The following is a 144,179-nucleotide window of genomic DNA, read 5'->3' as shown; positions in this document are numbered from 1 at the left end:
TGTAGCACTACAGACATAGGTCAGTACTAGCGGTGTAACTGTAGCACTACAGACATTGGTCTGTACTAGCGGTGTGTAACTGTAGCACTACAGGCATCGGTCTGTACTAGCGGTGTAACTGTAGCATTACAGGCGTCGAGCTGTACTAGCGGTGTAACTGTAGCACTACAGGCATCGGTCTGTACTAGCGGTGTAACTGTAGCACTACAGGCATCGGTCTGTACTAGCGTTGTAACTGTAGCACTACAGGCATCGGTCCGTACTAGCGGTGTAACTGTAGCACTACAGGCATCGGTCTGTACTAGCAGTGTAACTGTAGCACAACATGCGTCGGTCTGTACTAGCGGTGTAACTGTAGCACTACAGGCATCGGTCTGTACTAGCGGTGTAACTGTAGCACTACAGGCATCGGTCTGTACTAGCGGTGTAACTGTAGCACTACAGGCATCGGTCTGTATTAGCGGTGTGTAACTGTAGCACTACAGGCATCGGTCTGTACTAGCGGTGTGTAACACTAGCACTACAGGCATCGGTCTGTACTAGCGGTTTAACTGTAGCACTACAGACATCGGTCTGTACTAGCGGTGTAACTGTAGCAGTACAGGCATCGGTCTGTACTAGCAGTGTAACTGTAGCACTACAGGCATCGGTCTCTACTGGCAGTGTAACTGTAGCACTACAGACATCGGTCTGTACTAGCGGTGTGTAACTGTAGCACTACAGGCATCGGTCTGTACTAGCGGTGTAACTGTAGCACTACAGGCATCGGTCTCTACTGGCGGTGTAACTGTAGCACTACAGACATCGGTCTGTACTAGCGGTGTGTAACTGTAGCACTACAGGCATCGGTCTGTATTAGTGGTGTAACTGTAGCACTACAGACACAGGTCAGTACTAGCGGTGTAACTGTAGCACTACAGGCATCGGTCTGTACTAACGGTGTAACTGTAGCACTACAGGCATCGGTCTGTACTAGCGGTGTAACTGTAGCACTACAGGCATCGGTCTGTACTAGCAGCGTAACTGTAGCACTACAGGCATCTGTCTGTACTAGCGGTGTAACTGTAGGACTACAGTCGTCGGTCTGTACTAGCGGTGTAACTGTAGCACTACAGGCGTCGGTCTGTACTAGCGGTGTAACTGTAGCACTACAGGCATCGGTCTGTACTAGCGGTGTAACTGTAGCACTACAGGCATCGGTCTGTACTAACGGTGGAACTGTAGCACTACAGGCATCGGTCTGTACTAGCGGTGTAACTGTAGCGCTACAGGCATCGGTCTGTACTAGCGGTGTAACTGTAGCACTACAGGCATCGGTCTGTACTAGCGGTGTAACTGTAGCACTACATTCATCGGTCTGTACTAGCAGTGTAACTGTAGCACTACAGGCATCGGTCTGTACTAGCGGTGTAACTGTAGCACTACAGGCATTGGTCTGTACTAACGGTGTAACTTGTAGCACTACAGACATCGGTTTGCACTAGCGGTGTAACTGTAGCACTACAGACATCGGTCGGTACTAGCGGTGTAACTGTAGCACTACAGGCAACGGTCTGTACTAGCGATGTAACTGTAGCACTACAGGCATCGGTCTGTACTAACGGTGTAACTTGTAGCACTACAGACATCGGTTTGCACTAGCGGTGTAACTGTAGCACTACAGACATCGGTCTGTACTAGCGGTGTAACTGTAGCACTACAGACATCGGTCTGTACTAGCGGTGTAACTGTAGCACTACAGGCATCGGTCTGTACTAGCAGTGTAACTGTAGCACTACAGACATAGGTCAGTACTAGCGGTGTAACTGTAGCACTACAGACATTGGTCTGTACTAGCGGTGTGTAACTGTAGCACTACAGGCATCGGTCTGTACTAGCGGTGTAACTGTGGCACTACAGGCGTCGGTCTGTACTAGCGGTGTAACTGTAGCACTACAGGCATCGGTCTGTACTAGCGGTGTAACTGGAGCACTACAGGCATCGGTCTGTACTAGCGTTGTAACTGTAGCACTACAGGCATCGGTCCGTACTAGCGGTGTAACTGTAGCACTACAGGCATCGGTCTGTACTAGCGGTGTAACTGTAGCACTACATGCGTCGGTCTGTACTAGCGGTGTAACTGTAGCACTACAGGCATCGGTCTGTACTAGCGGTGTAACTGTAGCACTACAGGCATCGGTCTGTACTAGCGGTGTAACTAGCACTACAGGCGTCGGTCTGAACTAGAGGTGTAACTGTAGCACTACAGGCATCGGTCTGTACTAGCGGTGTGTAACTGTAGCACTAGAGGCATCGGTCTGTACTAGCGGTGTGTAACTGTAGCACTACAGGCATCGGTCTGTACTAGCGGTGTGTAACTGTAGCACTACAGGCATCGGTCTGTACTAGCGGTGTAACTGTAGCACTACAGACATCGGTCTGTACTAGCGGTGTAACTGTAGCACTACAGGCATCGGTCTGTACTAGCAGTGTAACTGTAGCACTACAGACATAGGTCAGTACTAGCGGTGTAACTGTAGCACTACAGACATTGGTCTGTACTAGCGGTGTGTAACTGTAGCACTACAGGCATCGGTCTGTACTAGCGGTGTAACTGTAGCACTACAGGCGTCGGTCTGTACTAGCGGTGTAACTGTAGCACTACAGGCATCGGTCTGTACTAGCGGTGTAACTGTAGCACTACAGGCATCGGTCTGTACTAGCGTTGTAACTGTAGCACTACAGGCATCGGTCCGTACTAGCGGTGTAACTGTAGCACTACAGGCATCGGTCTGTACTAGCAGTGTAACTGTAGCACAACATGCGTCGGTCTGTACTAGCGGTGTAACTGTAGCACTACAGGCATCGGTCTGTACTAGCGGTGTAACTGTAGCACTACAGGCATCGGTCTGTACTAGCGGTGTAACTGTAGCACTACAGGCATCGGTCTGTATTAGCGGTGTGTAACTGTAGCACTACAGGCATCGGTCTGTACTAGCGGTGTGTAACACTAGCACTACAGGCATCGGTCTGTACTAGCGGTTTAACTGTAGCACTACAGACATCGGTCTGTACTAGCGGTGTAACTGTAGCAGTACAGGCATCGGTCTGTACTAGCAGTGTAACTGTAGCACTACAGGCATCGGTCTCTACTGGCAGTGTAACTGTAGCACTACAGACATCGGTCTGTACTAGCGGTGTGTAACTGTAGCACTACAGGCATCGGTCTGTACTAGCGGTGTAACTGTAGCACTACAGGCATCGGTCTCTACTGGCGGTGTAACTGTAGCACTACAGACATCGGTCTGTACTAGCGGTGTGTAACTGTAGCACTACAGGCATCGGTCTGTATTAGCGGTGTAACTGTAGCACTACAGACACAGATCAGTACTAGCGGTGTAACTGTAGCACTACAGGCATCGGTCTGTACTAACGGTGTAACTGTAGCACTACAGGCATCGGTCTGTACTAGCGGTGTAACTGTAGCACTACAGGCATCGGTCTGTACTAGCAGCGTAACTGTAGCACTACAGGCATCTGTCTGTACTAGCGGTGTAACTGTAGGACTACAGTCGTCGGTCTGTACTAGCGGTGTAACTGTAGCACTACAGGCGTCGGTCTGTACTAGCGGTGTAACTGTAGCACTACAGGCATCGGTCTGTACTAGCGGTGTAACTGTAGCACTACAGGCATCGGTCTGTACTAACGGTGGAACTGTAGCACTACAGGCATCGGTCTGTACTAGCGGTGTAACTGTAGCACTACAGGCATCGGTCTGTACTAGCGGTGTAACTGTAGCACTACAGGCATCGGTCTGTACTAGCGGTGTAACTGTAGCACTACAGGCATCGGTCTGTACTAGCGGTGTAACTGTAGCACTACAGGCATCGGTCTGTACTAGCGGTGTAACTGTAGCACTACATTCATCGGTCTGTACTAGCGGTGTATCTGTAGCACTACAGGCATCGGTCTGTACTAGCGGTGCAACTGTAGCACTACAGGCATCGGTCTGTACTAACGGTGTAACTTGTAGCACTACAGACATCGGTTTGCACTAGCGGTGTAACTGTAGCACTACAGACATCGGTCGGTACTAGCGGTGTAACTGTAGCACTACAGGCAACGGTCTGTACTAGCGATGTAACTGTAGCACTACAGGCATCGGTCTGTACTTGCGGTGTGTAACTGTAGCACTACAGGCATCGGTCTGTACTAGCGGTGTAACTGTAGCACTACAGACATCGGTCTGTACTAGCGGTGTAACTGTAGCACTACAGGCATCGGTCTGTACTAGCAGTGTAACTGTAGCACTACAGACATAGGTCAGTACTAGCGGTGTAACTGTAGCACTACAGACATTGGTCTGTACTAGCGGTGTGTAACTGTAGCACTACAGGCATCGGTCTGTACTAGCGGTGTAACTGTGGCACTACAGGCGTCGGTCTGTACTAGCGGTGTAACTGTAGCACTACAGGCATCGGTCTGTACTAGCGGTGTAACTGTAGCACTACAGGCATCGGTCTGTACTAGCGTTGTAACTGTAGCACTACAGGCATCGGTCCGTACTAGCGGTGTAACTGTAGCACTACAGGCATCGGTCTGTACTAGCGGTGTAACTGTAGCACTACATGCGTCGGTCTGTACTAGCGGTGTAACTGTAGCACTACAGGCATCGGTCTGTACTAGCGGTGTAACTGTAGCACTACAGGCATCGGTCTGTACTAGCGGTGTAACTGTAGCACTACAGGCATCGGTCTGTATTAGCGGTGTGTAACTGTAGCACTACAGGCATCGGTCTGTACTAGCGGTGTGTAACACTAGCACTACAGGCATCAGTCTGTACTAGCGGTTTAACTGTAGCACTACAGACATCGCTCTGTACTAGCGGTGTAACTGTAGCAGTACAGGCATCGGTCTGTACTAGCAGTGTAACTGTAGCACTACAGGCATCGGTCTCTACTGGCAGTGTAACTGTAGCACTACAGACATCGGTCTGTACTAGCGGTGTGTAACTGTAGCACTACAGGCATCGGTCTGTACTAGCGGTGTAACTGTAGCACTACAGGCATCGGTCTCTACTGGCGGTGTAACTGTAGCACTACAGACATCGGTCTGTACTAGCGGTGTGTAACTGTAGCACTACAGGCATCGGTCTGTATTAGCGGTGTAACTGTAGCACTACAGACATAGGTCAGTACTAGCGGTGTAACTGTAGCACTACAGGCATCGGTCTGTACTAACGGTGTAACTGTAACACTACAGGCATCGGTCTGTACTAGCGGTGTAACTGTAGCACTACAGGCATCGGTCTGTACTAGCAGCGTAACTGTAGCACTACAGGCATCTGTCTGTACTAGCGGTGTAACTGTAGCACTACAGTCGTCGGTCTGTACTAGCGGTGTAACTGTAGCACTACAGGCGTCGGTCTGTACTAGCGGTGTAACTGGAGCACTACAGGCATCGGTCTGTACTAGCGGTGTAACTGTAGCACTACAGGCATCGGTCTGTACTAACGGTGGAACTGTAGCACTACAGGCATCGGTCTGTACTAGCGGTGTAACTGTAGCACTACAGGCATCGGTCTGTACTAGCGGTGTAACTGTAGCACTACAGACATCGGTCTGTACTAGCGGTGTAACTGTAGCACTACATTCATCGGTCTGTACTAGCGGTGTAACTGTAGCACTACAGGCATCGGTCTGTACTAGCGGTGTAACTGTAGCACTACAGGCATCGGTCTGTACTAACGGTGTAACTTGTAGCACTACAGACATCGGTCTGCACTAGCGGTGTAACTGTAGCACTACATTCATCGGTCTGTACTAGCGGTGTAACTGTAGCACTACAGGCATCGGTCTGTACTAGCGGTGTAACTGTAGCACTACAGGCATCGGTCTGTACTAACGGTGTAACTTGTAGCACTACAGACATCGGTCTGCACTAGCGGTGTAACTGTAGCACTACAGACATCGGTCGGTACTAGCGGTGTAACTGTAGCACTACAGACATCGGTCGGTACTAGTGGTGTAACTGTAGCACTACAGACTTCGGTCTGTAATAGCGGTGTAACTGTAGCACTACAGACATCGGTCTGTACCAGTGGTGTAATTGGAGCACTACAGACATCGGTCGGTACTAGCGGTGTAACTGTAGGACTACAGACATCGGTCGGTACTAGCGGTGTAACTGTAGCATTACAGGCATCGGTCTGTAATTGCGGTGTAACTGTAGCATTACAGACATCGGTCTGTAATAGCGGTGTAACTGTAGCATTATAGGAATAGATTTCACCCATATATGAATCATCGTATTCACAGTTGATCTTGTAAATCACTCCTTTTGGATGTTGCGTGTTGTATGTTGGGTTACGGCCACTGACTAGGGGCTGGTCCTGATGGTTGGAGAGACAGTGAAGATAGTGTCGATACCTCACCCAAATACTCTCCCCTCTAGGTAACACAGCAAAGTCATACATCAGACTCCACAGACCTAGGCCAAAAGATAAGCAGCATCACTGAACCCAACCAGATTATCAGCTTTGATGTTGTTGCCCTCTTTACCAACGTCCCTGCCGAAGAAGCCCTACAAATCCTCCGTCAGCGTAACTCCAACCTGGACCAACCCCATTTTACCAACCGCTCCACAGACTCCACCATCAGCCTCACTAAATCCTTTACAACGTCTACCTACTTCATCTGGGGAGACAACATTTCCACGGCCTCCCCATGGGATCCCCTGTTTCCCCAATTCTCACTGAAATCTACATGACCCATTTTGAAAAAAGAAAACCAGGCCTGTTCCCCTATCCATCCTGTCTGCTGATATAGTAAGGTCAATGATAGCTTTGTTATCCTAAGGAAACATCAAGATCCCACCTCACTACTCCAGCACCTCAACACCCATCATCTCCAAATCAAGTTCACAATGGAGACTCAGAACGATAACAAACTCTCCTTCCTATATGCTCTTTATCCAGAGACGCCTGCAACAACAACATGAAAGCCGCAGTCTACAGGAAACCCACCCACTCAGACCAGTACATTCAACTCCAACCACCCCACCCCCTAAAACCAAGTCTGTTGTCATCTCAACCCTGACAAGACACGCCAAGAATATTTGCTCAAGGAGCGACGACCTAGAACAGGAACTCAGCCACTTACGCCATGTCTTCACCAACTACAACCAGTATTCATCTAACCTAGTCAAGAGGACCATCTCCACCACGCCAAGGACAAACCCAAACTGATCAAGCAAGAAACCGTCCCCATTAGAATTACCATTCTTTATATTGGCAAGACTTCCTATCAGATCAACACATTCCTAAAACACCAAGAAGGCATCGACACCATCTTCACTGGCTCTTCAACCCTCAGGTCCATCCCCCAAGCCAATGGCCGTAACCCAGCCTCTAGCATGCAGCCCCCAAAAGGAGTGATTAACAAGATCAGCTGTTAATATGGTTGTTCATATATAGGTGAAACTTCCCGCCCCGTTGACACCCGCATAAACGAACACAAAACCTGTACAGCCAAGGCAGAGAGCAAATCAGTCCTCTCAGACCATCAAGAGCAGTGTGTAACTGTAGCACTACAGACATCGGTCGTTAATGGCAGTGTAACTGTAGCACTACAGACATCGGTCGGTAATGGCAGTGTAACTGTAGCACTACAGACATCGGTCGGTAATAGCAGTGTGTAACTGTAGCACTACAGACATCGGTTGGTAATAGCAGTGTGTAACTGTAGCACTACAGACATCGGTCGGTAATGGCAGTGTAACTGTACCACTACAGACATCGGTCGGTAATAGCAGTGTGTAACTGTAGCACTACAGACATCGGTCGTCAATGGCAGTGTAACTGTAGCATTAGAAACATGCTGTATTACTGATTACCGTAACACGTAAAGCAGCAGAGATGTTGAAGGACACTTCTTCAGTTCGATCACCTGTAGTGGTCTATATCAAGAGTACTAACTACCGTACCACTTGGAGATGTTGTACAACAGTACTCACAGCTGTATCTGACTCATTGATGCGCTACGTCGTTGATCGCCCTGTTTTGTTTCGCCTTTTTCGATGGAAACCCCCAGTTCTCTCCTTCATGTCAAAGCATGTGACGCAAATAATATAACACTCGTTCCATACATATCATCAAATTTAGAATGTATTTTTTTACAGATATTTGCAAGCATTTTTCCTGTCTGGAGGTGATCCCGCATCATCGACATGTGTCCCTCCTTATGAAAGTACCTCAGTAAAGATTGATGATTAGTTTTGAAATTCATCCTTATCCATTTGAATTTAATCACGCTTCATTCGACGTGTCAGTCCATGCTTAATGCGCTTCACGCAGTGGAATGAAAAGGAATTTACACTGACGGCACGGAATCAAAGAAGGCGCTTTACTTTCTTTTAACACGGGATTCCGAGGCTTATTCTACCATCGAGGCACTTCCTGATAATTGAAAGAACACAGCGTTTGGATGAGAGTAATATTGATTATTAGCACATTTACTCAATTAAAATTCTGTAATTCGCACGTTGCAATGCTATTGGTTAAACGAGGCAAAAGACCCCGTACGTTCAGAACTTGATTTACAAACTCTAACACCGTTTTGATTCCCCGCTATGTTTTGTTGGTATTTCTGAAGACAAGTTAGTGTCGTGTAATATGCTGTTGTACATGGTCAGAATAAGGCAGCGGTAAATTGCAGGCAAGGCAGGTGGTGAGTCTGTTTCCTTGAAGCTCAACGAGAGCAACTGGATGATTAAACGTGCGGAGAGTGGTTAAGGATACATTATGGCTCCCAAAGTGGTAAATCCCTACAAGTAAGAGCTCCGACAATGACGATGCTGGCCCCGGGAACTACTGCTGCCCTTACATTACATTAAGGACGAGAGAGGGTGGACGGGTGGGTCGATGGGATTTGGGGTTGGGGCTGTTTGAATGGTTTCAATCATAATTGCACCTTACGTGGCGATGTGAAAACTTGTCTCTTCACTGACAGCGACTATTAGCGGTTCCACGGTGCTTGCCCACAGCTTGCCACTTCAACACAAGTTCTCCACTTTGCGACAGAATGCTGACCACTCCCTTTTCCGATCACCTTAGTACGAAGTTTGGCCGTCTCTTGACCGTCAGACACGGTTGCCCATCCTGCGCCTGACATGTTACAGCAAGCTTCTGCTACTTGAATCTTACAGCTTTTGTAAGCTTGCTCTATAACATGTCTGCACAGATATGTACATTTTTATTCCTCAGTCATTTTCTTGCCTTACACACATGCCATATGCCGGAACAAATAAGCTTCCAAAATCTATTATTTCCCTGAAAAGTGCAATCTTTTTCGCACGCTAAACCTTTTTTCATGACATTCATTTTTGTCAAGGCAGGTTATTACTTTTTTGTAAAACATGAAGAACGTTTTTTTTTTCTAGTAGTAAAGTCACCGTTGAAGCATGTGGTATTTTATTTGTAGCGAGCAAATAATTGTAAACACCTCTCTGGCTGAGTGTCTCCATAACTATCATGGCTAGTCATGGTAGACGAGTCCAGGATGAGAGATACTTCCACCGTTATTGAGCAGCGTCTGGCGGAACCTGTGCAGCTAGTGTCATGTCGCAGAAACCTACTTCACTATGTCGCAGCCTCTACAGATTCCATCGTATATCATTCCAAGAGTCAGGTCATAACCCACTCATACGCACTGGAAGAATACAATCAAGGGTAAAACCTGACCATGTCCCACTCCCGGGAACTGTAGGAACACACAAGGGTAAAACCTGACCATGTCCCACTCCCGGGAACTGTAGGAACACACAAGGGTAAAACCTGACCATGTCCCACTCCCGGGAACTTTAGGAACACACAAGGGTAAAACCTGACCATGTCCCACTCCCGGGAACTTTAGGAACACACAAGGGTAAAACCTGACCATGTCCCACTCCCGGGAACTTTAGGAACACACAAGGGTAAAACCTGACCATGTCCCACTCCCGGGAACTGTAGGAACACACAAGGGTAAAACCTGACCATGTCCCACTCCCGGGAACTTTAGGAACACACAAGGGTAAAACCTGACCATGTCCCACTCCCGGGAACTGTAGGAACACACAAGGGTAAAACCTGACCATGTCCCACTCCCGGGAACTTTAGGAACACACAAGGGTAAAACCTGACCATGTCCCACTCCCGGGAACTTTAGGAACACACAAGGGTAAAACCTGACCATGTCCCACTCCCGGGAACTGTAGGAACACACAAGGGTAAAACCTGACCATGTCCCACTCCCGGGAACTGTAGGAACACACAAGGGTAAAACCTGACCATGTCCCACTCCCGGGAACTGTAGGAACACACAAGGGTAAAACCTGACCATGTCCCACTCCCGGGAACTGTAGGAACACACAAGGGTAAAACCTGACCATGTCCCACTCCCGGGAACTTTAGGAACACACAAGGGTAAAACCTGACCATGTCCCACTCCCGGGAACTGTAGGAACACACAAGGGTAAAACCTGACCATGTCCCACTCCCGGGAACTTTAGGAACACACAAGGGTAAAACCTGACCATGTCCCACTCCCGGGAACTTTAGGAACACAACATTGGTAAAACGTGACCATGTCCCACTCCCGGGAACTTTAGGAACACACATGGGTAAAACCTGACCATGTCCCACTCCCGGGAACTTTAGGAACACAACATTGGTAAAACGTGGCGATACCCACTCCTAGGTACTGAAGGAATACACATGGGTAAAACCTGACCATGTCCCACTCCCGGGAACTTTAGGAACACACATGGGTAAAACCTGACCATAGCCCACTCCCCGGAACTTTAGGAACACAACATTGGTAAAACGTGGCGATACCCACTCCTAGGTACTGAAGGAATACACAAGGGTAAAACCTGACCATGTCCCACTCCCGGGAACTTTAGGAACACAACATTGGTAAAACGTGGCGATACCCACTCCTAGGTACTGAAGGAATACACAAGGGTAAAACCTGACCATGTCCCACTCCCGGGAACTTTAGGAACACACATGGGTAAAACCTGACCATAGCCCACTCCCCGGAACTTTAGGAACACAACATTGGTAAAACGTGGCGATACCCACTCCTAGGTACTGAAGGAATACACAAGGGTAAAACCTGACCATGTCCCACTCCCGGGAACTTTAGGAACACAACATTGGTAAAACGTGGCGATACCCACTCCTAGGTACTGAAGGAATACACAAGGGTAAAACCTGACCATGTCCCACTCCCGGGAACTTTAGGAACAAACATGGGTAAAATCTGACATAGCCCACTCGCATAGACAAGAGGAAAACAAACATGGGTAAAATCTGGACCCTCTCAGAGACTAGTGGAACACAAACATGGGTAACATCTGGACATAGCCCCTCCCAGGGAGTAGATGAACACAAACATGGGTAAAATCTGGAGCCCCGCCCCCAAAACAGAAATTTAATTCCGTTGTACTGTTGCCGAATTATGGCCAATGTGTTCTGGTGGCAAGGGTTATTTGTGGGTTGAAACAAATAACCGTCGTTCCAAGTCAGCGGGGAGGAAAGGTTGCAGTAATGATGACCACGGACTTCAAACGCAGTTAAGAATTTTGTGGAAATTGGCCAGTGAGAGGCATCCGGTCTGATGCCGTCTCAAGCTTGCAGGAGTTGTGTCCCTTAGTTAAACACCCACAGTAACGAGGACACACGAAGTCAGACACAATTGCCGTTCAATGTACCGTCACGTGACACTAGTAATCGTTTTGTAGTCGGGTACAGGCGCACTAATCACAATTCGTTTCCACATCAGGTGTACATTTTGTTTATCAATAATTAATATACTAACATTCCTACTTTCCAGACGAGAAATGTATATGGTCCGACGTGTAAAGCATTTGCAGAATAATTACTGAGAGTGTGTTTTAGTGGCATTTCAGCACATGGAAAATACAATAATGAAATTCTTTTGCTCAGAACAACTTCTTTTGTTTCATGAGTGCGACGGTCTAATAGTAATTCTAGCACTAATCCCGTCTGACAAAGTGATCCACTCACTCAGTGAAACAAATTATCATTGGTTGTAATCCTGAGAGTGCTGAATTTTCAAAAGGTATTAGATTTAGCAAAAAACACTGAATAATTTGCTTGTTTCTTGAGTATAATATTTCCCTTGTCTATTTGTGTTTAAATAACTGGTCTTATAATGTGCTACAGCTTTCGCATTAAGCTATAAACGGGCAGCACATCAGAGGGCAAGCATGCCACTGGACAATCACTAGCCGCGGAAATGTTCACCATGTTGTAAATAACACGTCGCTTCAATCCAAAAAGAACTTAACATCACTACAATCATGCCCATATTTACAAATGAAAGTGTACCGGGGGGGGGGGGGGGGGGGGGTTATTTAAAAAAGATAATGTATCAGTTAAAATTATTTAAAAAAGATAATGTATCAGTTAAAAGTATCGTTGCGCAAATTTTGTCTTTGGTATATTGTGTGTTTTACGCACATGTTCCAATGTCTGGCTGCTGCACTCTGTGAAGAAAACAGTATGAAACAGCAGCCAGGAGTGTCCAGCGACTGACAAACTCGGAGTCCTCGGTACGCTACCTGGCCAGCTGTTCTCATTATGTCGTGGCCTATCAATTACAATTTCATTAACGCCTCTGTGTCAACACGTCCATATAATAGCACTATAAATCATGGTATTGATGACGAGATGGTCGCCACAAAGGCCAGCTCGTGTATAGATTCCTGATAGGTGTTTGTCGGTACTCACTAATGATGTATTGTCAATTGTAAGTCGTCAGCTGATTTGATCTACTTGCTTTAAATGTACACCTGAGACATGCAATTGGTTACATTGTGCTTCTGACCGCTGTCTGACCCTAGTAAATAATGGTCAGACTTTTGACGATATAATTCAAAATGTCGTCCAGCAGGTGCCTCATTAGTATCTTCACTGGAGGTGCACGTGCACCTGACATCCCTGATACTGGTGTTGAATACTCCCTACCGTCCTAGCACGCACCAAGATCGGTTAATGTGACTGTTAACTGGTTTTAGACTCGAAATATATGGCAAACGAAATCTTAATAAGTATGGAAAGATCTTCAAAAGAAATTCACATTAATACATGTACGCAGAAACTCATAAACACAGACACACATATATATATGCATACACATTCCTTTGAATTGTACTTTTACATTTCTTTGATTTGTACCTTTTTTTGGTAAAAAGAGTCCTCAGTTGATACATGATCAAACACTCTCTCAATGAGACAAGGGTTTATGATAAAACCAGTCAATATGTCAAGGAAAAAAGATTAGGATTAAACAGTAAAAAAAACGGCAACATGGTGTGCATTGTGTGCATTGGGTGTGGTCATATAGTATTCTAGGGATTTTATACTCTGTCTTCCCGGATAAAACATTTTCTATTTTATGCCGAGGCAAGGAGAGAAGAACAGTGCGCGTGCGTTCGTTGAAACGCCACTATGAACAGAAATTATGATTCATTGGGATGTGTCAGGAATTATGACGGGATGTAGGTCTTAAGCGATCAGCTCCACGAACACGACTGTGGTAAATACATAAACATAATCAGGATTAACAGGGATCTGAACCCCAGTCCCAGGTTTCTGACCGGTTCAAGGGAAGCAACTCACCAAAAGTGAGTTGCGGAATGGCTGTGGTGATTGCATCTCGCAGAACGTCTACGGAGGGCACATTGCTGCACAACTCGGGCATTGGTGTGACGGACTCCCAGCATGCACACCGACACACTTCAATTATATTAAAGAAATCGCGAGTCGATGTAGTAGGTGTAATGTGTTTGGGCATCATTTAATACCAAGTTTAATACACTTTATTGTGTGAAAACAGTCAAACTCAGAGACTTGTAGATATCGAACTGTCCACAAGAAGACCCAGGTAAATATTACCGATGAATATATTTCTCATATCCGTCGGTTCAGTGATACAACACACATCAGACATAGATGTGACACAAACATATTATCTTATCTCAAGAATCTAATCGTTTCCTGTTTCTCCTGGCCTCTCCCACGGAACTGTAATTGCCTGCAATTAGCTGAATATAATCGCTGGTAACTGCTGCATCGCCTACAGGGCGCAAACCTCGAATTCCTATGAAGCGGATGGGCTTGATTTGAATATCACGATGAAGCGTCTCAAAACACTCAAACGCTAAACTGTAATGTATTTAACACGTTTGTTTGCAATCTAAATCTCTCGCACTCTTGGAAATATAATTACCGCCGATATGACATCACATGTGTCGTAACTCTTACGTATCCGGCCGACACAAGCATCGTTGTAAACTGGCTCCAAGTGACTCAGTAATTCGTACACGGAGCAAGACACACGAGGCTATCCATTGAAACATATCATCTCGTATTTCTACAAAATAGATAGATTTGAAATATGTGACAAAGAGAGGATATTTTATAGACAAACCGAATAAATCATTCGTAGCATAAGAAATTTAAAGAGTTTCTTGGAATTCTGAGATTACAATCTAAGAGCTATTTATTACCGCGCAACATCGGACATCTTTGAACCGGTATTCCCCATCGGAAACTCAGAGAAAACTCGCTTTGATCCGAAATAAATGTTTTTGTGTGTTAGTGTGAGGTTTGTCCAGATATAGATATATCACACACGGATACTGATTTATCATCATCTTCTGTAGCTTTAAGAAATCCATTAACACTCAAAGTGATTCTTGAAGAAAGGCGGCAGGATGGAGTTGAATGTTGGACCTCCTACACCCGAGACGTTACATCCATGCGTACGTTCGAGAAGTAAAGCGCACTAATTGACCAGCCCGTTGTCTGAAATCAAATACTTAAATATGTGTGTGCACATTTCTTCAAATCGTTAACGCCATGCTCCCTCACTGAAAGGAAGAGCATTTACATTTTACTCGCAGCACATGCACCCTTCAAACCAGCTCTGTGCACACAGCTGCGATTGTACATCTGCCACTGGTAAATCTCCTAACATGTCAATAAATATTTCATTACCTTTAACCCAGTGTCATTAGGACATATTAATTAAAATGTCGTATAATTGTGTTCAGATCAGGATGTACATCAGGCCTGATCACGGGATGCAGATTTGTAGTCAAACATTCGGAGACACAGACTAGACAGAACCGTGCCCTACTTATACCACTTGAATGTTATGTGGAGATTTGTTAAGCGATATGCCAGCTCCTGTACTGCTTTATGCAATGATCAGTGATCGTGAACTCTCCTGGACTTCGTCCAGATTTTGGTCAAATCGTACGGACTGAAGAAGACATGTTCTTTCCACTAAAAGAACACCCACCTACTTCTTGTGTTGTGTTTAAACTTTTAGAATGTAAGGTTTTACTTTTCTATTCCGCTTTCATGCGCATTAGCACTGTTTAGAAAAACTCCCGACTTCAGTCTCTGTGTTTCAGAGACATTTTGAACTGTTAATAACCTCACATATTAATTATATTTCCTCATGGAGTGCTTGCGAATGTTGTGCTTTCTCGACATGTCTACTTTAGTTACAACCACTCCTAATACACCCCCACCCACACAGCTAGTTGCAGGGCAAACGGCCAGATTGTGAAAGATGTTTTCATGCATGATATCTAAGGCTGCATGGATATAGTGTCACGTAAAATACAGCATGATAGGTGCGTGGGCCTGCTGCACGATAGACAGTACTGCATGCTACTTGCAGTATTTCAAGTAGATGATGCTACGTGGTAAATGGTGCTGCTTTACGGATAGGGCTACATAGTACAAGGTACTGCTTGAGAGATGGGGCTATATGGTACAAGGTACTGCTTGACAGATGGAGTTAAATGGTACATGTTACTGCCAGACACATGGAGCTAAATGTGCATGGTACTGATTGACATATGGAGTTAAATGTGCATGGTACTGCTTGACATATGGAGATAAATGTGCATGGTACTGCTTGACATATGGAGTTAAATGTGCATGGTACTGCTTGACATATGGAGTTAAATGTGCATGGTACTGCTTGACATATGGAGTTAAATGTGCATGGTACTGCTTGACATATGGAGTTAAATGGTACATGTTACTGCCAGACACATGGAGCTAAATGTGCATGGTACTGCTTGACATATGGAGTTAAATGTGCATGGTACTGCTTGACACATGGAGTTAAATGTGCATGGTACTGCTTGACATATGGAGTTAAATGTGCATGGTACTGCTTGACATATGGAGTTAAATGTGCATGGTACTGCTTGACATATGGAGTTAAATGTGCATGGTACTGCTTGACATATGGAGTTAAATGTGCATGGTACTGCTTGACATATGGAGTTAAATGTGCATGGTACTGCTTGACACAATGGGCTAAATGGGAAATGGTACAACACACGAGGCTGCTTAAAAGATAAATCTGTGTCATAGATACCATTGCTAGGGTTCTACCGGCACACTACATCAAAGCATTTTATGACGGGGTTTGAATTATAGTTAGTACTGTTTGACAGACTGTGTTGTAAGGTGGATAAAGTTCCACAATGTAAGGGTATTCCACATAATGGTGATTCCTTACGATGGCAACTTGATAGATAGTCCTTATAATAGACAGGATTCTATGACAGACAGGACTGTTTGAGAGCTGTACAATAGACAAGATTCTATGATAGACAGGACTGTTTGGGCGTTGTACAATAGAAAAGATTCTATGATAGACAGGAATGTTTGAGAGCTGTACAATAGACAAGGTTCTATGATAGACAGGACTGTTTGAGAGCTGGATGATAGATAGAGTTCTATGATAGATTGGAGCTGCATGATACACAGGTCCTATCACAAACAGGACAGTTTGAGAACTGCGTGATAGATAGTCACATCACAGATGGCACTGTCTGTGTGTATACATGACTTGTGTAAATAACTAAAGGTACGAAATACACCCAAAGAATGCCTCTGTCCGTATTGCTGACTGAAGTCTGTTGCAATGCAGATCGCAATACATTTCTTAGAGCAAACAAAAAAGAGACAACGAAAAAAGCAGTTTTTTTCCGGACAGATTGTATATAGCTTCATAGCGCATATTCATATCACTTCAGCCTCTGAAACTCTTCGGTGTTCAGATCGCTTCTGAAGCAAGAACTGTAATTAAGTTGTGTTGTGTCATAACAGTAAACCAAGACATAACACGGGTGATGAGGATGAAAGCATGGATCCAGCTACCTGCTGAGTTGTTGTGTCCTCACTGCTGCGAGCACTGAATTGTTTCTCAGCCAAGTGCTCTCCTGCTTTCTGTTCAGTGTAGGTGGCGGTTTCATCTATAGATAAAGTCGCAACCTTCAGCTATGAAAATACAGTTCTGACAACGTTGGCAGGTGCATCAACACTCAAATGCATGGCTGACTGAATGAGGTAGACCTAGGAATGATAGACCTGTGATAGTTTCCCAAGTTGAATCCATTTAGCTGACAGGTAGTGAAACTCCAGGCAACATTCTGTATGCACATTCCCCCTATTTAATGTTTCCATCTATACTTTATCTCCATACCATTTCCAAAATCAAACATGTACATGTATCAATGGGCTATATAAATTGTGCTTACCTTCATAAACATGTGTATTGTGAACAGTAACGCCGATTATAGACAGATGTCAGCACACTTGAACATCAGTTGACTGACACATAAGCGTTTGTAGATGTTGTGTTTGACATTTACCTGTGAGTAGCCTGGTGCTTGTGGTAACCCACGCCTCTCTGTAGCTTCACCCAGCGTTTGCACCACGCAGATCGACTAAGTCTCTCTCATGTTCGCAAACTTCATCCGTTCTCCAACAACATCTACTCAGGTATAGACAAAAGTCAACGCATTTCTATAGTTGAGAGTTAGGAATACCAAACTGCATGATATAGCGCGGGTAAACTACAAGGTCAAAAAGCATTGCCAGGCCTGGTATTCTTGTATCGTATGTCCTGTTTCATGCATGTTTATAGTCTGCCACTGTCATGTACAGTGACGAAGACTAATACTGTTACTCGTAGTGACAAAGAATAGCAATGATCTGTACAGTGCCATCAACTATTCTTCCAGACCCTGCTCAAGATATTGGACGGTTGTTGTTGTCGGAGTCTCCGGACTCTCGGCAAAAGTACCTGACCAGAACAACTATCAAGGCTGTTGCTGTCACACCAACGTTCATGCTTCTAAAGAACTATAAAGGTTGTTGTCGTCTGACGTACAAACTAAGGTTGATACTTCCAAGCAACCATCAAATCGTTGACTTAATTTCAAACTAAGGTTGATACTTCTAAACAACCATCAAAGTTTATGTTGTCTGAAGAACACACTAAGATTGATGCTTCTAAACAACTATCGAAGTTGTTGCAGCACAAACTAAGATTAATACTGTAAACAGCTATTAAGGTAGTTTTCCATCTGAAGTACACACTAAGGTTAATACATCTAAACAAACACCAGGGTTGTTGCTGTCTGAAATACAAAATAAGGTTGGTACTTCTTAACAACTATCAAGGTTGTTGCTGTCTGAAATGCAATCTAAAGTTGATACTTATAAACAGCTATCAAGGTGGTTTTCTGTCTGACGTACACACTAAGCTTGATACATCTAAACAGATGTCAAGGCTGTAGTACACACAAAGGTTGATATTTCTAAACAGATGTCAAGGCTGTAGTACACACAGAGGTTGATGTTTTTAAACAGATGTCAAGGCTGTAGTGCACACAAAGGTTGATATTTCGAAACAGATGTCAAGGCTGTAGTGCACACAAAGGTTGATATTTCTAAACAGATGTCAAGGCTGTAGTACACACAAAGGTTGATATTTCTAAACAGATGTCAAGGCTGTAGTACACACAAAGGTTGATATTTCTAAACAGATGTCAAGGCTGTAGTACACACAAAGGTTGATATTTCGAAACAGATGTCAAGGCTGTAGTACACACAAAGGTTGATATTTCGAAACAGATGTCAAGGCTGTAGTACACACAAAGGTTGATATTTCGAAACAGATGTCAAGGCTGTAGTACACACAAAGGTTGATATTTCTAAACAGATGTCAAGGCTGTAGTACACACAACGGTTGTAAAGAACTATCGAAGTTGTTGTTGTCTGAAGTACATACTAAGGTTGATATTTCTAAACATCTGTCGATTTAATTGGCATCTGAAGTGCACACTAAGGTTGATACTTCTAAACAACTATCATGGTTGTTGTCTGAAGTACGTACTAATTTTGATCTTTCTAAACAAGTATGACGGTTGTTGATGTCTGAAGTGCATACTAAAGTTCTAAACAACTCACCAAGTTGTTGCTTTCCGAACTGCAGAGTGAGGTTTATACTTCAAAACAGTTATCAAGGTTATTGCTGCCTGAAGTACTCATTAAGGTTTATACTTCAAAACAATTATCAAGGTTATTGCTGCCTGAAGTACTCATTAAGGTTTATACTTCAAAACAATTATCAAGGTTATTGCCGCCTGAAGTACTCATTAAGGTTTATACTTCTTAACAACTATCAAGGTTGCTGCTGTCTAAAGTATAATTTAAGGTTGATACTTCTAAACAGCTATCATGATTGTTGTCTGAAGTACAAATTAGCTTTTATACAACTAAGGTTATTGTTGACTTAAGTGCATACTAAGGTAGATGCCGCCAAGTACCGTTACTACACTCTTCAAAAAAGAAACGCAAAACCCAAATATCAATGAAAATGTGGTGTTATTCAAGGACGTGTAAATCAGGGGAAAGCAAGGACACGTTAAGGAAATTTGGAGCAATCCATGGCTATCTTGTCCATATTTCATGAGAATAACAGTCATTATAGTCATTACTGCTGTCCACCAGGTGGTGTTGACGTCAGTACCTCCTATGACCACCTACAGCTGCTACCACTACCCGACACCTCCTGGGTACAGATCGAATCAGTCGTTGGATGTTTTGTTGTGAAATCCTTCTCCATTCTTCCTTCAGCATGTGGAAAAACTGTGGTGGATTACAACGTCGACGTACCCGTCTATCGAACTGATCCCAAAGGTGTGCGATTGATTTTAAATCTGGGGATCTGCAAAACTGTTCTTGTGCTGTGTCCAGGGCGGTACGATGGCATTAACCGGATGTCCCGATCTTGGGCAGGTGAGGTGACTCTAGGTCTTCATAATCTTGGACGGTAATTTGTCGAATTTGTTTGACGAAATCGATCCCACAATCGAGTTATAGTGCTTGGATGAACGGTGAAGATCCTGGCCACCTCAATTCGCCAGCTTGTAATCGTCCAGTTGCCTGATTTTGATCGGCAACGTTGAGACGTCCCATTTTCGTGTACAGTACATGCAAAGATCGTGGATGAAATTATGAGATTCATTTGGGTTTTTTTATAGTCACATGCTGCACTCATGCTTTGAACTTGAGAAATAATCATTGTGCCTGATATTCGTGCTGTATGAAATTCACGCACATCATGGCAATCCTGACTGATAAAACCCGTTCAAAATCATTTTTGGTTGCGTTTGGTCAAGCATGATCTTCTAAAACATTCCAGAAACAATGTGCGACCCTAAAAATAATTTAAGTTAACATCTGTGTACAAAAGTGTATGCATCATTTTTGAATTTCTTTTTGCGTTTCTTTTTCTGAAGAGTGTATTTTGCCTAGATATCATTTCCTGCCATTAGCACTTATGTATGACTTATGTCTTTTTAACCTGCCAATATGCCCTTATGTATGACTTATGTCTTTTAACCTGCCAATATGCACTTATGTATGACTTATGTCTTTTTAACATGCCAATATGCACTTATGTACAGTAGTCAGGATATGTAACTTAAGGTATGAGTCTTGTCAGGACAAAGAGCCGTAAGCCTTTGAACCTGAAGTATGTACAAGTAGGAAACTGAAGTATGTGATACAGTAGCCCGATGGTTTCTAGTTGCTGTTAACCTTATAGATGTAGACGTTACCGACCGCTAACGTACTGTGAAACTGTGTGACCAAAAATAGTTGTAAGGGCAGCTATACATTCCTGGCAATGTAGCTATATATACATAGCCGTATGAAGCTGTATATATATAACCGTATGAAGCTGTCAGTTACATTCTCAAATATTCAACAAATATGAAAATACTACCTACCTACAATGCAATTTTTGACAATAGAAGAGTAACAGCCCAATACTTTGATGTTAATACGTCGGCGTTATTTCAATAACAGCAAACACTTGAACTCTCTCTCTGCGACTGTATTTAACAGCAGGCCAATATCGCTGCTACAACATTTAGACCTGTAGCTAGGGTCAATGACATTGTCTGAGACCTATATACAATGATTAGGCTTATTATAAGACGGGCTATCAAGCTATTGTCGGATAAGAAACGTCACACATGTAGATAAAAGGGTTGTAAATTGCTAATGAATTCGTAGACGGCTGCACCAAGGTATAAAATCTTACCAAAGTCAAGTGGTCTCTGGGCACAAACAAGGCGTGACCCAAGGATCAGGCAGAGTAATTGGGTTTTCCTTTCGATTTTCTTTGAAGATGAGCTAGTTGTCGTGTTCAGTTTAGAATCCCTGATATGTTTTAGGAGTTATCAAATTGAGCGTAATTGCATCTCAAAAAAATCTTTGAACTACTTCAGTCGAATGGAAGACGAGGATGGCATAAGTGTGCATATGAGTGACCCCCCTGCGTTGGATCAATTTCCCCTCTAGAGGAACATGGAAACACATGCCCCACAAACCATAACAGTCGCTAGACGCCGGCTTGCAGTTACTGTGTTTAAAAACTACATACATATCTATAATTTGACAATTTTACAACGCTAAACTGTCTGTCGTGTCTCGTTTATGTAAATGTAAAGCAATGTGTATGGATTTTAGAGGATATCATGTCTAGATTTTCTGATGGTCGCGATACGCACGCTGCTCGCCATGATTATGTCCATATAAACGGCGGACAGAGACATAATAAGGTTAGCTGGTGGGCCATCAGAAGGAGCGGTCCGTTTTCTACATTTGTATGAATACTATTTGATGTTATGGAAACTGTATCTGTGTCAGTGAGAATGTGTACTGGTATCATGCACATTCCATGTAAACATGTTCTTAGAGACATGTGACAGAAGGGTGATTGCCAGGGAAACATATTCCTGTAGATCTTAGATAAAGGAGATTATTGCATTGTAATCATGTCACAAAACAGGGGAAATTCCTGTTTGAGACAAGAAGCACCCACACACTGAAAACATGTTCACGGACACAGTTGTCGCAGCGGTCGTCATGCTGTGTGGTAACTACCGACTACACCACATATGTACTGAAATATAAACAAAGCAGGGCTACAGTGAAGGGGAGGTAACCTTCACCACAACTTAGGTATACGAAGTTATGTACAACAGACCCGTGAATGTCCGGGGTAGAATAGGTCTTCAGCAACCCATGCTTGCCATAAAAGGCACTATGCTTGTCTTAAGGGGCGACTAACGGGATCGGGTGGTCAGACTCGCCGACTTGGTTGACACATGCCATCGGTTCCCAGTTGCACAGATCGATGCTGATGATCACGGGATTGTCTGCTCCAGACTCGATTATTTACAGACCGCCGCTATATAGCCGGAATATTGCCAGGTGCCGCGTAAAATTAAACTCACTCACTCACTCCTTTACAACATTACAGGACACATGCTATACTTGTACTTCATTGATCCTCCGTGGCAGGATGTTAAACAGACAAGAAGATGTTCAACACATACTGGCTCGGGCACCACCGTGACTGAAGGTGTTCAACACTTACTGACTTGGGCACCACCGTGACTGAAGGTGTTCAACTCTTAGTGGCTCGGGGACAGTGTGCAGCATTCACAGTAAGAACGCCTTCATTCTCGATGATGATGGTGCAGAAGAAGCTACACAAGATGAATGGCCCCTGATTCCTGACGACACAGACCCAACATCAGTAATGAAACGGGGAGGTTAGGTAACACGTGTATAATTAAACAGGCTGCTTTATTTGCATCGTTCATAATCAATGAGCCTGAGCCACTCTTCAGATGTGCAGCAGTACTTTTCGGAGCCACGTTCTATCGCAGACATTCCAAGAATACACCAGCCAATTGAGCCTAGAGTCTGGATGTCGTCATTGTGTGGAATTACTACACTCTAGACTTGTGAGATCGTAGCCTCGTCCAGCCTAAGTGTATAGTTACTGTCACTACAAACGGCTGCTACAGCAAGAGTTGCACCTACGCAACAGTCCCAAGAACATATGGCGACGAAGGATTCCAAGTGCGATTTCTGGTAGCATTTTGTTTTGCTTGTACATATGCAAAGATGTCTCCTAAATCACGACCCCCGTTCCTCAGCAACAAAGAAACGTCGTCAGAAGTTCTGTTGTTGTGTCAGTGGACATAATTGATTGTTGGACTCATTCCGATGTTGAGGGAAATTGTGTCAGGAGTAAATTTAAACTGTTTTAATTATGTAGCTGTACAACTACTGTATGATGAAAACCTGCATTGTCCAATATCGCATGGGTTTATACAACGGTCGCTGGGCTAACACGTGTTCTTCCTCCTCTTAAACGTCAGTCGCAAGGATCGTATATCTTTAAAATATGTTTTATTAGCCTAGAACCGAGAAAAGATGAAGTCACGGTACAAAACTTACGATATGCAATGATAAGTATCATATAGCGTTATCTGTAAACTGATGCCATACAAGACATGTTGAATTTACCAATATAACCTATGACTTGTTTGAGTTCGAAGTGTGCAATGTTTCCCTGACAACTGATGACTATGCCAAACGTGAACAGTAAGCCAATGACTGTCAGCAATGTGGGCATCTCGTCGCTGTGTCTGCCTTACAAGTCTATGTATCGAGGCATTGTTTTAATATTTAGAAAAAGACCCAACCTTTTTTAAGTCATTAAGATTTAAGATTCTATCACATCCTTAACACTCTCCATTAAAAGACAACATAAGTATGATACAAAGTCACGCCTCGGTACACTCAGACCATTCTATCATCAACATACTACATCATGCATTACTGGTGTTACTTGGTATTGCATAAACTCGGTGTAAACAATGTGGCGACAGATGTTGTTAGCCATATGTGTGCATAATATCTGTGACATATCATATGACCGACGTAGATGTTTATTCAAAGCTTTTGACCTTTTGTATTTATATAATTGGTTGTTAGTTTATCAATCATCTATAACAACGACTGTCTGAAATTTGTGTTATATGCTGTTTGCGCAATCCGATAAGACGGGTTATATATTCGTAATGTATGTACTGTGTCAAAGTAATGCAGCATGTTTATAGTGTTACATATAGTACATTAAATGTATGTAACATAATGAAAACACCATTTGCGGTGCCCGCCTTGTGGATCTGTTCTTTTCCATATGAATCCGAATTTCTGCTTGGGTTGACAAAATCAATCAATGCAATTTGATACGTTCAGCTTAACTTCCGGTATACATTCAAGGTTGTCCACTGGTCACGAGCGGGCATAGGTTGATATACCCTCGACGTCTATATTCCTTGAGCCCGAAAGGCGTGGTGAACCCATGGGCCCGAGGGACGAGTGAACAACGTATTTATCTTACCGAACGCCTCAATGTTAATTTTGAACTGTTTGAAGTATGGGTATCGGATCGAACGCTTCAGCCAACCTGTATGAATCAAACGATTCGAATCCTGCATCTTGCTGTTTTTCCTCACACGTCTTACTAAAGTCGCCGCGGTGTAATTACCCTTCTTAATAATCACAGGGACTACATTTCAACGTTTCGTCAAACCTTATTCACTGGAATGGCAGGCAAATCTTTCCGTAACCATGGCTAGATTTTGAGGCGACACAAGAAAAACAGATTTAGAGTTTTCCCGCTTCCATCGATTTGCATTCACAAAACATCGGTAATTTCCGTGCATCATGCGTAATTCAATGTCATTCGAGATTAAAAAGTACTACCTGGAAGTACCCAATTGAGTTGCCCTTGGCAGCGGGGTACATTGACATGTACCTCGCTTTTAAGTGGGATTCATTGAAAATTACAGGAGAGCGGTTAGTCAATCAGAAAGCGACATTTATATGTGAGGTGATATAAGTATGTATGATCTAATGACGCTCAGTATCTACCTCATTTCACTGATTGACTCACTTGCAATTGCAAGCGTTTCATAGTAACATCTGAGAATAAAGATTCTAGGTGACACCAAACTCTTGACAGAGGCTGGATGGCAAAATTGGTGACGTCAGCTTTCCAATGATCAACGTTCACTTCATGTTGCGCAGATTTCAAACAGCTCCATCCTTTGGTGTTTATATTTCACAACGTGTGAGGTACAATCGTCCATGATCCTGTACAGGATTCCAAAGGGCGTCATGCGATTCCTGTTGAGAAACTCGTCAATGGAAGTTTCACGGTTCAAGGACTCAGGAAAGCGTTCAGCACTGGTAATGATTGACCTGTAGAGCGCATTTCAAAAATTAGAAGCATCAATGGCAGAAATGATTTTCGATGCAATGTCTTTCTTCCACTTGTACTAAACGCTCCCGATGTTGAAAAAGATAAAACGGGGACAAGACTGTGTGCATGTTTTCTGACGGCTGCATCCAGTTGGGGAGGATACGCTCACCTCTTAGGGTATCGATCATCACCTTTTGGTGTATACCTTGGCATATTATCCCGCCTTGCCGAATATCTAGTGTCATGACTACTGATTCATTGTATGTCATTATGTCAAAAAAACTGCTCAGTCTGGTCAACACCTTTTTCTGACTCATACGTATGGGTTCTGTCTATTTTGTCTGTTATTGTTTTGTAACAGTGTTGGTAACGCATGGAATCAGATGTCTAAACTGTGATTCGTTATACGTAGAACCTGGGTAGGTATGACTCTGATCAGTATACTACCCTGAGTAGGTATGACTCTGATCAGTATACTAACCTGAGTATTTATGACTCTGGTCAGTATACCGAAAGTCTAATACTGTACACGCGTTGCTTATTGAGATTGATAAAGATTGCCAAATACGAGTGCTTTAATCTGTAGATAATTGTATATGTTCTTGTGTGTATGACATATGTTATGATCACATTTAATGAAACATCACATATCGTGTAATGTATAGTATATGTTTCAGAAACATCGTGTAAACATAACAATATATACATTCTATAGCACAATCAGTTATATGTTTCCACTCACCGAGTTACTCATATGTACACTGTATTGTGCCGCATGTGGGTTGTTATTGAACATGCGTTTGTAGAAGAACATTAACTTGTACCCGAATATAGGAGTGTTATGTGTATCACATTCTGTAATTTTCGATGCCTGCACACAACGAAGAGCACATGTATGCACCGTTCATCATTATTTTAGTCATTGTACCATATTATTATGTGCCTGAGGTCTCACATTTGTAGCCTGTGATTGTATACATTATATTAGTGAAGACTGACAGGAACGTTTACACTTACCCAGGGACACAAACGTTGTGAACGACTGCAAGGTTTACCTAATAGCCGAGAAACTGGTCGGAATGTGGATTCCTTCAAGCGGTGACCGAGCTCGTCGCCACTGATGTCGCCGAACGGGAGGACCAAGACGCGTTACTCTTCACCCTGCATGCGACACAATTACATTACTGGATGCTAGAACTCAGTAGAGACTCATTGTGAAAGGCTTCGTGGTCCCCTGCCACTGTAACATCGAAAGATGCAGAGATAATGTGACAACAAATCACTGTCTCGATGTAATTATGTTTCATCTTTATCCTCAAACTTCCGAAGATAAACACACATACACTTTCCAGCTACCTCGCCGGACAGTGGATGTCCTTGATTTGTGTGTCTACACAGGCTTGAAATAGAAAGTGTATGAAACTAAGTCAGTATACTGCGTAGAAGATACCGCTACCTGTTGTCATCTGGCCAGATGCAGGAGACTTGGATTTTGAGAAAGTAAGGAACCGGATGTGTGGTTTAGCAGAGAATTTCAAACATGGAGAGAGTGATGTTTCAAAAATGTATTCTGTCAGAATGGAGAGAGTGATGTTTCTGAAATTCCTGTGTCAGAATGGAGGGAGAGATGTTTAAAAAATGTCCTCTGTTAGAATGGACAGGGGGGTATTTAAAAAATGCTCTCTGTCGGGATGGAGAAAGTCATGTTTCAGAAATGCTTTCTGTGGGAACAGAGTATGATTCAAACTGCTAACAGAAAGATCGAATTTTGGTGTTGCAAACGGATGCCCAAACAGAATGAAATGAATCGTGTGCTGCAGGAATGACTTGTAGATCCCCTATAAACGTACCATGATACACACCTCTGGGTCCATAGTACAAAAGTGTGGCATAGTATACATGACGAGTACAGTAGCGTGTTACACATCAGTCCATCCACAGTATAACAGTGTCACTCTCTATGCATGGAATGTACGGCTGTGTGCTGCACAGTATTCGACCTACAACAATGTCTGACAACTAATAAGACAAATGTAACCGTGCGAACCTACTCCCTCAAACTTCTCGTCCAGCTGGTGTGCTCGGACATACTTTCCAAAACATCAATGAAACTATATTTAAACGAAATGTCACTCAATTGACCTCGACATTATTTTATCGTCAACTAGTTAGCCGAACGGTTACGGCTGTTACAAGCCCACATTCCCATACCATCTGAGGACGTGTAGTCCATACCAAAGGCTATTCCATTGATTTTAACTTCTACCAGCGGCAATCTTGTTTCACCTAAAGTAATTTAATGGTTGTTACTTTCCCCTTTAAATGAGACTTGTCGCTTCGCTTTAGACGAAACTCCTTTACTTCAATTCCTTTTGAGGGCGTCTTTTAAGAGACGTGCAAATTTCAATAGCCTCTGAAGCGAAAGATTGGTATTTTCACGGCTTTCCAAGAGTTAAAAGTTACAAATTCAATCAAAGTCAGAGCAATTCGGATACTACGATGTAAACATTGATATTCCTGTCACGGTTAGGGAGAGTGTCTACTACCAGAGCCAGACGTTGGTTCCACACATCAACTCGAGTTGGCAGGGATCTTATCCATGCCTCGGTCCGAAGTTTTCAAAGACTGTCATACGACTTCTGATTCGCCACGACAACGGTGACCAGCCACCAGTGTGTGACGCACCAATACAGAGACTTCTGAAGATGGAGTGTCCTGTTCCATCAGTGAAGCAATAAGGTAACGCTGGTATACTCATGAATACACATAGAATTCAGTATACAACCTACAAACAGCAAACCCATTTTCACATACATACCAGCATGATAAAATGAACTTGAGTTACAAATCAATACAAAGCCTTAACAATTATGGTGGTAGTACACACAAAAGTTTTCAGTATAGATTCATTTGTCGTACACTAGATTTGACGTAGACCTTTGTGTTCTTAGTCAGTAAGACCATGCATTAGAAATAACATAACTGGCTTTGAGACTGCAGACATTGTATACGTCGTGGCATATGTACTACAAGTAAGTGGTTACTAAGTGTCCCTATTATGTACTGTTGTTAGTCAGACAATATGTTACACAGTAGACATAATACAGGACATCGAGACAATTTGATGTAATTATCGTCATAATCGTTTTCCGACGACGTCGTTTCAATGGCGACATGTTGTGATTAGCTATATAGGCTATCCAGCATTATATATACGACCGCCGATGTCGGAGACCGCGAAATATGCGGAAATCATGTTTACGGTGTTTTCGCTTTGCTCACTATAACAGAGAAAACTAAAATTGGAAGTATATTTATACTACGTAACTATCCTCATTTTCTCTAGGCCTACGACCTACACCTGCAAGACCTACCTTTTTCAGTTTCAAACCACACTGTTCACAACTTTGGTGTTGATCCTTCAGCTGTAGCCAAATAGTTGACCAGGGCCCGCTTGCACAGAGCAATCTTAGTTACAATCAATCTTAGGTCCCTATACAATCACTCGTACCTCAGGGGTTATTCTCTAATTTTTCCACATTCTAATTTTTTTATGAACTAAACATGTGGTACTGCAACCACAGAAATATCATGTTTTATGCAAATATTGAAATACAAACAAATACACTAACAGATTGGGTCTTGAGTTATTGACCTAATAATCATGAAATTAAAAGATAACACATAAATAAAATTTCCTTATGATATAACACCTAAATGTACCATGATTTGTCAGTGGCTGTCAGTTGAACATAGTTTGGCATCGGTGTTATTTGGAGTAAAATCCCATATATATCCCACAAGCATTAGATTTGTAAAGATATAAAAGTGTGACATGACTGTGGGAGTGTTTCTTGATAATTATTTTTTTGCTTTGTTAAAAAAAAACGTTTCGTGCAAATTTCACATACCCCAGCTAGTGTATTTTTCCCGTTTGAAAAATATTTGTATTATATTTAAAATGCATAGATTAAAACCCTTGTCTCTCGTCAGATTCAATTTTTACAAGTAGAAAAAACATAATTTTGTACGTTATCCAACTGTAGATTATTTCAATGATGAACTAAGAAAAAATCATTAACCAAAAAGAAATATGTGGATATCTGTTTTGTTACAACAGATCATGCATTGTATTTGGGCATGGCAGATTGGCATGGCAACGGCATAATCTGCAAAGGGAAACCACTCCCATCTTGCGTTAAAACTAAAATTAGCTGTCCTTGAGTAATTGAAAAGGTCATGGCCACTGCTAATCGCATGCAGACACCTTTCGTTACTATCCTTCCCTTGTTTATCAAAAAGTTATGGTGTTCATACTTTTTCCAACACTGAATCAGGTGAGAATTGTACTTTATGATATCGACTCGATAATTATGTTGTTCACTACCGCAAATAACGATATTTCTGACGTTAAATCGATGTTGCATTCTCCGTTTCGCTGAAGTGTCGAGGCGAATCATACAGTTTTATGCGATATGAAAGCAATCCCCAAACGTAAAGCTAATTATCTGCGTGAAATTGACACCAACTTGGACGCCATTTTGCAACTGACTACAATGATCTTAGCTCCTTACAACTGGTTCCGACCAATTGTAAGTTTTGATTGTAACTTACAATGATCTTAGCCTACAATCGCTTTGTGCAAGTGGATGGCGATTGTAGCCGAAGCCTAAGATCGCGATCTTAAGTACTTACAATGATTGTAGCTCTAAGATCGTTTTGTGCAAGTGGGCCCAGGACTCACACAGTCACACACTCCGTATGAAAGCAACTGACTGAGATTTGTCCTGTCGAAACATCGGTGCAGAACGTGTACGTTCACTATTCGGATGATTAACTGACTTGTAAGGAAGCGCGCGGCTTCCCCGGTGAAGTTTAAGATCATCCAGGGCCTGGAAGACCTCTGAGCGTGATGGTCCAAGACAAAATCCCATGACCCATACGGAACAATGCCAACCCGGTGCCGGGAATACGCTTTGATGTTCAAAGCATATACAACAACCTCTTGTTTTTCTTTAGGACTTAACATTTCAAAAACTGCTTGATTATTGCTGATACATACTCGTTTCAAAACTGCACTTGGGATTTGTTAGGTGTTATCATGTTCTATTGTTTCATTTCCCATTTCCTATGCTAGTTAAACTGTTTGGCGCCCGGCTGCTGCAGCATTGCTTGCCAGACACCAGGAAGGTCTGCTGTAGAAGAACCTACAGACTCACGAATTCATCTCGATGTTTCGACTACTGATGAGGCATGATGTGTTTAACTTATGCTTCCTTCTGACCTCATTAATGTACCGTTATGTGCAGATCTCCGGTGGGAATGTAAACCTTCAGATCAGTAAGTGTGTGCTATATATGCAGAGCAAAGAAAAACTGCGACCAGAATCTGAATGTGGAAGCGAGGCGTTTGAGGTGGAACCTGATTTTAAAAGAAAGATTGAGATTTCAATTTGACATCGAGAGAGAATAAAGTGAAAATCAAAACTGAAATAAAACCTATGATTGAATTAGGAAATACTGCCGAGATCTTCCGGAGGGATGTGCACCTTCAGTGTACATATGCCATGTCAATCACTACGGATCTCTCGTGCAGTGTGAAAGGTTCATTAAAGGTCAGGACGTATAGAGTGTTTAACCTGTTGCTGGAGTTGTTAGTATCAGGCTGCTGAAGAAGGAGAGGGTGAGTGAGTGAGTTTACTTTGACGCTGATTTTAGCAATATCCCAGCAATTTCAAGGCGGGGGAACCAGAAAATGGCTTCACACTTTGAGCCCACGTGGGGAATCGAACACGGGTCTTTGGCGTGCGAACGTTTTAACCACTAGGCTATCGATCCCACCGTCCCTCCCACAGACATGAGGTACGCATTCATCTATCATTGTTTGCTGTGGGGACTCAGTTCAGGAGCTCTCAGATGCAACTACCCTTGTCCTTTATCATACTATCTGAGGACATTTCACTTACTTACAGACCTACATTCCCTGCCCAGCCAAGAGCTACATTGTGAACGTGTATCTGTGGTCTATACTCCACCCCCGGCCTACAGAGTGAACCTGTACCTGTGGTCTATGCTCCAACCCCGGCCTACAGAGTGAACCTGTATCTGTGATCAATATATCAACCCCGGCCTACAGAGTGAACGTGTACCTGTGGTCTATACTCCAAACTCGGCCTACAGAGTGTACCTATACCTGTGGTTTATACTCCAACCCGACCTACAGAGTAACTATGTGCCTGTGGTCTATGCTCCAACCCCGGCTTACAGAATGTACCTATACCTGTGGTCTCTACTCCAACCCGACCTACAGAGTAACAATGTGCCTGTGGTCTATACCCCAACCCCGGCCTACAGAGTGTACCTATACCTGTGGTCTCTACTCCAACCCGACCTACAGAGTAACAATGTGCCTGTGGTCTATACTCCAACCCCGGCCTACAGAGTGTACCTATACCTGTGGTCTCTACTCCAACCCGACCTACAGAGTAACTATGTGCCTGTGGTCTATGCTCCAACCCCGGCCTACAGAGTGTACCTATACCTGTGGTCTCTACTCCAACCCGACCTACAGAGTAACTATGTGCCTGTGGTCTATACTCCAACCCCGGCCTACAGAGTGTACCTATACCTGTGGTCTCTACTCCAACCCGACCTACAGAGTAACAATGTGCCTGTGGTCTATGCTCCAACCCCGGCCTACAGAGTGTACCTATACCTGTGGTCTCTACTCCAACCCGACCTACAGAGTAACTATGTGCCTGTGGTCTATGCTCCAACCCCGGCCTACAGAGTGTACCTATACCTGTGGTCTATGCTCCAAACCCGACCTACAGAGTAACTATGTGCCTGTGGTCTATGCTCCAACCCCGGCCTACAGAGTGTACCTATACCTGTGGTCTCTACTCCAACCCGACCTACAGAGTAACAATGTGCCTGTGGTTTATGCTCCAACCCCGGCCTACAGAGTGTACCTATACCTGTGGTCTCTACTCCAACCCGACCTACAGAGTGCACCTATACCTGTGGTCTCTACTCCAACCCGACCTACAGAGTAACAATGTGCCTGTGGTCTATGCTCCAACCCCGGCCTACAGAGTGTACCTATACCTGTGGTCTCTACTCCAACCCGGCCTACAGAGTGTACCTATACCTGTGGTTTATGCTCCAAACCCGACCTACAGAGTAACTATGTGCCTGTGGTCTCTACTCCAACCCCGGCCTACAGAGTGTACCTATACCTGTGGTCTCTACTCCAACCCGACCTACAGAGTAACAATGTGCCTGTGGTCTATGCCCCAACCCCGGCCTACAGAGTGTACTTATACCTGTGGTCTCTACTCCAACCCGACCTACAGAGTAACAATGTGCCTGTGGTCTATGCCCCAACCCCGGCCTACAGAGTGTACTTATACCTGTGGTCTCTACTCCAACCCGACCTACAGAGTAACAATGTGCCTGTGGTCTATGCCCCAACCCCGGCCTACAGAGTGTACTTATACCTGTGGTCTCTACTCCAACCCGACCTACAGAGTAACTATGTACCTGTGGTCTATGCCCCAACCCCGGCCTACAGAGTGTACCTATACCTGTGGTCTCTACTCCAACCCGACCTACAGAGTAACTATGTGCCTGTGGTCTATACTCCAACCCGACCTACAGAGTGTACCTATACCTGTGGTCTCTACTCCAACCCGACCTACAGAGTAACTATGTGCCTGTGGTCTATGCTCCAACCCCGGCCTACAGAGTGTACCTATACCTGTGGTCTATACTCCAACCCGACCTACAGAGTAACTATGTGCCTGTGGTCTCTACTCCAACCCCGGCCTACAGAGTGTACCTATACCTGTGGTCTCTACTCCAACCCGACCTACAGAGTAACTATGTGCCTGTGGTCTATGCTCCAACCCCGGCCTACAGAGTGTACCTATACCTGTGGTCTCTACTCCAACCCGACCTACAGAGTAACTATGTGCCTGTGGTCTATGCTCCAACCCCGGCCTACAGAGTGTACCTATACCTGTGGTCTCTACTCCAACCCGACCTACAGAGTAACTATGTGCCTGTGGTCTCTACTCCAACCCCGGCCTACAGAGTGTACCTATACCTGTGGTCTCTACTCCAACCCGACCTACAGAGTAACTATGTGCCTGTGGTCTATACTCCAACCCGACCTACAGAGTGTACCTATACCTGTGGTCTCTACTCCAACCCGACCTACAGAGTAACTATGTGCCTGTGGTCTATGCTCCAACCCCGGCCTACAGAGTGTACCTATACCTGTGGTCTATACTCCAACCCGACCTACAGAGTAACTATGTGCCTGTGGTCTCTACTCCAACCCCGGCCTACAGAGTGTACCTATACCTGTGGTCTCTACTCCAACCCGACCTACAGAGTAACTATGTGCCTGTGGTCTATGCTCCAACCCCGGCCTACAGAGTGTACCTATACCTGTGGTCTCTACTCCAACCCGACCTACAGAGTAACTATGTGCCTGTGGTCTATGCTCCAACCCCGGCCTACAGAGTGTACCTATACCTGTGGTCTATGCTCCAAACCCGACCTACAGAGTAACTATGTACCTGTGGTCTATGCTCCAACCCCGGCCTACAGAGTGTACCTATACCTGTGGTCTCTACTCCAACCCGACCTACAGAGTAACAATGTGCCTGTGGTTTATGCTCCAACCCCGGCCTACAGAGTGTACCTATACCTGTGGTCTCTACTCCAACCCGACCTACAGAGTGTACCTATACCTGTGGTCTCTACTCCAACCCGACCTACAGAGTAACAATGTGCCTGTGGTTTATGCTCCAACCCCGGCCTACAGAGTGTACCTATACCTGTGGTCTCTACTCCAACCCGACCTACAGAGTGTACCTATACCTGTGGTCTCTACTCCAACCCGGCCTATAGAGTGTACCTATACCTGTGGTTTATGCTCCAAACCCGACCTACAGAGTAACTATGTACCTGTGGTCTCTACTCCAACCCCGGCCTATAGAGTGTACCTATACCTGTGGTCTCTACTCCAACCCGACCTACAGAGTAACAATGTGCCTGTGGTCTATGCCCCAGCCCCGGCCTACAGAGTGTACTTATACCTGTGGTCTTTACTCCAACCCGACCTACAGAGTAACAATGTGCCTGTGGTCTATGCCCCAACCCCGGCCTACAGAGTGTACTTATACCTGTGGTCTCTACTCCAACCCGACCTACAGAGTAACAATGTGCCTGTGGTCTATGCCCCAACTCCGGCCTACAGAGTGTACTTATACCTGTGGTCTCTACTCCAACCCGACCTACAGAGTAACTATGTGCCTGTGGTCTATGCCCCAACCCCGGCCTACAGAGTGTACCTATACCTGTGGTCTCTACTCCAACCCGACCTACAGAGTAACTATGTGCCTGTGGTCTATACTCCAACCCGACCTACAGAGTGTACCTATACCTGTGGTCTCTACTCCAACCCGACCTACAGAGTAACTATGTGCCTGTGGTCTATGCTCCAACCCCGGCCTACAGAGTGTACCTATACCTGTGGTCTATACTCCAACCCGACCTACAGAGTAACTATGTGCCTGTGGTCTATACTCCAACCCCGGCCTACAGAGTAACTATGTGCCTGTGGTCTCTACTCCAGCCCGACCTACAGAGTAACTATGTGCCTGTGGTCTATGCTCCAACCCCGGCCTACAGAGTGTACCTATACCTGTGGTCTCTACTCCAACCCGACCTACAGAGTAACTATGTGCCTGTGGTCTATGCTCCAACCCCGGCCTACAGAGTGTACCTATACCTGTGGTCTCTACTCCAACCCGACCTACAGAGTAACTATGTGCCTGTGGTCTATGCTCCAACCCCGGCCTACAGAGTGTACCTATACCTGTGGTCTCTACTCCAACCCCGGCCTACAGAGTAACTATGTGCCTGTGGTCTATGCTCCAACCCCGGCCTACAGAGTGTACCTATACCTGTGGTCTCTACTCCAACCCGACCTACAGAGTAACTATGTGCCTGTGGTCTATGCTCCAACCCGACCTACAGAGTAACAATGTGCCTGTGGTCTATGCTCCAACCCGACCTACAGAGTAACAATGTGCCTGTGGTCTATACCCCACTCCATACTTGGTCTAGTATGTTGACAGGTGAAGAACACAATGTTCGAGAGTATTACCTCACATCCCCAAGAACACATCCAAGTGCTAATACTGTCGTGAGAAACAAACAACATTCGACGTCATTCGACTCGTTTAACAGGTTGTGTGTACATAAGTACATGACAGGAAATACTCCCTGGGTATTGCTATGAACAATTACGTCAATTGTCGTTAAGTAAATGTATGTATACACGCTCGCATTCGACCAATAAAACTACAGTATGTATATAAGATCGCAACATTACAGAATTAAAGTGCAAACATCACTAGCGCTGAAACAGGCAGTTGTTTATATGCATAACAGCTTATAAATGAAATAAAAAGGGATGTTATACTTTTCGATGTACGTTGCATTAAGGTGTCAGTTACAGCCGCAGAAAATAAACACATATGATGTTTAGAATAAACAAATATTATAGATACCAGCTGCTGACTTTGCAAAGAATTCCATGACAATAATGTTTGCAAATTCACCGGAATTTAAGTTGAAATCGATGCTAAGCCGATAGACATATCTTTCCCGGATTGCCGGGATGTGCTCAGATCTATCATACCTATCTCCTTCACATTCTATACCACAGAAAAACAGATTATATAACATCGAAAGTGACCATGAGATATTATTTTATTATAGGCGTTTGAGCAAAGCTAATTCTGAGTGTATGTATAATATCATATTATATGACAATGCACAGATACAATGGAGTGTATTGATAGCAGTAATAATATTAATGACTGGCGTCGAAACGCCAACGATTGCCACACATGACAACTACAAAGCTTCGAAACACATGTGGCTTACATTATATCTGTCTCTCAGACATCCTTTGTCGCGAAGTAATTCGATCTACGGCTCCCACAGGTGCTCCTGGGATGTAGTTAACCAACGTCCAGAAACAGGACAACGAACTCTCACGTGAAATAGTTGTGGCAAAAGTCAAACAGCAACCGCTAAAGCAGAAATGGTCAGCCTGACCAGGACCAAAAAGACGACGATCGCACTACAGGTTAGAGAGGCCGTCGTGGCTGCAATGATTTACCTATATTTGCAAATGAATGCATACTTTGCTTTAATGATTGTGGATCAGAAACAAAACAAATAGGATTTGACATTATAGAATCGCAGTTCTATCTGAACAGGTTGTATGTAGATGATTGTGCACAAATACACGTGTTTATTGTGCCATCTGCCATTTCTTACTTTTTAAAACTTTTATTGTCAATAGTTTCATTCTGAAGCTGATCGTCTGACAGTACAATGTCTTGCCCTTACTGCATCACCTTATGTCCTTCCTTAATCATAGTCGCTGAAACGCCGGATTGACTTGACCTTCACTGGCAGGCTGACAGTCATGTCATACTGCTGCTTGACAGATTATCATATCTAAATTATCATATCTTCAGATAAACAGTAGCCCATTTCATCTGAATGGCAAAATCATATTTCGAAGCACATACCATCAGAGGAAACATAGAGGCTGGGGACACCAGAATTGGGCTTCACACATTGTACCCATGTGGGGAATCGGCGTGACGAGCGAACGCTTTAACCACTGGGCTACCTCACCGCCCCTTCACTGATGATAAATAAGCAAGACGTAGTGGAACAAACCTTGTTTCTTGTCTTTCTTTCAGTCACAAATTCATTTTTTGTTGTAACAGCAATATCAATTGCTGCATACACCATTGGTGATTGTGACTAACTCGTTCATATATGGCGCGATGTGCGGCCTCAGATATACAGCCCTCTGTACGATGACATGTGAAACAAGCGCAGTTTATATATGAACCACAAAGGGCAACTCTTAACCTCGAGGTCGTCGATTTCCATAGAATTTCTACTAAATCAATAACAAAGTTTAAAAGTCGGTTCGTTTTAGGAAAGTGACGTTAGTGCGATCCTCTGTCATTTTCTGACGGTGTTTTTGTTTGACTAACGCCACAGTTTATATTCAGGTTACATCAGATATCTTCTACACAAATCTAGAGAATATTAATCTTTGGAAATATCCATTTAACTGGAGGCTATTCCTATCCGAGCTCAAGATCCGTTTCTTTTCAAACAGCAAGTCCTCTAAATAACTGTATTAAAACTTTCCTCTTTAAGTCACATCTTTCAAAACCCAGCCCACATCAATTCCAATCCAATTTTAAGAAGAAATGTATCCCAGATCTCAATATCGACATTGAAACCAAGGATCTCCCTGGTGATAGCTGTTTAAGCTTGAAGGGTCAAAAGAAAGTGTTGGAAGCGAAGTCGGACTTCGATTTTGTTTTACTGGATGATAAACTGTCTGTTAGACTTCCTTAGTCCAATATGAACCTCAATGCCTCGTCGAATCGTTTAGAAATCTGGGTAATTTCCATAGCTCTTTTATCAGCCTTTTATGCTGACCAGCTTTCGATCTTGTTACATTGGGAGACCAATCCGCTTCCCACAATTTGTCATCTGTAGCTAACTGCAATTGGGAATTTCAGTTGTCTCAGATCTGATTCTTCGCTTCGTTCCCATGACGGATGGTCGTCACACGCTTCCAATCGCCGCCTGCGCACAACTCATGACTTAAACATTGGAAATCGACGAGGTGTATTGTGGGTGAATACGAGGTTTGATTTCTTAGCGCTAGAAGTAAGCCATAAAAACTTTCAAAATGCTAACGTTGGAGCAACTGTTTGGCACAACTCTCTTACAAAGAGGCTGTTCCATGAACTGTGATGGCGTCTGAACCAATTGACAGAGTAAAATGCGTATACGTTTCTCATCGGGAAATACCGTTTGCGTTCGTGGTGTCTGAAGACACAAAATCCTTGAAGACAGTTCGGAGTTCAAGAGATGCTAGAATTGAGCGACTGGACGGAGACTTCAATAGACGTGTCGAGATGAGGCTTGTGTAAAGTGTAACGATTGTCCTAAATCACCGCCTAAGGTGGCGTGTATTCAGCGTCCGCACGAAGTCTGCATCCTAAGTCCCATGTCCGCTGCACTATACGATGGAATGTTTCATCGGTTTGCTGGTGTACGACATCGCCTCCAATAAAAGTTTTTACTCTCACTATCCCTTTCCAGTCTAATTTGCACAGTAAGCATCAACGAGCGTATCAAAGAATGGCGTGACGCCCATTACCTTTTCCATCGTCCATTTTATAGCCTTTGTATAACCACGCTGTGCCTCATCAAACATCATCGTCTGCGAGAAGTCGAATATTTGCTTGTTTGGCCATTAACTGTGACGTTCATCGATAACGGATCAATTTGTAATAGGGCGTTTTCTTTTGCATGCTAATGAATATTACATTGCTTGAAGATTGCGACTAGCAGCGTAAAACCATATTCATTCACTCCAACGATATGTCTCATATCACAATGAGTATACAAACTTATATCTTGGATATCAGATCTGTTGCAATACATAATTACGTATCCAAGGATATGAAACAGAGACAACTAGAATTCTTTATTGGCTTTGGGTGTTGACTGTAGTCGTTACATGGGTTGAGGAGATAAAATGTCAGCGCCGAGTTGTTGCATGAAATCATCACACAACAGATGGGCTAAGTAAGCCACAATACCCGTATGTCCTCTCAGTCAACCCCACTCAGCAGCAGTGGGACTTCGGGTACTGCTAGGTCCATGGCAATTCAATGTCATTGGCAATCAGACATTGTGGGAACATGAGTGGTCTCGAAAAGCCACGCATGGGCTAGGAAGCAATCCCCCGTAGAAATATTGAAAGTCTCTCATGCGGAACGAAGAATGCGTTGGTCACTCTCTGAAACAACACCGCTAATTAGAAGGACACCGGTGTAACGAGCCTTCATTAGCTGGAAGGGTGTGCCAACAGTCTACCATTTGCATGTTATCGCGTGTGGTTCAAGTCAACGAGTAACCATGTCATGGCGAGACATTTCCATTAACGCAACAGAATGTTGTTAAAGCGGTATGCTAGTCTCAGATTTAATTACACTTTTGTAGAGGAGCAGGGAGCTGACCGGCAGCGAGATTATTGAATGATCGCTACAACTAAAATATTTTCCCTTCCATCTTGACCTAAGGTCAAGATTTTGTAATTGGAAAGTGAAACTGCCCAGAAGGCAGCATTGTCTGTGTCACATAAACTCAGATGAAAGTAAATTGAAAACAACGCACTCTGCCATCTGTCAATGTCACGTGACCTTCAACGTGTTCAAGTGGGTGGCAGGATTAACAGGCCCGCGGCGAGGAGATGGGGGGTGTTGACAGTATGGAAGAAGTTTATGTGGAAACTAGGGCGGGGCCTGGGGTTGGGTCAGAGTAAATTAAGTTCCTTGGGAGGAGAGTTAAGAGAAGGTTGGGTGGGAGAATGCGACAAAAAGTGTCGGGACAGTGGATTTATACAAGCCGTTTCCTGCTTTACTAAGAAATACTGATATTTTAAATAGTTTTTAAAATAACGTTGATGAAAAAGAGATATCGTGAATGAAGATAAATATGCATAAATATTAGCATAATATCGGGAAATGAATTAAATTCTGTCCAAGGTATCTTGTAATCAAATACACTGAAGTTGCGGTCAATTGCGAAATTCTTCCGTTTATTTATAGATATCTTCAAATACTTCCGTCTGTAAAGCACTGTACGTGGGTGTTGTTTCTTACTATCTCGGGCGGCGCTGACGTACTCATTCCAAAATAGGTGCCATACAACGTGTGTTGACTGAAGGTGTCCATGTTTTCGGAACCGGCAGTAGTTATAGAAATGTCGCCGAAAGTAGTTGCAGATATCAGTAAATAATGTCTCGCCCATTTCGGGACCGGAATATCTCGTTTGCCGTTCTTTCATATTACTTATATAACAGTCTATTAACAGATATAAATAACTGATATAAAGATATTTTCAAAATCAATAATGATATCTTTAATTTTTGTTTTATTTCAATAACGGACCAAATTGGATACATCTCGGATTAAAGATATGCGTAATGAGTTTGAGGATGTCAAGAAACAGTTTCAAGACATCCCGAATTGAATTCATCTAAAAAGATGTGTATGGGCACGTGAGGAGGGCGCACGTGAGAACTGAAGGTCTTTGGACTGTCTTGACAACTGTGGAACAGGACAGAGTGAATGCGTCATAGCAGAGTATTGACTTCCTTTACAATAACGATATGCACAATATATCGTTTTACGTCCAGTGTTTCACAACCGGACATGGCGAACCGAGACTACACTTTGGATGTAATAAAGCAGAAGTCAAACGGAAACGAACAATCTTGCCTTGTTCAATCCCTTGGAGCAGGACTCGAGACAGACATCAGTTGTGACGTAAGAGCGGCGAAGTCTGCCAGACACGTGGGTTGTTGCTACAAGACAGGTGATGGCACGACACAGCTAGTCGCTTTACCCTAATTCAGGTGTGAGATACGGCCTGTTGTCTGAACCCCACTTACAGTGCTAGGTACAACACAATTATTCTACTGGAAATTGCAATCTGTAATCTGCGTAGGATATACTGACATCGGGGACGACGTAAACTCAGATATTTTTATGAGTCTGCACACGTATGTGTAATATTTTCAGGAATGCCTAAATCCATGTTCACCCTGGTACTGAATGGTCTGTTTATTTGTTCATTTACGGTGTTGTTCAAGCCCTACCGTTAGACACTTTTCTGTCCCTTACAGATACGTGGAGATGTTCTTGTCAATTCTAACTGTACACTTGGCGTCAGACAGACTTGGGGTCCTCACCGACACGTTACCGTCGCCTGATCGATGACGAGTCTCTAATAAGGACAGGAGATGCTTGAACGTTGTACCCGCCTGAACGACATAATAATGTGTCTGTAATGCTAGATAATATTTCAGGTTTCGCCTGGCTACTGGCGCGTGTATAATTGTTCCGCAACACCAGCGGAGCAAGGAAACTGTATTAGCGCACTGTGACACGTTTTGAATGAATAAATAATTGCATTTTAATGACAATCTTTGTAATAAAACGTTAGCGGATCCATCCACGGTCCCGGTTCATGGTTATTGAAGTAAAATAGTACGTTGTTGCACTAGTCTGCACCCGGGATAGTATTTCCACATGGCTTACACAAGTACATATACAGTTGATGTGAAACATCAGTTTTACGGGAACATATTGACATAGCAGTTGGTTTAACATGACACAACATTTAATCTGAAATCAAACACAGTCTCACATATATAATCCATCTAAAGCTGTATACGACGAAAGATCAGTCGAACATGTTTAGACAGTAAACAGCTTTATAGCATGGCCAGGTGACAATAATATCGTGCAATATTTGCCATACATTTAGGATAGAATGCCATGGTCCCAATCTGTTAATGCGGCTTTGAGGGATGTAAATGCCCAACTGGGTTTACGAATGCAAGAGAAAGTAGTGGAAAGACAAGAGAAAGTAGTGGAAGGACAGTTTCCACGTCTTTACGTCTTTAAACGCATAAAGCAAAAATCGAAACAAAACGCATAACTATGAAGGAAATAAGTTTAATCTTCGATTTTTTGCTATTAATACAATATTTACATGACACATATGGATAACTAAAGTTATTTCCATGGCTGTAGTAATGAGCCACACAGACCTTCAGACGTAATGCTTTGCTTAGATCTACTAACGTCTCTGAACACAAAAATAACTGGCATTTTCTTGTCAATAAACTGTGATATTATTTAACATCAGTTTGAGAGCGCTACTGAAACCTCATGGACATTGTGCCGTGGACACATATAAGTTTTGTATGATCGGAGACGACAGTAGGTGTTTGGTCTCTGTCTTTAACTTACACTTATGTCACTGTTATACTCCCGGGGTCAAAGACCCATTAACACAATCATTTATTCTGATATACACAGATGAATACCGTTTCCAGCTTGACTTTTAAGCACTTCCTTCACGTTGATTAGTGCAACCCAGATCAACAGGCATATGGCTTGTTTCGGAACATATGTAAGTCATATTTTGAACGTTTCTGACGGCGCAACCGCTACTGTCGGGCATATAATTGGTTCATAGCATGTCTGAGATAATTGAATGTGTTCTGGGAGCTTGTAGTGTACCTGTAAGTTATATTCCCTTGCCGTTATGTAATTACTCACTTCTCCCTAACCTCAACACCTATAGCTACCACCATGCCAAATGTGTAAATGTTGGTTCATAATTAATGACCTATGCCATTGCAATGGTCATTTCTATCTGAAGGGTCAATACAAGGCCCGACACCGCTGAATGTTTGTATCCAGCACACACGATGATCGTTTTCGTTGTGTTACTAAACTAACGTCTGAATACATATGACAAATAAACCCCATTACATTTGTAAAGGAGTCCCAGTGAGATTGTAAATTCAGGAAGTGAGGAAATCTACCTGCTTCATACAGAGATTATGCATTGCAGGGAGGGCTAGGCAGTAGGACAAATAACGTGTTTCAGGGAGTGTGAGACAGTCTATTGCATTACGTGTACATTGAAGTATATGAGTCAGTCAGTACAGTATAAATCTTGTGTACGTTAATACGTGGGCTCTCGCACAAAATAAGGCAATCCCTTTCTGACAAAGCATCAACAAAAGGAGACATGGGCCACATGTGACTGAGGCGATGTACTCATTGAATCCCTGATCTGTCATGATCCGCCTGATTATGAATACCGTCAGACATCTCCTCTGAATATTGCCAACTTTTGTAAAACTGAGATTAAGAACACATCGTGCATGAATACCGCCAATCTTTGTCCGGATGAATTCGACAAACACCTCACATCGAAAAACGCACGATACCCCAAGCACCGTCAGAATTACGGCCGTTCTACAGTTGATATCGAGAGGCATCACCTCCAACTACATTTTTGAACATTTGATCCCGCGAGTCTTCACGTCTGAGTATTTTCAACAATAACACAACTGATATCGAGAGGAATCACATTGGAATGTCCCCAATCTGTGTACACTTGATCCCGAGAGGTATCAAGTTGAAGTATTTCAAAATAAACATAATAAACGTTACACATTACGAAACAGACAACAAACCTTTGAAAATCACAACTATAACAACTATAAAAAATGCGAGGCAATTGTCGGATGATCGGTTGATCATGGCAGCATCACAGTGAGGAACTCTCAGGAAATAACTCCGAATTCGTATTTACTGTTCGAGCGAACAGATACAGTGAGGACGGTATTGATTCGTAGATTGAGCCGGGCTCTTTTCTGTCAGAGGACATCTGAAACCATTCCCCAAGTTCATTCTTAAGGAATAAAGTAATTAACGACTATCGGAAGCGACCAACTGTAGGCTATCTGAAGACACGGGCTTATGTGATGCGACTATTCACGCAACTGCTCTGCGGGTACGGCCTGGACGCTGATGCCTGTCAGGAATGTTCCCCAAGACCCCCTGCCATCATCACGCAGTCACGGTTCCTAGGTCAGGCAATCAGCTGATTATTAGGCACGCGACGACACGTGTGGATCCCGTCCCTCCTCTCCAGTGTCAACAAAGCACATTTGCATCCCGCATTCTTTATTGTAAAGTAGCCAGGCGTACTATTTCAATAGCCACGCTGTCTGTCTGTCACGGATGGTGGGGCTAGTCGTTGTGCATCGACATCGCTGATAATTAAGGTGACCATGAACAGAATAGCTCATATTACAACAAAGACTCTTCCAACTGCTACCCTTATCTGACAGATCAAGGAAACAGTAATAGCATACACACATGAACTGATGGAAAAGATGTATTTCTAATTGACTTTGTGATCCGCTCCCTCATCAGTAACAAAAACTACCAGATAGACAGACACACGTAAACACAGGTAAGCTGTCAGGCGGGCTGGTCCAGTCATAATCTCTCCCCGAATAACGCCAGCTTGGCACCGAGGCCAATGTTAGGTTTGTGTCAATGTGTTGGTCACGCATCACAGCTATTGTACCAGTCGGGACTGAAATTTTCACGGCCAACAAAGCAATGATTCATGGAATATTTTCAGGTGCCAAATTACTTGAAGGAAATTATACTCCAGTGACCAGACCAACGAAACACGATGACTCATGTTTCCTGTCATTACGTAACAACATGTGAATCTGTTATGCTTGTTTCATCATTTCCAAATTAATCTCATTTTGTTCTCGTCAAAATGCAGAGTTTCTGTCCTAAACTGTGATTTAAATTGTACCTTTTAATACACACGAGCACAGAACATGACTCTCTCACATATCTACTCACAACGTATTGAACCTGGCACAAAGCGTAAAACATATTTTCATGTCTGTATTTAAAGGCGTGCGTGCATGTGTGCGGATTGAACGACCTACCATCAAACATTTGGGGCAGCCTACGGTGATAGCTAGTCAACAGATATGTTTCCGAACAAATAAATACACCTACATTGACAGGAAGTCCTTCACCAGTGCGGGAAAGTAATAACAGTAGTTTTCGGCATAGCCGACTAAGTCTCAGCAGATGTCTTTCATTATCGAGCATAGACGTTCGATATAACAGACTTCGCCTTACCCCTGATCACAGGTGTTCGATACAAGCACTACAAGCACTCTCATGACATTCCAGTGATAAATGTCTGCGTAAGGTTGGGAATGTTGGAAAGGTTGGTAATGTGGGGAGGTTGGGAATGAGGGAAATGTTGGGAAGGTTTGGAAGACTGGGAATGTTGGAGAGGCTGGGAATGTTGGGAAGGCTGGGAATGTTGGAAAGGTTCGGAATGTTCGGAAGGCTGAGAATGTTGGAAATGTTGGAAATGTTGGAAAGGTTGGAAATGCTGGGGATGTTAGGAAGGCTGGGAATGTTGAGAATGGAAGTAAGTGGTGGTTGATGGAATGAATGCCACCACGAGCAGGATCCACCGTGAGTGACTTAACAGACTCTGAGGAAACTTGCACTTGAAGTAAGATTGTTCAGATTCCTGGGTGTTGCAGCTCTTGTCAGTTGGAGTACCAAAGACGAGAGCTTTGAACCACCAAATGAATACTATATGTACCGACTTGGAGGAGTCCTGTTTTAACAAGTTCCGTGTTAACGAGGAATGTGCATGGGTATTTTGTCCTACTGTTATGCATACAAGGATGTCCGTACTAAGGGGGTTGCACTGTACGTACATGTACATGTAATTTGATACTGTACCTACCAGTGTAACTTGATACAGTTTATCAACACCCAGGTAGCAGCAACTTCAACTACTGACATCCATCAGAACTATGAAGTACGCCTCGTTTGTGTGATATTGTTGCTCATAATCTACGATAGGAAACGAAACACGCTTCTCCAATTTGTCACGTGATGCTTTCAAAGTGCTTCATTAGGTCATATGTATTGCCGCCATAACGTTACAACATGAATGGGTTTATAACGAACCTGTTCGTTTTGTTTCTGTGAGAACTTCAAGTCAGCCATAACGTTCTTACAATCGGCCTTCAAGACCTCTGACGACAATCAAACAACCCTTACAAGCGGATACGCCTGCATTATCTACGTAATTTTATGACACATTCTCCATGTCCATGAATAACAATAAACGTTTCAAGACTCAGGTTATGTAACCATACACCTGATCCGGTACCCTGATACTGCCGACTACCTTCACTGCCACAGGTGGCAGCCAGCAAGGTTATGTCATTTACTGCGCTTGCCCGGGTTCAAGTATGATCATTGTGCAGGTTGTGGAAATGTCCCGGGTGTGGTCACAGTCGTATTTTCATCATGGACGAGCGTTGTTGAAATGTTAAAGTCGTTGTTGAAATGTTAAAGTTTATAGTGCGTGTGCCAACGTGGCATCAGCCGCCGGAGGAGGTAAAACTGGCGGGTCCTTTATGCTTTGGAACATACTATATTGAGGTTGTTGAGTAAGGAGCAATCAAACACAAACGTACGAGAGAGAGAGAGAGAGAGAGAGAGAGCGAGAGAGCGAGAGAGCGAGAGAGCGAGAGAGCGATATGATATAATCCTAGAGTAACCCTATAGTCAGCCTCTGAATATATAATATTCTGATACAACTTTTACATTAAAAAGGGGTCCCAGTGAGAAGGGAGACATAGAACCTGAGGAAATCTAGCTTCATTTAGGGATTTAGGATTGCAGAAATGGCTGGGCAGAGAGGGAAATAATGTGGCTGAGAGACTGTGAGATAACCTACGTCGATGTGAACGGTCGGGGATTCGTGTCGTATTACAGCGCGAGTTGAGTTTTCGCTGATCTTTTCACTCGCCCCGCTCCACCGTCCCTCCCACAACGAAAGCGTAGCTTCTACTTAAAACATGTATACAATCTGTTTACGCACTCTTAAAATACATTTGTATGGATAAGAATTATTTACACTTGTGTATGGAAACTGCTTGTCAACGAACTAGTTAACGTAACTCAAGTATATAAATATCGACTCCAAACGTTTGTTTGAACAAGCGAACTGTGTGAACTCGGGTACACGACACCAAGCTCAATATCGTGAATAATCGAGAATCCCAGAAATGCGCAATCACGACAGGCGATATGGCGTCTTTGTTCAACGTTCAACAATGTAAAGTGGCAAGTGGCTAAACAGCAGAAAAGAAATATTCTGATGTGTGGGATGTTCAATTGTTGCGTTTATATTTCATTAATAGGCTAATACATTAAACATTGGGCTGCTCTTCCTCTGGCGTATAACAATAGCAGATACACCGAGGCAGAGGCGGGAGTGGTTGAGTGAGCAATCGTTGGGATACAGCCATCAATTCATATGTATCAAGTAACCATGGCGATTCGATTCCGGCGTGATCAGTTCAAATTCAGTTCGGTTAAATCATACTGCGGTGTAGCCTTGACAAAACAGCGGAGAAACGGCGGTGTTTCACACGTCACATATTAACTTTTAGAAAAGTTCAACGGAACATCGATCTGGACGACTAAACCTCGGATCGTGCGCTGTCTTCCGTTAGTTAGCCATTCCGAGTGTTGCAACACGAATACATGTGTCATGCAGCATGGTCGATTTCACTCGTCAGGCTTCTGATTGGCTCGGAACTCCTCAACACATTAATCAATTCCTCACAGACACGTGCTCGCTAGCGGTTCTTTAGTAAAGAAGACTTTGTGTTGTGTATGAGGGTGTATACTAGCTCTCCAAGAATGTCATTTCGCACAATAAACTCTATCCGCATAGCATTGGTGAGAAAAGCGAGGCGACACAGTTATCGTTGAGCTTCTGAATGTACGCTGCCAATCCCGTCACCTCGCGATGCGAGCGCTCTATTCAAGTCATTTGAGATAGTCTATTGGGGGAGTTCAGACACTAGTAAGCTGTGCTCGCCGTGAAATGGCTGCTTGTATATTTGACCACGCGGATGTATCGCTTATGGATATTACACAACTCACGAAACCTCACGGAAATTACCGCAGTGGAAAATTGACTTAATCACTGTTGGCATTAAGTGGATACGAGCCCGCAGAAGGAGGGAAACCAACGCTAGATTACCCACCGATATCTAGCCGAGTCGGCGGTGCACGTGAAACAGACAGGCGAACGGCGTGCAATTGTCATGGAGCGATTTAACTTGGAAAACACGTACCACAGGGATTGTTTGTGAAATCTACATGTTGTGGAACGGGCCTGCTATGGAACCTTAATGGTGTTATATTCTGTGGTTGTCCGTTTCAGTCATGGAGTACCACGTGGATGTACTGCTTCTCATATCGTTCATATCGGAAACTATAACAGGTGAGGCATATGTGTTGAAGACTGTCACTGCTAGTTAACGTTCGTGTCAATTACACCACATGTTCCAACTACCCGTCATGTCTGTCACTGCACACTGGCTGAAACTTATTTCACTTTCAGCGCTTGATTGATAGGTGTATTATCAGGCATGTTCGCTCTACAGGCAGTTGAGGCGATATAGATGAAGCTTTACAAAGACATGCTGCTTGTTAACGAGATCTGACATCATGCTGCCTGTGGGATGACAGTTTGAATTATCTTAATATTATAGAAAATTGACTGACAGATGCACGCATCGGAAGTGCTTTCCATTTAGTATGTCTGTAGCTGGCAGGTAGACGCTCGGGGATAATCCCCACGTTACAGACGTACATATAAGAACCGGAATGTTGACGTGTTTCAGTCACCCTCGTGTGTCGTCCTTTTGTTCATATATGTTGGTGGGTCTACACAAAAACAGACACAGAGACACTCAGAGAGACACAAACACAGACACAATGATCCTGAGAAGATAAAGCATAGCTGAGATTAACGGCGTTCATTTTGATAACAAGAAAGTAGGCTTTTTTTTAGAATTAATCGAACAAAACCAAGTGGTTTTCGATGACGTTTTATCATATACTTGTAATGGCACTGTCCATATTGACGTTACGTCTTTTAATATTGTCTAACGGAAATAATGTTTGTCAGCAGCATTTTAGGGGTGTAGATTTTCAACTGTCGCTCAATTAGAGATATTCAGCGAGGTTCTGTACATTCTACTGTATTGAAAACATTCAGTATGGCGTGGCCGACCCCCGTAAGGGTCATCTACAGAAAACATCCCCAAAACATATGGATACAGTTGTCACAGCGTGGGAACGATCTCAGATTACAGAAAACATTCTTTTCTCTAATTTCTCCATTTGTAAACTTGCGAGGGTGTAACATGTGCCCTGTATTGTTATGTATGGAGTTCAAAAGGCAGGATCGAAGTGGTTCAACTCACCGGTTTAATATGTATATGGACACTAGTCACTGGGTGTTATCGATTTAGTTTTAGTCGCTGGAATTTAGATATAGTAAAGAGTTGAGTTTTATGTGATATATAATACAAGGGATCCCAAATGAACACCACTCTGAGCAACAAAAACATTTCTTGTTTCTGATATGTTTGTTTCTTGCTCCTCGTCACAGATTTCTTAGGGGCAATGGTAAAGGTGATGTTATTTAGAGTATGTTACATTTTCCAATGATTTGTCACTCCTTCGTCCAGGCAAACAAGACGCTTCCTGTCCAAATTTATAGCGTGCCACAGGATCCGCTGGTAGTAGGTTCGATCCCAGATGTTTCAGCAATGGGTCAGGCACTGTGGGTTGCATGGTTTCAATCCCCATTTGTAACGTGCATCGGTTGGGGGTTACCTCCCACCTGACGCGGTTCGTCCTGACGGGGATATTGTTGAAATCGGCATTAATCCAACTTTCTCTGTTGACGTAACGTCATCAATGTGTAGCGTGACGCCGACAGTTTATATGTCTTATTGGCAGCAATACACTGTGGAATTCAAAGGTAAAGCGCTGTTCGTGTAGCGATAATGTGTCCTGCCACACAGAAACAGCCAATATATTGAGCTGGGTATGTGCGAGATTGACACTTGGCTGTTGACACGTCTAACCGTTCCTTTCAACATGGCATTTTGCGATACTGGTTTCTTTCAGTCAAGCTAGGTATTCCTGGGTATCGATGCCCTCAGCTTGAATGAAACACCCAGTATAAATATGGTGTACTGCTTGCCCATTGATCGCTATCCTGTCATATAAAAGGCAAACATACATTGTTTGATAGCTTGCTACACCAACACACATATACCACCCATCAAACGTACAGACGCACTAGTGTAGTGTAGCCACTTATTTCAGGCAAATGTTCCAACTAGATGTTGCAAAATAATTCATACTGTTTAACGGTACTGTTTATACATGAAGTGATCTATTGCAAAACAGATTCGTAACGTTAAAGGGATTATTGACATGCATTCAATAAATGATTGAAAATTTCGAATTTATCACAACTAAACACCAACACGCAGCTGTTAACGTGCACGGTATTTGCACATGTGTTTCAGCAATTTGCTGCATGGTCCTTGTGCAGTTAATCTGCATATGGTTTGCAGTTGTTTCCCCCACGTTAGTGGAGTAATGTAGCTTAATTGTAACCATACATACATACATACATACATACATACATACATACATACATACATACATACATACATACATACATACATACATACATACATACATACATACATACATACATACATACATAATATATTGTGAGTATTTTAAGTGAGTCTAAACTTGTGATGACTAGTATATGTCGGTCTGGGTGTTTTTTCCATGGCAAATCTATGTTCCTGCTTTTTGTCCTTGCATATTTCGATAACACATTCCAAGATGGGTTACGTTGATTTATATGGAGAGAAAACACTGTTACGTTAGGACTGCAACTGGTATTGTGTATTTGTCAACTGGGCGGTGGTTAGGGGTGCCTGACCTTCCAAGGCTAAAAAGCATGGCGGAACGTGTAGTCAGAGGGTATATGCATTATCGTCACGTGCTTAATTGTTTCGAAATGATTAACAGCGATAATTACGTGAGAAAATGTAACTGAATCTGAATGAGGACCGATTCCTAGATTACAGCGCTAATGACACAGCGTGAAGAAGCCAGCCAGCATCAGTTCCTCATAGGCGGTTTATTACCACTCATAACTGTGTGATACCGATTCAGAGCGAGGATGGAAAACAGCCCGTTTATCTAAATATAGAACATCCTTTAGTTTCATTTACACATGACATGTTCCTTAGCTGAAATATGCATGATTGGCTATGACCAGCAACGATACACAAAGGCACATATAGTTACACTGCTGCTGAAGAATGATTGTGTGATACAGGTTGCTGTACGATGTACGCTCCTACACAGCAATTCGTACTTTTGAGTGCCCATTGACAAACGGTGACACTGACGCATGCCCCAGTCACTGTTATTGAGTATTAAAGTGTGTTAATTGGTACACAACGTTATAGTCCTAGGCCAAATGCTACAAAAGTCCCTATCTTTTAGGATCCCTCAGCAGCAGTAAACGTGTTATTCAGTAGTTAGTATGACACCTCCCACCCTCCAAAAATTCTTGTTGATGTGGAACTAGCTACAGGAGGTATCAGGTTACTAAAAACTAACTGGGTTCCGTCCACTGTTGAAACAGTGTCCACATGTTCATATACAAACTGCTTGAGAATTGATCACATTGTCTAATGTGTTGTGACAAGCACTGGTGTTCAACATGGTCAAGATATGCAGCATGGGTGATAAGGCTGGGTGTATCATATTACCTGATTTTCATGATATCTCTACATTTGGCCTAGGAGTAGTTAAAAGGGTATGCTGACGCGATGTGGGTTTTGAAAATTTATTGAAGTCATTAATATTTGCTTCCTATTCCTTTGTGTTGAAACATAACCCTTCAGGAAAATATGTTGCGTGCACTTGGTGGTTCTGTTTTGAAAACACGATATATGCACAGCTATATCAACACATGCAGGGGTTCATTGGATATGGTGTATTGACCGACATTGGCAGCAGCTGCAGCGACGAGGGCATCCGCTGTATCTATACACATAGCTTGTACGAGCATCTGATGAAGTCGCATAGTATAGGCGATTATAACACAATACAAATACATCGGCAACTGCCCCTGACTGGGTGTTGGCGTTCACTCACGTCCATCCCGGTTTGATTGACTGATGTTTACAATGGATGTGTTTTACTACTGCTAATCTCCCACCACATAATCTAAACATGACACACGCTGTCGAGCTTCTGTTGTCAGATGTCATTATAGACAGTTCGACGATCTTCTTGTTCCACTGACAACCAGGATACAATTTCTATGCAAATTCCATACATAATTTTGACAAGATCAACTCAAGCTAACGTAACGCTGAATATCATGACACGGTGGTTATTGTAGTAGTAAAATATGAACACATAGCCCTACAAATGTTTTTCTGTAATAGCAATCACTTGTTTCTAAATGTGGCCAAACCAGTAATGATTTGACACTGCAGATTCACAAATAGCTGGAAGTTAGTGGACAATGGAAGTGGCTCCAAGAAAGTTAAATACAAATCAGCTCCAGTCTAGTAACAGTGAAGAGCAAAGTTGTTTAAGGCGCCTTTAACATGAATGTTGGTGGCTTTACCAGTGTATACAATATTTGAACAAGGTTCGTTAGTGCAGGACCACCGCATTTTCCCAAATTAAGCATTTTGGGCCTCGTTTCGCAAAACTCTCGTAAGCCTAAGATCTCGTAACATTTCTCGTAGCATTTGCACCTCCTATGTTACAGTATACCAGGTACTAAAGTTACGAGAAAAGCTACGAGATCTTAGGATTACGAGAGTTTTGTGAAACGGGCCCCTGTTCACGGCCACAAGGTCATACAAACAGATGTATTTGCCTATGTGTATGGACTCATTGTTTCCAACGTAAGTATGTATGTCTGTATGTGTGTCTGTATGTGTGTGTGTGTGTGTGTGTGTGTATAAGCGCTTCGAGCGTAGTACTAAGCCTGCATTAATTGTAGTCATAAACGTTACGATCGCTATGCTACGACTGTCGTTAGTCAACGTACAAACGTTATGATAATTCTGCTAAAACTGTAGTAAGTCTATATGTAAACCTTACGATCGTTGTGCTAAGCCTGTAGTGCGTCTACATACAAACCTTACGATGGTTGTGCTAAGACTGTAGTAAGTCTGTATGTCACCATTACAATGGAGGTAGCTTAATGAGGACCTTGAAACGAGTCCAGGAAGTCCACCAGTGACAGACATGCTCTCCTGCGGTCGTCCAGTCGCCATCATCGCTGGCATCAACCGTGAGCAGCGCTGTTTACTGGGAAAGACACGTGTCCCTCCATGATAGCCATAGGCGAGTATACAGAAGACAGCATGATGGTTTTCACCATACTCCGGTATTGAGGGTGATTCCCTTAAAACCTGGGTTGGTATAAGTACCTCAAGGACATGATCGCATGTTGATGTAGGGGATCACACGTCAGATAGACACCGGGTATGTATATGACTGACATCACATGTGATACTACTCATGACGACCATGCGTCAGGAACACAACTTACGTCTTCAACGTGGTCACGTGGTCCATTTAGGTATTTAGCAAACCTGAAATCGGAATATAGAATGGCCGTCTTTTTCTCCTGCCTGGCTCTATCGAACATGTCTGGGATCATCTGGGGCGCCGTGTTTAGTCTCCTGTACATAATCTAGGGACTGCGAACAACCCCGGGACGAGATACCACACACCGTGATGGGGAACCTGGAACACGAGAGCTAGGTGCACATAGGGAATCGGAAGTAGGGATGCGTGCACCAGATACTGACTTTATATACGTTCTCAGTGTTACACCTGTTAATGTGAACACGATAGTACTTTGTATCCACGGAACACTTCCCAGCATTGGAGATCTGTTACCTATTATCATTTTGTAATTTGTGTTACATTTTGAAATGAATGACGGTTCAGCAAGGTTCACTTTTGCACATCATGCATACACATACACTTGCATATATGTATACTATGCAATGTGTTCAACATGTGTATCATTGAGTGTATCACGTGCACCACAGTTAATCAATATATATGAGGTTACAGTCTGTACTACGCCCTTTCCAATGTTGCTGGGAGTTAACATGGAGTTCATACAAGACGACAGCTGCGGGTTGCGGCACACTCGTTACTATGCAATACAAGGCCTCATTTACTGTAGATGTACCATTTATACGGTGGTATTTGTTACTACTGAGGAAGTAATAAGGCGCCGAGTACATGTTCTGCTCAACTATTAATACACATTTATGCCACATGCTGCTATAACGAATGAAAAAATTAAAGGAACATCAAGCAGGGGAGCATGTTTCTTAGGCTGTGTTTGACTTCAATGTACTAAACTTTCACTTTGTGTCTTATCAACGTGGTACATCTTCATTGAACTAAACTTTGATCTACAATCCGTGTCTTTTATCGTCGGTGTACATTGCATGTACTCGGCATGGTCGGGATAGTGAGCCTCTCGGTATTACGGCTATCAGTAGCATAATCAAAGAACGCGATCTAGTTGTTCAAAAATGCATGGAGCAGAAGATTTTGCTTTCGGAATATTTTGCTGAGTGTGTTTCTTTAATTCATTTCAGTGACAATGCACTTTTCAAACAGGATTTAACTGCTTACAAAGTATTCTGATTATCATTAAGCAAATCCGACATGCGCAATATGATATGTTAGATTGAGATGTATTGACTAAACTGTTGACTATTCAGTTGCGTTCACCTTTCGTTATATCTTTTCATCATTCAGATTCTAGATCTGAAAAGAATCGACGGTGTAGACAAATGTGTATATCCAACAAAATTCAACAATGAGTCGGACAATGTGGACAAATGTGTACACCCACAACAACACATTGATATCATTGTATCATGTTTTTACATCCACATATCACCCAACAATCAGTTATGTTGCCAGATATGTACACCCACAACAACACCTTGATATCATTGTATCATGTTTTTATATCCACCTATCATCCAACAATCAGACATGTGGACAAATCTCCATCTCTTCTTAACATTCGTACTTCAGTCAGGTGTCTTCTTCTTTTCATGTGTAAACAACACCCAAACATCAGTCACGTTGCCAAATATTTGTTTCTGTTCCAAAAGAGGCGTTAAAGATTATCATTTCCATCGAAACACAGACATTGCATCTTAGCCTTCTGCGTGAAATGAACGTGGCCAACGACTCTCCGTGGATGCCACGTCTCTGGTATATAGTCCTGATTTATATCTTGTGTCTTTGCCAGACACGCTGTAACGTCTTCATGGGTATATCGAGGAGCGATTGTTATGTATTCATATTTTAGACAACACGAGAGTTGCAGGCTCATGCATTGTTTCCGTTCATCATTATGAGGAAAGGTTTTGCCGATGATGGTTCTCGGCATGTATATCTGCAGAAAGAAATCAAAGCATATGTACACAGTAATACTGGCTCGGCAACCAGTTGTGCTACCTTGTCAATTAACACGAAGGAAAATGTTCAGCCTTGCACCAAGGTTAGACTGAATGATAAGCCCATGCATGTATCGTGGCCTCGTTCACGTCTAGACCGGCGAACAGTTTCACACCTGTCTTTACTGGGGGACAAACAATTCGTTCTTAAGTCTTTATATAGCATTTAGAAATACACGCGAAGGGGAGATTTTATGGATGTCAACTTCTGGTTCTCATTGTTCATGTAATTTAGAAGTGAATGTAACTGATATCATTGTATAAGGGTCGTGTTCAGACATATTGTGCGGCATGAATGGTTGCACTGTTGTTCTGGGGATATATATACACCTGGAAATTAATCAAGCAACACCCCAATTTTTTCTATTGGAGCAACTTTGAAGTGTTCTGACAATCAAAATATGCCGGGTTGATATAGTTTGACACTTTTTTATTCAACAGACGATCTCTGACAAACAACTTAAAGGGAAAAAGTATCAAGACTTTGCTTTATTGCAACGAAATCCAAATTCTTAAAACTGTCTTAAATTCATGAAAAAATGGACACAATTTACTATTCATTCACAGACGTTGTTGTCAGGTGTATTAACACAAATGTCACATGGAAAGAAAGAACAGTCATCTGAGAGTCTGCACACCGACTTTCATCAATATCTAGTGTGTCCTCCCTGCGCACGCACCACCGATTCCAGACGCCTCCTCATTCCTTGGATGAGTCTCCGGATCTGATTCTGGGGGATCCTGTTCCACTCCTCATGCAGGGCAGCCGTCAATTCGTTGAGATTATGGACTGGTGGGTCTCTCTGCCTCACACGACGGCCAATAAAGTCCCACAAATGTTCAATGGGGTTGAGGTCAGGGCTCATGGCAGGCCATGGAATTCTGTCAATTGCATTTTGCCGCAAAAAATCATTTACAGCATGCGCCCTGTGAGGTCTAGCATTGTCGTCCATAAATATGGGTCTCGTTGCCAGAGGATGGTTCTCAAAATGAGGTACCACAGCCCTGTCAAGAACCTCCTGTTGGTAACGAACACCGTTAAGGTTGCCACGGATGGTAATGATATCCAACTTGCAGTTCATGGAAATGCACCCCCATACCATAACGGAACCTCCCCCAAAGGCCACAGTCTCCTGGATGTTCCGTGGAGCCATTGCTGTGTTCCTCTGCCTCCAGACCCGAGTACGACCGTCCACCATGTGCAGCAAGAACCGGCTCTCATCTGAGAAATGGACCTTCCTCCAAGAGGCAATGTTCCAGTGCAAACGGTCATTACACCAGGCCAGTCGGGCTGCCTTATGGGCTGGAGACAGTCTGGGTCGCTTGATTGGCCTCCTTGCCCGGTATCCTGCAGCTTTCAGACGATTCCGAACAGTCCTGTTCGAGATGGGTCTCCCTGGAAGCCACTCCTGTCTCAACCGAGAGCTCGAGTCGAAGGACCTGCGCCGTACAAGTCTCAGTAAAGCTCTGTCCTCCCGGACTGTGGTCTTCCTGGGTCTTCCTGGTCTAGGCAGGTCTTTAACTTCATTAGTGGCCCGGTATTTTTTCAAAAGTTTTGAAATTATGGAATGATGTCGTCCGATTTGAGTCCCGATTTGTCTTAGAGACATACCAGCATTCCTCATGCCGATTATTTGCCAACGAGTGGCCTCTGATAATTTCCTACGTGCCATGACATTGAAATGAATGAAAAACCGAATGCAATCGACAACCTGCGCTTGTAAACACCCCAGGGAAAAAGTGCATTTTTCGAAAGTTGAGGTTAAAGCAATGCACGTGCGCTGTGCAAGCTTCACGCGCGTCATATCAACCCATGAAAAGCTCATGCTGTATGTCAATACATCAAAATTGAATAATCAATCATCAAAATTACTTCGTTAAACTTTGTTAAGTTTTTATGTGTCTTTGAATTTGGTGTTGCTTAATTAATTTCCATATGTATAGTACTGTGGGCTGCTAGATCATACTCACACACATCGTATCACATGCATCTCAGGCATATTGTGTAGTTCGGATTCAGTATGCGATACAAACATGTTCCTGAGCACTTGAGCATTGTGTCATACTGACCAGCTGACCAACTCTCAGTCGGGGCGCGGAGTTGGAAGCACACACTACTCAGTAACCGAGTAACCAGATTTAATGAAGCAGGCGTTAATAACACGCACCTCGTCATCGCACTGTAAACTTCTAGCTGAGCATGGCGATTGCAGTGGTCACCAAAATGACCAGGCTGAAGCGAAGGAGGACACAACCTTCACTATTCGCTGACTCGTGTCATATGTATATATATATATATATATATATATATATATATGTGTGTGTGTGTGTGTGTGTGTGTGTGTGTGTGTGTGTGTGTGTGTGTGTGTGTGTGTGTGTGTGTGTGTGTGTGTGTGTGTGTGTGTGTACTGGACACAATATTTAGGGATGTATGTATTTTGAAATCATTAATAGTAATAGTGATATATTTATTTATTGACAGAATGACAAGCAACATCCGTAACTTATTTGTTTCATATCTCTCTCTCTCTCTCTCTCTCTCTATCTATCTATCTATCTATCTACATACACACATATATGTATATATGTAGATAGATAGATAGATAGATAGACATATTCATCTCAATATATTCATCTATCTCTCTCTCTCTCTCTCTCTATATATATATATATATATATTCATGACCTAAACATGGACCAGAAAATGAGATAGGCATTATATCGGAGGCAAGAATATATATGTGTGTGTGTGTGTGTGTGTGTGTGTGTGTGTGTGTGTGTGTGTGTGTGTGTGTGTGTGTGTGTGTGTGTGTGTGTGTGTGTGTGTGTGTGTGTGTGTGTGTGTGTGTGTGTGTGTGTGTACTGGACACAATATTTAGGGATGTATGTATTTTGAAATCATTAATAGTAATAGTGATATATTTATTTATTGACAGAATGACAAGCAACATCCGTAACTTATTTGTTTCATATCTCTCTCTCTCTCTCTCTCTCTCTCTCTCTATCTATCTATCTATCTATCTATCTACATACACACATATATGTATATATGTAGATAGATAGATAGATAGATAGATAGACATATTCATCTCAATATATTCATCTATCTCTCTCTCTCTCTATATATATATATATATATATATATATTCATGACCTAAACATGGACCAGAAAATGAGATAGGCATTATATCGGAGGCAAGAATATATATGTGTGTGTGTGTGTGTGTCTGTCTGTCTGTGTGTGTGTCTCTGTGTGTGTGTGTGTGTGTATGTGTGTATTGGTGAGTATATGTAGGCTGGGACGTCTGTCTTCGTTATCTTGTAAGTCTTATACAAAATAGACCCCTTTCTTGTCTCCGTTATAATGCCCATTTCATTTTCTGGTCCAGGTTTATGTCATGAAAATCTTTACAACTTCATGACGTAACATCGTAGACATGCACATCCAAACGAGTCCACTTTTTTTCTGCTGTCCAAGTCTGTGATCTTGAATTGTACTTGTTTACATCACCGGGAAATCGTGTGTGTTTCTTAATCTCTCTCAGTCACAGAGCTGCATTACCAGCCCTTCCGCCAATGTTGAAGCCCGTTAACGTCCTTCAGACGTCTAGTATCTTCTAAAAAGCTCTGAATCTCACTGTTTCAGTCAAGTGGAACTGTTTGTTACTACATGTAATATATATAAGCAGAGATTAAGCGTTACTGTGTGTGCGTGCGTGCGTGCGCTTGTCTCTCTCTCTCTCTCTCTCTCTGTGTGTGTGGGGGGGGGGGGGGAGTGATTGTATTTCTGTAACTCCCTCAATGCATGCACTGAAGTTGTTGTTTCTGAACGGCTATGGGAATACTACCCCCTAATTAGCTCCTTTACATGACTGAAGAATGGACAATGATCTTCCGACATATGTTGCCCGTTAGATATTCGTTGGTATTCTGGCATTTAACAGTTTGCCAATATATTCGACAAGTCGAGTGTCATTACATGATAAATAGATTACGATAGAAGGCCTCGATGGCGTTTCCTAGCACGTCCGTCATAGAGTTAAGATAAACAAGGTAATTATCTACCTTTAAAGTCTGTTCTCTTCAGACACTGGAGTGTCAAATGTTCTCCCGTCCCTTAAGATACCTATTTGCTGTTTGTTCACTAGATTAACCGATCTCTGTCAATCCTAGATCATTCAAACTGTCAATAGCGGCTGTTTGGTGGTCGCTGCAAATTGCACACTAATCTACGGTGGTAATTTTGCCTGCCATCTAAATTCGTCCACATATTTGTCTTGTAGATAGCACTATTAGTATCTCCTCAGAGCGCAGTGCTGGCGTAGATCTATTTTAAGTGGAATCAAGTCAGATCAGCTGGGTGGGGAGTAAAAGTCAACACTAAACATTCTTGTACGGAATGTAATAAGGAGCGAACCTGGATTGGGAAGGTAGATAGATCTGCATGTATGCATGTGTCATGGCAAACCGTCTACTGAATGCTCAACTGCTATAACCTTTTCCCACCTTAAGATCTGTTTTGCTTTCAAGCAAACTGCTTGGTATGTAGGCGAATGGGTTTACTGGTATCACCTTGCACGTGGTCGGGGCTCTTCGATAACCGCGCGGTAAGAAGTTTCCACTCTCTGATTTGTTGGCCCTGCTCAGTCATATGATATCTGGATAAGTCTCCCGACATGTTCCGTGGTACCCTCGCTGAGTAAATAGGTAGAGTGGTACAGCGTCGGATCCTGATAAGCGCTTACACCAAGAAGTTAATAGCTTTTGGAACTATTTTCACTCATACCACGTCGATTGAATGTGACTAGTAAGAAACATGTCTATGATGTTAAATATAACTTTTCATTACCAGCTGGAATGTTCACTTGAAATATGTCTACACGCATCTATTATATCAATTATATCATTGAAATAAAACTATTTCTTTGGTATGTTTCGAGTGTCAGCAGTTATATGCTATGTCTTATACATCCACTTGTGGTTTTATTCATTCATTTATTCATTCATTCATGCATTTTCAGACAGTAACACACAAGCTTTGGAGAATATAAAGACGGGCAGTTGTTCAATGAAATGACTAAACTAGGAACATTGCATCAATAATAATGTATCACTTTAAATACTTTAATGTTTTACTGTGACTGTACGTCGTTATCCACATAACATCTGTCTCTTTTTGACCATGAACACGATAAAATCTGGGTCTTATAACATAATAGTAATGTGGCCTGTCAGGGTATATCTTTATAAACTTGAACAAATGTGTGTTGCCATGAACAACTGCCTGCTGTAAAATGATTGTCAAAATTGATGGTGTACAGTGATGCATCTACCTTCTTGAAAACCATCAAAATCAAGAATGCCACTTCATGCAAGTACACGTGCGTTCAGGGGTGGTTTTAAAGAGAAATGGTGGTGCATTCATCAGATGTCTGTGTTTGAAAAGTTTGTTAATACGTATATTTCCTATCTAAATTGAAATTTTAGGTTCCGCTACGTATTGGTAAAGTATAGTTACAACTACATATTGCCTCATGAAGTACACCATCGTAGCGGCCAGTCTGTGATGTCTGCTGAGAGGATATTTCACATACGGTTTAATGGCATAATGTTCTTTCAACAACTGCCGATTATGTATCTGTATATCCGCTTTGCTGACTAAAGGACTGGTATTGTGAACATGAGACAGAACCATGAAGGCGTCGGTCACTGGCATATTTGGTCTTACATGGGACTGATTGTGTTCATACTAATAGAGCCTTGACGGTGACAGTCTGTGGTATATCTTTCTTATGTTGCTCTGATTGTGTTGACGCATCAAAGCCTTGAAGGTGTCGGCCGCTGTAATATCTGGTCTGTCGCCGGACTGATTGTATTCATCCATCAAAGCCTTGAAGGTGCCGGTCTCTGGTATATCTGGTCTTATGTGGCACTGATTGTGTTGACGCATCAGAACCTTGAAGGTGTCGGCCGCTGTAATATCTGGTCTGTCGCCGGACTGATTGTATTCATCCATCAAAGCCTTGAAGGTGTCGGTCTCTGGTATATCTGGTCTTATGTGGCACTGATGTGTTGACGCATCAGAGCCTTGAAGGTGTTGGTCACTGGTATATCTGGTGTGACGCCGGACTGATTGTTTCGTACCTCAGAGTCTTGAAGGTGTCGATCGCTACTATATCTGGCCTGACACTCTAAGATATACATGCTCCGTGTGTTTACACTATACACAGACCTGTGTTGCTAGTCGGGGAGAAGTGTCGCATCAATCATTTTTCATATTCAACTTAACAAGGGATAAACATTTGGGACCGTCCTTCCCAAACAACTTTCTCCTTGATCTAAGAATGCTATCGTTTTGGGAGAAACTAAGTTTAAATATTGTGTTTGATGTAATGCATTTAATCTTCTTCCGATTGCCGTGTCTACACAATATATGGCAATATCTGGATACCCTTCTCTTTGATAAAGCCGAAGTAGGCAACAGCTGGAGTATATCATAAACTGTAACCTACAAATCGCACTCACCCTGTTGCCATATATACAGGACAGGGTCTGGCACCAAGAGCGGAACCTGGGGCGCAATGGCATCCCAGCTTACACCTGGTGGGTATATAGGCTCCCATAGCTATGATCAAAGAAAGAGATTTAAACTAAGAATTGCAAGCATGATATATACAGATTACGTAATAAATAAATTACAAATATCCTTCTTAGTGAAGGTTAAATATGTCCAGACGTTGCATATTACGATGGAGGATTATATTACACATACAGACATGGTTAATGTTACAAGGATATATAATAATTGTATTGAAAATCCATAACATTTAAATGCCCCGCGTTTGTTAAAATTCTTCTCATCCGTATGGATATTAAACCAGGAGATACGTGTCCTCTTCACACCGAACAGCCACTTTCGACTCTGCACATGAGCACAACTTCTGAAAGATGGATAAGCTGAATAATATTTACGTTAACACAATGAGCAAACTGATTTGGAAAAAATCGTTGATTGGCTTATTGCATTATCGACAAGCTGTGAGTTGACCATTTTAACGCGAAGGACGACAGGAGATGCTCTAGACCAGTCTACATGACACACATTTAATGGTCAGGGTGCTGTTGACTACGATTTTGTCTCAGAACGGCTATATCCCAGAATATCATATTATAATGTGAAACCACTTTGTTGGATATCTGATTATTGCCAGCTATCGCTAAACCTTTATTGCATGGATACTGATAAATATGTTGATGATAAAATTATGAAAACAAAATGATCACATATTCCCAAAACCACCCAGAAAGCGCAAGTATGATTTAAGCCATGTCAACCTGTATGAGACTCTGCATAATCCGTCCATAATGAGTCACAGTGTGAAGAATATGTAAATACATTCACACAGCTCATGACCTCTATAAATGAATTTTGCACTATGCAATGCAGATCTAAAGTATAGCAAAGACAGGGAGTCGCATCCACAAACATTGCTTTTCGTGAACACAATAATCCAATGTGCTACTCTCTCCTAAAAAGAGCAATGTTTTATCAATTTGTTTAAACAAACATCCTGACACTATTTCTAAAATATATCATGATATTTAAATGAATTGTTTCCATGTAATTATACATATGATGTGTAAAATGATTGTGATGTACGTCATTTATGTATCTGTATTTCTATATGTTTGTAACTACTGTGTTTGTATTTGTATTTCATAGAGTGTCGCTATTGCTTCTTCGTGGAATGCTGTGCAAAAGTATCTTATCTTATCTCATCATAGATTCGTGATATATGGTAAATGATGTGTAGATTGAACTGGGAGTTAGGTATGCATTTGTCTGGTATTTACAACGACATGTAGAGAGACGGGTAAAGGTTGTTCAAAAGGGCGTTAAAAGCACGCCGCTCATATCAAGACGCCTTGATAGCAGACTGGGCTCTGTGTATTCGGCGACAATGCTCCAGAGACTACACTCATGTATCACTTCACACAAACACATTTCGTTCTGAAACAGCATGACCTGTCAAAGTGAGATCGAAACTGACTCAGCTGCCCACTGTTCGTAGAGTGATGGTCTCAAGTTACCTCCACCTGTCACTTTTACTATAACTACGTACCTTCCCAACAACAACTGCACTGCACTGTCCTCTCAGCCCTGTCTATCATGTTTGCAAACATACATTCTGGTGTATGAAACGTACATTATGCAGAGAGAAGCCACTCGAGAAGAGGTGTCAATACTTCCTGGAGATTGATAGACTCTCTGGCACACCATCTTTTTGCGATCGTCTAGTCAAAAGCATGTTCCGTGCCATTAATTAGATACACATTGGACTGTGTGCATGACGTACATGCATGTTTACAAACATGACAGACAATGCAGGGGTTGGGGGTTGGGGTTGGGGTTGGGCAGTGCAGTCATGTCGATGGTGTTATTTGTTAAAGGTCACATGCAACCAAAAAATCAAACATAATTAAAACACATTTATCACTTATTCATGACATATAATATACATTGCTGCTTTTAAAAAAACAAATAAACAAAATTATAAGCGTACAATCGCGATTCAAAAGTGCAATATTTTGTACTTGTGCTTACTTCCCCCGAAACGAAGCCCTCGGGAGACCGTACCCAGTCAAAGCGGGTGGATATGCACTCAAGTGTAACGACGGCTTCCGATTGGCTGTTTCATTTGCTGATATGCCGAGGGTTCATTGTGGGTACAGAAAGATGATCTGTTTGATGGGCATTTTAGAAGTATAGCCAGTCACAAGAAAGTAAGATTCTTTATGGATAACAACTTCTTTTTGTGTACTTGATGCGTCGTTTCAATATGGATTCATATACTGTTGTCAAACAAAATCATATACACTAAAAGAAGTCGTTATCCATGAAGAATGTATATAGAGATGTTAGGTTTGGAAAATACATGTTCTCTGAATTTGCGCTCGATCCAATAAAAAATCATGTCAGTAGAGATGGTAAACTACTGCGTGGCTGGAATCTGTCATTCGTCCAAGTACAAAGCAGGACTTGAAACTGACAAGAGTTTGCACCAGTTTCCATCAGATCCAGTCATCCAAAAAAAATGAATGTAGTTTGTTTGCAACCCACAGACATAAAAACATGTCATGTGTATCACACGTGCCTAATTACATAATGTGGCAGACACGGGACTCGGGTGCACGAGTCATAAATCAACATATTTTCTTTATGTCGTATAGTCTGATAGGTGTTAAGTTCAAATTGCACGTGGTCAGTGATTGAAGCTGTGTATTGCATGTTGTCTTTAGCAGACAGGCAGGTGTGAATAAACCAGACACTGAGCTTTCTCTGTGACAGAGACTGCTTACCACAATGAACAAGTTTTTTTACGTAACATGTAGATTATGTACTTGTTTGTGTACACAACCAAGACTAGACTACTGCTCACGACCTCAGACGCTGGGCATACATATAGTTTCAAGCTCCGCGAACCTATTCACTGCGCATGCGTTATGGATGCAGCGCAGCGCAGCTGTTGAAACCAGTTTTCCCCCCAGCGCTGGGGAGAATTTAGTGAAACGTTTGAACTCCGATTTCGCGGGCTTATTTTTCATCGCGTTTTTTTCAACTTTATAGGTCGAATTTGCATTTTTTATGATTTGTTTCGGTAAGTGCACACCGAAAGGTACCAGAATCTGCAAAGTTGTGTTTTACGTTGCATGTGACCTTAATGGACTCACATATGTGAATAGGTGCCGTTTGAAGGTCAGGGTACATGGAACGGAGAAATCCTGAAAGTATTTAATGACATTATCTTTCCCAGATCTGAGAACACGACTTGAAACCAACAAACAACTAAAGGATGTGAGATGATGTAATTTAACATTTGTAAAGTTTAATAATCATTACCAGCTAATACTTGTCACAAGACAGAATAGCGGTGCATATACATAGACCGTAAAATATGTGTCAACGGGGGCCTGTGGTCAACAGCTTGTGGTGAATTAGTTCGGTATTAGATGAAGAGCGTTTTGTTGACGAAGGCATAATAAAGTTCGAATGCATAGTTTAGTTGTTAAAACTTCTTTAGTTGGTTTCACAAGACATAACAAACAAGTATACAGTGAATGAGATGAGCGGACTTCCAGCTCAACCCCAGGTCCTTTTCCTGCGAGTGGCATAGTCCTGCTCGCGGTCGTCCCTACACAGACAGACCGAATACTGGTCTCCACAGCCACACTCAGTATAAATATGAGCATATATATATATTATAAATATATATACAGTTTTCACCAACAATGGACAGGCAAAGATTCAACAATGGACAGATAGAAAAACAATAGGACTTCCTTTTATAGTTGATGTGATGACAGACACAGCCAAGGGGGATGACCAATAAAGGCTATAAATGTCATATACAGTAATTAATGGAAGTGACAAAGAGGAACAAGGTAGCCGACAAGACAATGTACGCTGTGGTAGTGATAAGAATTAATAGTGCAGATTAAATAATAACAATTGATTATCATATGGCCTAGCTACATAGTTTTGTTTGTTTTTAGAAATATTTGGATGATGGCTGCCTTGAATTAGACACTATGCAAACGACGTGCAAGTACTGTTCAGATAGACAGGATAATCTGCAAGCATTGCTAAGATTGACAGGGCGTCACGAGAAACGTGCCATGTTTGAACCGTTCAGACCGTCAGGATTTTATGCCTGAACTGTACACACTGATAGGGTGTTATGCTTAAACTGTTCAGACAGACAGGGTGCTATGCTTCAACTGTTCAAACTGACAGGGTGCCATGCTTTAACTGTTCAGGCTGACAAGATGCTAAGATTGAACTGTTCAAACTGACAAGATGCTAAGATTGAACTGTTCAGACTGACAAGGTGCTAAGATTGAGCTGTTTAGACTGACAGGGTGTTATGCTTGAACTGTTCAGACCGACAGACAGTATGTTATGCATGAACTATTCAGAATGACGGAATGTTATGCTTGAACTGTTCAGACTGACAGGATGTTATCATTGAACCGTTCAGACAGACGGGATCATATGCTTGAACTCTTCAGACTGACAGGGTTCTATGCTTGAACTGTACACACTGATAGGGTGTTATGCTTAAACTGTTCAGACTGACAGGGTGTTATACTTGAAGTATTCAGAGTGACAGAGTGTTATGCTTGAACTGTTCAGAATGACAGGATGCTATGCTTGAACTGTTCAGACTGACAGGGTGCTATACCTGAACTGTTTAGACTGACGGGATGATATGCTTGAACTGTTCAAATGGATACCATGTCATGTCTTAACCGTTCAGACAGGCGAAGCGTTATGGTGGAAATGCTGAGCTGAATGTATTCACAGGTATGTTGACTGGGACGTGTCAGAAGGGCATTGAGTGGGATATAATCATACAGAAGGCCTTAGAGTGGGACATGGTCATACACAAGGGAACAGATTGGAATATGATTATGCAGAAGGTCATAGAGTGAAATATGGTCATAGAGAGGGGCATTGAGCGGAATATGGTCATACAGAAGGAATGTTAGTGGAATATAGTCATATAGAAGGGCTTTTAGTGGAATATGGTCATACAGAAGGCCGTTTAGTGGAATATGGTCATACAGAAGGGTTTTTAGTGGAATATGGTCATACAGACGGGCATTGAGCGGAATATCATAGAGTAGAATATGATCATACAGAAGGTCATTGAGCGGAATGTGATCATACAGAAGGTCATAGAGTGAGATGTGGTAATACAGAAGGGCATTAAGTGGGATTAGTACATACCGAAGGGCACTGAGTGGGATGTCATACAGGAGGGCTTGGAAGGGATGCGTTCATACAGGTGGGCATTTAGTGGAATATGTTCGGACAGAAGGGCATTATTTGGGATTTGCTTATACAAAAGGGCTTTAAGTGGAATATAGTCGTGTAGATGATGACTACTGATTGATGTTATGAAGTATGTTATTGTGCATGTTCATACGAAATAACAAAACGCTGTGGATGGTCAACTTCTTTATTTTTACAATGGCTACGTTTCCGTATAGATTCTTATACCGTAATGTCGTCATTGTGCAAAAACGAGAAGCTGAACATCCAGGCAGATTTTGTCATCTCTATACCACTAATTTCTAGAATGCCACTCAAACAAACTGTTCGTAAGAAGACGAAACCATGCAGAAATTGTTCGATGTACAAGGGTTCTATGTTTAAACTTTGTATAGATACTCCATACAGAGACAGTGTTATCAGGTCTCAGTCATACAGCGTGGCTGACATTTGTGGAGGCTATCAAACTCTGTAGAAAACATTGGTTAGCAGGAAAATGGAAAACATCATATCGAGGCTGCTGACATTTCTACTCAAACTAGCCATTATTCAGTGATGTGACGCGATGTATCACTTGTGGTGAAATGTTGGGCGAGAGGACAGTTACGGGCTAGCACGATGATTGGTGTTTCTATTATCATCTTCAATAATAACACTTGCACCTTCCTATGACGCATATGCTGACACTTTGCAGTGGGACATTGATGCAGCATTATGAAAACTATAATGGTAATATTCAAATCGTAATGTACACGGATCAAATCGTGACGTCATAAGTCGTCAAAAATATGCACAATGCATTTCCTTCCATATGGCTTCGTCTTGATTAATGTGGGCACCTTCTTGTGACTAGTTCCATTGATTTCTCTGACAAAGTGCCTCAAAGCAATGCAAACACAAGTTAAAATTGCCAGCAAAGAAATTCTTCCCCTTTGATACCTCAGCCCATGATATTTTTTTATACGTCATGTAAGCGCCTCCGTTATCTGATCTCGTAAATTACATGTTTTCCTCAAACCTTCTGCCAACGAAACAACTACAGAAACACACGTAGGAACGAGAGGCTCATCACACGGTTTTAAGTTCCACTGCAGGCTATCCCTTTCTCTCCTGTCCTGAAATAGTTGAAACGCTTTTCATGCTGGCAATGAAGGTGGATTGCTGCTTGTACTCAGCACGTCAAAACCAACATATGCCATCCTGAATTATGTAGTATCTAGCGAATGTAGTATCTAGCCAATGTAGTATCTAGCCAATGTAGTATCTAGCCAATGTAGTATCTAGCCAATGTTTGATCAACGACTACATCTATACAACTTGAAGCATGGCAATTAGCTTCATCAATTCCCTAGCTATTTCTATTGGTGGACAGTCCCTGTTTGCATACTGTGATTGGTCAACAGTCACTATTGACACAGGAGCAGGTTAGTGCAAATATCAATCCATTATCTATCCTAAATACCCTGTGTACTTCATGTGTATAGGAATCTAAGGCACGTGGTCATCGTGGTAGATGCACACTTCACAAGAGCTACGGGTTTAGATAGGATCAACGTATTTAATTTAACCACAAATTTAAAATGGATCAAAATCCTGGTATTTAAGTGTCGCTGTCCTGAATCAGGAAGCTGTGAACAAACGGGCAGATATAAACCTCACTAAACCTTCTAGGTGATAAGGTGATCCCTGGCGTTACTCTGTGTGTCTCCCAAACTGCCGAGTCGATGCATTCTGCTGTAAGCACTCGGTAAACTTGAACTCCAACCTAATGTAGCAATGATGCAGGGCAGTAGCTTGGATAACTAGTCCAGTGAAGCAATTCCACTGTTGGGAGGCAAGGTCGCTGAACGTCACTAACGTCTGTCCGCCATCTTGATTTACGTCGCGTAAGGTCAGGTCTGTCTGCCGGTGCGTAGGACGATTCTCAGTCATCTACATCCGTTCTTACACTTGTCACGTGACTGATAGAGTTCATCGTTTAATTCACGAATGTGTTTTTAGCGCATGATTTGTTTCTTGTACCTCCCCAAACGTAGTCTCCATCAGTTAATCTTATTACACCGACAAGATCGATCAGCTAACGACCATTTGGTCATCTTAAGGGGGTAACTGCCTTGAACCACAGATAAAATAGGATGATAAGAGTTGTCTATGTGTATGTTGTTAGTTTTATGAGCAGATAACGATTCTCCTTCCACAATCTGATAACATACTCCGCTTTTATCAATACCGAAACCTGCCCGGTGCTTCATGCATGCATTGATCATCACATTTGTCTCACAATTCAACCAATTTCTGTCCTGGTTCCTCCGCGTCTCCTGCTGCCACTACCGCAACAGTTTTCATTAAAACACTCACTGTTAGAAATCTCATGGCTACTCTCCGGCTTTGAACAAGCGTCGTAATCGCATTTTTCTTTTGACTCTTCTGTTCAATACTGGGCGTCTTGAATTGGATCAATTATCACTTCATCATCAGTGTTGTCTGGCCGTGTTGACTGCGTGTCACTTGAGACGACAGCCCCGTCGCACACGACACCGTCATCCGGAGAGACAGCCGTATTTGCTGACCCTCCCTATGGATAAACAAATTATAACCACTTTCTCCATAAATAGATAATTGGCCGATGATACAAGTTGTGTGTGGATCTATAACCATGGATCTGTCTGTCAGAGACCGGATTTTGCCTGCTTTGTGGCAACGGATTGAAATAAGATGCTAAGTCGCTTTGTTCCTGTCGAAACTCGGGAAACGTACTGCACTGTAATCGAACTTGTAATCGAATTGTACAAACCAACACGGAGGATGAATTTCACTGTCTGATGTTTGTCTATTATTTAAAAGTTTACTCACCCTACTTATGTCTTCCAAAAAGGGCAGTTAAACTTGTCCGTTCAATAAACATCGAAATTTTAAGGAAACATTAACGTATGTGTGCTCTGATCCAGAATACCCCCCTCCCCCTCCACACACACACACACACACACACACACACACACACACACACACACACACACACACACACACCAAACGATTAACAGCCAAATAAGGCATTCTACCGCTGATATCTGCATTTATAAAACTATGCTATATGTGTATGTTAAAGTCTGCTATGCATTAACCTTATAAATGTATAGCAGTAGCTGCCCTCTTTTACTTTCAACAACGGTCTGAGTGCCTTACGCTTCTGTACGTTACTGGTTTTAAATGTATTGACTTGATAGAGCTCTGTGTCAGTCGGGGCGTGATCTCCCGGCCAATACGTACCTGACGACTGATGCTGGCTCAGATATTGATGAGGCAGATTACCAGGGGATCTTGTGGTCAGCAATTAGGAAGCGACCAGGCTTGTCCATTTAATTAACTCTGTGTATGCCATCACAGCGTTTTCTGACAAAGGCACTCCTTTCTAGAGACAAATGAACGTCATTATTTCAATACCAACTCAATACCGTCATATTACGGCGGATGGCATCTAATTGTATTCCCAGATTAAACATATTATTGCTTGCATTGGTGAAGTTAGGGCGTGTTATTACTGTCCCAAAACATTAATTGTATTTTAAGAGGAGAGGAGTATGATTGATGGTTCGGTATGTTCCGGGTCGCTGTCCCAGGGGGTTGTCCTCACACCATGTAACGCCCTCAACAACACTACGGTAATGGGTATAGCAGTGCTCGCCTTGTGCATAACACTCATACACTTGTCAGTCTTCGGGCGGAGCCGTTGTGAATTTCTCATCAATATAGCTACATCCAGAAAATTACTACCACACATAAAACACTGCTAAAGATTTATGTACACTCCCAGGATTAGATATGAAAACGACAGTTCTTGTAATATATCCTTTATTGTAGTGTATTCATTGTTGATTCATGGAATGAAGCCATATCAATACTGTGCGGGTGACACATTTGTCTATCCGCCTCGTAAAGCAGACGAAGGGAGACCGGAGCATAACAAGGCACCCCAAACCAGTTGGCATGACTACAAAAAGACGCGTCGTACGAAGGTCATATTTTGTTTGCACTAACTTTGCCTTCTAATCAAGCAGGATATTGATTAGGAATACGTTTCTTGCATAAATATGGCTTCATTTCCCCGATATAATCCAAGTCATGCATTTGAAGACGTTGTGTCATTAACATCACGGCTACTTCACAGACTGTCAAAAGCATTGCATGCTTCAAGTATTCAAGACTCGGATTGTCGCATGCATATGGAAGTTGGTTAACACATCATTTTTCATTTTGTTTAATCAGTTATTTTCCCATTCCTACTCTCTCTTTCTCTCTCTCTCTTCCCCTATCCTCTTTCATCAGCTTGTCATCATCCAAGCTCCGATAAATGCAATAGTTACTGCAGTTTAAATCCCGTGCAACCAGTGTACATACTCTGCCCCACCGCTTGACTTGAAAGGAGGAGGTAAGAGCTATCAGAAACTTGGATATGCATATATGGTGAAACCTCATCCACACTGAGCAGATTCCAAGGGCAAGCCTCTAGAATCTAACTGATGGCACCAGTGAACTTAATGCCCGCGCGAAATGCGGTGTTCCCCTTCGGTGTCCCACCGACTCTCGAAATGCAGCAACTTTGTCACTTGAGCGCCTCATGGATTACGTATTATGGTTGCATCAAAGCGAAGGGTAGCGCATGTTGCCTCCAGTGAGATATTTCAGACGGCCACAACGAACCTATTCAAGCATTCAAATGAAGACTATTGAGTGCCAAGTGCGTCAGTAATAATGCTGGCTGATTAACGTAATATACACAGTTAGACACCCTCCGGCCCACCAGCTCAAAGGTAGCTATCAAAGAAACCGTGAGAGAAGTGTATGGTTACTGCCAAATGATAACAGCATTTGCAGAGATGTTGTAACAGGATGTTTCCAATTTAGGTTGAAAAAAAAACCTAGCCAAACTTGCGAAAACATTGCATCTTTGAAAAGGATAATTGAATAATGTTGTTTTACATAGTATACCGCAGTATAAATAATTGCAACATATCTCACTGTCGGCTATTAGTGAAATTAGTGAACTGCAATCAGTTAAGTGCAATAATAGTTCAATAAATGATGTCGTTTAATATTTCAAGTCGTTTAATTAATCAAATAGTTACAAGGGTTTTCTCGCAAATTCCTAGTATATGCCTGCGACTCATGAAGGTGTTCACAATAATATCCTGCACCCAGCGAATGTGTTCATTACAATGTGCTGCACATCACGAAGTTCACTATGATATGACTGCACCTAACGTATGCGTGCACTATAATATGTCTGCACCCCACGAAGAACACGCCGTACATCAAGAAGGTGTTCTCTATAATATGTCTGCACCTCACGAAGGTGTTCACTATAATATGCCGCACATCAAGAAGGTGTTCTCTATAATATGTCTGCACCTCACGAAGGTGTTCACTATAATATGCCGCACATCAAGAAGGTGTTCTCTATAATATGTCTGCACCTCACGAAGGTGTTCACTATAATATGCCGCACATCAAGAAGGTGTTCTTTATAATATGTCTGCACCTCACGAAGGCGTTCACTATAATATGCCGCACATCAAGAAGGTGTTCTTTATAATATGTCTGCACCTCACGAAGGTGTTCACTATAATATGCCGCACATCAAGAAGGTGTTCTCTATAATATGTCTGCACCTCACGAAGGTGTTCACTATAATATGCCGCACATCAAGAAGGTGTTCTTTATAATATGTCTGCACCTCACGAAGGTGTTCACTATAATATGCCGCACATCACGAAGGTGTTCTTTATAATATGTCTGCACCTCACGAAGGCGTTCACTATAATATGCCGCACATCAAGAAGGTGTTCTTTATAATATGTCTGCACCTCACGAAGGCGTTCACTATAATATGCCGCACATCAAGAAGGTGTTCTCTATAATATGTCTGCACCTCACGAAGGTGTTCACTATAATATGCCGCACATCAAGAAGGTGTTCTTTATAATATGTCTGCACCTCACGAAGGTGTTCACTATAATATGCCGCACATCAAGAAGGTGTTCTTTATAATATGTCTGCAGCTCACGAAGGCGTTCACTATAATATGCCGCACATCACGAAGAACACGCCACACATCACAAAGGTGTTCTCTATAATATGTCTGCACCTCACGAAGGCGTTCACTATAATATGCCGCATATCACGAAGGTGTTCTCTATAATATGCCTGCACCTAACGATGGGGTTCTTTATAATTTGCTGTACCTCACGAAGGTGTTCAGTATGATATGCCTGCGCCTAACAAAGGTGTTCACTTCAATGTACCTGTACCGCGCAAAGATGTTTATAGTAAGATTGCGTTACCAAATCTAGATGTTTACTGTCATATTGCTTCACCGAACGGAGATGTGTGCTGTTTTTATAATATACTTATTTCTAAAGTGTTTTCATAATGTACCTGCAATGAAGATAGATGTTTGGTGTAATATATCTGTACTAAACGAAGGTGTTTACTCTTATATATACTGAGTCAAAAAAGAAACTTAAAATTCTTTCTTCGGGGCAATATAAACGAACAAGAGATGGTAAGATGGTTAAATTGTTATTATTTCACTGCTGAGATCTGTGTGATGTACTCGATACACTGCCAATGCCACAATCAGTTTCACTAGGCCACACCACCGTTCCAAAACATGGGTATACAGAATGTCAAGTCACAATATGGGCGTCGAGAATGGAGACTGGCAGCCCGCATCCGATTTCGAATGGACTGTGAGGACAGTTGGCCTCTAAACATCTCAGCCCTGGTTCGTGTAGCCGGCAGAAATCTGTCACGTAGGTAACGTAGGACGATTTGTCTGTCTTCTGCTCGTGACGTCACACGTGGACGACCCGACCTTGGGCGATCAGAAGTGGTGCCAGTTTGTTTCAGACGATATCGCAAGTCATACGCAGTATGACTTGCACATTTGACAATCGTGGCATTTAAGGTAGCGTTAGAACTGTGGTTTAAAAGTGTGTTTTTTTCCAATTCTTGAGGCCAATGCAAACACGTGCAAATGAAGAAAATTTCGATGTGATGATCATGTGATCGACCGCACGTGCAAAACCTGATTTGGCGCTAACGTCATTTGCACGACGAATGGAGTAGGTTTTGCTAACGTTTTTCGAGAGTCGAAAGATTGGGATCCCATTTCGGATACATAAATGTATCATATAAGAAAACGTATTCATTATTTTTAAAAATTACTTTTTGTGAAGTTTCTTTTTTGACTCAGTATTCTTAACCGAACAACGGACGGCTGATTCGGAAAAAGGTAATTTGCTATAATACAAGTGTGTACAAGTGTGTACAAGTGTGTACAAGTGTGTACAAGTGTGTACAAGTGTGCCAAATATGAATGTTACTGTCGTATAGTCATACTGATCAAGAATAATTGTAATGACATTATTGTACTGAACGTGTGTTTTTAATTTAGCATTGTTTTGCTTAAGAACAATTACTATAGTATTGTTTTACTAAACAAGAATAATTACTTTACTACAGTTGTGCATAACAAGTATCATTTCTATAGTGCAGCAGTACTGAACAGGTACAATTACTATAGTACTGTTGAGCTTAACAATAATAATTTGTATAAGTACTGTTGTACTGAACAAGTATGATTACTTTGGTATTGTTGTCCACTTCTAATTACAAAAATACAGCAGTACTGAACATGTTTATTGTAGCATTGATGCACTGAAGAACAAAGATTATTATTATATTTTAAAAGTATTTAATTTGATGATTTCGTTTTCAAGGGTCCTGTCGTTTCTGACATTGGCGTTTATACTTCATTACTGGGGTGCGGTATTGTCACAACGAATTATGAGAAAATGGTTCTCGTTCCTGAAGGACAAAATGGCAAACAAAAGTATTAAAATGCCTGCATGACTACAAAGTTTACTTCACAGCAATGTGTTGGGGAGGAGGAGATAGCAAGAAACGCCGACAGGCAATTTGAACTCTCGATGAGGTTGTCAAGTCGCTGTAAAAATCAAGTTATGTAAGTGTCTCCTTGACTTCAACTGAATAAACACCAGACTAGTGTTGAACAAACCCCATTTTCGATATACATGGGCCATTACACTGTATAACAGGCTTGCGTGGAGATAGGTCCGGTGCTTGACACGGTGTAGGGAATAGACCTTGGACAATGACGCCATGATAACAGGCGTCTCTTGAGGAACGGGGAATTGATCTAGGAACAAACCAACATTAATTCGGATTGTCGCGTTAGCTCGGAGAACAGGCTATCAAAGGAGAGTCTCTTGTTCGGCACATTTGTTTCGTGTTTCGATAACTCTGGTTATTGGTAATACTGCACGTGTCATGCACACACAGTCTGCACCAGCTGCTACTCCAACATATGCTGCTGTACCAGCAACATAAGCACAGATGTTACACTCCAGACCAGCAACATGAGCACATACGGTCATAGTCAGCGCTGTAACTCACACGAATTTTACTGTTCAGACCAGCGACATGAGCACATACGGTCATAGTCAGCGCTGTAACTCACACGGATTTTACTGTTCAGACCAGCAACATGGCCAGATACGGTCATAGTTAACGTTGTAACTCACACAGACGTTACTGTCCAGATCAGGAACATGAGCAGATATGGTCATAGTCATCACTGTAACTCACACGGACGTTACAGTGCAGACCAGCAACATGAGCAGATATGGTCATAGTTAGCGCTGTGACTACACGGATTTTACTGTTCAGACCAGCAACATGAGCAGATACGGTCATAGTTAACGCTGTAACTCACACAGATGTTACTGTGTTCAGACCGACAACATGAGCAGATATGGTCACAGTCAGCACTGTAACTCACACGGAGTTTACTGTTCAGACCAGCAACATGAGCAGATACGGTCATAGTTAACGCTGTAACTCACATAGATGTTACTGTTTAGACCAGCAACATGAGCAGATATGGTCATGGGTAACGTTGTAACTCACACAGATGTTACTGTTCAGACCAGCAACATGAGCAGATATGGTCACAGTCAGCACTGTAACTCACACAGATGTTACTGTCCAGACCAGCAACATGAGCAGATATGGTCATTGTCAGCACTGTAACTCACACAGATGTTACTGTGTTCAGACCAGCAACATGAGCAGATATGGTCATGGGTAACGTTGTAACTCACACAGATGTTACTGTACAGACCAGCAACATGAGCAGATATGGTCATGGGTAACGTTGTAACTCACACAGATGTTACTGTGTTCAGACCAGCAACATGAGCAGATATGGTCATGGGTAACGTTGTAACTCACACAGATGTTACTGTGTTCAGACCAGCAACATGAGCAGATATGGTCATGGGTAACGTTGTAACTCACACAGATGTTACTGTGTACAGACCAGCAACATGAGCAGATATGGTCATGGGTAACGTTGTAACTCACACAGATGTTACTGTGTTCAGACCAGCAACATGAGCAGATATGGTCATGGGTAACGTTGTAACTCACACAGATGTTACTGTACAGACCAGCAACATGAGCAGATATGGTCATGGGTAACGTTGTAACTCACACAGATGTTACTGTGTTCAGACCAGCAACATGAGCAGATATGGTCATGGGTAACGTTGTAACTCACACAGATGTTACTGTACAGACCAGCAACATGAGCAGATATGGTCATGTTACTGTGTTCAGACCAGCAACATGAGCAGATATGGTCATGGGTAACGCTGTAACTCACACAGATGTCACTGTGTTCAGACCAGCAACATGAGCAGATATGGTCATGGTTAGCGTTGTAAATCCTGCAATAAAGTTCATGTAATTGACAACTCATTCCAATCTATCGTATCACTTATCAGTGATTGTGCAGCAAGATTCACTGATGTTTATATGAGCCATGTTGACATTATGCACAACTCAATTTGTCTATTTACTGAGACTCATATTTGTTTGATGCCTTCTGTATGGAGATGGCTAAGATAGGACTGCTCACGCAAGTGTGTGGATGTTTCAGCAGTGACAGTAGGCCGCTGTTTGTACACGGTGTAACAAGCAGGCAATGGCTAAGACGCTACTGGATGAGCACGACTGATGATGAACTTTTCCCCAGAACTCCGTGAGCCACACGGGATTCATCAACCTGCCATCATTCCACCAGAGAGAATTTGGTGATATTTATTTCAGTAAAATTTCGCCTCGACCTGACTGGTTGACTGATTCAGGTTCACCACGGTGCATGCGAGCTGGTTATAGATCTATAACTGATGTCATATCAAGTCCGAGGAGCTTAATGGTGAATCTCCCAGACCACTCTGAATTTCAGTGCGCGTTGAACTTACTACATTGTTCCTCTTGTAAGTCGCTAGTGCTTGGCACTGGCTCATGACCTAGCCTAGAAAGCTCCTTCAACACGAATAACCTTATCAGAGCAATATGCTAGTAGCCTCGCTCAGAGGTGCTTCCATTCACGTGGTCCATATCGCAACAGATTGGTTTTTCATTACTACAATCAAGTCGATTCGCAATGAACGTGAGCGTTAATTCACTGATTACAATGGCAATCTCTTTGATCACTCGTGTAACTTTCCCCAACAGCGGACCGCGACACAAAAATAGTTAATGGCTTAGAGCTTTTCTCAGGGCTGGAAAGGCTGTGAGCAACGCGGTCATAAATTTCCAACATTCAAACTAAATGACATGATAGTGTATAGTGTGGCGAGGGACTGTCATTGACAGAAGTAGGGCCACAGGGCCACTGGAGTGTAGGGAGTGTCAGTAGTGCTTGTTATTGTCCCTTTATGGAACACGTACAGTCCAGGTTAAATACGGTGCTCGCCGACCAACACTCTTTGGCCATGTGAATTCTACCATATAGGTCCAAAATATGGTTCATAAGTCATTTCAGCGGATCAGGTAGTTTGTTTTCAGCAGACCATATCAAGCATTTAGCCATTATTTCTCATATAATTCAGTTACAAAACTGAGCATTAGAATACAGATAGACCGGACGCCTGACGGATGAAAAGCACTATTTGGTGTGTTTTGCTCTCCACAATTTCGGTTAATTGTGGCAGCATTGTTGACATATTGATGGCATGGCGCCATTTGCTAAAGCATAATGGTAAATGTCGCCATTAATATAACCCCTACAGTCGAGGTTGTGTGTCAGTAACCATACCACTGTTGCAGTGAAACAATGGAGATAGGGTTGTTCTGTTTGTATGAATGTCGTCTGACCCAGTTAAATACATTTATGTCACATGCGATCAGAAGGAATGCATTTCATTCACCATGCACGTGCATATTGGGTGAAAATCTCCTGAACGTCCTGAACTTTATGAACACGAGGGACAAAAAAAGGCCCACCATCGCGCCTTGTTCAGGGTATTTGGATTCATCACGGAGGATTATTTACATGTTTGACGCCAACAGACACACAGGAGACGTCAAGATACCCTCTCGTTCAATCAAGTGCAGTTTCCGCAAACGTGACTGTATTTCGAAGATACTGCGTTATATTTGTTGCAGTAAATGGTGAGACACGACCAGGGATTGGAAATTTCGAATCTTCAATTTGTCATAAAAGTTGCATATTTGTTTGACAAACGTCCCCTTTCTTCTGATTTGACCAGATACCTAGGTATGGGTGAAAGGGGCGATTTAGGCTTGTCTTCACAGGTCCACGGGACGCATCGTGGACGAGGCAGTTGGCAAGTCTACTCAAACGTTACAATATACACTTATAACTGAATAACATACGTTTATTACTTATACATTTCGTGGCCAGGAGGACTAGTTTTAGTTTACAGTTTAAGGTGTAATGGTCTGGAATAACATTACCAGATCGCTGTAATACTGATCTGAATACTTTATACAGGTAGGTGGGTAGGGGTAGCAATAGATTACTGTCTGTTGTTTATAGCAAGGTAATGGAATGCTGCATACACGGATGGCTATAATAGTACATTGTACCCGAGTGTGGGCGAAATATGGGTGTACATGTATAAACAGAACATGGTATTCGTCGTCATCACCTACTGCGCAGTACGACATAATAAGTCAGCGGGGTTACAATTGTGAACATGTTTGTATTTAGTGTTTACCATTTTAACGTAGTCAAAGGCCTTCTTTATTGTACAGATTTGTGATACAAGTTAAATAACTTTCCTCGCTAAGCTGCACCTAACACATGTTCAGGTCTTCTTGGATAAAAGATCTGTTCTTCTTCCTTTACTGGCAAATGTGGATACAAGTAATCGTACTTGTACATATAGTATTGTGTGTAAACCATATCCACAGTCCACGCAAAACGATGGATCAAATAGTATAGATAGTAGGTGTTAGCTGACACCCAGTATCTAATAATACAAAGACACGTATGCTGAAATTCACTGATGCATCAAATTTGGAAATATCCTTCATGTGTCTACCATCAAACGTTAGTAGAGGTGAACTATGATGCCTTCAGTGGTGTAACACTAATCAATAAGTTTTGAAGCCAGATTTGTATGACACTCCATGATGGTTTCGTAGAAAGAACATGCGTGTTTGTACTTAAAACGATGTGGGGTCTTTGGAAGTTATGTTTGCTTGATAGAATGTGCAAATGCAGGATAGCTGAACAAAGAACTACTTGTGACACAATTCATTATTTAACTTCGACGTTTACGGTTTAGTCACCAGTGACGGAACAATGTCGATCAGTCCCCTGTCTCTTGCGGGCCAGGATAATTCAGATGCTGGCAGAGTGCGTTATCCGCCCTATACGTTACACGATAACCATGGGCGTAGGTCTACTCAGTGTGTTCTCACTGTGACCATCACTGATGATTAATCGTGCAAAGAGCATTTCACTCAGTAATGGGGGAAATAACTGACTGATCCACATAAATGCGTTTTGGATGCGGAGGTAATTAGGTTCAGCGATGTTGTTGATGTTGGTATTCCTCAGACTATTGTCTGTCGCTATTGTTTACCATCCGTCACGGATTGGCCCCAGTCATACACTGTTTGACCAATGTTTGACAGGCAAAGTAGTAGCACTTGTGAAGCGTTTTTCAAAACTCTGGAGGCAGGATGTTGACTCACAATTACGCTCCACATCAGTGTTTTGAGAAATGACAAAAAACAAACGCCTTTAAACAGCATCTGAAACACTTCTGAGAATCACACATAACATTGATGATAACAAGAACTGTGTTTTGTGATCAGTAAATGCTGGCAAAGAAACCAGAATATATCCTTCGGCAAATTTTATTTATTACAATGTTCAGTTTCAATTGATGTTTTCTCCGCATAGAGTTCTGGGCTGGCGGATTCCGCTATCAACTGTACAGGGATCACTTGGGTTAGGCTTCAACCTTTGATTATAGCTCTGAGAATTGAACACTTGTCGGCTTCTGGTATATACTGTGGGTATTCTTCTCAGAAACGTCATATTCTTCTCATGCTAGTTCGGTTGACTCTAGGTGTAATGTAAGTGGTATCGCACTGGGCTGTGAGGTCGCACACCACTGCTTGCTTCACTTCCTTATGCTGTACATGGGGGGGTATTACACGAACACACGCTGTTTGTTTTCACACCGTAAATCCCAAACATTGTTATATTCAAAATGTAAAAATTATTTCTGTGCAGCCTCGATTGTCATATGGCACGTTTGTTCACATATTGATTCTTCCTTCGCATTGCACAGGCTGTTGTTTCTTATTGTCATGGTATCGAGATAATGTCAGTCATTAAAGTATTTAGTTGTTAACACAACCTAAAGTGGACTGACTCCCAAATAATATTACAAAATAGCAAACATTTGGCTACTGTAGGAAATATAATCAAGGGCACTTCTCAGATTCGCTATTACACAGTCCTTGATGTGTCAAAACATCGGGTGCAATAGACTTACACTGCCAGGTGTAGTACTTGTCAAATAACATCTAAATACACCATTTAATCAATGATACGCTGCAGGAATGTTGACGGTTCCAGGGAATGCCATTTACATGAGTTACCGGTGATTTTCTCAGTCACCCGAACTATGTCGTCAGATCTTGAGAGGCAGTAACTCGAGGACGTGACACATCACGTGATCCGTCAGGCTCAAGAAACGGAGGTGATATCACGGAGAGGGTAACTTTCTGACGGGATACCAAGAATAGGAACGCTGTTTGAGGAGAGTAACACGAGACATAGATCTCTACAGGACGGTAAGAGGAGCAAGTGACATAGACCTTGACAGGACGGTAACAGAAGCAAGTGACATAGACCTTGACAGGACGGTAACAGGAGCAAGTGACATAGACTTTGACAGGACGGTAACAGGAGCAAGTGACATAGATCTTGACAGGACGGTAACAGGAGCAAGTGACATAGATCTTGACAGGACAGTAACAGAAGCAAGTGACATAGACCTTGACAGGACGGTAACAGGAGCAAGTGACATAGACCTTGACAGGACAGTAACAGGAGCAAGTGACATAGATCTTGAGAGGACAGTAACAGAAGCAAGTGACATAGATCTTGACAGGACAGTAACAGGAGCAAGTGACATAGACCTTGACAGGACGGTAACAGAAGCAAGTGACATAGACCTTGACAGGACGGTAACAGGAGCAAGTGACATAGACCATGACAGGACAGTAACAGGAGCAAGTGACATAGATCTTGAGAGGACAGTAACAGAAGCAAGTGACATAGATCTTGACAGGACAGTAACAGGAGCAAGTGACATAGACCTTGACAGGACGGTAACAGGAGCAAGTGACATAGACCATGACAGGACAGTAACAGGAGCAAGTGACATAGATCTTGAGAGGACAGTAACAGAAGCAAGTGACATAGATCTTGACAGGACAGTAACAGGAGCAAGTGACATAGACCTTGACAGGACGGTAACAGGAGCAAGTGGCATAGATCTTGACAAGACGGTAACAGGAGCAAGTGAGATAGATCTTGACAGGACAGTAAGAAAAGCAAGTGGTATAGATCTTCCTTGACAGGACGGTAGCAAGAACAAGTGGCATAGATCTTGACAAGACAGTAAAAGAAGCAAGTGGCATAGAACTTGACAAGACAGTAACAAAGGCAAGTGACATAGATCTTGACAAGACGGTAACAGGAGCAAGTGACATAGACCTTGACAGGACGGTAACAGGAGCAAGTGACATAGATCTTGACAGGACGGTAACAGGAGCTAGTGACATAAATGTTGACAGGACGGTAACAGAAGCAAGTGACATAGACCTTGACAGGACGGTAACAGAAGCAAGTGACATAGACCTTGACAGGACGGTAACAGGAGCAAGTGACATAGATCTTGACAGGACGGTAACAGGAGCAAGTGACATAGATCTTGACAGGACGGTAACAGGAGCAAGTGTCATAGATCTTGACAGGACAGTAACAGAAGCACGTGATATCGACCTTGACAGGACGGTAACAGGAGCAAGTGACATAGACTTTGACAGGACGGTAACAGGAGCAAGTGACATAGATCTTGACAGGACGGTAGCAGGAGCAAGTGACATAGACCTTGACAGGACAGTAACAGAAGCAAGTGGCATAGACCTTGACAGGACGGTAGCAGGAGCAAGTGACATAGACCTTGACAGGACGGTAACAGGAGCACGTGACATAGACCTTGACAGGACAGTAACAGAAGCACGTGATATCGACCTTGACAGGACGGTAACAGTTGCAAGTGACATAGACCTTGACAGGACGGTAACAGGAGCAAGTGACATAGACCTTGACAAGACAGTAACAGAAGCACGTGATATCGACCTTGACAGGACGGTAACAGGAGCAAGTGACATAGACCTTGACAGGACGGTAACAGGAGCAAGTGACATAGACCTTGAGAGGACAGTAACAGAAGCAAGTGACATAGATCTTGACAGGACAGTAACAGGAGCAAGTGACATAGATCTTGACAGGACGGTAACAGGAGCAAGTGACATAGACCTTGACAGGACAGTAACAGAAGCAAGTGACATAGATCTTGACAGGACGGTAACAGGAGCAAGTGACATAGACCTTGACAGGACAGTAACAGGAGCAAGTGACATAGATCTTGACAGGACGGTAACAGGAGCAAGTGACATAGACTTTGACAGGACGGTAACAGGAGCAAGTGACATAGATCTTGACAGGACGGTAACAGGAGCAAGTGACATAGATCTTGACAGGACAGTAACAGAAGCAAGTGACATAGACCTTGACAGGACGGTAACAGGAGCAAGTGACATAGACCTTGACAGGACAGTAACAGAAGCAAGTGACATAGATCTTGAGAGGACAGTAACAGAAGCAAGTGACATAGATCTTGACAAGACAGTAACAGGAGCAAGTGACATAGACCTTGACAGGACGGTAACAGGAGCAAGTGGCATAGATCTTGACAAGACGGTAACAGGAGCAAGTGAGATAGATCTTGACAGGACAGTAAGAAAAGCAAGTGGTATAGATCTTCCTTGACAGGACGGTAGCAAGAACAAGTGGCATAGATCTTGACAAGACGGTAAAAGAAGCAAGTGGCATAGAACTTGACAAGACAGTAACAAAGGCAAGTGACATAGATCTTGATAAGACGGTAACAGGAGGAAGTGACATAGATCTTGACAAGACGGAAACAGGAGCAAGTGGCATATATCTTGACAAGACGGTAAGAAAAGCGAGATAGATCTTGACAGGACGGTAGCAAGAACAAGTGACACAGACCTTGACAGGACGGTAACAGAGGCAAGTGACATAGATCTTGACAGGACGGTAGCAAGGAGCAAGTGACATAGATCTTGACAGGACGATACCAGAAGCAAGTGACATAGACCTTGACAGGACAGTAACAGAAGCACGTGATATCGACCTTGACAGGACGGTAACAGGAGCAAGTGACATAGACCTTGACAGGACAGTAACAGAAGCACGTGATGTCGACCTTGACAGGACGGTAACAGGAACACGTGATGCCGACCTTGACAGGACGGTAACAGAAGCAAGTGACATAGACCTTGACAGGACGGTTACAGAAGCAAGTGACATAGACCTTGACAGGACGGTAACAGGAGCAAGTGACATAGATCTTGACAGGACAGTAACAGGAGCAAGTGACATAGATCTTGACAGGACGGTAACAGAAGCAAGTGACATAGACCTTGACAGGACGGTAACAGGAGCAAGTGACATAGATCTTGACAGGACGGTAACAGGAGCAAGTGACATAGATCTTGACAGGACGGTAACAGAAGCAAGTGACATAGACCTTGACAGGACGGTAACAGAAGCAAGTGACATAGACCTTGACAGGACGGTAACAGGAGCAAGTGACATAGATCTTGACAGGACGGTAACAGGAGCAAGTGACATAGACCTTGACAGGACGGTAACAGGAGCAAGTGACATAGACCTTGACAGGACGGTAACAGGAGCAAGTGACATAGATCTTGACAGGACGGTAACAGGAGCTAGTGACATGAATGTTGACAGGACGGTAACAGAAGCAAGTGACATAGACCTTGACAGGACGGTAACAGAAGCAAGTGACATAGACCTTGACAGGACGGTAACAGGAGCAAGTGACATAGATCTTGACAGGACGGTAACAGGAGCAAGTGACATAGATCTTGACAAGACGGTAACAGGAGCAAGTGTCATAGATCTTGACAGGACAGTAACAGAAGCACGTGATATCGACCTTGACAGGACGGTAACAGAAGCAAGTGACATAGACTTTGACAGGACGGTAACAGGAGCAAGTGACATAGATCTTGACAGGACGGTAGCAGGAGCAAGTGACATAGACCTTGACAGGACGGTAACAGAAGCAAGTGGCATAGACCTTGACAGGACGGTAGCAGGAGCAAGTGACATAGACCTTGACAGGACGGTAACAGGAGCACGTGACATAGACCTTGACAGGACAGTAACAGAAGCACGTGATATCGACCTTGACAGAACGGTAACAGTTGCAAGTGACATAGACCTTGACAGGACGGTAACAGGAGCAAGTGACATAGACCTTGACAAGACAGTAACAGAAGCACGTGATATCGACCTTGACAGGACGGTAACAGGAGCAAGTGACATAGACCTTGACAGGACGGTAACAGGAGCAAGTGACATAGACCTTGAGAGGACAGTAACAGAAGCAAGTGACATAGATCTTGACAGGACAGTAACAGGAGCAAGTGACATAGACCTTGACAGGACGGTAACAGAAGCAAGTGACATAGATCTTGACAGGGCGGTAGCAAAAGCAAGTGACATAGATCTTGACAGGACAGTAACAGGAGCAAGTGACATAGACCTTGACAGGACAGTAACAGAAGCACGTGATGTCGACCTTGACAGGAGCTGGCCATGGGCTACACGCCACAGATCATCACAACACTTCCCACATGCCTCGCATGTCTTTATCACCACGTGATAAGGGCTACGGTCATAATATTGAAATTATAGTTCATCTTTTACCATGAGTATTTTGTTTCTAGCAGTTTTAGGATCTCCTCACTGTTGAATGTATGATGGATTTACATCTTTTGTTTACTGGTACATGATGCACCATTGTGACTCTGTGACACACATATATCACGGTTACAATGTAATAGCTGATGGACTCCGGTCAGTGTGACGCATTTGGACTTACTGGTCTCCAGCTATTGAAACGATGCACTAATTAGCAGGTATATGTCTTTGCATCAGAACAACTAGTTGTGATATTAAGAATGCATGACTTGTCGCAGTCTGAGGACTGTGGGTAATTAGTCTGTCTGTTGTGAGGGTGCCTTGAGATTAGCTCCTCAGACGGCGCTCACTTGGGTACAGAAGATGGGGAGGAACTGACGGATGTGAAGGTTTGTGGGTGTTGGGGGAGGGAGGGGAAGTGGCGGGAGAAGAGGTAGGGGCAGAGTAACTGTTTCGGGTTGATATGACAGATAAAGCGTTATTTGAGAAAGATATCAGATATAGAGTAACTGCGTGATATACAGTAACTGTTTGGAGTGACATCACATGTAGATTAATTGAGTGATATCTCAGGGTGACTGAGATTGATATCACGGATATGGTAACTGTTGGTGGTTTCATCACAGAGGTAACTGTTGAGGTGATGTCACAGACAGGGTAACTGTTGGTGTGATATCACTGATAGTGTAACGTGTGGTGATAACAGGGTTGCTGTGAAGGAGTGACATCAGGGAACTGTGTGATATCACGGGTGACTTCTCTGGTGACACAGTAACATGATGGCTGGGTGGAATGAAGTTTGGAAGAGTTCCATGAGGTGTTGAAGCTGTTAAAGCAGGTGACATGAGCCACTGAAACTGTTTAAGGAGGTGGTATGAGGTATCAATCAGTCAATCTTTTTTTCGGCCCCGTACATTGTATCATATGAAACACGTTTATGAGGTACTGCCAAGTGAAATGGGCAAAATTGGCATCTTTAGCATAATTTGTGATTCACAGTAAATGGTTTGGGTTATCAGTTTGAAGATCACGGATCATGACATCTTCACTGATGTACATAGGCGCATGTTCAAAGTATGTAAACCGTATGGTGAACATTTAAAAAGAAAACTGTGAGGAACTGAAGATATTAAAGGAGATTGTATGAGGTACTGAAGCTGTTAAAGGAGGTTGTATAAGGTATTGAAGCTGTTGAAGGAGGTTGTATGAGGTACTGAAGCTGTTTAAGAAGGTATGAGATATTGACGCTGTTAAAGAGGGTGGTGTGAGGTATTGAAGCTTTTAAAGGAGGTGTTATCAGGTATTGAAACTGTTTAGGGAGGTTGTATGGGGTATTGAAGCTGTTTAAGGAGTTGGTATGAGGTACTGAAGCTGTTAAGGGAAGTGGTGTGAGGTACTGAAGCTTTTAAATGAGATGGTATGAGGTATTAAAACTGTTTCAGGAGGTGGTATGATTTATTGAAGCTGTTCAAGGAAGTGGTATGAGGTATTAAAAGTGTTAAAGGGGGTGGTATGAGGTGGGGAGTGGGTGAGGTTAAAGCTGTTTAAGTTTATGCTGTTGCGCAAAAGAAAACTTTGCCTGTCTATATGTGATAGGTGGATCAGTGTACCTAGCACCATCGACTTTTTATAAACTGGCGCATTGTGAGCACGACCTCTTATCCCATTTTTTCAGCAATTGGTATAGATCACAACTGGTCAACGCCCGTCCCCCTGCCAAGCTTTTTCCCCTCTCCAACAAACTTCACGTACACCGAGGGGGACCTCGCCAGGCTGGAGTGCGCAATCAACAATCTCAGTACGAAAAAGGTGAGTGGACAAACTATTTCCATTGATCATGTCTAGTACTTGCAACAGGCTTGTACCATCGTCCGGGCGGTGGGGTAGCCTAGGGGTTAAAGCGTTCGCTCGTCACGCCGGAGACCCCGGTTCGAGTCCCCACATGGGTACAATGTGTGAAGCCCATTTTCTGGTGTCCCCCGCCGTGATATTGCTGGAATATTGCTAAAAGTGGCGTAAAACTAAAACTCACTCACTCACATGTACCATCGTCCGGACACCGTCCGTCCGGCATATGTAAGAGCACACGCGATAACTGAAACACAAATAACTTCTTGATTTAAAAGCATTAAGGTATATCAGGAATAAAGACATCCCTACATCTGATAACAAAGGGTACCACAGAGACAGCGGGTGGGTTCACGGGGCGTTTTATTCTCACATCTGCGAAGAACATCACTCTTGTCATTGAATACTGTGTGACGTTTTCAGCAGTGTGCTGAATTCACTCTCTTTCTCATGAATAGATGCATATTGTCGTCAGATGATACTGTGTTGCGAGGCCATTCTTTGTTCAGAACATGAATTAGAGTGTGGTCTTCACACAGCTCTAGAGATTTTCAATAGTTTGTGGGCCAATTTGATGTTGCATGTGGATGTTCATTTCAGTACTTCAATACCCGTGTCTACGTGACGATGTTACAATAGATGGCCTGTTCACTCTAGGAACAATTACCCGAAAATGACTAATTATTTACGACTCGCCCTAGGAAACAAACTCCACATATGACTCTTTGTGAGTTGAGACTGATTTATGGGGATATTTATTTATGTTATTTCTGATAACGGTCATCACCAAACACAAACAATATGCCAGTATGTGACCTCTCTGATTTTGTGATGTCCCCAGTTGGCACTCTCCACATCCCACAGCTGACTCTAGCTCGTCCACTATCCTTCCTGTCGCTTGTCACTCCGGCAATTTGTTGTTCCCTCCGTTAACACACATACACAGCTAGATTCTGCGAATCCACTATCAATGTTGTCATTATATTTCTGTTGTACTCTCCCTTAACACACACCACAAACATACAAACACAACACACACACAACACACACAGAGACACACATACACATCACACACATCACACACAAACACCAACACAACACACACAAACACAACATACACAACACACACATACACACCACGCACAAAACAAATACACACAACACACACAGAATGCACACAACACACACCCACAGCTAGATCCCGCTAGTCCACTATCCATGTTGTCATTATGATTCTGTTGTTCTCTCCCTGGCCATGCCGACAGCTAGATCCCGCTTGTTCACTATTCATGGTGTCAATGTGATTCTGTTGTTCTCTCCCTGAACGTACCGACAGCTACATTCCGTTAGTCAACAATCCGTGGTGTCACTATGGTGCTATTTTATCTTCCTGAACATGCCGACAGCTACATTCCGCTTACCCACTATCTATGATTTCCATATGGTTCTCTTGACCTCTTCCTGAACATACCAACAGCTAGATCCCGCTAGTCCACTGTCAGTGTCACTGTGGTTCTGTTGTTTTCTCACCCTGCACACTCATAGCTAGATCCCGCTAATCCACTATCGTGTTATCACTTTGGTTCTTGTGTTCTTTTCCTGAACATACCAACCGCTAGGTCCTGCTAGTCCACTATCCATGGTGTTACTATGGATCTGAATTCCATTATCTATCACTTTACTAAAGTGTCTGTTAGCCACTCGTATAGATCACACATATATATTTACACGGTCTGGGGTGAGGATATCGGTTACCCTTGTCTGTCCTCTGCTCCACTACAACATTACTTGGGCTCTGTTATATCATATTTACCCAGAAAATGAACAGTTGATTTTATCACATCACAATGGAAGATAGAAGTGAACACACGAAGTGGCGACTTGGCGTGGCGGAATGTCTCAGCAATGACATCTCTAAAGATACACCGATCTGACTTTAAACAAGGCCTGAGTGTTTTGGTCGTCTTGTCAGTTATGCAGTCTCCATGTGTTACCAAGAACCGGATAATGTTGTAGATTCAGGGGCGTAGCTACCATCATAAAATAATGTCCGAGCTTACACATGATTTTGCTTTAACAATGTCTTTTCTAATTCTTGCCAAAATACTTACAAATACGTTATCAGATAATATAAGAATGGTATAGCCGCAAACTTTCCACGAATCATATTGACTTCAATATTCTTTGATAACATTTCCAAAACAGTGACCATGTACAGTATACATGGTACTCTTCATATCATAACTTTCAAAGTTTGTCCATCGATATATATGTGAATGTTCTCACAGTCATGATTATCTGTGCATCATAAGTGCAATACAGGTGTTTACAATCTCCCTTCAATGAAATCTTATGCGTTACTCCAGTCTGTAGTCATGCTGTAGACCTTTAGGTGGAAATCATCAAGGTTTGGAAGCTCCCTTCATTCCACAAAGGAAACTTTTCATTCTGTCGAATACTTTACTTTGCACTGGGCTATCGTCGCTTCTTAACAACACAGTTAATCAAGTAACCCAAAGTGGATGGATACACTTGAACACATGCCAACCTTCTGTTCTCACAATGGAACATCCTGTCTGACATAATCATTGCCGACCCTCGGTGTGTTTTCGACATAATCTGAATCAAGATAAAGAAATGTGACATTGAGAGGGTTGATGACGTCTTTTCCAGGTAAAAGAAGAGAGAAATGATGTTCATTTAAGACTAAGTGATATGCAGGCTTCAGGGAAGTCATCTGCAGCAATCTGAAACATGACACTACGTGATCAGCGCTGACGAAAGACTTATGTAGCTTTACTTAGTTTTCAGTTGTTTCATCACTGTATTGTAAATGACATGCTGCATTATATTGGAGTGTCACCGTAACTATCAAAAAATAAAAGTAAGACATCCTTTGTCTCAGTCCAGGGTAGCCAGGAAAGTGAATGCAACTTTAATAAATGGGACATAGAGGTAGAATTGTCTACGCATAATCCCTTGAGCTGGGCGCTGCTGAACGTATGTGTTCTCGGTACTAGAAATTGGATGCATTTCAATGGATTCATACGTGCATTTCCAAGAACTCCCTTCATTCCAGAAACATTTGTTGTAACCCAGGCTGACCTAAGGACATAATGCTCTCGCGTGTTAGTGAAATCCACGCTTCCAAGATTATCTTCAGAGAATGATGGGCTCTTTTACCTTAACCCCAGTTGAATTCCTCTGCAACATGCTTGTTTGTGCTGTTGCGACACTTTTGCTTATTGCATTTCGAAACAGGTACAAAACAGTATCAAATTATACAAAAACAAAAACGTTTCTGAAACGTTACTACGCTGAAGTCAGTGACCCAAACCCTGCAAACGTTCAAAACACGCTGTAATTCATTTATCATATAAATCATCGTAAATTATCATTGATTACTTATAGCCACGGCCAAACATTTATACATGCATCATCCCCTTCGTTGTATTACGAAACGGGGTGGGGTTTTACTTTCTGAGAGAAGGAGAAGACGCATGCTAGCATTATTTTATAAAATTCAAAAAAGGTCTGGCACCAGATTCTCTTCAGGATGTACTCCCCACTTGTAGAAGACAGCCAGATAAGTTATGAGTTGAAACACTCCGATGACTTAAGCCAACAGTGTACAAGACAATAGTCTATCCTCCACCTGTGTGCACCTACAACAACGACGCCCCCTTCATAAACATAACTTGGTATTTGATATTTGATTTGATTGTTCAGCATACGTTAGAGTACCTGAATATTTTAACACCAGCTACACTGACTTACAATGATAGCTATTCTAAACAACGGAGACAGGGTTACCAAGCAACAAAATGGCTGATTAAAGACACCTTATCACTGCAACATAGTCGTCAAGATGTCTTGAGGCTGTTTGGCTACATGTCAGTGGAGACAAATTAACACAACAAGTTTTGTCTCCACACATACATGCAGAACGAAGTGAGAGCCATTAATCAAACACATTCACAAAACAACATTTATTCATTCATTCTTTCATTCATTCACAAATTGGAGGTAAAGTTGACGTTGAAGGCCTAATCAAACGTTTTTGCTTTCAATTAGCCTACAGGAATATCATATCTAGTTCAATTTTGCGAACTGTTTTAGCTTAGTGCTATTGTTAACCTGTACATATGGCACATAGGACACTGCCCAGTAAACAGGCACATAGGACGCTGGCCAGTGCTTGTCTCACATGTCCCACATCGTTACCTGTCTCACATGTCAGACAACGTCTCACATGTCTCACGCCGTGGCCTGTTTCACCTGTCTTACGACCCTTCAGACTTCAGATGAGCTCACATCGCTTCATACTTCCCATGAGTATTCTCCCAAGAACGCCGGATGTCCCATATCATCAACTGTATGTCTATCATCTCGAAAGTCCAACTAATCTCCCCCAATCCATTGTGTAATATACACACTTACCGATGTCCTTGGTATCGGAATTCTCTTCATCAAACAAGAGTTACAAGACGTAGACCTGTGTCTAGACAGGTTGTAAGGGTAGCGTGACGTCGGGCATAGCACATACATAACATTCCAGACATGGGGCCCTTCAGCAGCATTCATACACGTACACAACGAGTAACATTCCAAGTCCCTAAGCTTTCTACAAATGAAACTCGTGATTTCCTTGTTGAATGAGCACTCAACGCTAAAGAAATCACGTGCCAACTCAGTAAAATCGATAAGCTTTAATTGGATACTAACAATATGTGCGTCCTAGAGGAGATTTTATTTTGTCTTATTTTGTTTGATTGTTTTATTGAACCTGAATTCAATCAGCTGTGTTGTTCGACCACTGGACAACATAATCGCTATTACCCCGCTTCACACAGGGGCCACTAACTAACACCCATCTGAGTGCTGAGAAGTTCACTGGTTGCTTCAGTTCTGAATTCTAATGGCTTCACACATTCATAACGTTTCGTAATCATTTTGATTTCCATCAGATCACTGCAAGATGCCTTCGCTTGATGCTAACAGTCTCGTGTGTTATTCCTATCTCATAAAGATTCTGCCACGTCCCTTCCTACAGAAACACGCAATGACACTGTTAATCCACCCTGATTTATTCATTGCATTGCATGCTGTAACTGAATGGTATTAGATGCAGGGTAACGGAACTCTTATCCGGGTTGTTAATGATTGAATGAAAGTCGGGTTTAGCTATCACTGCTGTGAACACAATTTGAGGAGGCATGCAGTAATTTAAGAAAGGTAATGCATACGGAGAATCGTTCACGTTTACAAGTTTGAATTTGACCTCGTTTGCATTTATCTTTCAGAATATGAATACAATAATTTTCATTTCTCTTCTAAAGCTGAATTTATTGAAATTTCTATTAGAATGCCATTATATTGCCTAGTAACGTTTTCTTAACTTGACTGACAAATATCTGTGACATGAATGGGCCACACCACTCATGTGGACGATATTTAGGAAGTCGTGTTCAGTTATATACATTCTCATATCTGTGCACATATAGAACTACGTCTGCTAAAGTATGAATGACCAACATGACCATGTAAATAAGGTAAGAGATGTAGTTTACAGGCAGAGACCAATGGTGTGCGATCACACGCAAGACGTTAATCGGCGAACGTAAAGCCAGATTGGATGTCCTCTGGTAATCTCCAACTGTTTGATGTGAATGGATGCAATAATGACCCTTGTCATCCTTCATTGTCCACAAACGTCAGCATTGCTCTATGATGTTTGTGTTCATGCCCCATGTTGTGTACCTGACCAGGCGTGAGATGTACTTAGCAAAGATTTATCCTGAAATAAGCACGGCGCTGGGGGATGTGCAGCATCAGATAATGGGGAAATCGATTGAAAGGAACAGCACTTCCTCAATTGCCAATGACGGCATGTATTACTTTCTGTGAATGAATGTTTGTTCTGGGAATGAGATATAGCCATTGAGCACTAACAGCACGCTGGAGTTCAGTATTGCATAACAGGTTATGTTTTCCCATATACTTACATTCCCAAACGTGTCAGCTAATGTTGATTGCAAATCTGATATGAGTGTTGTCAACATTAATATATTTCTTTGAAATTGTACATGTCCTGCATATCCACATCGTACAGCCCTGCGCAGTCAAATCTGATCGAAAGCATCGAAAGAAACAGAAAAGTTCTATTTCGTCAATCGACACTCGTGTAAATACAGTTCCCAGTAGAACAATACATCCACAGTAATTCAACTTTCCTCCAATACGGCAGTATTTTCATTTCAACAAGTGAGGAACTGGCAGGCAAGTTCTTTTCCCAATAAAAACTAACATTTCTCGAAAATAAATGAAATAAATAAATATACCCCTTTGGCTTGGCGTTTCCATATCATATAATAGAGTGGTGTCTAAACTAATAAACCTATCGTAGTTCAAATAGTTTTTGTCGTTTTTATCCGAATTTGGGGATGGTTTGCTCTCCCGACCGTCGGTCTTACGCTCTGGATAAAGAGTGTTTTCTCTAACTGCAGAAAGATTATATTATTTGCTGGATTTCGTTGATAATATACCATTTCGTCATCAGGTCATTTGGAGAAAAGGCTCAGATCCGAACCCGCTCACCATTGGAAAGAGGACCTTCGTAGACGACAAGAGAGTCATCATAGAACATACTCCTCTCCATCGGAACTGGAACTTACTGATCAAACAAATTCAGCTGGATGACGAAGGCATGTACGAGTGCCAGGTTAGCTCCAAGGCCAGACACTTGAGGCACCACGTGTATCTAACAGTATTACGTGAGTCTTTTTTCCCCTTTATTTCATTATACTTCAGGCCTCTAACATCACTCCAACAAGCTCATGACTTTTTTCATTTCTGAAAGAATGTATAGTCAAAGTACATTCAACTGTTTGAAGTTTAGGAGACCTCTTTGGTGGTTCTGCATTGTACCATTTTCTTGGCATCTCTAGATCTAGCCATTGAACGAAAGTTGGCTCAAAGTTAGGGCAGTTAAGGTAATATACATTGAGATGTAGGAAGTTGAATGTCATCAACCAGTGTATCGAATTTTCAAGGTAAACCTCTTTAGAAGCAGTCTCGCAGTTTATTGTGCCTGCTCGTCCTCTTTGATAAGAAACAAATGAAGGCGGTAAACAATTTCAACGTCTACCTAGGATTTCTAAGCACCTGATGCACAGCTTCATCTGCAGTCGATGTAGCGATAGCAACAGGTCTCGTGTATCTTACAATTTTCTCAGTTAATGTCCCATGTAATTTTCTCAGTTAATATCTTTGATCTTTTTTATATTATTTTACAGCCAGTGAAACACCGATAAAACAGAAACCAGGTAGGTGAATATTACACTTCGTGTCAATAAGCATACCAGAAGCACTTTGGACAAAACAATGCCGGATTACATCTTTCACCTTTCACGTTTCCTCCATCTAACGTCATTTATGCGAGACCACGTTGACCCCAGTAGAACGCATTCAGTACCTTAAATCATCAAGTAATGAGGATACATCGTATGGACGGAAATATCCTCGTCACATCAAACACGTCACATTTTGAAAGATTTCAAACTTCTTGAATGGCGTGAGCTTCACATGCATTGCTTTGCGTTTAGTTTGTATTCGGTTCCGATGCATCACTATACATCAGGTTTATAGTCAAACCAGCACGGGCATCTATTTCTTCTTAAGGCATTACACGGAATATAGCATACCTCGTGCACTATTTTGTATGAGCTATTGATCGAACTTTCAGATACTGGAACGTGTGAGAAATAAAAAAATAATGAGTAATGTACAACAATGTACCCTAATAGATTTTGACGAATATATGGAAAGCGGGGGTTTGTGCAAATCATGTATAAAATTTCATCAGAGCAACTTTATGGCGTCGAAGCGCTTCAGCTAACCAATCAACTGCCCCTAAAGTTCAGTCCTAAAGGTTAAACATGACACTATTTTCTGTGCTCAGAGTTAGGACCACCTGCACTACGCTGATGTCACTTTCGCAACCATGTTTGATTTCAGATGACGTTCCCAAAACACACAATGGCTCTGGTTTGATCTATGGTAATCTCGTGTCTCATTGTAGACCTCCCCTTCATATCGCAGTGTCGTGGGGATGACGCCTGCTGTGTCTTTTTGTTTGCATCCTTACATACATACCACGCTTGTTGAAAGTGTTAAACACACCTTTGATATTTCAGAAGGGAATGTTGAAATGTAACCCTGCATGATTGCTTTCGCATCCCCTAGAAAGAAAACAGTTTATTTTTTGTTTGTGATTTTCAGTAGATTAGATATTAAACTTTGATTTTGACTTTGCAAATATCTTTGTCTATCTTTTATTTTACAGTCTCCGTTAAGCGCTCCGGTTTCGTGTCCTTTTGTCTGAAGTTAGAACCTTTATTGTCCTTCCACATGATGAAACACAGATATGAGCACGTTGACCTTTCCTGTATATGTCAGCACGGTGTCTCCAGTTTCAATAGTCACCTTCCTCCTGCTTGCATTGCCCTTATCTGGGATTCACAATATCATATTTACATAGATAAATCTTATATCGATGAGGAAAGTACTCAGTAGTTTTCCAGTTGAAATATGAGTTAACTTATGTTATCATCACCTGAGACTTGATCAGGTTAACTGCATTCAGTGTTTGCCACAATATATACTTTACTACTTCACAGAACTGCTTATACTAACTCAAGTAAACTGTGAGGCGTATGCATGTGTGGGGTTACGTATGCAGATGTGTCAACGATTAACCAATATCGTCAGTAGTGAATATACCTGCTTCACTAATTTTCACTTTGTCATTTTGTACATAGTTGAAGAGGGCCTTTCATAACACTGTAACTGGCAGTTATATGACGAATGGTGTGATGCTGTAACTGGTAGTTATATGACGAATGGTGTGATGTTGTAACTGGCAGTTATATGACTAATAGTGTGATGCTGTAACTGGCAGTTATATGACCAATGGTGTGATGCTGCAACAGGTAGTTATATGACGAATGGTGTGATGTTGTAACTGACAGTTATGTGACGAATGGTGTGATGTTGTAACTGACAGTTATATGACGAATGGTGTGATGCTGTAACTGGCAGTTATATGACTAATAGTGTGATGCTGTAACTGGCAGGTATATGACCAATGGTGTAATGCTGCAACAGGCAGTTATATGACGAATGGTGTGATGTTGTAACTGACAGTTATATGACGAATGGTGTGATGCTGCAACAGGTAGTTAAATGACGAATGGTGTGATGTTGTAACTGGCAGTTATATGACGAATGGTGTGATGCTGTAACTGACAGTTATATGACGAATGGTGTGATGCTGTAACTGGCAGTTATATGACGAATGGTGTGATGCTGTAACTGGCAGTTATATGACGAATGGTGTGATGCTGCATCAGGTAGTTATATGACGAATGGTGTGATGTTGTAACTGGCACTTATGTGACGAATGGTATGATGTTGTAACTGACAGTTATATGACGAATGGTGTGATGCTGTAACTGGCAGTTATATGACGAATGGTGTGATGCTGTAACTGGCAGTTATATGACGAATGGTGTGATGCTGTAACTGGCAGTTATATGACGAATGGTGTGATGTTGTAACTGACAGTTATATGAGGAATGGTGTGATGTTGTAATTGGTAGTTATATGACGAATGGTATGATGCTGTAATTGGTAGTTATATGACGAATGGTGTGATGCTGTAACTGACAGTTATATGACGAATGGTGTGATGTTGTAACTGGCAGTTATATGACTAATAGTGTGATGCTGTAACTGGCAGGTATATGAAGAATGGTGTGATGCTGCAACAGGTAGTTATATGACGAATGGTGTGATGCTGTAACTGGCAGTTATATGACGAATGGTGTGATGCTGTAACTGGCAGTAATATGACGAATGGTGTGATGTTGTAACTGACAGTTATATGACGAATGGTGTGATGCTGTAACTGGCAGGTATATGACCAATGGTGTGATGTTGCAACAGGTAGTTATATGACGAATGGTGTGATGTTGTAACTGGCACTTATGTGACGAATGGTGTGATGTTGTAACTGACAGTTATATGACGAATGGTGTGATGCTGTTACTGGCAGTTATATGACCAATGGTGTGATGCTGTAACTGGCAGTTATATGACGAATGGTGTGATGCTGTAACTGGCAGTTATATGACGAATGGTATGATGTTGTAACTGACAGTTATATGAGGAATGGTGTGATGTTGTAATTGGTAGTTGTATGACGAATGGTGTGATGCTGTAATTGGTAGTTATATGACGAATGGTGTGATGCTGTAACTGGCAGTTATATGCCGAATGGTGTGATGTTGTAATTGGTAGTTATATGACGAATGGTGTGATGTTGTAATTGGCAGTTATATGCCGAATGGTGTGATCTTCAGTGTAATGCATTATTCATAATGTTGATATTGTGTTTTTTTCAGACATCCGCATCAGCGGCGAGAAGTACGTGGAGAAAGGTCAGAAAATAAACCTCACATGCAACGCCACAGGCGAAGAGCATCCCCCCGATGATCTTGACTGGTTTAAAAACGGGAATAAACTTTCTTCCAGCATCAAGGACCAGATAGCCATACAGAAACGTGTGTCTCTCACAACACGGACCATTGTGAGCATTCTACAGATCAGCAATGCCGACCTGGACGATGCTGGGGTGTATATATGTCGAACATCGGACCTACAGATCACCAGTGCCAGAGTAAATGTATTAAATGGTACGTTGTCATGTTCTCGGAAATCGGTCGCGGCACTTGAATGTGGTGTTTCAGTTGTCAGCATCGTAACCATGTTGCGGATGTGAACAGTGTTCACGTGTCCGTTGCTTGACGTCATAAAACATACGTCAACGAACAAGAAATGTGTCTCTGAGGTAATCTGATTCTAACTAGGGATGGTATTTGTCACCAGCCTACTCTGCATCTAATCAACTCTACACGAGGGAGTTAATCCATTCCTTCTTGTAATTATTGCCACAACCAGCCATAGGAAACACGACAACTAAACGAAGGGCTATATTACCGTAAGGTTTTGCTATACAGTATGTCCTTATACTTGATGATACCGCGCTGCTTCAAAGTAGGCAGGAGGTCATACTGTGCCATTTCCTTCTTAATGTCATGTTCGCACTTATCTTATTTCAGCTCACACGTACAACGTGAAAAGACGTAAGTTAATTATTCGCATCAGCTTACTTTTAACCTCGTACACGTGTATATAATGTTCAACCTGTAAATAGTTCACACAACGTTTAAGTTTTTTAGCTCTTATTGCAATCGTGTAAATATGCAAAAATTGTTGTGGAGTTGTTACCAACATATGCACACATACTGTGATAGGTTGTTATCATACATGCATACAGCTGTTTGAATGTAACTGTACGTACATAAAGCAGTGATATGGTTATTACTGTGCATAATGTATGGTATGTAAGCATGAAAAAAGTTTTCTTTGTTCTACAAAAATGATTTGTTGCTTTACAGACGAAAAGGACAAGAACAAGGCTACATCAGCCGCTTCAGGTGGTTCGCAGGTCGACAATGGGACGCGAGATACTACTGCCCATTCCGTAAGCCTCGTGTTCACAAGTGCAATTTTCATATTTCTCAACAATGTCACGTGAACATTTACTCAACCTGTAAACTAATGGTTGTCATACGTTGATGAACAGTTCAGCATTGCTCAAGCGCCTCGGCTTGGTCGATGTTCCCTGTCTTCAGACAACACTGTTATATTGTTTGTGGTGACAATGAGATTGAAGAACAAAGCTTAACTCAGGGGAAATGTGATAAGCAAGAATTATGTCTTGATTTGTTGATGTCGTCAACATGGACGCTGATCTGTTCACATCCAGAAGATGGTTTGTCGAAACAGATGACGTAGTGTAGGAAGATTCAAAGTGAGACCTCTAGACACTCAAAAGCTTCATGATTTCTTTCTAAAGTGCAATGTATATTTTAGAAAAGAAACAAATGGTAATTTCAACGACTGATTATGAATCAGTAGAGCTAAACAAAGGTGAACGTTGGTTCCTTGAGCTTTCCTGTTTAATGTACTGTCACCACTGTGGCAGGTACACACAGCACATCAGATTATGGCACATTATGTCTCATCAGGTTGCACATCAGCATATCATCAGAGGTATGTCCAACTCAGATGCACCCAACCAGGAGAGTTGATCGAAAATACAGGAATTCCACCGGAATGGAAATGTATCAGTTGTACAAGCAATGAATGAAATACTCTCGTTACGTGTCATGCTTTAGGTAAACCTCATATCATTTGTCATTTGGTCATATCGTGATATCATCCAGACAGTGTTGTCGAGCCACGTACAAACCACTAATACTGACACGTCTTGGAGGAACCGTGGGTCGGCGGATGGCAGGCTGGCAGTCTGAGTAATTCCCGGAAAAGTATTTGTGGTGTCGCTTACAAGCCATTTACAGACGCACTTGTACACAAGGGGTTGGCCTGTCCATCACTGTCAGAAAGAGATGTATATATGATTCTTGCTTATTTATGACCGACGATGTCTCAAATACGAAGAAGGTTCTGATGGATGTATATATTAGTAACTCAACGGGATGCCCAGAGGCATAATCATATTTCAGAAACCATATTAACACGTTATGGCTATCACATTCTGCACAGTGTGAAATCCCACTATTTATGAAAGTCTGTATATATCAAGTGTCTTCAGTCAGGTGTTGTGCTCACGTCCAAGATTGTGAATAAGTCATATTTCCAAATCAGTTCAACATTTCTTCACCACTGTGTTAGAGATACATGACTTGGTTGGAAACTTAACTGCATCTGTCATGTCAAGCCTAATATCTAAATGATGCATGTACTCTAGGATGTATTTTAGGCTATAGGTGTATTTAGTTTACGATATTAATGCGATCATGTACGCCTTCACTTGCAAATGTTGCACAAGAAGGGCGTGCTACCTACGGTCGATCTCTCCAAGAAGCAAATCTGTTTCATGTCTCTAGCGTCATCGTCGCAGATGTCTGGCCGACTTCCTGGCTGTCGCTCCAGACAGTATCACCCCAGTCCTTCAACGTCATCGCAGGGAACACCGAGAACAGTTAGGACCTTCTACAATATGACATGACCAGCGGCCACGCTACACTGGTCGAAAACAACATCACAAACGATGATGACTAGACTAAACAGGTTGAATGATCTTTCATCAACCATCATATCCTGATAGTTATCTCCTAGTAAAATTTATACCAGCACCTACATTGCCCCTTGTCTTACGTGATACGATCATGTCCCATACAACACTCGTAAAGGAGTATCAGAGAGAGACACCTCTTTGGCCCGATGATAGTAGGTTTTCTCTGCACCCGACTTACTAATATCTTGATGTAAAACAATCGAACGTCAGGTCAACTGTCGCTTGCTGGCAGTTCTGATAGATGAAATTAGACTCTACACACACCAGACTAAACCTGGATCGCCATGGAGTCATTTTTGTATATAAATATTTATATTATATGAATATGTAATAAACATTAGAAATACAAAATAAACACTTTGTGTTTATCTTGATTGGAGGTCTGTCAGCTGAACATATTGTGTTGTATAATCTAGCAGGACTCTACAGGAACACAATGTGTTGTGTAATCTAGCAGAAATCTACAGGAACACAATATCAATGTATCGCACTGTCCTGATATATTGCTCCTTTTCTACTTCTCATCACTGAAAGTTCTCATACACTATTCATGTTTCATTATGAAAATATGTAAAAGCATTCACAAGAATTAGATAGCGGAATATTTGGTTATGTGTCCTCTTCGTTACCTTGATATACATTTACGCTTTGCATAGGCTAATCTTCAGACGCCTTTCAGTGATCTTAGCATTCTACCACCATTAATGCATATCCCTGACAATAGATGGAATGTGCCCCCCTCGCACCCTCACCCCTGCCCCAAGTATTATCGCAGCAGCTGGTTACACCTGCGTTGCATCACTCTATACTGACAGTAAAAACACTCTTGGGAAACTCGGTCTGCTTCCATTTATTTTACTTGTAGGATACGGAATGAGTCAAGGGTCCATCGGTATCGGCTTACTTTCACTCGTTTGCCTAGCTGTCGCCGCAACGCTTCAGCACCATTCTTTACCGCAGAGAGTGTGAAAAACGTCAACAGATCTGCGGTAGATAAGTAATCCTGTGTGTCTTCATCACTGCCATTGCGGGCGGGCGTGGGCGGGCGACTTTAAAGACACTTCATGACAGGCGAGTGAGTTCAAATAAATACATTTCTCTAGGATGGAAGAAAGTACAGGTTTGTAAACGACGATTACCAAAATATACACATCGGTGTGTCATTTAAGAAAATATAATTCAGTCAAGAGGAAATGATTATACACGTGTTACCAACCGTCTATCACTGCTCGCCAGTGATCACATTGAACTGGAGTAACAGATTGTGTTACATTACACAGAAACACTGGGCTATTTAATTCATTTTGAGTACATAAGACAGGGAGGGTATGCGTGTAGAATACAATCCCCTCTGTGCACAAGACAAGGAGGACATGTGCGTAGAATGCAATTCCCTCTGTGTACAAGACAAGGGGTTATGGGTGTAGAATACAGTTCCCTCTGTCTACATAACAGGGAGGGTATGCGTGTAGAATACAAATCACTCTGTGTACAAGACAGTGACTATGTGTGTAGAATACAATTCAGTCTGTGTACATGGCAGGGAGGGTATGCGAGTAGAATATAATTCCCTCAGTGTGAACGATAGTGGGTATGTGTGTATAATCCAATACCCTCTGTGTACAAGACACGACAGGGAGTGTATGTGTGTATAATCCAATACCCTCTGTGTACAAGACACGACAGGGAGTGTATGTGTGTATAATCCAATACCCTCTGTGTACAAGACACGACAGGGAGTGTATGTGTGTATAATCCAATACCCTCTGTGTACAAGACACGACAGGGAGTGTATGTGTGTAAAATGAAGTTAAGTCTCTGGAGGACATGTGTAGAATACAATTCCCTCTGTGTACATGACAGAAGGTATGCGTGTAGAATTAAATTCCGTCTGTGTACAAGAAAGGGAGGGCATGTGTGTAGTGTACAAGGCAGGGGGGACATGCGTGTAAAATACGATTCCTTCTGTGTACAAGACAGATAGGGTATGTGTGTAGAATGCAGTTCCCTTTCTGCACAAGACAGGGAGGACGTGTGCAGTGTACACGACAGGGAGGACGTGTGCAGTGTACAAGACAGGGAGGACGTGTGCAGTGTACAAGACAGGGAGGACGTGTGCAGTGTACAAGACAGAGAGGACGTGTGCAGAATACAGTTCCCTCCGTATACACGTGTGCAGTGTACAAGATAGGGAGGACATGTGCAAAATACAATTCCATTTGGGCACAAGACTGGGAGGAGATGTGTTGACTGTACAAGCCAGTGTTGACATGTGTAGAATACAATTCCCTTTGTGTGCAAGACAGGGAGGACGTGTGTAGAATACTACTTACTTAAGACTGCTTACTTTAGTGCAATAGGTTTAGTGTACTGCAACCTAGCACTAGATTGAACAAGGAGTGGGACAAGCTGTTTGACAAAGGAGAGTTATCTCGGTCAGTTAGTTAAACCTGTCATACCTTGGCTTTGTTATGGGCCCGAGGGTCACATGGGCTACATCTTAACTGGCCTGGCAACTATATGTAATTATATATGCACAATATGATACAGTTAAATAGCAAAAGAAACAGAAGCAGAACCATCATAGAGGAGCGCCATCGCATTAAAGGACTACGCGTGACGAGGAAAATATACTCTGTCATTTTATGATACACAAGGCATAGGCAAATAGAAATGACGTCCACTCATCAGTGAGAGCAGCAGCTAGTTGACTGCGGGAGATATGTCGTTTTGACGTTAACGTTGATATCTACCTAAGTCGTCCTTGTCATGGGCAAAGGTCGTGAATATTGACCATTGCATGTTGAAAGAGTTGAGTCACAAACGTGTCACGAGGTGCACGTGCATTATCATTCTGAAAGATTAAAGCGTTTCCCAACAGATTGTGCAAATGACACCATTGAAGAGCGTAATGACGTGCATTGTGGGTTGTGCACTCACATGCCATCTGGATAGCTTCGTATCGTCCAGGGCCTCATTTCACAAAGCGATCGTAGCGCTAAGGTGACCGTAACTCCCGTACTTTAACATAGTCTTACGACAACCATTGCACTAAGGTGACCGTACCTCCCGTACTTTAACACAGACTTACGACAACCATAGCACTAAGGTGACCGTACCTCCCGTACTTTAACACAGACTTACGACAACCATAGCACTAAGGTGACCGTACCTCCCGTACTTTAACACAGACTTACGACAACCGTAGCGCTACGAGCGCGTTATTTAACTCTTACACATGCTGGCTTATATAATCACTGTGTCCCTCGTCTGAGTGGCACTTTCCAACCGATTCCTTAATTCACTCATTCTCATTCAGCGTGCACATTTGTGATCTGCACACAATTTCTTTGATATGAAAACGACGAGTATTATTTACTTGACCTATGTACAGAATGATAGGATACAATGTCTCATGGTTTGTTAAGTCTAGCGCTTTACAAGCAGCTTGCGTTTTCCGGTGTATTAATAATCAGATTCTGATTAAGCGCCGCGAACAGTCATTAGGTCTTTGGCGTCTATACACTGTTGACAATGTAACTATCAGTGCAGGCATTTTCAAGTGTTTCACGTCACACAACGTAATTTACGGTTAGATTTATGTACAAACTATAATACAAGTTATTTTAACCGTTTGCCAAAACCCTTTGAAGAAATGTAATGGTTACTTTTAACACAAATAATAAGTAATAATATGTTAAATAGAATTTGACTGTTATATTGACAACTGGTGAAAAGTAATGTTGAATGCCTAACGCTGGCATCTCTAAATATATAGACAACGCCTAGGAGTTACAGATTTATTTTCTCGACAGTAGTTATAAAATTTATCACTGTAAGTTAATAAACTTTCATTATAACTGTCGCGTAAAGTTGAAATGAACAAGATTGACGCAATGTGTTGCAATGCCATTAACAAATTTGTTTAGTTGCATATGAAGTTAGTGTTATGACAAACTGCCATATATCAAACTGTGCCGTAAAATACGTGGAGTACGTAAGGTAAAATACAGCAGCCACTGTTATGAGCCACGCACATTAAAGACAAAATATAGTGGGAATATATATAAAAACGATTTAGGTTGCATACCCCTTGCCAGATGATCATGTAGATGTGCTCAGGTTGTGAATAAGGTCCTTCAATTTAGAAACCACCATATCTATAGTTTAACAAGGTATTACAACAAGTAGTTTTGATGTTCAAAAGTTCACACATAACCTCAAATATTAGGTTAAATGACTACCTCACAGTACATTTAAGTATGATATCGTCCACATGAACATGATACATGACAAGATAACATTCAACATCGCTAGTGTTATATCTTCCGCATGATACATGACAAGATAACATTCACCATCGCTAGTGTTATATCTTCCGCATGATACATGACAAGATAACATTCACCATCGCTAGTGTTATATCTTCCGCATGATACATGACAAGATAACATTCACCATCGCTAGTGTTATATCTTCCGCATGATACATGACAAGATAACATTCAACATCGCTAGTGTTATATCTTCCGCATGATGCATGACAAGATAACATTCACCATCGCTAGTGTTATATCTTCCGCATGATACATGACAAGATAACATTCACCATCTCTAGTGTCATATTTCAAGTGACAAATATTTAGACCGTCGCTGGCGTCATGCAACTTTTAACTGAGATGTGATGGTATACATACCGTAAGAATATATATTCTTATACTGTATGCACATGGTAGTGGTAAATTTATACCGAAAAACCAATTATCTGGAGAACCAACTTTTGTGTAGCAGTTCAATATATATTTGCACTTAAATTCGTGTGACAACACAATAGAGTAAGTGTACGAGTTGAGTGAGGTGTGTTTACCTTCGGCGGTAAGGACGTCGTTGATCATATGCGGTACGTGTTGGTCGTACCTCACCCACTATGTGAGGATGACAGATTGAGAAAGAGGCAGCGTTGTGGACACAAATATCTCACCGGCAAGACGCTTATGTGAGGTAAACGGTCCGCGCGCTGCAAATGTTGCATAATCAATACTAATACTTACTTATTGTGTCTGCTAAATCCATGACCATAACTAACCTCCACTGCCCGACATTGGTGGTCGTTCCAGCACTTTTACTTCAAACATACATGTTTGCATGGTGCAGATAAAATCTTGTTTCATCGACTTGGGATGCAATAATATCATTTGCTAACAACACTTCTTTGACGCAATTACAATGCGTCATAAACACGTTACGTGACTACGTTCCCTAACGGCACACGCTAGAAACAGTTCAGCAGGAATATCTCCAAGTTACTGTGTTTTTCAGAGGTGATAATTAGGAGATAAACATGCTGTGTTGGAAAATCAGAGGTATATAACGAAATTATAATAGCTCTACATTTGATTTAAAACCGAACGCGTAACGTGAGGTTTTAAACACAAAATTTACAGCTATTATAATTTCGTTATATACGTCTGACTTTCCAACACAATACGTTTATCTCCATTCTGCCATAACCGCGTTATTCAGATATTAAACAAATACATAATGTGTTGGAAAATCAGAAGTATATAACGTGAATGACTTTGATCAACCAATCGCAATCCAGTATTTACTAAAGTCGTGGTAGAATCGAGATTTGTTGAAGCTTCATGAGATAACGAACGTTGGCGGTAGAGCTATATTACTTGCAACCCAACTAAGTACCCTTCAATTAATGCATTTCTCGCACTGAACATGCTCATAAAGTCCCAGCATGGACTCATCGGAAACATGAAACGGCCCCCGTGTAAGTAACTTCTGAGATTGTGGGGAATCGAACCGGGAACCCACTGGACTATCCCACCGCTGATTTCATTCCAAACGTGTTGTCTATCTCGTTACTCATAGCCAATGACACATGGTTTGCATTCAGAATATTGTGAGCGTGACGTTAATAGTTCACATCATCTGACATTTATTAGATCCCATTTTCATGTTGCGTTTAACCGAAGCCCGAACCCTGGTTATTAACGTGAAATGAGATTGAATGGCACTCTTCACAGCGCTTCTGGTGTAAGCCACTTTAACCACGCAGATGTTTCAAGAACGTGTCTTGAATACAAGGGGGTTGCTAGAGTAACATTTGATGAAATCTCTTAGAGGCTATAACTGTATTTGCAAATCACATATATTATCAAGCAGAACAGAGAGGGAAACCCAGCTAGTCTTTAACCTTTATCTCAACTGACCGATAACAGTATTACGTCTCGGACACTACCCAGCACCTCACAAATATGACAAAATGTTGACCTCTACTGCCAACGTTGAATAGAATGTCTCACATGTATCATGAGAAACACATGCACTGACATTTTCATTTGCATACATTTTCGTGAATTTCAGTTAAGCCCCGACTAGTATAGCTGCAGTAGTATGTAATTATGATGATAAAGTAGACAGTTACGTATATGTAGTAAGTAACCTGAACTTTGATTGTGTTGTTGGCAACGAGCGTCTTAAACTTTCATTGTAGATTATCAAACAGAGCCTAGCAATTTCGTGATTGTGTTTGTTGTGACCTACACTATTAGTAGGCTATGTGACATTTCGACTTGAGTGCAAAAGAGAAGAGACGTGATCATGGTCTGGACAATCATAAACAATGTGAAGGTGTAGAGGGTGCACTACTTGGTGATGATCTAGACAATCTAATGCATTGGAGAGAGTTCTCTACTATGTGACGACGTGAGCATTCCAAATACTGCTACTTGTTAAAACGTGGAAATGGTGTAACAATGTTATGGGGAAAAGAAGAGACGAGTAAAATACTAGGTGCAGGTGAAGACTGCGTTGTAATCAGCCAGTTAACTGGTTCTTGGGACAACTGTGCTACTGGTGTAAATACTATAGTTATTGATGTGTAGAGTCTGTATACAGATAAATACTTGTAGACTGCGCGACAGTAATAATTTGGTGAATGTGTAGAACATTCTTGGTAATATTGTGGGCCATATAAAACTCGGCGGTCATGAAGACAGTCCAGGGTTGTGAAACTAAACTCCCTGGTGCTGGTTTAGACAGTGGAGCGCCTGTTTCTAGGGTACTTTAGTATCGATGACGCCGTCAACGTCCCGTCTTGATCTTATTCACTGCACTTTTGTTCCCAAGACAAACGTCAAGAAATAGAACTGCCTGACCTGCCTTCAGCTATTTATCTAATTTCAAAGCTACACGATCCTCTGTTGTTTTTAGGCTGAATGCAGGGAAACATAAAAAAGTGGTTTTAGCTTGTATTTCCGATAGGGTAACTCAGTTTATTGATTTCCACTACATGTGCGACGAACCTGTAGATTTAGGTAAGGCTTGCCCCAAACATTTAAACAACATTTAACCACAGTGAATGGAAGAGCTAGTTCTAAATACCACATGTACACTATGCAGGTCTGTTTGAACCGACTGATACATGAATCCATCAATCTGACACTTGATAACCATTTTGATATATCACTGGTTGTACGGAATGTTCAGGCATTCCGAGAGATAACAGTATGTTATGATATTAAATGACATTGTGTCCACGATGAGGAAATTACAGAACGATTTTCACTATTCACAAACTATGCGTTCGAAACATTGTGCATAACTTTCCTCTTCATATTGGAAATGCCTGTCGATTTAGGTAAGGCTGTGTCTTGAAACCGTTTACCGTTTACCGTTTACCGTATACTTGCATTCCCTCAATATCCAAAACTTGATAAGCTCATTTCATTTGCGTGTTTAAATTTGTTTGCATTGAATGGTTCCACGTGCTAACACCGAAGCAAACCGGTTGAATGTAGTTGTGTTCTTCTAAGCTGCATAGTGAAATATTGTCAAATTTCTCACTGTGGGTATATCTTGAAAACTGATAACCTGAGGCCGTTGTGGTATCAGAATACGCACTTGTATTTACAGACTCGAAAAATGTCGGCGGTACACGGAATATGAAAATTAGCTTGTGACGGTGATGTAATTCAAATTCCTCACGGCCTTGTCATGGAGGGATTTACACTGACCGTTTTCATACCCATGCACATTTCCAGTCCCTCTAGAAAATTGTTTGATATCAGACAACTCATCATATGGTGGTAGTAGACGGTGCCAAGATGGATACGCACAGTGTACCATTTTCATACCCTATGCACTGAAGAGAAGCTGGCTGTTTGGAAAAAGGGCTTCGATGTCGTTATATTATAATTCTCAACAATTTGTTATATTATAGTTTTTGCATCGACCGCTCATTTCCTTTGTCAGATCCATAGTTAGCTCGACCACACCCTCACGCAGAACTGTCACAACGGAAGAAATATATCGGTCACCTCTTCCGGACATCATGGATCCTTTGGCTACACTGTAAACTGAGTCAATTAACACCAGTCTGCATTTGACATATGTAAATATGTGGGGGACACTTGATACGTCAAGGATGGTAGCTCCTGTTGCATATAAAAGAAAGGTAAACATGTATCAGCTAAAAACAATATTTAAAGAGGTTCGGTAGTCGCCGTCCACGGAAATAGCGCCTACAACACGTAAACCGACGCCGGAGTAATGCAGTAACTTCTCTTTGGAGTGTAAAGTGAGAGACGAAGATGGCTGCTCGTTCCCTGTTCGCTGCTAAGAAGGAACTCGAACTGAAAAAGTGGAATCATTTTCCCCGGGCCTTTATCTGTCTTGCTGCTACACATTACATAACGGCTGAACATCTGGAAACTTCACACTTTCGTCAAGATCGGCGCTTCATCAGATCTCACGATTAACTGCCCTGTGTGTGGGGTCGCAGAATTGGCGGAAACGCAGGAAAAGTAATTCCAGTCCTGACTGATCTTGATTTAGAGAGGGGTAATCAGCTTTGATATTTGACAGGTATCCCGCAATTAGTGGAACCTACCAGAAACGCATAACACTCTCAGCTAAACGGGAAACCGATGATTTGGTTCTTCGTGCAGTGGTTGGAAAGCCCCAAAGGCCAGAAACATGTGGCCACTGGACACGAAAGAACAATTCCCTCGATAAGAGTAAATAACGTCTGTATGTGGCCAGGATAGTGACTTCATAACTTTAGTCCGGGATATATTACATACTACGTACATATACTACCGACATGCACATGTTACCTACATCTTCACACTACTTATATACACCCTACATATACTGCCTACTTACACTGCCTACATATACTGCCTACATGTACACACCCTACATATACTGCCTACATGTACACACCCTACACATACACCATACATATACTGCCTACTTACACTGCCTTCATATACTGCCTACATGTACACACCCTACATATACTGCCTACATGTACACACCCTACATATACTGCCTACATGTACACACCCTACACATACACCATACATATACTGCCTACTTACACTGCCTACATATACTGGCTACATGTACACACCCTACATGCACTGCCTACATGTACACACCCTACACATACACCATACATATACTGCCTACATGTGCACACCCTACACATACACCATACATATACTGCCTACATGTACACACCCTACATATACTGCCTACTTACACTGCCTACATATACTGCCTACATGTACACACCCTACACATACACCATACATATACTGCCTACATGTGCACACCCTACACATACACCATACATATACTGCCTACATGTACACACTCTACATATACTGCCTACTTACACTGCCTACAGATACTGCCTACATGTACACACCCTACACATACACCATACATATACTGCCTACATGTACACACCCTACACATACACCATACATATACTGCCTACATGTACACACCCTACATATACTGCCTACTTACACTGCCTACATATACTGCCTACATGTACACACCCTACACATACACCATACATATACTGCCTACATGTGCACACCCTACACATACACCATACATATACTGCCTACATGTACACACCCTACATGTACTGCCTACTTACACTGCCTACATATACTGCCTACATGTACACACTCTACACATACACCATACATATACTGCCTACATGTGCACACCCTACACATACACCATACATATACTGCCTACATGTACACACCCTACACATACTGCCTACTTACACTGCCTACATATACTGCCTACATGTACACACCCTACATATACTGCCTACTTACACTGCCTACATATACTGCCTACATGTACACACCCTACACATACACCATACATATACTGCCTACATGTACACACCCTACATGTACTGCCTACTTACACTGCCTACATATACTGCCTACATGTACACACTCTACACATACACCATACATATACTGCCTACATGTACACACCCTACATATACTGCCTACTTACACTGCCTACATATACTGCCTACATGTACACACCCTACATATACTGCCTACTTACACTGCCTACATATACTGCCTACATGTACACACCCTACACATACACCATACATATACTACCTACATATACACCATACATATACTGCCTACTTACACTGCCTACATATACTGCCTACATGTACACACCCTACATATACTACCTACATGTACACACCCTACATATACTGCCTACTTACACTGCCTACATATACTGCCTACATGTACACACCCTACACATACACCATACATATACTACCTACATGTACACACCCTATATATACTTCCTACATGTACACACCCTTCATATACTGCCTACATGTACACACCCTACATATACTACCTACATGTACACACCCTACATATACTACCTACATGTACACACCCTACATATACTGCCTACATGTACACACCCTACATATACTGCCTACATGTACACACCCTACATATACTGCCTACTTACACTGCCTACATATACTGCCTACATGTACACACCCTACACATACACCATACATATACTACCTACATATACACCATACATATACTGCCTACTTACACTGCCTACATATACTGCCTACATGTACACACCCTACACATACACCATACATATACTACCTACACATACTGGTATATAGAAAGTAACATGGAAATATGCCCATGAAGATAGTCAGACAATCAAGTGATGGCATGGCATATTTGATTCATGTTAATCGGAAACATTCGGCGGAAATGAAAACAACATAATAACATGAAATATTCATGAGACGAGCTATCTAAATAATGCTTTGTTTCCAGCTGCTGTTTTGCATACCATGAGCTGACCTGAAATTTTCATTACGGTTCGCAGAGACACCGACAGAACACGACATGAGAGAGCAAGTCGTGTGAGGCAATCTTATATTCTATATTGTTCCTATTAGGGCCTTTTACTGATAACACGTCCAAAACACATCTTCAATACATTTATACTCAGAGGTTTAGTGACAAAATAGAAATTTCAGTCCGCATCTCCTTTCGTCCGTCAGTCCACCGATAAGGTAGACAACATCGTAGCGAACACAGAACACACACCTACACGATAAACAACACTGAGGACACACCTACACGATGACCAACACAGAAGACACACCCACACGATAAACAACACAGAAGACACACCTACACGATGACCAACACAGTAGACACACCTACACGATGGCCAACACAGAAGACACATCTACGCGATGACCAACACAGAAGACACACCTACACGATAAACAACACAGACGACACACCTACACGATGACCAACACAGAAGACACACCTACACGATAAACAGCACAGAGGTCACATCTACACGATGACCAACACAGAAGGCACACCTACACGATGACCAACACAGAAGACACACCTACACGATGGCCAACACAGAAGACACACCTACAAGATGGCCGACACAGAAGACACAGCTACAGGATAAACAACACTGAGGTGACACCTACACGATAAACAGCACAGAGGTCACATCTACACGATGACCAACACAGAAGGCACACCTACACGATGACCAACACAGAAGACACACCTACACGATGGACACCACAGAAGACACACCTACAAGATGGCCGACACAGAAGACACAGCTACAGGATAAACAACACTGAGGTGACACCTACACGATAAACAGCACAGAGGTCACACCTACACGGTGAACAACACAGAAGACACACCTACACGATAAACAACACTGAGGACACACCTACACGATTGAACAACACAGAAGACACACCTACACGAAGACCAACACAGAAGACACACCCACACGATGACCAACACAGAAGACACACCTACACGATAAACAACACAGAAGACACACCTACACGATAATCAACACAGAAGACACACCTACACTATTACCAACACAGAAGACACACCTACACTATAACTAACAAAGTACTTATACTTACAAGAAATTTTGGATAGTGATTATTTTGGAAGGAAAATGTATTTGCACGTAATTCATTTGAGTCACTTTATTTCAAGGCATGCCTGGTCTGTCTCAAGAGAATAAAATCACACATGCATTCACTTACCTTCAGTTTATACAACTATACAGTTATTAATGGACACTGAAATGTGTTTTGGATTTCTTTACATATTTTCTAACAAAACACATTTGTAATTGTTTACGGAGTGACAACTTGCTAATGAATTCGGAACGCAAAATCGATAATCTTGCGACATGTTTCGTAACTGTTCAATCGCTATGTTATTTGAGAAGACATGGTGCAGTCACTGCTAACAGAGTAAGGAACAAACTCAGTTCTAATTAAAAAGGCAGCAAAAGGGTCCGTGTGTATAAAATCATGTGAGTATGTGAATTCAAATGTACATGTGATAACATATCATGTGGTGCAAGTCTCCCACGTTCAGCACTTATGTGACACCCACTGTTGGGTCTGACGAGCCATGGGTCTGACAAATCATGAAACAAGGACATGAATGCACAATCATAGGTTTCTGCCGAGCCCAAGGGACGCAACTCTGCTACGTGATATAAGCGACTTGGACAGCACCGAATTAATGAAAGCCACGCACGACCACACCATCAACAGTTTATGTGAATACCCTCTCAGATAGTGATAACACCAGGTGTTCACGAGGAAGTCCGCGAATCCTGACTAGCCTGTTACACTAGTCATGAAGACACGCAAAGTCGACTGTCCTGAAAAAAGAGCAAAAAGGTAATGTCAAACTGAGAAAAAGCTTCCGACAGCATGCATCCAGCACCATGTTTTCATAGTGCAGCTCTTTTATCGAGATGAAGACATCTTGCATTTCTAATTCCAAAAGATGTACGGAGGTTGGGAACATATGCAAATAATATAGAAATGACGCTTAACTTTCTTTCATGTCCCAATCAGTGTGTAAGCAGGTGTACGAGGTCCGGTAAGGTACGAGCCATACTGAGTGTTACATGTAAGCTGTACTTCTGGACTCTCTCCCTGTGGTACTCTTACAGGAGAGACGATAGGCAATTAGGTGGTAGGACACAGCACAAAGTTCCCATTTCAATCAGTGAAGACTGATCGCAACTGTCAGTCCCAACATGATAGACTACGATAGACATAATGAACACATCTCCTGTTATAATCCTGTGGACTGGTGCTAGGTCTGCCATTCAGGACCCTGGACACCCTGACTTACTCTCCAGGCTCCTCCTGTGGCAGACTCATCACTCTCACCTAAACACTCTACTTTTTAGCGGCAAGGGAAATGTGCGTTGCTCTTTAACCGGACGTCCAACTGTTTGATGGTTTCCTAGATCGTAAATACCATTGTAGTTGGTGATAATCAGCCCATATCCCCTTGCTAATTGGACGAGCAAGTGTTGCTTAAGTATGGAATCGGGTTGAAAGAATGTTAACGATTAGATTGGGCTAGCATCACATCATAAAGCACCAGCAGGTGTACTCTCGGCCATCTCCAGATCTAGTTGATTGCAGCTCAGTCTTTCACAGGTTCAAATTTCGTCGTTATTGGTATTAGAATATTAGAATGATACTAAAAGATATAACACGATTCAAATTCAAGGAATATACGTAATTAATTATTGTGCAATATGTATAATATAGTTTTGAAATGACAGTTTATTTTTTTTTCATATATTTCATTTCTTACGTTTTTACGGGTCTTTTTTTTTTGGATTTTTTTATGTCAGCAATCAAAGTCCATATCATATGGCCGTGAAACTGTCAAATATCATTCATAAGCTAACGGTCAATCAACTACAATCAATACGACGTATTCAGAGACGGATATCTCGTTCCATCCCAAATATGCGGAAGTCATAAAATGAGGATCAAACGTGTATTTCAGCATGATGGAGTTATCTGCAGCGACGCTTTAGCATCTTTAGCATCTCATTTCCGTCAGTCTAACACGGGTCATGTGTATTTAAAAGTCGGACATGTAAAAACGTCCTTGTATATGGAAATCTCGCACAGGCCTTTCCATTCTTATCTCCCCATCGATAACAATAAATCCCCTGGCTTTCCAGACAAACTAAATTGCACCAACAGCTCCAGTCAACAACTCCCAGCGTTCTTTCAGTATTTGAGAAGGGCCAATTCCTGGGCTTCTCCCAGCCATACATCACAACCAAAGACCTCTTTGAACTTCGACACAGAAATAATCGCATTTTTCACTAAAGAAATGAGTGATGTGTAGGAGCCTATTTGTTGTCTGATAAAAATGCTGGTAAATCGTGGTGCTGGCAGGGATGTTGGCCATTCATTAGTTCAAACGAGGGCGTAATTGAGGGAGGCTCCACTAGAAGGACGTGTACACGCCTGTCAGAATTTACATCTGTCAGCACACTTTGATAGATGGACATTTCTTGACTTTGATTTAGAATAGCGGGTTCTTCTCGTGACGCACTGGTCATCTGGTATTATTTGGTGTTGACCCAATGTTCTCAAAGAACAGTCGTTCTGGTGGACTATAACAACTAACGGGCTCATTGCAATCTAGCATCAGTACATGGTTATATAAGAACTTTTACAAATTTATGGAAGTCCGTCCCAGATTCCATTGACAGAAATAGTTCGGAGATTAATGAGTATATAGCAATTCCTCCTTTGAACTTAGGGAGACTATCGGATTATACACCAATCTACACACAAGTCATAAACTGCGATATAAGTCTCAGTAAAAGCCAAGCTGCTTATTGGGACACAAGCCTTTTCAGACCTGCAAAGCAGACTATACATGAGGTCTAAGCGAATGACTCCAGCCTCCCTCGAGTGTTGATGTAGAGGGCTAGCTACTTGCTGCCGTCAAACATGAGGCACACACTATACATACATGAATCTCGTCATTAGCCAGGTAGCATCTGCAGTGTACACGACGAGTGTCACAGATAGAGACAGCATCGGTAGAGGGGCCGAGGAAGACGGACGAGCTTATTATCTGGATGTGCTCACTCCCCAGGTAATCGCGGTTTTTTCCGCATCAGTGGCCAGCTCCTGCTACTGTTGCTGATGGTGGGGAGTGGTACCTGACGTGAAGAGGACAGGAACATCTAGCCATCCACCTAGTCATCTCTCCGTGATAGTCTTAACAAGATTGATCCCATTATTTGTCTTCGAGATGAGGTTTATAACTCATGTGTCTCACTTCTTTAAACTGTATCGTTTCTAAAGTAAATTTCGTTTTCTCTGGTTGTCATGATATTTATAAGAAAGGTTAATCTATGAGCAAAGAAATACTACTTTCCATGTTTTCGAAATTGACTACCTGATTGTCTGGACACCTTCCAAATGTTCGCTAATATATGCCATTAACACCGCTGTTAAGATAGCGGAGGCAGGATATATCAAAATGAAAAAAATGCTTGTCGTTGTGATAATAAAATATGGCCGTTGTCAGGATCATATCGCAGACTCTCTATGGAGGGTTTAAAAGCAGCACTTTATAATTTCGTTTAGCAGACACGATGTACAAAATGTATTTCCCTTATTATTACATAGGTTCCGTATAATGGCCAGGAAGATGTGCGGCCGTATATCTATTGAGTTGTTCATACACCAACAAGCAAATGTGCATATGGTCGTAATTTTCCGTCAAGGCCTATTGCTGAGGTTTGATGAAGTTATTTTCAATAAAAACCTGATCCCTCACATGAATAACGAAAATAGTTAATTGCACTGGAAGAACATTATTCAACAAAGATAACATCCTTCCGATATATTACAAACAGAGCTTCCACGTACAGTAAAATCTTAGTATTTATGTAACAGAAACCACATTTCGCGATAAACAACCGTCTCCTTTTAGAAATCTCTCTATTCACTGCTGTGTGTTCGGTTTGTCGAGAGCATTAAGACATGGTTCAAATCGATCTTAAGTCTCCGATATCCAGCAAACAATGTTTCTAATCAACATCACTATCACGAAAATATCTCTACTTTATTTTGAATTGAAAGGGATGTTAAGTTCAATTTTATTAGTAGTCTTAAGGGACACGATCGAACAGCGCTTCAATTGTAGGTTCTAATCGATATAATTGCTCACAAACGAAGTGAAACCAATGTTTGTGTCCGATGCCTTCATGATGCTTAACCCCTGCGTTGTTCGCAGCTATTATTGGGGCCAATTTATCATTTAAGTGTCCTTGAAGAAGGATGATAATGACAGATAATGACATCAAATATAATTCAAACCTGCGAGACTGTAACCCTTCACTTAAGTACGTCTTGACAAATAATGGCTTGGTTGTTGGTTAACGATACACTTCAGACAATCTAGTGATCAACAGCATGAACATCCATCTATTGGAATGTGATGACATACTTTTTCAGGTTAGAGAGTTTGACTAAGCTGAGACCTCGTGTATCACATCTGCGTCGTTGTCGGGTAGGACTGAGTCAAAGAGACTCTCATGGCGTCAACCAGCCACACACGGCTAGTAATAACTATGTACTACTCAAAATTTGATAAGGGTCACTAGGTTATATGTGTGTAATTTACCACTAACATATCAAAAGACATAAATTTTACTCAGAAACGTGTGTACTCAGGTTATGAATGAACATTAATGAACGGCATGAACTTTTATCAATACGGAATGCTTGAAATCTGATAACGACATCAAAAGGCATTTCAATGTTAACAGCAAACCAGAGAAAGAATTACACAGTTTAGGGGGATAGTCAGTCATTACACTTCGTCGATGTCAGTATGGCCTCCCCTTGCATCAATGACGGCTTGACAACGTCGAGCCATGCTGTCAATAAGCATCCGGATGTTTCCAATGGGAACGTTTTTCCAGTCTTCCACGAGGGCGTTTCCGAGCTCTGCCAAAGTCTTGGGTTGTGCTCTACGTCGTGAAAGGACATCCTGCAGCATGTTCCAGACAAGCTCAATCGGGTTCAAGTCCGACGAGCGCGTTGGCCAGTCCATGCGGACAATTGTCTCCTGCTGAAGGTACTGCTCCACCACCCTGACTCGATGAGGACGGGCGTTATCATCCATCAGGATGAACTTAGGGGCCAACAGCACCAGCGTAGGGTCTGACGTAAACAACGAGGATCTCATTCCGGTACCGCATCACCATAACGGTCATGTTCACTGATGTTGGCATCATGGAAAAGTTCACGTTGTCGTCGCCACACTCGGTGCCTCTGTTCTGTAAAGTCCAAACAATACCTGGACTCATCGGTGAACAGAACTGGAACCCAATCGTTCTGTGTCCAAAAGACAAGATTTTCAGCCCAGTCCAATTGCTCCCGCCGGTGTCGAACAGTCAGAGGGATCCGAACACATGCCCTTCTCGAGTTGAGACCTGCATTGTGAAGACGATTCCGTATCGGCGGAGTGGACACATTCACCCCCGAGGCGTTCAGGAGGTCGTTACGTAGACTGGTTGCTGTGCAGAAGGGAGGCGTCGTGCCTGAGGAGCCATAAAAAATTATGGTCTTGGCGTTGGGTTGTCGACCTCTGACGACCACCCCCATGTCGGTGTGCTGCTGTACCAAAAGTTTGCTGTCGGTTCCAGGCCCTGTTTACATCACTCTGACTGACGTTTAGTGCATTTGCAACGTCACGTTGTGAATAGCCAGCGCCAAGCATTCCAATACAGCTGCCCAGTTGTTCTGTCGTCAGGCGACGCCTTACACGTTGAGGGGGCATTGTGTTCATAAAGGTGGTGTAAACACTCAAGTGAGTTTGAAAGTTTAGAAAGAATCAGACACCGATGCTTGAGTGAAAATCGTGCAATCGTAGCAAAAGCATAAACTGTGATGAAAATGGCATGAAATGCACGTGCAGGTTTGTTCAAGACGTTTTTGATTTCACTTGAACACTATTTTGCCAGTTATGCAGTTATTAATTTTTTACAAAGAAAAGTATCTATGATCCTTATCAAATTTTGAGTAGTATATATCCAAGGATATCCTCGCCAAACTTTGCTTAACTTCAGCTGATTTGTGACATGAACTCAGTGCACAGGCTCAGACACCACTACATTATAACCCGGATCTTCACAGGTCGACATTAATGAGAATACAACAACAGTTATGAAATGTATGGGATAGTTTACCCATGGGGTAGATGTGTGTGTGTGTGTGTGTGTGCGTGTGTGCGTGTGTGTGTGTGTGTGCATGTGCGTGCGCGCGCGGGTGGGGGATAAGTGCATTCAACATAAGGAAAGTAGAGAATGTAGCCCCTATCGCAAACAATCACACGGATTGTCATTTCACTGTAATCATAGTTGTTGATGATGATGATGGCAACGATTATGATGACGATAACTGATGATGATAATTGATGATGATGATAATTGATGATGATGATAATAATAACTGATGATGATAACTGATGATGGTGATAATTGATGATAATGATGATGATGATGATGGCGACGGAACAGGAGAGAGACACATCGCTACACATATGGCTCAACTCGAAGAATGCCAACCAAGTAATCAATTTGCTCGTGGGGTTTCACCTTTCTCCGAAGTTTGCTGTCTGTTATACGTCCAACGGCGAAAAGATTAAAATGATTGTCTCCGTAACAGCTGCACTGTGCCTTGGTACTGTCTGTACATCAGCCCAGAAGACGTGGACTTCTTACGAGGGGATGTCAAAAAGTTTTGAGCCTTGAGCATTTTTCACACCCAGGTGTCACAGCCTATGGTACAACATTGAACCTTGGGGTGTAGCTGATGTGATATATAAGTTTTGGTATCCTAATCTCAGACGTTATTGAACAGCTCACATTGACAGAAAGAGACCCCCCTCACGGCAGTGAAAATGAATAAAATTGAGTATAGAGCAGTAATTAAGTTTTTAGTTCTTGAAGGAAACTCGGCGAAGAACATTGAAGAAAGGCTTTCAGCAGTTTATGGGAAGTCTTCCCCTTCATCTGCTACCATCAAACGATGGGTCAATGAATTTAAGCATGGTAGAGAGAGTCTTGAAGATGACCCCCGTCCAGGTCGCCCAACAACAAGCACTAGTCAGGAAAACATTGACAGATTGCATAGACTTGTGCTGGAAAATCCACGAGTTAGAGGAGATCACAGGCATTTCACACGGATCCATCGAGACAATTCTTCATGAACATCTCGTCATGTCTAAGGTGTACGCAAGATGGGTGCCAAGAATGCTTACAGATGAAATGAAGCAAACAAGGTACACCATAAGCAACTCCATGCTAACCAGATACAACAAGAATCCAGAAGATTTTCACTTTAGGCTAGTAACCTGTGATGAAACCTGGATCCACCACTATGATCCTGAGAGCAAACAAGAATCCATGAAATGGAAACATGTCACTTCTCCCAGGACCAAAAAGTTCAAAGCCTCCAGATCAGTGCAGAAGGTAATGGCGACAGTCTTCTGGGATAGCAAAGGCGTCATCCACATAGATTACTTACCAAAAGGAAGAACAATGAATGGGGAATATTATGCTAACTTGTTGAGGCAAGTGCGACAGTCAATCAAGGAGAAGCGCCGGGGCAAGATCAGACCTGGTATTCTTCTACATCAAGACAATGCTCCAGTACACACCTCTCGCGTTGCAGCCGCTGCTGTCCAGGAATGCAGGAACGAAATCTTGCCGCATCCCCCCCTACCCTCCAGACCTGGCACCAAGTGATTACCATCTCTTCCCAAATCTCAAGAAACACTTGCATGGTCGTAGATTTCAGGATGATAATGAGCTTATTGCTGCTACTGAGGTTTGGTTTGAGGACCAAAATGGCGCCTTCTACAGAGATGGCATCAGCGCCTGGCAGAAAAGATGGAACAAGTGTCTTGACTCACAAGGGGACTCTGCTGATAAATAAATGTGGTTCATAACAATATTTTGTGTTTTTCTATGCAAGACTCAAAACTTATTGACATCCCCTCGTACGTCATGCTGCTGAACATAAAATGTTTCTTTAATAGAACGAGGGACCGCAGGTCATTGGAATCAGATTAGTTTCTCATCACAAGTTACTTTGTTCTGCTTCAACAGAATTCAACTTTCCACACTGGTAGGACGCACGAATACTTGCATGGTGTTGACAAGTCAAGAAACGTTAGACTGTAACTGTTTAGTAGTCATGAGCTCACTTCACTCACCCGCGCTATTCCTTTGATAGTACTTGGGGAAGTCGACTTCGTTAGCGCTTAATCTTTGAAGTCTGTCTGGATCATGAAAACAAAGCGTTATAGATAATTGTTCGAAGAGTGCCATCGAGCATCATAACACCCTCAGATGAAAGCTTTCCTTCCGGAGATTACTTTTTGAGTGTAGTAGACACAAGATATTCTGTTAACTTTCATGTGCAATTAAAATATCATGACTTCTGACTGAAGAGTACCAACATAGTCTTCATGTTAAACTATATCCTCTGTTAGCTCATTCACTTACCATAATGGCCGATGTTTACAGAGAACAATCGATATATCTTCTTCGGTTTCCGTTACCTCATTCTAAAACACTTATCTGTCTGAAACAGACACGGAGACCCTGTTTAGCAGGAATGCGCAGAGATGATGCAATATCATCATGGTCTGCCATGGATGACCAGATTAAACTACGTGGTTTTGCCTACCACGTTGTCCGTGTGGTGATATGCACGCCCCAATAAAACTTCATTTGCACGCTCGTTGACCTGTTCATGAACATTTATGTGAAACTTGGTAAAATAAGAAAACAAATCGCATTTGCACACACACACACACACGCGCGCGCATACATACAAATACATACACACACATACATACACACATACATAGGTACGTACATACATACATACATACATACATACATACATACATACATACATACATACATACATACATACATACATACATACATACATACATACATACATACATACATACATACATACATACATACACATTGACTTATGAGCTGTATTCCATACAACTGATCAATACTCAATAAAAGTACAACTGGCCTCCCGAGTAAACGGAGCCAATGTCCTATAGGACTTGCATAAAAAAATGTCTTTCTCGGCTCTACAGCGATACATATATTCGGCTAGATGTAGAGGAAAGTAGTGTCGCCGAGTGTGTGTTGTCGGTACTTGCCTTACTATTTTGTTAATATTTTGAGTATGTGAAAAAGATACACCTGTGCTGGACACTGAACAATTGCCGGGCTGACCGTTACTCGTTCGTCGCTCAGTCGATCGGCCACTAACGCTTGATAACCATCGGTGAATCTTCGTTCAAGTCGTCAATCGCTCTCTGAGCTGGGTCCATGTCACCATCCATAAGGAAGAAAAAAAATCCAAAAGTGGGTCTGTTGAAGAAGAGGGCTCACGATCTCGTACTACGTTAGGGGGAATGTCTAAACTAGAGGATGACGACATGGCTTCTAAATTTTGTCTTCCTCTTGCACCGGGAATGTGTACCACACTCAGTCAACTGGGGTCTCGCATGGGAATGACGACAACGTGCATGTTTTATCCAAAAAGCATTAAATCATGGGACGTCATTACATACAAGCAACTCGTACCAAAATCATCGTATGCACTGGAAAAGCACACCAGGTGATCTCTCATTCAAATTTCGCACCCACCCACCGGCAGAGTACGACATCAAAATTCCTTTACTACAATTAGTTTTTATGCCAGTATTACCTCCATATGTCAACACGGTAACGGAAAAAAAATCACGGGGAACGAGGTTCGATCCTTTGAACCCACCACACTCATCCATTTGTGTACCTCCGCTGTTCCTCGGAGTCACCTAGAATTCTGAAATGAGCTCGTTAGTTAATACAATAAAACCCACGCATAAACCTATGTAGCAGGGCTTTTAGTAATCCCAAAGATGACATCCTTACTTTGTCAGCTTGCTGACGGGGTTAACCTCTTTGGTCATGTGGACAAGGCGTCCGACTTCGAATCAGAAGGTCCGTCGTTCGAATCTCAGGATTTGGAAATTTGGCCGGGCGGAACTCTTTCCGTAACATGCCATATATGACCCACAACATACACAATGTTATAAACACTTCCGTAACATGCCATATATGACCCACAGCATACACAATGTTATAAACACTTCCGTAACATGCCATATATGACCCACAGCATACACAATGTTATAAACACTTCCGTAACATGCCATATATGACCCACAGCATACACAATGTTATAAACACTTCCGTAACATGCCACATATGACCCACAACATACACAATGTTATAAACACTTCCGTAACATGCCACATATGACCCACAGCATACACAATGTTATAAACACTTCCGTAACATGCCACATATGACCCACAACATACACAATGTTATAAACACTTCCGTAACATGCCACATATGACCCACAGCATACACAATGTTATAAACACTTCCGTAACATGCCACATATGACCCACAGCATACACAATGTTATAAACACTTCCGTAACATGCCATATATGACCCACAGCATACACAATGTTATAAACACTTCCGTAACATGCCATATATGACCCACAGCATACACAATGTTATAAACACTTCCGTAACATGCCACATATGACCCACAGCATACACAATGTTATAAACACTTCCGTAACATGCCATATATGACCCACAACATACACAATGTTATAAACACTTCCGTAACATGCCATATATGACCCACAGCATACACAATGTTATAAACACTTCCGTAACATGCCACATATGACCCACAGCATACACAATGTTATAAACACTTCCGTAACATGCCATATATGACCCACAACATACACAATGTTATAAACACTTCCGTAACATGCCATATATGACCCACAACATACACAATGTTATAAACACTTCCGTAACATGCCATATATGACCCACAGCATACACAATGTTATAAACACTTCCGTAACATGCCACATATGACCCACAGCATACACAATGTTATAAACACTTCCGTAACATGCCACATATGACCCACAACATACACAATGTTATAAACACTTCCGTAACATGCCACATATGACCCACAGCATACACAATGTTATAAACACTTCCGTAACATGCCACATATGACCCACAGCATACACAATGTTATAAACACTTCCGTAACATGCCACATATGACCCACAGCATACACAATGTTATAAACACTTCCGTAACATGCCACATATGACCCACAGCATACACAATGTTATAAACACTTCCGTAACATGCCACATATGACCCACAGCATACACAATGTTATAAACACTTCCGTAACATGCCATATATGACCCACAGCATACACAATGTTATAAACACTTCCGTAACATGCCATATATGACCCACAGCATACACAATGTTATAAACACTTCCGTAACATGCCACATATGACCCACAGCATACACAATGTTATAAACACTTCCGTAACATGCCACATATGACCCACAGCATACACAATGTTATAAACACTTCCGTAACATGCCACATATGACCCACAGCATACACAATGTTATAAACACTTCCGTAACATGCCATATATGACCCACAGCATACACAATGTTATAAACACTTCCGTAACATGCCATATATGACCCACAGCATACACAATGTTATAAACACTTCCGTAACATGCCACATATGACCCACAGCATACACAATGTTATAAACACTTCCGTAACATGCCACATATGACCCACAGCATACACAATGTTATAAACACTTCCGTAACATGCCATATATGACCCACAGCATACACAATGTTATAAACACTTCCGTAACATGCCATATATGACCCACAGCATACACAATGTTATAAACACTTCCGTAACATGCCACATATGACCCACAGCATACACAATGTTATAAACACTTCCGTAACATGCCATATATGACCCACAGCATACACAATGTTATAAACACTTCCGTAACATGCCACATATGACCCACAGCATACACAATGTTATAAACACTTCCGTAACATGCCACATATGACCCACAGCATACACAATGTTATAAACACTTCCGTAACATGCCACATATGACCCACAGCATACACAATGTTATAAACACTTCCGTAACATGCCACATATGACCCACAGCATACACAATGTTATAAACACTTCCGTAACATGCCACATATGACCCACAGCATACACAATGTTATAAACACTTCCGTAACATGCCATATATGACCCACAGCATACACAATGTTATAAACACTTCCGTAACATGCCACATATGACCCACAGCATACACAATGTTATAAACACTTCCGTAACATGCCACATATGACCCACAGCATACACAATGTTATAAACACTTCCGTAACATGCCACATATGACCCACAGCATACACAATGTTATAAACACTTCCGTAACATGCCATATATGACCCACAGCATACACAATGTTATAAACACTTCCGTAACATGCCACATATGACCCACAACATACACAATGTTATAAACACTTCCGTAACATGCCACATATGACCCACAGCATACACAATGTTATAAACACTTCCGTAACATGCCACATATGACCCACAGCATACACAATGTTATAAACACTTCCGTAACATGCCACATATGACCCACAGCATACACAATGTTATAAACACTTCCGTAACATGCCACATATGACCCACAGCATACACAATGTTATAAACACTTCCGTAACATGCCATATATGACCCACAACATACACAATGTTATAAACACTTCCGTAACATGCCACATATGACCCACAACATACACAATGTTATAAACACTTCCGTAACATGCCACATATGACCCACAGCATACACAATGTTATAAACACTTCCGTAACATGCCACATATGACCCACAGCATACACAATGTTATAAACACTTCCGTAACATGCCATATATGACCCACAGCATACACAATGTTATAAACACTTCCGTAACATGCCATATATGACCCACAACATACACAATGTTATAAACACTTCCGTAACATGCCATATATGACCCACAGCATACACAATGTTATAAACACTTCCGTAACATGCCATATATGACCCACAACATACACAATGTTATAAACACTTCCGTAACATGCCACATATGACCCACAGCATACACAATGTTATAAACACTTCCGTAACATGCCATATATGACCCACAGCATACACAATGTTATAAACACTTCCGTAACATGCCACATATGACCCACAGCATACACAATGTTATAAACACTTCCGTAACATGCCATATATGACCCACAGCATACACAATGTTATAAACACTTCAAAAAGACATTCACACATAGTTATAGACAAACACTTAAATGATAAATTGCGCACGCTCGCTCATTGATTCTCAGGACAGAAATAGGAAAGTGAAAAGCTGACGTTTAGGTAAATTTTGGGCTGTAACTGTATTGATGATATAGATAACATTAAACATGTTTTAATCACTATAGACAAGTACATAATTGTAAAATACATAACTTACCTATAACAGTGTCTTTTCACTGTTAGTGGGCTGTGTGTTGGTGATGTCCTCAATATTTTACACAAGGCCAATCAGGCGTAAATTATGGTAAACAATGATGAGTGGCCCGGCTAAGCAATTTCCCTCCAAAGCTACCCAAAGGCAGTTATATTAATATTGAATTAAAAACACGTCAACCAGGAGCTAAATAGACATCAAGTTTAATTTATTCTGTACTTCACAGTATCAGTTAATGCATTATTTCATTACATTCAGTATATACAAATATGTAAAATATATAATACAACACTGCCTCAGCAGATGCGTTCATATGAGAGACTCCACGTCCTTTCAAGCATTTAAGGCTGGACGCTGCAAAGGGTCACCGATTGCATCTTCAAGTTTATATTTCCCTTACCTTCAAGTGTATTGTAGATGCAAGAACACAAGTCCAAAAATTCGCATCGACATGGATTTATTGAAACAGTTTTCGGTAGTCGTTGACAATCATCTTTGACGGGTCCATCGATGGGGTTTAAGAAACCAAAGGAAACAAAATGATTCTTTTAGCTAATACATTAATTTAAGCATTTAACACTAACTTTTCTGAATGTTCAAATATGGGATTTCAAGACGATCAAACAAAACACTTCAAACGTGTTACATACAACGCTTGAATATTGACAGACAATACATTTTAGTAACATGCTTCCATAACAATTTTCAAATAACACAGTAATAATGGTCAAAATATTCCAAATGATAGTTCCTACAAGATATGCTATTCAAATGTCATATAAAGTATACAATATCTGATGAAACGTTTGTTTTGCCATACAGAGAGGTTTGTAGACAGCCAAGTGACCATGTGGGTAGCACCGGAAATTAGCCTTTGCATGACGCTTTCATGCAAGAGTTAGGTCATGTCATCCTAAATATTGAAAGCGAGGCTATGTATTTATTGATTAAATTTGCAAAAGGTTTGGGCATTACGCTGCATTAGAACCCTAGCACCTTGAATCACAAGTCAAGTGTTTTAACTACTAAGCCATCGTACAATACGCCAATAGGTGTCAGGTTTAACATCCTGAAGATTACTGCACATAAAATGTGTATTTAACATTAACATCTACTTTCTCGTATCCTCAAGTCTACATTTCCTAGACTTAATCGTGCATCGTATCCATTTAGTAAGTGCTAAACTTTAAAGTCCAAAACAGAATGCTCCATTCGCATATGCTTTTTTCGTTCATTCCAAATTCCGTGACATGATGCTCCACGTGGGTATATAGACGTATAGTTCGTACCCCCACAGAAGAAAATAGTACAGTCAGTAAATGAGAAAGGCGTTTAATAGGGAGACTTTATCACTCTCACCATGTCAAATTCACTGCCACCAGTTGATAAAATGTGTCAAAAATAAGAAATCAGACGTGATTAGATGTTACCGGATAGATACCTACTTCTGTAACTTTAGATTCTATTCTGTTCTATTTTGTCCTAGGAATTTACTTGTTTGACGTTCATACAGTGACTCTGGCCACTGAGGTGTTTTTATCGGCGAATCAAACAGTTTCCATATTCATAATGTTCGTCCCCAGATAAGTGTCCACCGTTTACGACTGTATCCCAACAACATACTCCTGAATCCCAACCGAATAGTGTTCACAAACACCATATCACGCCATCATCCTTCATGCATCATAGCCTTGGCTTCATCCGTGCATGCTGCAGCTGCAACATTCCATCCACCCTTGTCATAAATACGGCAACTCCTGGCGACATGATGCTAATCGTTTCTATTGTTAGGCTATCGTATTAAGTGATCAAATCACCTTCTTGCTAGTATCGTTCTATCACATAAACAATCATTGCCATTCTCATCAGAATATGACATTTCAAAAACGTATCATTCATAGTCATTAAACTAATGCTTCCAGTAAATACATTGAAGATATCTCTAGCGACATACAGTATCTAACACTTCCGGTTATGAGCCTAGCTACCTTGAGAGGTGCCAAATGCTTCCTCCATGCTTAGCTTTGTCACATCCTAACATGAACGCCTTGCATCCGCGACTCTGGCGCCTCTTCAAACCTCCCCTCCTTTACAGGATCCTTGAATACCGATGTCAGTTAAATCTTTTGGAGGAATGCTACAGATTTCGTCGATAACCTGGTGAGGAAATAAATATATGCCCGACCACCTGTGGGTCGTGTTTGGAAGGCGCTGAGGAGTGGGAGGGGATGTCGAGGTGAGGGAACTGCTTATCTTCTGCGGCAGAGCGTAAACAAATTAGATTGGATAAAAAGACATCCGTTTGTTTTAGCACATGTTCAATGGGCATATGGACTCAGACTAAGTCATAATGACAAGAAGGAGATCATCAACTTGCACCGTACGTGAAGATATGTTTTGTTCTTGTGTTTTAAACCGAAAACACAAATTGACTTGAAGCTGATATGTACAAAACACGTGGAGTATTACATACCTTGTACACAGGGGAGAAAGATTTATATACACTGTGCACAGAGGATAAAGTGTTACATACAATATATAGTGCACAGAGGATAAAGTGTTACATAGAATACACCTTGCACAGGCGATGACGTGTAACATACTAGTATTATACATAGTGGTCAGAGAAGAAAGTGTTACATAACATACACAGTACATAGACGATTAAGTGTTACATACCACACATCATGCTCAGACGATAAGTGTTACTTACCATCCATCATGATCAGCTGCTAAAGTGTTACACAACACCCATCAAGCTCAAACGATTAAGTGTAACATACCATGCGTCAAGCTCAGACGATAAAGTGTTACAAACCATATATCGAGAACAGGCGACAAAGCGCTACATACCACACATCGAGCAGAGTGACATATTACATATCATGCTCAAACGATTAAGTGTTACGTATATCATTACATATATACAAGATATTGGTAATCATGTAACCATATACCAAGGTGTGACGTCATGCCTTAGTGCACACACCATGGGACTTCATGCCTTAGCACAAACACCATGATATTTCATGCCTTAGTACAAACACCATGGGACTTCATGCCTTAGTACACACACCATAACTTCATGCCTTAGTGAAAACAACATGGCTTAGTACAAATACCATGGACACCATGCTTAATGCAAACACCACGGAACGTCATGTTTATTACAAACACCATGAGGCTTCATGCCTTAGCACACACACCATGGGACTTTGTGCTTAAGTACAAACACAATGAATGAATGAATGAATCTCTTTAATTCCTCCAGACTACAGTCCGAAGATCATTGTAAACATATGCATAAAATATTTTCAGCAACTTTACCACAGCAATATATCTACAATACATTCATATAGTCATATATAACTATATCATATGTACAAAGAAAAATAATGAAAGGTCTAGAATGCAAGGTTTATAGAGGGAAGCAATGAATATAAGTATTTACAGAAGAGGACAATCATGCATCTCAATGACGTTTAATCAATATCGTTAGTTATTCTTAGTGCACCCCCAGAAAACAGTGACAACATTTCACCTTCAGATAGTAGTTCTATTTGTACATAAACATCCACATCAAGGAGATCTATGAGTTTTAAAATGAAGTTGTTTCTGTTATTCATGTAGTGTTCACACTGCAGAATTATATGGCAGTCATAATCATTACAATATCTTTTGCAGAGTTCGCAGTATTTTGAGAATTTTCCCCTTGAGCTGATTTCTACACAAAACAGTAATATATCTTTAAATTGTGGGTAAAAATACATCAAACAATACAATCTATGTACACCAAAGAAATTGTGGGTCAGGCGATATCTATTCATGTCTTGTCTCACACACACTTGACAAACCCATCGTTCAGTTTCAGATTCATTTATTTATACAGCTAATTATTCTTCGTCATGACGATTTACATGGAAAAATTCCAAAATCTACAGTCACTAAGATAACTGAAGAGGGTGTATTTGAAACTGGTTTGAATAAGTGTATCACATATACTATGTGAGTCAGCTGTTCTATTTTGAAAGGTAGCTAGATGTACACAGAAAATATCTTTGAATGAAGAATTACACTTGCTGTTACACAGCTTGCCAAGAAATAATAGTCTACATTTATCTATATATCCATCCATGCTCCACAATCTAAGGTTACCTAGGACTGAAGCAGAGAAAAAGCGCTTACCGAAGCCCTGAATGCATCTGGCGAAATATCTCTGTGTACTTTCTACCAAATCATAATCTTTACCTCGAAGAATGGGTAAAAGTTCAAAACCGTAAAACCTTGTCGAAAGTATCATTTTTTCCATATTTTAACAGAAGAAGTAGGGTGGAGATCTTTACAGTTTAAACCAAGACTTTATAGAGAATTTACAGATCGCCATACACACACCATGTGACTTCATGCCTTAGTGCAAACACCATGGGGCGTCATGCTTCAGTACACACACCATGAGACATCATGCCTTAGTACACACACCATAGGACTACATGCCTTAGTGGAAACACCATGAGACTTCATGCCTTAATACACACACAATGGGATTTCATGCCTTGGTACAAACACCTTGGGACTTCATGTCTTAGTACACAAACATCATGTACCCCAGGCCTCTGTGCATACACACCATGGGACTTCATGCCTTGGTACACGCACAGCATGTGCCTTCATACCTTAGCACTCACACATCATGTGCCCTCGTGCCTTGGCACATACCAGTCATGTGATTCATGCCTTAGTACTCATCAGTCATGTGACTGCACACCTTAGTACATATCAGTCATGTGACTTGTATGATCTATGCGCTGTGTGAATGGATTGTGAAAAGTCACCTCCCTGTGATTACAGAAGACCATTCAGAAAGTGGTCAAATGGTCGTATGTTTGGTATTACACTTTCTAAGTAAAGTACAAATTCTATTACGTTTTCAGTTGAGTCCCATCACTGGCCTAGTTGGCTATTTAAGTAAAATGTGCTAGCCCACATCACACTTCACTGCAAAATATCGATAAGAAAATGCAAATTGGTCAGTGAAGAGTGTACACCGTTTAGCATAACAACGACGAAGTTCACTGAATACCAGTAGAGCCTTAACCCATCAAGTTAAAGGTTACATTCGTACTGTAATGGTTCCTCACCTCTCTCGCGCAACGCTGTCGACAACGGGAAAGGATTCATACTTATCTTGCTTTTCCCCAATCTTGCCAAAGATGTTGCTGTCAAAATGGAACGAAAATTCAATGATAAATTCGTACCATGAAAGTGTCGTACCATGGATAGACCCATGAGTCGTAACCACAGGCATGGCGAACACTATAGTAGAAGCAACGAGGCGCGCCATCATGTATTTTAAGATATGCTATATGTGCCCACGAAGGGCATCAATGGACAAGCTGTTTGACATTAAAATAATTACACAGTCGACATTAATATTCTCATGTTTGCGAATGAGAAGTGACTGGTCTTGAGCAGTAAACAAGGAAGCCCTCAGGTTTGAAACCAGCCGACTTCATCCAGGTTGGATTGCTCCTCTGTTCGACACACTGCATCTACAAACCATGCAATGGTTTCTCAGAGATCTTCCTCATAAATGACCGTCTCATGAATGGCTTCTCTGGTTTACTCTCATCGCTGTACCATCCACCAGTACATAGCCGTCCACAAAATCAACCTCAAATTTCAGGTTCTGTCCAACAACGTTGGAACGCTTAAAGTAGCTGTGGAATTCCTTTCATTCATCATGCGTCTTGACATGCATCATAGATGATCATCCGATAAACATATGTGCAAAAGAATGCTCTGAAATTATTTTTTTTATTATAACCATACAGATATATACATAAAGACATGCATATGCACATTACAGTGGTTGTAGATGGACCTTAATCATATTATATAATCTTTTTCGTAATATAAACAAAGTATTTGCATCATTTTGTACATTTGTTTTAAATGTTGGTAAATGAAATGCTGCAATATTTGAAGAATGTGGTAGATATCCAAAACTGTATAAAACGTCTTACATTACCTTCAAATATACTATAGATATCTAAAACAACGCTATTAAAATGAAATGAAACACTAGATGAAACTTGTAATCATAGACGTCCTCACTCGGCAACTCACATAAAGAAATATGTACTCAAAAAGTCATTGACTGTGCGAATCACAACTGGCATTCCGACTTACGGGCTGATCAACATGTGATGGCAATACGAAGTTGAAATTTTCACGTTATTTAGAAGTACACCCTTTCTCAAAAACACATTTTAAGGGCGTTGCCTTATTCGTCTTTTGGTACGTCTGTGAGTTCTGAAATGATGGCTTTTGAAAGGTCTTGTATCCGTGAAAATTCCCTGCTAGCCATTCGTTTTTTCAGTATTGGGAATATTAACTCGTGAGTTTGGGGCATTGGCTCGCTTGGCAAGAGGTGTGACTATACCAACCCACATACAACACAACACAACACAACACCTGAGTGAAAGAAACAGGGAGTTTAGAGGTCACATATACTCTAATAGGGTACAAATGCAAAACAATTTGCTGACATCGTTATAAGTGAAACCCCGTCATTAAAACTGCTCATTTCGATCTTTAATTACCTTAAATCGGTCTTTTTGTCAACAGTGCACAATTCTCAGCCAGAAACGAAATTTCAACCATAGGTATAGAAATGAGGGTCTGTGCAGTATTCATCTACATTTCAGGGGTTAAACTATTTCGTTTACAGGTTTGTACAATCACAATCACAATCTACTATCATTTAGTTTTGTCTCCTGCTTTGCCTAGTTTTTCGAGTTACAACCCTTGTTTTCATAGACGATTCTGTCAAAATCACTTGGTGTCGATAGGTTGTAATCCGTGTTAGGTGGTATAAACCTACACGTTATTTGTCATCATTCACTTGAAATGAATTTATAACAGGTATAATTAGTGGTAACGCCACTTAGATTACCCGACAAAGACCCCCATTTGGCATTTCTTTTGTCTGGATTGATCAAAGGATTAACCGATAACACGCTGATTGATTAATTAGTTTTATGGGGATTTAAATGGGGGATTTGTCAAAAGGTAGTGTTTATGTATGTACATATACTAATCTATACTGATACACTCTGTCGTGTCTGTGTCTATGTAAAACAACACCCTTCTTTCAAAGAATTAACCGCCAATGCATTGATTGATTGCTCATTATTGGCTAACTAAATAACTTTTTAAAAAGAATGACGCACGTTATGCAATTAGTTGCCAGGTGTGCTATCTTGGATAACCAATGAAACTATACAGCAATGTGAAAAACCTAAAACGATACATCACGTTTTCGTATATTAGACTGTTAAAAGACACATTACTTGTGAAATCTGCAGATGAATTATACAGTGTTCCCAGAACTTATTGAGAAAATCTTTGTTTTTTTTCTAATGATGCTAAGATTGGAAAAAGGGCTAAGCATACTAAATAAGGGAGACAACTCTTGAAGGCTTAGAAGGTAGCTCATTACGCCAAGAGTTATCTCCCTTGTCTGAGCAGACGGCTTCCTGTGTTGACATGGCAGAATTTACAGCAAGAGAGAAAAGAAAGCTCATTCTAGATGATTTTGAAAGGGGTGAGGCTGATGCTAAAGTGTTAGCTTGTAGACATGGTATTCCTCTGTCTACAGTATACAGAACTTTGAAGACTTGGGCAGATTGTGAGTAGGGGCAAATTGAAAAGTGTTGAGAACATCAGAAATGAAATGATTAGCAGAGGAAGTCCTCAGGTATGCAATGAAACAGTTAGGCAGGAATTCCAGAGACTTAATTGGGTGAAAAAACGTGGAATTCCCTCGCCGTTGATGAAAGATGCACAAAAGGAAAAACGTTTAAACTGGTGTCGGGCTCATGAAAATCAAGATTGGGATAATGTTTTCTTTTCGGATGAAAGTTCTGTTTGGCTTTTCCCTAATTGTGTGAAAATTTGGACCAAAGATACTGTCAAACCTATCTACCGGCGACCAAAACATAGCCCGTAGTTTCACATGTGGGGTGGCATATCGGCTCGCGGAGTGACGCCATTGTGTGTTTTCACGGGAAACTTAACAAAAGAAAGATACGTTGACATTCTAAATGGTCACCTTCTTCCGACAGCACAAACAATGTATGAAGATGATTGGATTTTCCAGCATGATAATGACCCAAAGCACACTGCGCGCTACACAAAACAGTGGTTGTCAGGCGAAAATGTTCAAGTTTTAGACTGGCCCAGTTACAGCCCAGACCTAAACCCAATTGAGAATGTGTGGGGAGTCATGAAGGACAGAATAAACCAAAAGGGACTGAGAAATATTGAAGATATGAAGGCCGAGGTGGTCCAATATTGGGATACCCTGTCACACGATTACCTACAAACTTTGATGGGTAGTGTGCCTAGGCGTATTCAGGCATGCATTGCTGAGCGAGGAGGTCTAACAAAGTACTAAAACAAGACTGAGACTGTTAAAGGATGATGTTTTAACATGTTTATGTAAGTAAAACGCCAGAAGTTAATAAACGTAATGGGTTACATGACGCAACATGATTCTCAATAATTTCTGGGAATACTATATATCACTTGTTTTTGTGGATATTGATGGATACATTCCTCGAAGAAGGTAATAGCCTGACATTGCTCCTATAACTTTAATTTTAATATTTGCATTTTGTTTTTAATAAGTTGTCGTAGCTTTCAACAGAATCATTGTTTTCGTCGTGAAGAGTAATGATGCAGACGACACACACTAGGGCGTGCGTGCGAATTATGATTCACATAGCAAAACTATGAAATGTCTACATATTACATTCCTGTTATACATTCGCAGGTCGCTTCTTTTTATTAAGTCTCAAAATACATACAAGTATGATTATAAAGTAATTAGGATTATGAGACCAAGTATAAAGACGTATATTGACAAGTGTCTACATACTGGTGAGTGAACGTTACAAACCAAGTAAATTTAGCAAGTGAAGAAATTTATCGCGCAGTATTTTCACTTCGACCCCGACCTCGTTTGGGTTATCTTACAGGTTGTGTCATGCAAACTCCTTTTGGTAATGATTCAAATACATATTTATGTAGTTTTGATTTTCTAACTTGATGAGAACAAATCATACATAATCTCATTAATTCAAAGGGATTTGACTTCACGATTTTCAAAAATGGCGGCTGTCTTGGGATGAATGCTATTTAAGTTTGTTTTCACCGACTTACAAAATCAAAATTACTTTTCACTGGTAGTATGGACAGTTACTACCTACTGGTAGTAATATATGTATTTCATTGATGGACAATAGGATTTTGCATGACATGGCTTATAACATAACAATTTCACTCTTGGAAGTGAGGTGGAGGTCAATATAACATTGCTTGCAATATAAATGTCACTTCGACCCCCACCTTGCTTCCGTGGAAGAAGTCCTTATGTTAAAAGTTGTGTCATGCAAAATCCTTTTGGCCATGATTCAAATGCATATTTAACTACCAGTAAAAAGTAGTTTTGATTTTCTAACTTGATGAGAACAAATCATAATCTCAATAATTCTAACGGACTTTAGCCCGTGACTTCACGATTTTCAAAAATGGCAGCGCCCTGTCTGAGGATGAATGCTATTTAAGTTTGTTTTCACCGACTTACAAAATCAAAATTACTTTTCACTGGTAGTATAATATGTATTTACTGATGGACATTAGGATTTTACATGACATTGCTTATAACATAACAACTTCACTCTTGGAATCGGTCAGTATAAGGGGTCAATATAATATTACTTACGATAATATTGTGACTTCGACCACAGCTTCGTTTCCGAGGAAGAAAGCGGTATATCCATGCAAAGTCCTCTTGTCAGCAATGCGTAGTAAGCAGTCTTGATTTTATAAACTCGATGAAACTTAAACTCCATTTTCTATCCTGGAAGCGTGGTAGGGGCCGAACCATCCGATTTAGTATATACCACAGGCTTCCACAAAGCTCACTTTGCACACACTAACAACCAATTTAAGCACAAACTACGGAGTCTGGTGGAAATCTGTGCATAGTGACACAATCACCCGACCCCAAGGAACAATTGACGGCAACATAACAATTCGGCATGTCTTTGGTGACGTCGAGAAATAAGCAAAATGACGAGCTTCCTACACATTTTCTATACATTTAACTGGAAATCGTTCCTTCTATGACGTCACTGTAGGGCTCTGGCGACAGAGTTACGTAACCTGTCTGCAGTTTCGTTTGCGGGTGAGACAGAAGCACACGGCTTTTTAGCAACTTTTAATCGCTTGGTATTAATTAACCATAAGTTGTTTTTTTTTTTTGTTTTTTTTTTTTAAAAAAATGGTGTTTCGTTTATGACTAACCGAAAATCTTTCATATGCAGTGATAAAAAGAGTACCAAAAAATTGAGTTTCGTGGTCCTTTAATACCCGCAGTCAGGATCATTGGTTACATAATCATTCGGAAATAGTATGGGTACAACTGTTATAGTGATCAACCAGCTTTCAAGAACATAAACATCATGCGCAGTTTCGTTATACACACTACATTAATCACGACACACGTTCAAACGTATACAGCATAATGTTATCGTTAAATACTCTACACATCAAGCCAGAGGGCGTTTATACAATCTACATTGTACACAGTTACAACACACAACACACGAGCCTGCATGCTTTCTCTAGACAGCCACCCCCTGATTTGTGACTGCCATCCGTATTATATAGTACATATTCCAGCTATCGCAGATAATCGCGTGTACAGATGAAACTCACGATAATGCTGTTATTGTGAACCTTTGATTATGTCATTTAGAAGGACCAAGGCATCGATGGCCAGTCGTGAGTATGCCACGAGGATACACGTGGCACGCACGTGATTTGACCACCGTGAACTACAAACAGTCGTAGAGACAGATATATGCATTACACCTTGGTTCTGTTAGCTTAAGAGATACTGGTCACGGATTAAGTCTGATACTCGTTATCATTGTGACCCTTGACAGGTTTAACATTGAGGAACGTGGTCAGTTGGTCTGTAAATTTCCAGTTTTCAGTAACACTTACCGTTATAAAATATTGGTGAAACTTTGTCTATTTTCCCGTGTTAATAGGAAGAATCGGATGTCACACGGTGCTAGGTCGGGACGATAAGGAAGAGGCACAATTGTCAATCCTTGACTATCTATATACTCCGTGACAGCCTTTGTCTTGTGGGGACTCGCATAGTCATGGAGGAGCAGGCCGCGACATGTTCCCGTTTCAGGTCCCTTCTTTTCCATAGCTTCAAACATCTAGGGGAGGACAGTGTTGCAGTAGTAAGTTCCAGTAACAGAGCTCTTCACAGGCAAGATATCAACAATTACTGCCACTTCCTAGCTGAAAACCAATGAGTAAAAAGTCTCCTCGTACTCTGAAATCCGGACGCGGCTTCCCTGATTTTTCTGCACCCTGATTTTCCTTACCCACCCACATCATGTTAGAACGCCTGTTTGGGATACCATGAAAGTAAATTCAAGTCTCGTCACCGTGACAATGTCACTGAACCACTCTGATCCATCTGGTTCAAGCATATTTAATATATAGCGAGTACATTGAGGCCTTCGTTGTTTTTGTTCAGGAGTGAGCGCATGACGTACCCAAAGAGTTCCACACTGGGCATAACGTTACAAAGGTTTGTCAGTTGATTAGAACCCATATGGGTCTTTCCACAGATAAGTGATATTCGATTTACAGATACGATAATTGTGTTGTCATTACTTCTTTAACGTCCGTCGTATTCATCAGTGAAGACTGTATCTAATCAAGAAGTGTACACCTATGTTGTGAAGAATCCAAAATACAGGTCATTACTTCTATTTAGAACAAGTTCAATGATCGTTTAAGTGTATTTATTAACTCTAAAAAATAATTTTGTAATGCGGAAAAACGATGATGAGAAACATATATTTTATCAATGTCATTATATAACAGTTTTCGTATGGAAATAACCGTCTCTTTATAAGCTAACACGCCCCCAGATGATTTTAAACATTTACTGAATTCTCTAAATTTATGTACATTTAATAAAGGGCGAATTCCCCGAGATTTTCAGGAAGCCAGTCAGGATAATTTAAAAATATATTACTAGCTAAATTCACAATCAACAAGCACTTGCAAAGCTAGTCAGTCGCTGTTTCGAACGCTGCCTTCATGTCTTGGTATACTCCTTCATAACTTAGTTCACACCCTTCATGTGGCATAGGGTAGATACCTTAGGACATATAAAATGGCACTATAGTGGCATCTTAATGTTCTTCACATCGTCACAATTTACACGCTATGTCATACAAGCGAGCATTTATGACTCTGGACCTGGACGGGCCTGGACGGTTTGGTTGAGAGTGTGTTCTGGGGATAACAGCAAATGGTGATCGAAGCTTATTAATTAGATTGAAAAACTCGGTACGTAGAGGTCAATACGACAGAAGCAATCAAATTTCCAAATCAAATCAATTAAATCAAAGGTGTCTTACATACGTTCGTGTTTCTCTACAATGGAATATCACGAATGTTGACGAGGACGTTCGACAAAGCCGTGCTGCATCCATGTCTTAATAATGCAGAAACCTACAAAAGGTATCAGACGGGACACGCGAATACACCATACATCAAGATTTGAAATTAGTTTGGACACATTAAAAATCTATTAAAACCCGTTGTCTATTCACATACGTAGGTGAATTGTGTATAGTGTGTTGTCTCCATGACCCACTGAAGTTGATGATACATTTTTCCAGACGAGTACATGCTATATGTATACAGCCATTGGATTCGTTTTAAGCAGTTGAAATGAAGAGCTTGAATACACATAATGATAAAATACGTATCAAGGTGTATGTGATGCGTATGTTTGCGAGGTTTTGTATTTCGACGATCAATAATTTAGCATTGAATAACTTGTTTTATCAAACGTGACGTCATGCTACTCAGTATATAGCTAAGAAACAAGACATGATAAACACGGAAATTGTCACTTCCCTGGCAACACTATCTATGGACACTATCGACAATAAGGTTAGAGGGCAATGTATTATGCCAGTAGTGTTCAGTCCCGTGGGGATATCATTGGGGGGTTGCTGGGTATCGCAGACATCACGTGATACAAGCACACAGTATGCGTTGCCATTTCCGTCTGGAACATCGAGATCGGAAAATGTATTTAATTTAACGCAGGTCATGTAGACAGTTACATTGCTATACAAATGGACGTGGTACCACTGATTGTGACATAAAGATTGTGCTAGTTGTAGGCTGCCTTGTACAATACGTTGGAAGGTACATTCTACAGAGCACAGCCCACAATTCTGAAAAAAATCTAATTAAAACTCTGACAAATAAAGAACAAATATTAGGTTGTGAAACATTAATAACTTGACTCTCTTGATTTAATAGAGGTTTTTCATAACAGGTTTAAGAAAATAATTTCAGGTACATACTGTGCACAGAACACATTGACATTAAAGGAAAATGAAAAATAAATAAAACATGTCTCGCCGAAATTCTTTAACAATGATAATGCTCATGATTTAGCGGTACTATCAAAACAGAGTGAAGAACAATTCAACCGAGGTCTTCAATAAGTGTTGTAGTCTCTCCCTTGCAGCCATACAACGTTTCCTCGTGGATCTTAGAACGTTAGTAAACACACCCCGGGGAAGACTTCGCCATTGCTCAACAAGGAGACGGTGAAGATCTTGTAACGACTGTGGTGGATTGACTTGCTGACGAACACGTCGACCCATCTCCCCCCATGTGTTCGATAGGATTTAGGTCGGGGCTGCCTGTGTCTAAGTATGTGTGTAAGTCCGTGTGTGTCCGTCAACAAAACAGCCAGCCTTTATGTATACTGACACAGAGTCAGAAAGACATCAGCAAAACGTAGTTTCATCGCCATTTAGTCAGAACGTTCACCAACAGGAATAAAACAATAGATTGAGAAGGGCAGGTAACGGGAGCGCTATCAAATACTATTGCCTTTGAACATATATGATACGAAATGTGACCTACAACTCAAACTCTAAACTCTAAACATTGTGACCCAATGATAACTATCACTTAGTCAACGATTTTACAAATTAGAAAAAAACACACTCTCGTAACAAAAATGTCTTCACATCTACATTGGATATCAACATTTCGTAGAACGATCTGTGTAAGAACTGTAGTATGTGGCTTTGCGTGGTTTTGATGGAACGTCAATCATGTCTTTGCCTATTTGAAGCAGGAAAGGCTGCGTTCCTTCAAACTACAACAGGGGGAGAACGTACGTATGTCCAAAATCAACCCTATACCATTACGACGTCTCTGCCAAATCTGTTCACTTCACTGACGACCATGACGTCCACATCTCAGGTACAATCGGGCGGGCTCTGCCGTCTCTACCGTCTCAGTGGGAATCGACATTTGTCACTGAAGACATCTGAATTCCATTCTTTTTGATTGAACCTTAGCTGCCTTCTGGCCTACACCAGACGTTCGCGGAGACGAAGAAGCGTTACATTTGGTCCAGTTTGATGTCTTCGGTCACAGAGGTCAGGGGCACGCAAGAGATCTCTGACCAAACAACTCCCTACTTGTGGAAGTTGCAGTAAGAAATCTATTTAGAAGATGACCTAATCACACTGCTTGATTTTCACGGAGTGACGCCACTTTCCACGGGGTGACGCCATTTTTCCTAGAGTGACGTCACACGAGACGCTCCCGATCAGCAACAGTTGATTTGATACGCTCTCATCCGGAGATTAAAAATTGTTAACGAGACAAACTACAGGCTCTTGCCACAGCGATCACAAACGGACCAGCATCATGCATCCCCAGAGAAACGTTCTTAATTTCAATGGCGTGGCATTTCCAAACAAAAGTTTTTAACGAAAAGTTTAGTTTGTTTTTCCAGCTCACATGCAATGTGTGTGCTCAGTGTTAAGTATACATGCTTTGAACGACCTCATGAATTTCCTTTTCGCATATTGTGTTTCTCATATCTATAGAAAGTCAAGCTTTGCACGCGAACTTACAATTTCACGAAATTGAAGCATTCTTTGTGTTTACTACTGTTTAATATATTCATAAATTTGTATCAGTGTCAATCTGTCAATCTTGCTGAGTATATATCTAATGAAATACTAGCATTTGTGTTGTTGGCTCCCATTCCACCAGTGGTCTCAAAAAGACGCCAAAACGCCATTACACTTTCGATTCAGAGATGCATTAGTCAGTAAACTTCAGACTACAAAACTGCACCGAGATTACCGCGTGACCTCTCATTGCTGACAGTGTAACGTTAACTGCAAGCACTAAACCAGTTTGACAAACAGAAAGTAATACGTTACGATATTGTATATTAAACATCCTTATGTATGATTCAAACAATGATTCATAAAACCTTAACATAATAAATATATAAACACGTTTTGCATGTCTGTGTATAACTGTATACAGGTTGTACGAAAAAGGTTTACAAGAAGTGAAGTGACGTTAAATGACGAACTTTGTGTCAGGTTCACACACAAACATTGTAATGGGACATAACTCCGCTACGTTGAAAACTGACACCTTGTACATGAGCTCACCTGGCGCACAAAAGTTGTTAAACTATTCAATCCTTAATATTAATATAACAATCCTGTATGTTTGGCGTTATTAAGCTAATATGGGAATGGAAACATCAGGAGTAGATGGAACGGTCGGTCCTAGCAAGGAAGTAACTTTGTGCAAAGATTCCAACATTCTCCCAGTTTTTTGCTGTTTCCCTGCAATGTCATTGTGTTTCATAATTTAAATGACATCGGGGAAAACCGATATTGATAGACAATATTGAAAGTAAGAGAGACCAAATCCCCTACACATTCGTGTCATTGTTCACTGATGAACTTGGTAAGAAATGCATTCATATTAATATACAGTGTATATGAATTGCATAATCATTGTCTGTTGTTATACAAGAACATGTCGGTGTGCGTTTAAACTCTCCCACAAACGCCTCCAAGTCACTCCTTACATTAGAGTGTAATGCAGTCTTAATAACTACTTATGGTTGAAGCACAACATTATAAACTTCCAAATATTGACCAAAACACCGTAATACAATTGTTAATACATAAATGTCACTGTCATATACTAGACTGAAGAGTGATAGTGGCATTCTGCCAGAACGGGATGCGTGACTGACGTCTGTGGCTATGACTTTCGAGGAACTAGATATTCCAATGAACTATGCACACAGAATGTTTGGGGACATAACAGTTTAGGATCATCGTTATTTCGGACCCATTATATACATCATGATTATGTTTAATTATGAATTAGGCTTATGGAGACAAAACCTTGCCAATTTTTCATTCATTTTGACTTATTTGTTACAAATGCTTTGTTGAATCATCCAGTCAAAGTGTATGAACAGAACTACATTAATCGGAAAGTCAGTTATTTCGTGAATAAATGCAATCCCAAATATTACCTACAAGTACCAACAACTGATCACATTTAAATAGATTGATGGAATGACAACACATGACATGTGTTCTATTTGGAAGTCATCATAGATGGGAGCAGACTACATCTTGGTGATCAGTATGTGTATTTTATATTTTCTGTACGAATGTTACATATACTTTCCGTAGCAATATAAGATGCATATGACACCTGTTACAAGTAACCAAATCTATTTTCAAATTTCTAATGGCTGAATAACAGAGTTCAATAGAAATGTTCTAATCAGGGACATTACGGTTAAGAATTTGCCGTGACAAACGATGTAAGAAATCCCCTTGTGAACAAGCAAAACAGAACAAAGACAAGTCATAAACGTTCATATTATGTATTATTGTGCAACGAGAGCAAGGTATACGAAGTCACAAGTCCATTTCACAATACAGATTTCAAATATAAATATAAGTGAGACAAAATCTAAAGCAATGGGTCACAAAATATATTTAGTAGTCTTGGTGTGAGAGAGAATCAGCTATGCAGAATGTAAACACAACGATTGGTCTGCCAGCAGATAATGTAGGTTCAGGCGTTGACGGGTTTTGATGATCAAGAGTTGGCAGTAATGTATATCCTCCAGTTATGTGAATGTGTGTCGCCCTCAACACGGCAACCAGCCTTTATATATATATTTCCCGAAAGTTCGGGCACTTACGAATATCGTCAACACTGTAGAATGCCCTCGAATAAGTCTCCCGGAAGTAAACACATAGAAAAATAGGAGCAGATAAATTCCGGAAAGCCAGAATCCTAAAAGTGTTCACCACCTCTTAAAACGAAATGTGACCCATCATATTTAAAATTCGAAACACTAAACATTGTGACCCAAGAATAATTATTACTGAATTCATAACAAAATATACAGAAAATACACATTCGTAACAGGGATGAACTATAGGTTGTAGTTTCGACTTTATTACAGTGATAGAATGAATTCTTTTTGACTGAAATGTCAGAA

General features: G+C 41.8%; 1 protein-coding gene across 2 annotated transcripts; it reads left to right on the top strand.

Moving 5' to 3' along the window:
• The first annotated feature begins 48,108 nt into the window (after positions 1-48,108).
• Positions 48,109-99,489, top strand: LOC137279146 (kin of IRRE-like protein 2). Of its 2 annotated transcripts, XM_067811622.1 has the most exons (8): positions 48,109-48,379; positions 87,489-87,622; positions 94,221-94,434; positions 94,957-94,986; positions 95,678-95,719; positions 98,125-98,415; positions 98,842-98,865; positions 99,181-99,489. In XM_067811622.1, exons 1-8 carry the CDS (start codon positions 48,322-48,324, stop codon positions 99,318-99,320), a joined length of 933 nt encoding a protein of 310 aa, XP_067667723.1. In that variant the 5' UTR covers positions 48,109-48,321; the 3' UTR covers positions 99,321-99,489. The 2 variants fall into 2 exon arrangements, with proteins under 2 accessions (XP_067667723.1, XP_067667724.1); XM_067811623.1 differs by lacking the exon at positions 95,678-95,719 and having other exon boundaries at positions 48,226-48,379; positions 99,181-99,385.
• Positions 99,490-144,179: the final 44,690 nt, after the last annotated feature.

Source organism: Haliotis asinina, chromosome 3 (genome assembly GCF_037392515.1).
Source record: "Haliotis asinina isolate JCU_RB_2024 chromosome 3, JCU_Hal_asi_v2, whole genome shotgun sequence".
NCBI classification, from domain to species: Eukaryota; Metazoa; Mollusca; class Gastropoda; order Lepetellida; family Haliotidae; genus Haliotis; species Haliotis asinina.
This window is presented reverse-complemented; position numbering and strand designations above follow the sequence as displayed.

What these genes read in the sequence shown, in the direction of transcription:
- LOC137279146 (XM_067811622.1), top strand. Translation starts at nt 48,322, where the DNA reads ATGGAGTACCACGTGGATGTACTGCTTCTCATATCGTTCATATCGGAA. An exon ending in CGTGTATCTAACAGTATTAC is followed by an intron (nt 94,435 to 94,956) that starts GTGAGTCTTTTT and finishes ATTATTTTACAG; the next exon opens with CCAGTGAAACACCGATAAAA. An exon ending in CAGAGTAAATGTATTAAATG is followed by an intron (nt 98,416 to 98,841) that starts GTACGTTGTCAT and finishes ATCTTATTTCAG; the next exon opens with CTCACACGTACAACGTGAAA.